Source organism: Oreochromis aureus, linkage group 5 (assembly GCF_013358895.1).
Source record: "Oreochromis aureus strain Israel breed Guangdong linkage group 5, ZZ_aureus, whole genome shotgun sequence".
In the NCBI taxonomy this organism is placed as follows: domain Eukaryota; kingdom Metazoa; phylum Chordata; class Actinopteri; order Cichliformes; family Cichlidae; genus Oreochromis; species Oreochromis aureus.
Genome location: NC_052946.1, coordinates 38935039 through 39079217, shown reverse-complemented (window position 1 = coordinate 39079217; position 144179 = coordinate 38935039). Strand labels below are relative to the sequence as shown.

The window sequence follows — 144179 nt, the reverse complement described above, 5'->3', positions numbered from 1 at the left end:
TGCAAAATAAATAGTTGGCTATACTAGGGCTTGAAAAGCAGAATGTCTTTTATCTACTGTGCGAATAGAAGGTTCTATATATGACAGATGTATTCTGGATAATGAAAGAACATCCTCTCCAGCTGCAAGAATAACAGAAGTGGACAAAGACCAAATTTAATTTTACTAAAGAAGATATTGTGATCATCATGGATGACTCAGCACCTCGAAACTCCTGGCTAATTGGGAGAATCACAGAGACAATCGTGGAGAGAAAGGGACTTTTACGTCATGTTTGTATGAAGACTGAGACTGGCTGTCTGAACACACCTATCAATAAAATGGGTCTTCTATAACACTGTTGCTGCACAGCAAGAAGGTCCTGAGTTCAATTCCATCATCAGGCCGGCCTCTTTCTGTGTGGAGTTTGCATGTTCTCCCCGTGTTTGTGTGGGTTCTCTCTGGGAACTCCGGATTCCTCCCACTGTCCAAAGACATGCAGTTAGGGGATAGGTTAACTGGAAACTCTAAATTGCCCACAGGTATGAATGTGGGAGTGAATGTGAGCGCGAATGGTTGTCTATGGACTGATTCTTATATAGCGCTTTTTTTACTCTCTCGGAGTACTCAAAACGCTGTACAGTGGCCCCTGGCTATATCGCGGTTCACCTTGCTGTATCACAGCCTTGCTGTATTTTTTTTGTGCAATTTTCCTTTTTTTTTTTTTTTCAAAACAGCGCATTGTGTTCTGCATCCTGATTGATTGACAATGGTCTACAGCCAATCTCGTGCCATGTCTCCTACAGTGCAGAATGCGTTCAGCTTATCAAATTTACCTAAATCTTCGTTCGCTAGCAGTGTGATTCAGAAGTGCTGCACTGAATGTTTGTAAGTTTTCTCCCCAACAAGTTTTCATTTTCCCCCGTACAGACTTACTATATACAGAACTTTACTAACTTCAAGTGATTGTCATGAAATATCTTTATCATGTCAATGAACTTTACAACTGATGAAAAACTAATATTTGAATAACACTAGAATGTAATTGTGATAGGATAGGATAAAGGACCCACGCACACGGCGTTTCACGTTTAACATATCATCATATCTGCGGCCGTACGTTCCGGACACTTAGGTGAAGGTTGATCATCACCTGGTGGTGAGCTGGATCAGGTGATGTCAGGCAGAGCTTCACCAGCATTCCAAGGGAGACTGGAGTCTGCATGGACCATATTCGGCAGCTCCAATGCTGAATCTGCTGCACTGTGCTGCAAGGTGGTTGGAGCTCTCGATTTACCGGTCAGTCTATGTCCCTACCCTCACCTACGGTCACAAGCTTTGGGTAGTAACTGAAAGAACGAGATCACGGATACAAGCAGGGGAAATGAGCTTTCTCTAAAGGTTGGCTGAACTCTCCCTAGAGAGAGGGAGGGGCTCAGAGTACAGCTGCTGCTCCTCCATATGGAAAGGAGCCAGTTGAGGTGGTTCCAGTATCTCACGAAGATGCCTCCTGGGTGAGGTGTCCTGGGCAAGTCCCACCGGGAGGAGGCCCTGGGGCATCACTTGTCTTGTCTTGGCATCATGTCTTGTTGTGGTGTTACTGGTCTTTGTGAGAACAAGCTTTCGACAGTTTACAGCACATGCTGCTCTGCTTTTTTTGAAAATTGGACCTTGAACAGCCAGTATCATGCTCGGTAACACTGCCACGTGAGATTTTGTTAGCATTTTCTGTCATTTTGTGTTTTATCTTGTTCACAATCCTGCATCACATGTGCTGCATCAGATGGTTAAAGAGATTCGTATTAGATTGTTTGGATTCTCAGTTCACCGCTCTTTTCCCAAATCCATGTTAAGTTCTCCTGTCACCATTTCTATCACTATGTCCTTGTGACATTTTCAATCAAGGTCAAGGCAAGGTTTTTGGACTTTTTAAAAACATATAGTCTTCTTTGTCCCCTCATTAATTACCAGATGTTGTGACCTATTGAAGTTCAGGTTCTGACTGGGGTCAACATACAATCAGATTTATCATTACTCTGGAATCTCACTAACTTTATGTTGGCATGCTGCCTTTGCAGATGCTTGAAAAAAAGTTGCCATTTTATCAACAGTTATTTGTGGTTTGGGTGCAGTTTGCATTTTACAGTCACATTCTTGTCCTTTCAAACAATAAAAATAAAAGCGACACTTGTATCACTGCTCCTCAAAAGCTGTGGCTCACTCCACTACCTTTCTCTTCCCTGCTCAACTGCAGTCATTAGATTGTAGCACAGGAAAAAAGGTGTTCTTCATAATTGTTTTCTATTCACAATTTATCTGGAACAAATAAAAACATTTCTTTTCTTGTTAACTGTAATTTGATTACAGTAACATGTTACAGAAAAATGTAAAGTGGTTAAAAAAACCACTTTGCTGTGGAACATGTTACACCCAACACTGGTATACACTCTGTCCAGCCAAAAAATGGTCACCATCTAGATTTAAGTAAGAAAATAGAGAAGTGTCTTCCAGATTAAGCAACATTATGTGCCCAAAAAATAAAATCAGCTGAGTATAATCTTTCCATGGGGGATTTTTTTTCCTTCTTTTATGGCACAGGCATATTCCAAGATGACAACGCCATGATTTGTCAGACTCAAACTTAAAGAGTGGTTCAGGGCGCCTGAGACATTTTCACTCATGGAATGGCTTCCAGGGTCCAGACTTTAATCCCACTGAGAATCTTTGGGCTGAACCGAAGACGACTTTACTCAGTCATCCGACTCTCTTGGTGAAAATTTAAAGATGGATGGAAATAAACAATGTGACTGTGAATAAATCTATACTCAGCTGTTCCCTTGCCACAAGGAGTCACTACAGCAGGCAGCTCCACATATTTAATTTGGCAATGTTTTTGAACCAGATGCTTTTCCTGACACAACCCCAAAGAAGGTTTGTGTCTACAGCTGGAATTAAAACCAGCAACCTTATGCTTGCTAAGCAAATGTTTTGACCACTACTGCAGTCTAAAGAGCTTGGAAAGAAAGCAACTGGACTTCTCCAAGTTTCGTGAAGACCTCTATGTCTGAGAACTAGGACTGGGCAATATATCGAGTTTTTTAAATATATCGATATATTTTTATACGAGATATGAGATGTGACAATATTGTGTATATCGAAGTAGTCTATGTTACGTTACAACTATACTTGTGGAGCCGCAAGTTTGCCTCTCTTTCGTCCACTTTTGTCTCTATGCTAAGTTACTCTGCCTCGCCTCTCTCCTTCACTGAACACCACCGCCTTCAGAAACCTTTCAAAAAATATGTTTTAGTTCGACTTTGCTAAGCTACAGAGCCGCACTGCTTGATGGATTGTCGGAGCATTACGGCTACCGAGGAGCCTCGCGGAGTAATACGTACTCTGCTTCAACGTAATATTACCGTATTGTGTGCGTATAAGGACCATAAACGGCACCTGTCCAGAGACATGGTTACAAAGCGGATTTCAAACTCCAGGCTGTCAGTCACGCAGTAGAACTTGGGAACAGAGCAGCTGCAGAATCTGTCTTTGTTATTATGCTCAGCGTCTCTTAGTTTACATTTTGACTGCACAATTGTGAGCTTTTTGTTATGCACAAAAACAACATTGTTTTAGTTTATTTATGGAGCATTATTATTTAATAAATGCTGATAATTTATTTCTGAGTAATTTTTTCTTGTACATCTGCACTGTATGTTAATAAAAGTGCCTGTGTGACATGTGGGACACAGCTTTGACTAAGAACTTTCTTTTTGTTCTTACTTTATGGCTTAAAAAAATATCGAGCTATATATCGTATATCGTCATCCAGCTAAAGCAGGGCTCGCAAAATTTCAAAAATCCCTGGTAGCCCTTCGGGCAGGCACTCTTCAGTTTTTGGTAGCCCAAAATAAATTTAAGTAGCCCGAATAAAAAAAAAAAAAAAAAAAGAGGACAATTTCTTGATTGATGTTTTGTTTCCTTTACAATATTATACATTAAAGTATAATATTGTAAAGGAAACAAAACAACAATCTAAAAATATTTAAAACACAAATTACAATCATCAACTCAAATATTTGGTTCTAATTGAACAGAAATTTCTATGAACTTGCAAGAACTGTGTAGAACATGAATTTGAAATTTCCACTGAAATCACAGGTAAGAGGCAAGTGGAACCAAGATCTAGGACATTTGCTTTTTGAAGTTTGCAAAGACTGCTAAATTCTGCCAATGGTAGTTCACTCTTTGCAACATAGTACGCTGTTCTAAACAGATTTTTCAGGACTTCTTGTTATGCTTTGTTTATTTTTAGTACTGCAGACTGAGCAATAATGCATTTCTTGCATTTCTCATGGATTCTGATGGGGTCTTTCTTAAAATGACTGGTCCCAGTAACAAAGGCGCTTGTCGACTCAGAAATCGAGGGAAACTTACAACACACCCGGCAGAACATGATGTTATTTAGCTCGTCATATTCCAGCCACATAAATTCTTTTGTCCATGAAACCAAAAAAGCTGCGCTTTCCTTTTGCCTCATAGTCCGATTTGTCATAACTTTTCCGTTTTGTGGTCGGCTTTTCTTTGGCTGCCTCTTCTTCACCCTGACCTGTCTTGTTTGGCTCTGCAGAACTAAAATACCTGCGTAAATCCATCTGCTCTTACACACGTACTTACATAACAATCAGCAATTCTCTGCGCAATCAACCTCTATCACATGTTTAAGCTTGCTGCAGGAGATTTCACTTGTCATGTTTTATAGTAAGCTAACGATTGATAAGACTATGCCAGAGGAATTGGTGCGCAATTAATCGGTGACTTAGCAATCAGTGCTGCCGCTCAGTTTGCTTGATTGCAAAGTGAAAGTGAAAGCAAAAAACAAGCGCAAATTCAAACGCGATTTCAATGTGTCACATATTGACAGTGGCTCATCGATGCCGATGACATAATTACTCAGCTACATTTGCAAAAGAATGCAAAAGCATTGACATATCCTTCCTTCCCATGATAACCCGACAGGCAGGGCTGAGATGGATTTTGGTAGCCCGACTGGAAAAATCGCTAGCCCCGGGACGTCGGGCTAGCGATTTTGCGAGCCCTGAAAAGAATATCGAGATAAGAATTTTGGGTCATATCGCCCAGTCCTACTGAGAACCTACACAAACCACTACTGCACTGCATAATCTTGTCAAAATGAAACAATCACGCAGTAAATGTATGCAGTCATCAAAGCTAGGGGTGGTACAACAAAATATTAGAGTGGGACTTTTTTTGTTTTCCAGACATTTGACTGCATGTCCTTATGATTTTATTTATTTAACCTTTGTTTCTATAACAATGTCATTCTTTGCAATCAGGCTGAGCTCATATTCACATTTTTGAAAAGCAATAATTCTTTAAAACATTTAAATATTAAAATGCCACTCACCATTCAAATATACATAGATTTTCGTATGTGACCGATGGTGAATTTCCTTCTGTGTGGCAACACAGTGATAGTAGTCAGTCTTTCTTACAGTAGTTTTTAGTGTGACGTAGAAGTCCTCTCCTCTTTTAAGGGTCTGATCCTCAGAAGGAATGGTTTGATTCTTACTATCCTGCCACTCCACTGTAGGTCTAGGGTAAGCACCCTTAACGTCACACTTAAGCTGCGCCCCGTTGTTTGTGTGACCAAGAATTGTGACAGAAGGGTCTGCTGCACCTGTAAACACATAACAGATGACAGTCAATTTTTGTTTTCTTGTTCAAGCACTCTGAGTGGAGATGTGGTTACAATGTGTTTCAGAACAAAAAAAAAGTACTGCCTTAACTTTACGCAACAACACAGTTTGAATCCACACTTTTCTTAAACTTATAGGTGGATGTTATTGTAAATTTGAATTACACTGAGAGGGATGAGATACCTTTTGAGCATATGTAGCTATTGGACTGAACAGCCATGTCCAATGAACACTGCCAATGCCTCGATCAACAACAGATTCATGGTTCCTCAACTAATTATGAATAAGGCAATGTAGCATGAAAAAAAATCTGTAAATATTTACATAAAAATGTTTAACATTTGTTTGGGCTGTTTCAGACAATCTGTAAATGCTTTGCAGGGTTCTAATCAAAAGACATTAAGTTTTTGGTGGATCAATCGTTACCAGTTTAAGTTCATATATACACACTCTAGAATGTGAACATCAGTGACGTAATGACAAACAGGACTCACCTGGGTCGTTTCGGACCTTTAACCTTTTGACACGCAGAGGTTATATGCGACCCAAGTTTACATGTAAAAATTAATAAATAACCATACTGTATATTTTTACTATGACCGTAAATATAGGTACGCCTTTATAATACGTCATTTCAAAGCTTAGACGTTCTTTTTTCGGCATGTTTATGAATCTCAGTGAGGATTTACGACATAAAAACAGTAACGTCTTAATTTACGGCAGTAAATATCTCTTAATCTTATTGCTAGCCTGTCGCATGACCGATAAAAAACAGTTTATTGGACTAAAAACAAACTTTTAAAGACAAACATGAGCTCGATTTAAAGAATAAATATCCGCAAATTAACTTCAGCTCATTTGAGTTGAACCGGGAGTAAAAATAACCTGAAAAAAACTTAATTTATTCTCTCGTTAAATTTTATCGGAGCTACGCAAACTTCAAAACCTCCGACATTAAAATCTGTTTTTAAGTATTGATAAATAATTTTACCTGTCAAGTTTGGTATCTCTGAAATCTCTAAAGGCCAACGACCAGAGTTAACCAATCGGTATCTCTCTCCGACATAAGGCGACACACTCTGAAAACCGTTAATCAAAGCAACCAATCAGAGAAGGACAGGTTCACGTTCGCTAAGTGAATGTTTGGTTGACAGCTGTTGTCATCAAATAGAAAGCCTTCGTAGTCCAACTACTCTCAGTTTGAAACCTAGGAAAATCACCTTTCTGACCATATATAGAAATTACTATAGTTAGCCTCGCTGTTAAATGAAATAAACAGAAAAATCAAAGAAAACAATTTTATCTGTCGAAATCACTTGATTAAATTATGATACATATATAAATCTTTATTTTAATTATTTGGGACATGGTTTTTTAGTAGAGTATAGCATTTAAGAACATTTGGAATGTAAAAAAATAGAATAATTCCTCATTATTTGTTACCTTGGGGATATTTTTGTGGAGTTGTGAAATAATTTGTTTGAGATTTTTTGCTTTGCATATTGACATAATCTTTGAAATATCATAGAGCCACTGCTGTATATCAAAATGAAACTTGGCACATTTATTGTAAATAAAATGAAGAACATATCCTGTAAATTTCAGCCTTGTAGCCCTCATAATGAATGATTAACTGTATTTAAAATATGAAGTAAAAGCTTAAAAACAGCAGGGCTTCAGTCATTTCCTGTATAAGCCTCAAGCAAATGATCTGTGTTAGAGCTAAAGGTAAAACTGACAGACTACATTAAATATCACAGATTTTAGTTCACACTGATCAAACGGGCAGGTATCAGCTCTTTATGGTTCAGAAATAATTTAAAAGTTTATTCTGGTAGTTACAGACATGCAGACGTACACATGACTGTGAGAGGCTCTAACAGATTAATATGGGCTCTGAAAATGGAAGAAAAATATTAGAGGTGACTGTGGTCTCATCAACTTAGCAGTCAAATAATACTAGAGAAAAGAAACTCAGAAGTGTTAAACTGTTATGTTACACATATTTAAAAAATAAAAAGAAGGCACAGTCACAGATTCCATAAATGTGCATATACATTTACTCAAGAGGCTGGTTTATGGTGCTGGATGTGCTATAAGCACACATTTAGAAAACACTTTGAACAGCTTTGTGTCTGATATATCATGAGAAGTGAATATTTATTTTTTTGGCGTTTATAGCTGCATTCACAGAGATATAATTTTCATTTTCTGAATGCTCTATGAGCACCTCAGTAGAAAGGTGCAGGACCAGCATGCACATGGGAAGTTCTGGGGGTACGTTCCAAAAGTACCTCTTAACTATACCTAGCCTTGGTTTTAATGAAAGATGGGTAGAACCAATAAGGAGTTGGGAAAAGAGAAAAGAAGAGGAAAAGAGGTGAGAAGAGGCATGCGCCTCAGTGGGAACGACCTTACATTAGTCTCTCCTTAATGACATGACACTAGCTGTCTGCTGTGTAGAGACTACGATCTGAGAAGCATTAAAAACTGTGCATCTTACCACACTGTGTCCTATCTCTGCTGTTTTATACATGTCAAGAACAGCCTGTGAAAAATATCCCTTCATTCCAAAAATGGGTATGTTAAAAAAGAAGGAATATTTAGGGTTCTTATTTAGGGTCTAGTACTAACGTCTGCAGCAGCACAAAATCTCCTTTTGATGTTAAATAGCTGTTGCGGTACTGAAGCTGGAATCACGGCATATGTATTTGTAAGATTTAAATGAGTCACCCTAATGTGAGTTAGAAAATGTGTGGCACAGAATTTATTGCAAATATCAGAAAATTATGTCTTCTGCCTGTCGTGGTTGTAATATTTAGAGGAGGAGAGGTTATCAGATTAGATGACTTTGAGCACGGTGCCAAAACTCTCTGCCCTAAAACTCTTCACTCGGTCACGCTGAGTGTTTAGAGGCGACCCACACCCGCTCATCAATAATCCGGGGATTTTACTAAAACAAACAAATGAACTGAACCAAGTTGTTGTTTTCTCAACAGTGAGTGATTTCTCTCTGCTGTATCTTTGTAAATAATTTATAATCCAGTGTTCAAAGATCACCCTGCAATTGCAGCATAGCAATCATTTGTCCTGTTTAGCGATTCCACCCTATAGCCAATAATAAAATAATTCCTGCATCCAATACTTTTACTAGATGGCCTTAAGTAAAGGTGTTTATGATAATCCTAAAGTAATATAGCAAAGAACATTAATGCAAACTAAAAATAATAAATGATTTATAAAAGCACTCACCAACAACAAGCTCAACAAGGAATGTTTTTTTGCTGTTTGGAAAAAAACACGTGTAGTTTCCTTTGTCCTTCAATCGGGTGTTATTTATTCTTATGGAGGCATTGCCATCCGTCAGCTTTTCCGGAAAATGTGAGACTCGACCTTTGAACTGATCATCTTGATCTGAGAGGCCATTATTGTGATGGGCACCCCTATCATACATGAACACCTGCTTTCGAGGATCTGTTCCTTCCTTCTTCCAGTCAAACTTCATTAACTCAATGTTCTCAACGTTGGTGTCAAAGAAACAGGGTAAAATAGCATCATCATCTTCTTTCACAACCACAGGCGTCCCTGAAAGGCAAAATATGAACAAAACAATGTATACACATACAGAGTTAGAAGAATAGAAGGAAAGTCAGGTATAAGTCACGGGCAGCCAATCAGAAGAAAGCTGGCTTATAGCTACGTTTTTCAAATGTGTTTGTCATGCCTCCTTTCAGAAGCTAAAGAAGTTCAAGGTATTTTTACTTTTCGCATGTTTTAGAGCATGCTGTACCTTTTACAGAATATTCTGTATAGTATTTGTTATTATTTTGGTTTGTTGAAAAAAAACATACATTTGTTTGAAGGAGACTGGACTGGTTCTTATATAGCAGTTTTTTATTCTACCTCAGCATTTAGGGTGCTTTATACACCTTGACTCATTTACCCATTTATACAGATACTTTTTTCTATACTTTAGTTAGTGCATTCTGTTGTTAGATTAATTGTTTATCCATCTTTAGGAATCACCAGTCAAAACACTTTGTCTTTTGGTGCATTTATTAAAGATGGTCTGAATGTATGAGATGTATGAATATATGAGAATTTGGATCTTTCTGATTGGTTAAAACTGGTGGGGGGAAGTTGACAGTTTTGCAAGAACTGAGCTAAGAGCTACATCATCAGGCCAAGACACTGCAGTCTATTTACACCTACAGGCCAGTGGACACTCTTTCAATGATGAGGATGTACACATCCTGGACAGGGAGGAACGCTGGTTTGAGCGCGGAGTCAAGGAGGCCATTTATGTGAAAAGGAAAGACCATCTCTGAATCGAGGAGGGGCCTAAGGGTACATCTGTCACCATCTTACAATGCTGTGATTGCTGTCATTCCCCAACTCTCTGTGAATAGTGCTCATGGCCATTGATCAGTGGTCTTTGATCAGTGAGCTTTGATTAACACTTTTTGATCAATGGTCATGAGAATTTGCATATTAATAATCGAGGAACTCACCTCCCAGCCCATTGTTCCTTTAGTGATGCTAGGGATTCTCACTGTATCGAAGAGAACCTTAGGATTTCTTTTTCCTACTGCAAGTACTTTAGAGAAATAAGTGGCTCTCGAGTATTTTACTGTGTCATTAAAGGTAGATAGTAGTTCTTTTAAGTGGAGCTTATGAACCTCAAGTTCTGTGGCTTTCCACAGGTGCTCAGTTTTGCAGCAAATTTGCCTAAAGCTGCAGATAGCTTCTGCGAACCAGGGCGTGGATTAAACAGTGCTACCTTTCCTGATTTTAAGAGGAGCCATTTTGTCTAGAATTTTTTGACATTGCGAATCGAAGGAGGCAACATGCTGCTCTATATCATCAGATTCAGGTAGATTATTTTCAAACAATTGCACAAATTCTTCCACCACAGAGTCAGTAATTAATCGTGAATGCTTCGGTGCTTCAATGCTTCAATGGGTTGGCTGTAGCTCAGTCAGTAGAGCAGGTCATTTACTGATCGGAAGGTTGGTGGTTTGCTTCCTGCTAATCTACATGCTAAATATCTTTGGGCAAGATACTGTCCCCACTTTGCTGCATGCATCCATTGGAGTGTATGAATGTTAGATAGACACTAACAGCTTAGAAAAAGTGCTTGTGTGATAGAATTAGTTGTATAAAGTGCTTTCAGTGCTCAGATAGAGTAGAAAAGCATTGTATAAGAACCAGTCCATTTACTATTTACATGAACAGAGGGCAGAATATCATAGGTAAAGGAGAGATCAAATAAAAGATATTTATGATCGCTAATAAAAATGTCCTCACAACAAACTCGACCAATATCCAGACACAGTGATAGAATCAGATCCAGGGTGTGGCAACTGCTGTGTGTTGGCCCAGTCACATGTTGGGCAAAATTAAGAAACTCATAGCCAATCCTGGTGGTAGAAGGGATTAGACCTCTTCATCTTCATCATCTGAATCTCAAAAGATTTAAATCTTTTGAGATTCAGATGATGAAGATGAAGAGGTCTTCACCAGATGACAGAAAAAGGAGTTTCTAGCAACAACAGTCAGCCCACCTCCATGTCCTGAAAGAAGCGGTGTGGTTAGACAAAAACAGTCTGCTGTGTACAGTTCATAAAATGAACAAATTCCATATTCCGCTGACCGCTGCCAAGTTTCAGAAAGGTGTCATATAATTGTTGGGGTTTTCTCTGTTTTCTTTGTATTATTGTAGGGTCTTTACCGTACTATATGAAGCACCTTGAATAAACCCTTGTTGTGATTTGGCGCTATAAAAAATAAAATTTAATTGACCCCCCAAACTAGGATTAGTGGCTCCACCAGATCCCTGGAACAACAGCATCAAGATCTCTGTCCAGAAGAGTGCAGTCATAAAAACAGCAAAGACACTGCACAGGCCTCTGGTACCTACAGGACCCGAGCTTTAAGGATGAAGCTAAAATAAAATGAGGTATTTAAAAAAACAAACAAAAAACCTTCGCATAGCGGGCACAAACAAATTTCATATTCGGGCAGAAATCAATGTCATACTGTCGGTGTCTCAACAGGAAGGAAAGCAGATGTCTGTTTGTAGGAAGCAGCACACTAACAGTATCTAATGGCGCATTTATGTATTGTATAAGATGCTGCTCTCTCATTATTTCAACACTTTAACTGCGTTAAAAGCTGATGTCACAGGTGTAAATGCCGCAGTCATCCACCCACTAACGCAGCAGCCTGAGCAGCGTTAAAGCTCCATCCGCTGCTGTGAAACATGACAGCGCCTGCACACATGATCAGTCTAAATCAATGAGTTTCTTACCGGATTCAGCAGCAAACGTCAGTCCGGACAAAGTCAGGAAACAGAAGCTCAGAAACAGAAGTGGTAGAAGCTCCATGTCTGCAGAAATCATCTGAGGATCAAACGTTACAGTGTGTCTTTAATAAAACGGAGCTCGTAGCCACTCCTCCCACCGCACTGACGCACTCCAAAACACTTTCAGTTTCTATTCTGTGAAAGCCATAAAGTGTATGTTGTGTGTATGTCATCAGTGCCTTTGTGATTTAACTTGTATAATAACAGTGACAGTTAAACAGAAATGCAGTGTGTGTAACAAGGGCCACTTGGTAGTTTGCTGCCCTCTGTTGTGTAAAAGGTAGTGTGTGTGAGGTGAGGTCAGCTCTCTTCTGTGGGAATTTCCAGAGACGATTAACTTGTGCGTGTTTTTGGACTTTGTAGAGTGACTACAAGTTTTTAATTTTTGAATAAATTAAGCTCTAGTTCGACTGTGCGTGGGGAAATTGAGCAACATTGTAGGTATATTGGGTGTTTGTTTTTTGGTTTTTTTTGCTTGTTTGTTTGGTTTTTTTTAGATTTGTAATTATTTGTTTTAATGTTTTAATAAAATTGATCGCTTTATTGTGCAATATTTTAATTGATAATTTATTAGTTTTGCAGCTGCAGCATTTGTGCTGTTTCTGTTGTCCTTTTTTGTTTTGTTTTTGGTTTGGTTTGTTTTTTTGATTATTTGCAATTTTGTTTTGGTTTGTTATTCCTAAATATCGGCATTTTTTTATTCTGGTGTAGGAAAATACTTTTGAGAACGCACTCCAGAACTAATAATATGAAGGTGATAAGGAGATATATCATACTTAATTCAAAATACTGGACCAGCCATATTTTGTAAGGTCTGTTTAAAGCAGACTGAAAAAAAAAATTCAAGATCAAGGAGACTGGAAGGGGGATACTGAAATACGAGATTTCCCCTCATGTCTTGTCTTTCACTATGTAACAGTTGTGTCATCAGACGTCACACCTGTGAAACATACCAATGAGGGACAATTCATAATCCATCTTTGATCTGGATCATGGATTTACACCTTGAAAGGTGTATAAGGAACTGTTGGGATTTATGTTTATCTGTATAGTTAATATCTCATAATTAGCATCACATATTTGTGTTTTATAATACACTGCACGTTGTATATTGTGGAGACATTTTGGAGATGGACTGTTAACCGGATATTATTAAAGAAGACAGAGAGGGGCCCATTCTTTAAGGAATTTGAGAGGGGTGAGGGGGGGGTTGCCTCATTAGTGGAGGCATCAGAGGGCCTGACTGGAGGACCTGAGATGGTTGTCTTGGTAACGGAGGTGTTGCGACCATCTCCAAATAGGGAGATACCCAGAAAGTTGCAGAAGAAGAAATGTGTGCCGAAGTGCTGGATTTCAGTCAAATAAGGAAAACTGTGGCTTTCCTCCATCTTTTGACCAATCACCTTAGAGTCCTCTTTATCACATATAATAAAAAGGATTTACTGTCTGGGTGTGATGCTCTTTGTTTGTTTGGGTCTTTTGGGTGTTTGGGAGCGAGCAGAGAGAGGTCTTTGTACCACAGACCTTCAAATATCTCTAAAATTAGAAATATCCTGTCTCAGAGTGATGCTGAAAAACTAGTTTATGCAGTCATTACTTCTAGGCTGGACTACTGTAATTCATTATTATCAGGAAGTCTTAAATACTCCATGAAAAGCCTTCAGTTAATCCAAAATGCTGCAGCAAGAGTACTGACAGGGACTAGAAAGAGAGAGCAGATTTCTCCTGTTTTGGCTTCCCTTCATTGGCTTCCTGTTAAATCCAGAATTAAATTCAAAATCCTGTTCCTCACATACAAGGTCTTAAATAATCTGGCCCCATCTTATCTTAATGACCTTGTAGTACCATATCACCCTATTAGAGCACTTCGCTCTCGCTCTGCAGGCCTACTTGTTGTCCCTAGAGTATTAAAAAGTAGAATGGGAGGCAGAGCCTTCAGTTTTCAGGCCCCTCTTCTGTGGAACCAGCTTCCAGTTTGGATTCGGGAGACAGACACTATCTCTACTTTCAAGATTAGGCTTAAAACTTTTAATAAAGTATTTAGTTAGGGCTGGACCAGGTGACCCGGAATCCTCCCTCAGTTAGGTCTAGGCTGCTGGGAGATTCCCATGATGCACTTACTGTTTCTGCTTCAGTCACCTTTTCTCATTCTGTGTTTATACATCACTACTGTGTTCATTCATTACTTACTATTAGTCTGGCTGTCTCCCACAGTGTGTCTTTGTCCTGTCTTCCTCCGCTATCCCCGGATCAGTCATGGCAGATAGCCATCCTCTCTGCCTGTCATACAGCACAGTGTGCACAGCTTAAGGAGTCAAAGAAAATGTTTTTGCTAAAGCATCAACTTTCTTCAAGTGTTTCTAACATGCAGAACATTTAGAAGAAGAAATATTCTCCTTGTCAGGTGCCAACAGGAGAAATTAAGTAGTATCAAGTGCTATTGGTGATCACTGCAAATCTGCACACTCACTGAAAACCACATTACACTTCCACAAGAACTGAAATGATGATCCCAACATTCAATTAAAAACTGAACATTAACACTCTGAGGAGTCTTTGCATTGTCGTTGCTCAACTAATCTTATACTAGGAAAAAATCAGTAATAACAGTGTTTGGGTGACAGTGCAGTCTCACACTGCAGCAGTGCCCAGTCCTGTTCCATTATGTATGTTTGCAGATCAAGTAACAAAAAATTAAACACATGAAAAACTTAAAACCAGGAAGAAAAGAAAAAGAAAAATGATTTAAAAGATAAGTTTCAATTATGTTCTATATTCTATGTGTTTCTAAAGAAAAATCTCAAACCCACACAGTAAGCCAGAGTGCACCCTCAGGCTAATCTTCAGACACATTAAACACATAAACAGGAAGTGTTGCAACACTTTTTTGTGCTGCTGCAAGTTGTTACAAAGTGTGAACACAGCACTGAGGAAATCAAACATTAACACTGCTAACAGCTTCAGAGGTACAGTCCGAGGAGTCGTTGCACTTTCTGAAGAAAAGTCAGTAATTACAGTGTTTGGGTCACAGTGCAGTCACACACTGCAGCAGTGCCCAGTCCTGCTTCATCAGGAAAGAGACAGAGACAGAGCTGTCGCCACATCAACAGTTTAGTGATTAAAATGAAGATCTGACCTAAACTCTTAAGAAACAGAAACTCACCCTTATAGAGAGAAACATCTGGTTACAGCAGGATTTACAATCAGTGCTATTAGGAAATCCAAAATTACAAAACCACAATATCCAGATCAATAAGGAGAGATCATTTTGAAGAACTGAACCCCAACAGAGAACAGATTAGGACAAGTTATAGTTTCTGAAATCAATGAGCAGACAGACAAGGAAAGTGAAATAAAAGTACATCAAATATTATTTATTTAGGACCTTTAAAGATAAACAAAGTACTTAACAACAAAATGATTGAACATAAAAACAAAAGTTAACCAAAAGCAAGTTTAAAAAGATGGATTTTAAGGTAATTTTGGAAAGAGTGCACTGAGTCGACAGACTTCAAGCTCAAAGGGAGAGATTCCCAGGGTCTGGGGGAAACTGTGGCACAAGATCTGCTTCCATTCGTTTGTATGATACACAGATCACATGATCTCAGGGACCTGGGGACATCCAGATGTAAAGGTTCAGTTATCCACAGGTTTCTGTAAAAGCGTACGTAGGCTGCCATGACAGACCACTGCTTCCGTTGTCCGGTTTTATACTTCCGGTTACTCAAAGCCGGAGCCAGCGTTCAGTCGTTGCTAGCAACAAAATCAGTTACTTTGTGCGGTAATAAGTGGCTTTACCTGTTCGAGGATGAGCTCGGGTTCAACGTGTGCTGTTGTCGGCTGCCACAATAATTCAAGAAAACTGAAAACGCATTAGAAACATTTTGCCTTGAGCATCAACAACTTAGAAAGGCCTGTCCGTGCCCACCGCCCTCACGCACTGCACTCTATGCCGCGGAAGGAGGATCGGAAACTAGCGTGGCTGGCAGCTTTAAGACTCAAACACCCTCCAAAGAGAGTTTATGTTTGCTCCTTTCATTTTATCGACAAAAAGCCCACAGAGCTACACCCCGACCCGGAGCTTTATCTGGGCTATGACCGACCCCCACCAAAGAAAAGAAGAAAGCTCACTCGGACCACTTTGAGTGTGAGAGCTTCCAGTGATACGAACAACACAGAATCTGTACCCGGTAAGTGAAAGTGTAAATGTGTCTGTGAAGGTTCTCAGTCATCCAGGTCATCGTAGTAAAAGGAGTTTGCAAAGAAAAGCGTCTGGACTTCTTTGAGTTGCTTGAAGACGTTTCACCTCTCATCCGAGAAGCTTCTTCAGTTCTAAGGTCAAATGGCCGAGAGTCCCAGATTTAAACCCAGTGGGAGTATCCCCCCAAGGAGGGACAAAGGACCCCCTGGAGATCCTCCAATCACATGCGCCTCACACCCACTTTCACACCTTGGCGCATGTGTTCACATCGTACTGGTCCTCTGCCCTGTGATGTCTGAAGTTTATCTGGCTTAGACATTTAGGTTCAAGGTTCTTTGCTGTCCCTGCATTCCACCTGCGCTGCTCATCTGTACACGCAAGCCCTGTCTTTCCACTGATCACAGCATTCTGCACCTGTAACAAACAATAGTTTTTTCTCACTGTCAATACTCAAGATTTAACATAATGAGGAAGTTTACACTAACAAAAGCAGTACATGGTCGGTGTCCTGCATGTTATAGATATGACCCTAGGTCAATACACCTGAATCATATCCAAAACAGATATAAACACTGGCAAAGTCACCCATATTATCATATTAATAGTCAGTTACTTTTTGATGCAGAAATATACATCCACAGTCTAATTTTTTTCAAAGTAGTGTGTGTGTACAAATATACATATATATATAAACAAACATGTATTATACTACCCTGTGTCACTTCTTATAACTATAGTTTTTCTTGTCTTGTAAATTTGCCCTTAATGTGCAGTCTTTTATTTTTTTTATATATATTTTATCTTCATGTGATTGTACAGCATACAGCCCACACAAAGTTAACGAGTGGCTTTCACATGTAAACAGTGCTCCACTTAATACTTGGCTAGAAGGCAGTAGCGTGACTCCTTAATCACAGCCTTTGACCAGTTTCTGTTTCAGTGATTTAAACATTGTGATATCCAGATAAGTGATATACCTTCCACAGAATAGCAGCCGCATGACTACATGATCTCCCTAATCCGGCGATACAGGAACAGCCGACTGTCTCCACTACTCCACTTTCTCTTAGCATTACCCATGCTAAGTGTTTCGCTTGATTAATACTCTGGCTCGGCTCTACAGCTGCTTTAAGAAAAATAAAGTCGCCTTGTTTGTTGAGCAGTACTTTATCAATTTTGTTGCTGTGCAGGTAATTATACGCCTCGGTGCTCTTGTAATTACGTAATTCCTCGCCATCAACGCCTTCGGAAAATACAAGGTAATTAATAATGTCGATGTAGCTAACATCGGGCCATAGTTTCATGTCATCTACCCACTCCGTGAGAAGTAACGGGTGAGGCACTGCAAGTGAACTGTCCTCGCTGCTTTTTAAAGCATCTCTACTGTGTATCCACCTTCGATGTGTTGCCATTTACTCCAGGTAAAAGAAACTGCAGTGAGAGAAATCTTTATCAACAGTGAAGGTGTAACCCCGCAACTGTCTACAACAGCGCAAGCGGAAGTAAAAAACCGGCTTCCGCTATGAATCGGGGTAATGGCGCGAACTCAGAAATACTGTGGATAGATGCTGGTGTTCGTCCATGCAGAGCTCAAAAGATCGAAATCTGAATTTAACGTGAGCTAGTGCAGCTGAGTCAGCAACTTTTTTGGCATAAGTATAGTTAGAAGCAGCAATATTAATGTGGTTTTATTTTATAAGTGATAAACACGAGAGAATCAGTGATTTGAAATAAACTTTAAAAGGTAAAAATTTACTCTGAGGGTCCCCTCACCACACTCCCTGCCCTCAGGGGTCGGTGCGTTGGTGGTTCTTGGTGTCCGGCTCACTCCCGATGGCTGCTTGGTGGGGCCTGGCGCCTGTGGCTCGGTCAGGGGCGTGGGAGGCCATCAGGCCTCTGGCCTGGGGCTCAGGCCACTCTGGCGGATCGGCAGACACCCTTTTCTCAACGAGGAGTTTGGGCTCGGGTGAGCCTGAGTGCTGAAGATTCTACTTATTTGGAACCATGATAACAGGGTTCTTGCTGATCAGAGCTGGCTTGGCCCTGGCTTATCAAAGCATTAAGGAAGCGGAACCGGCTGTTCAAATCCCCACAAGGCTGCCCGCTGGGATTGAAACAATGGGACGAGGCATGAGTTTCTCAAAATGGGCTCATTGAGTGCAGCACGGATAAGATCTTGGAGAAGCTTACAGCTGCCGTGAATACTCAGAACAAGACCTCTGAGTGCAAACTGGATTACATCTGGAGGGGCTCGCTCAGAATAACACCTCTGAGCGTGAATTGGATTGGGAAGCGCACTGCGGTCGTGAGTTCTCAGAATCTGCTCTTTGAGCACAAGAATGACAACATCATGGAGCGTAAGTTTGATAACATCATAGAAAGCTCACGGCTCTCCAACGGGAGATTGAGAGACCAGTGTTGGACTGTTAGAACAGCTTTGAAATTCATATGAGTTGTTCGCACTAAAGTAAAAACCACCATCACTTCATGCTGAGACCCCTTCGGCACCAGCTGCGGTCTCAAGGCTGGAGCTGAACAAAACACCCTGATAACGACTGTGTTTAGACCAGGGGTGGGCAATCTCAGTCCTCGAGGGCCGGTGTCCCTGCAGGTTTTAGATGTGTCCTCGAACAAACACAGCTGATTTAAATGGCTAAATTAGCTCCTCAACATGTCCTGAAGTTCTCCAGAGGCCTGGTAACGAACTAATCATGTGATTCAGGTGTGTTGACCCAAGGTGAGATCTAAAACCTGCAGGGACACCGCCCTCGAGGACTGAGATTGCCCACCCCTGGTTTAGACTGTTCTTCCCATTCTATGCAAGGCCACCTGGGTTGGCTGGAAGACTGTTTACTTAGCCTGGCAGGTTGAAGGACACTGTCTCAGCTGAACTCTGGACACATACACACACGCACACAGACATATATACACATGCAGATATACACTCATCTCCCCTTCCCCCTCCAAACGCCTTAGACACTTATTCCCTTCCAATGCTGACGGTGGATCATGGAGACCAGCGCATAGGCTGCAGGCCTGGATGTACTGTCTACACTGGCTGTCTCTCACCTTTTACCCACCCCTGTTGCTTGTCATGTGTTTCTTTGGTGTATTAAGAGTTTTTTTTTTTCATGTGATCTCCCTGTTGGAGCTCAGTCTGGGGGGAGTTATTTTTTCTCCTTATCTTTCCTCATGTTGTGCTTTTCCATGTTATACCTCTCTGACCTGTTTTCCCCATGTGATGTTTGTGTAATGTATGTATGGTTGGGAGGGTAAGACGGCGCTGGCACGGCTGGCAGCCTTAACCCAATTTCCCTCTGGATGAATAAAGTACGATCAATCAATTCCCCGGAGGGTGGCACGGTTGGCCCTCCAATGGTCCTTCTTGGGCTCTCGCACGATGGGGCCTCTGGAAGTCTGGGGCCTGGATCTCCTCCATACCTGCTTCATGCTCTGGGGGACGGGGCTATGACTCCCCACACCCCCTAGCAGATCGCTACATGGAGAACCTTTTTCAATACAAGCGCGCTGATCCACACAGGTGTGCACAGACACAAACTACACCTTTCTTGGCTGCTACCTCAAAGCACATTGTGCGCTGTCGATCTTGCGTGCTGCACAATAACATTTAATATTTACTATTATTTACACTTAGCTAGATTATTGCGATGGTGTTGTGTTTTTTATGCTGCTCTTTTATGCTTGTTTTCTTTTCTTCCTTTTCTTCTCTCAACAGGTGATCCAGGTGATTTTTTTAAGTGTCCTTTCTCAAGGGTCATCTCAGGCAAGGCCGTGATGATCCACTTAGTAAAGTAAATTGGTTGGGCATCTTTCTTGGCCTTCAGGCAACAATTCTGATGGCTAAAGAACCAAAGGGGACAGGCAAAAAATACAAATAAAAGAACAATTACTCTGTGTAATTTTAATAGTGATGTGAACATGGAATGTTGTGAGTTCGATGGTTCCTAACCTGTCATGGATCTGAGTTGGGACTTTCTATTTTTAATTGTTATCAAGTATTCTGTGGATTCTTAGTTTGCCTTTCATGTTCTGTTTTAGAGCTTTAATTTATTACAGGGGTGTCCAACTCCAGGCCTCCAGCTGTTTTGGATCAAGGACATCTAAAACCAGCAGGACACCGGCCCTTGAGGCCTGGAGTTGGACACTCCTGATTTATTTATTTATTAATGTATTTTTTTTTTTGTAGGATTAGTTCTGTCATTAATAGTAATTTAGCATTTTTAAGGTCAAATAGTTTTGCAGTGTAGTTTGTGTTCTAGCTTATAGTTTGTAGGTATTGATTTCCTTCTCTCAGTTCTCCTGCCCTCCTGTGTTCCTCGTGTTATTAACTCTCAGTTTCTTTGTTGGGTGGTCTTTCAATGCTAGCTGCCTTGGTTTCCCATAATGTTCATCAAGGGCTTTGATGGCTGTGTATGGGTTAGGAGCATAGAAAAAGGCAAGAGCTAATCGTTTACGTTGGTCTACTTTCAGATGATCGAGGAGGACATGATATTTAAAGTACTCCGTCTCTTGAGGGTTAAGAAGGTTAGTAAGGGCCATTCATAACAGCCTATACTGGATTTTATCTTCTCTGATAAGGTCTGGTAAAGAAGGACCCTCAAGCTTGTATACATGTGTTCTAGTGCTAACAGTGTGACTAGAACTAGCAGGAATGAGTCCCGGAGGTTTCCGTGCATGCAAACCATCAGATGTATCTGGTTGCTGCTTTACAGGAGGGTGCTGCCTTTGTTCTGGAATGCAAATGAGAGATTGAGCGGGGTCTTCATCTAGAGGAACAGCAGGTTGAACACAGGAAATCTGGTGGGGACCCTGCAGTGGTGTGGCCAGGAAATTAAAAGGAGTCTCATCTGGTGTAGGAAAAACTGGTCTAGGCAAACCACTTGAAGGAACTGCAGCATCTAATATTGATGAATTTGGTGAAGGAGGGCTGTCAGCAGGAATGCAGGAGGGATGGCTAACCTGTGGGGGCTGAGAGGGTGATTGACATGTTGCTGGATCAATCACTGGGAACTGTTCATGTTGTTGATGTGTTTGAGGAATGGCTTGTAAACTGCATACAGAGGATTTGACTCCATTAGATGAGACAGTGTGTGGGAGGAGAGCACTGAATCATGAATTGCCTAATCTCTCTCATCGTCATCAGGAGTTCCCTCATGACCTCATCTTGATTGGTGGGTAAAGGAGCAGGGCATGTCTCTGGTCGGCTTTCTGACTCTCCATCAGGATCCTGCAGCCCATGTGTCTGTGTCACTGTGCTGGCATTCAGTTTGACTCTCTGTATCACATCTAGCACTTCTACTTCTATCTCCAGGGTACTGAACGTCATACTGCTGCAGGTAAGCAGAAGGTCGCCTTTCATGACCGGAATGGCTGAAATCTACTGTTGAGGGCCGTGAATCCATGACGATAACACTGTTCCGGCTCGAAGGACCATGTTTTGGAGGAAGGCTCAGAGGAGGTTGGAGATTGTTACCATCATAGGCTCATCCGGTCAGGATGAGAATGAACAGTCAGCAATCACTTGTAGGTTTCTCGTTTTATTGAATAATGAGTAAAGGAAAGACACACATAGTCCATGTGTGTCTTTGAAAGGAAATAAAGTATGATTTAAGTAACTCAGTAACTCAAAATAAAACATGAACTCAGGGGACTCAAACAGAAACTCACCTCAGCTGCTGCCCCATGTGGGAGTGAAGAAAGAGTGAGCTGTAGGTGAGTGCAACGGATGACAGGTGAGTGCAATTAATGGCAAGCACCACAACCAATCAAAGGTGAGGAAAAGAAACAAGGTGCATCTGGTGAAGTGAATGTGCTGAAAGGTGAGCCTTTACAACAATACATAATCAGTAATGCACATGCACTATTATATTTGTGCATATATTTATTGTTATAATCCTCAGATTTACCCATTCTTATATTTTGTTTGTTCTTATGTTACTGGATTGGATGCAAGCTGCTGTTAAACCTGACTGAAGAAGAAGAAGAAGAAGATGTTATTGTATTGTATTTTGCATAATTGTATTTTGCTTGTGACGCTTGTACACAATTTCACTCGCATGTGCTGTACCAGTTTACCTGCACATGTGACGTGACAATAAAAGTGATTTGATTTAAATAGAACCTCAAGCATCAGGCAACAGTATTTAAAAAACTTGACACAAACTTCACACTGACACTGATCCTGAGCTCCAACAATGTAAAACAAGCTGGTCCTGTTTCAGCTCCTGACTGACCTCATTTCTAACTGTCACTTCTCTCTTTTCAATCTCCACAGAACTCCCCCATCTTTGTTTTTATGAGCTCAACCTGGTTCATCCTGTCTCTCTCACCAAAAGAGAGAGAGAAAAAGTAGTAGGAGTAGTTACTGGTTGCTGATCTTTGTGCTGAATATCTGTAAATTTAAAGCAGCAAGTGTGTTTATTAGTTGTGTACAAACTATGGATATTAAAAGTCTGATTGTTCTGATTATATATATCAAATTTAAAGTTAGTGATGTTCCTTTGGTGTCCTCTAGTGACTGTTGCTGCTATGTGCTGCCTGGTGTCAGATTACTGCTCCTGAATGCTCTAACAGTTTTGTTTTAGGTCCTTACAAATACATCAGGCACGTAGCTCAGGTGGTAAAGCAGCTCAGCTACTGATTGGATGGTTAGTGGTTCAATCGCTGGCTCCCCTCGAATACGACAGATACAAGATAATAACCCCAGTTTGCTCTCCGATGCATCCGTGTGAATGTTAACTAAACAGCACTACAGTAGAAGAAAGTGCTTGTATGATTGGGTGAATGAGGCTTGTTGTAGACAGTGCTTTGAGTACTCCTGGAGAATAGAAAAGTGCTGTATAAGAATCAGTCCATTTACCATAAGGCCAGCCACATAAATACAACTGTTAGCCACAAAACACTGAGCCATTAGTCAATCCAGCAAATCTTTAACATCCAAAGAAGGATTTCTGCTGTTGGAGACGTTAATCTGGCCCTAAATGTTCCTTTTATAAAAATATTTCACAGACTGTTCTCGTTTATTTGACCTCCATAAAAAATGAGGTTAGGACATGTGGTAGCAGTGTAAGATGCACATTTTGTAGTCCATTTTCTGCATACTGTATTTTCAACACTGCAGACATCCATCATCATATTTAAGAGAGACGAGTGTAAGGTTGTTCCAGTTCTCAGCACACAGCTCTTCTGTTTCCTAAGTCCTTATCTACTCTCCTACTCACTTTTACTCGACCTCCACGAAAACGTCGAGGTCAAATAAAATATACATATAATTTAAAGTATTTTATATATAAATGTAACTGTTCACTGGTTAAGGTTAGAGTTAGGGTGTGGAGGCAGGACGTCACAGTACAAGCATACTCCCAACCTACTAAGAGTATAAGATTGTGTTTACATAATTATACATAATATATCTTTTATTTGTTATGTTTACAAACATCAAGTAGTCACAAACAAACAGAGACCACGGCCCGGTGCATGTAAGTTTAAACAAGGAAGGTTTATTCATCAAATAAACATTTTTTTCACATGTTCAAAGCACCACAGCGGAAGCCTGATATCACACAGACTCGTCTCAGTGGGCATCATAACCAAGCACTTCATTTACTTGTCTATTCAAGCTGCTCTTCATATTTTTGTCCACCAGATGTCACCAAAGAGTAATGAACCCTTTTTACAAGATTACAAAGTTTCATCTGGCCATCACTACCAGGAGGTAGAAGTTAGACATGAACCATGATGTTGATGCTGTGAATACAATATTCAACTTCATCAAGGGGAAAAACAGCTGTTTGCACTTGTGATTCATGCTGGATGAGAGGAGAACTTTCCCCACATGTGGAGACAAGTTCGGAAAGATGTTTCCTCTCTTTGGATCTGCCATCATGTGTGAACATTCTCTGTGACAGCATTTAACAAATCCACTGATCCTCTGATCACCTGTTTATTTTCCTTTATATTTGAACCAGCAAATGCACACAGTGAATAAATTATGTGAAAAAAGGTTTCATGCATGCTTCTTCAGCAGAATGTTGTTTCCTGACTGACGGCTCCTTCTACCTCACATTCATACTGATGTTAAACTAGTTACAGCCAAAACGTTTAAAAAATGACAAAAGTGACTGAGATTGAACAAAAAGTCATGTTTGAACTTTTTATTCAATCTCATGTTTGATATTAATTTGACACATTAGAGACTAACACCCATCGATCTCCTCGGCCAGTTCAGGATAAAAACAGCTTCCTGCTAATACTGAGCAACACTTTAGCTTTGCACCGACATTCAATCTGTAGCTAAATACGTTTTATCAAAGCACAACTGCTGCAAAATAAGAACCCTTCTGGAATTTGACTAGAACAGTAAAACATCTTCTCACTTTATTAACATTTAGCGACGCACACACACACACACACACACACACACACACACACACACACACACACACACACACACACACACACACAGTCGCAAAAGTTTTTTATTCAGGCTTGTGCACTCTTAAGCTTTCTGTCAAATGACATGAGCATAAAAAAGTACATCAACAGTTAACAGCAAAAATATAATAACAAAAAATCAACTGAACCAAAAACAACATATGATATTAGAGTTTTAACGTAAGTAAAAATATTCTAAAAATGAAAATCATAATTTTTCTATCTGCTAAATATTAATTTACAGTAACACATAAGTGCACATGTTTAACTAAACTGAGTTAAATATGAGCTGAAAAGTTTCTTCATCATTTGCATGACAGCTTTCGACTGAATATGAAACATAATAGAAACTTGATACTTTAAGTCCTAAATTTAGAGTTAAGGTTTTACTTTGGGCCATTTTTAAATTTGCTTGTCTCATTATTTTTCTTTTTACTGATCCAGATAATAAATTATAAAGTCTTCAAAGGGGACAGTTTTTTGGAGTTACAATTATTTTAATCTGTTATGATCAAAAACAAAACATCACTGTCCTCATGAAAAACATGAACCTCAGAGAAACTTTGTTTAGTGAATTATTGATAAAGCTGAACACTGAAAATGGGAAAGGATTCAGGAGGAGCCATGAAACTGCAGCAGGAGAGGAAACACTGAGATGATCAATAAATGATCAAATTAAAGTTGAAATGATGGAAACGTGACTATGCACTGTATTATTGACATGGGGACAGTTACAGTGTCACTACACAGTGATTTTAAAATGGGAATTTTTCCATTTTATTTTCAACAACACAGAAACTTTTTAACTTTGGAGGAAAAAAAACATTAAAAGTGAAAATAGAAAAGATGGAAGCACGTTATTAATTATATATAGTATTTCCTTATATGAGGACAACAAAACTCCAGCATCTCGAAAATGATGAATAATGATAATGAAATATAAACACAGAACAGTGTGAAGCTAAAACTTGGTGAGGAGTTTGAAAGATGCAGGTAGAAGAAACAGTCGTGTAATTTTAAACCATGAACGTGACGGAGAGTGAAGGTTGGACTGTGACAGTTTGGGTGATGTTCAGGTTTGACTCTGAAGTACTCTGTGATGTTGGAGAGTAAAAATTTACATTATTTTAACCTTTGATGAAAAACTCTTGACATGTCCTCTCTCTGAGGGAGCGTCCTGAGCCAAGATGAACAGAGTTACTCAAAATGTTTTTTCATTAGAAACCAGAGAAAAGTCGCACAACAAAAAAAGAGCCAACATGTCCTGTTGTGATTAAACTCTCAGCTGAATCAAAGACAAAAAAACCAAAAACAGGTTTGAAATATGACCAATTCACACTTTTTAAGGTCGTTCAGAGGTGAGATTTATCTGCGTCGCTGGGGAGAAGCCATTTTCTCTTCTTTGTTAACCTGCAGGAACAAAATGAAAATATTCAAGAAACACACAACTACACTGGTCACACACTGAGTGAATAGAAACAAAGTGTTTATCTTCTTTGACATAAATCAAAGGTTAAGATCTAACATGAGGGAGTTATAAAGAATGTTTGATGTTCCTGCCAACAAATGATGAATGTTGATATAGTACATCAGTAAAACTCACGTTTACTGCGACGGTATGCTGCACAGAGAATCACAACAACAACAAAAATAGCAACAAGAACACCGATGAGTATGGCAGTCCATACAGAAAACCCTGAAACAGAAGAGAAAACATTGGTGTAACTCAGACTGTGACTGCATGTCAGGAACAAACAGCAGGTTTAAACAGCGAGCTCAGTGACGTCAGCATGGATCTAACTTCCTGTTTCCTGCTGCTCGTCTCCACAGCTAACAGGCTGGTTCTGATTCTGCTCTGAGCTGTGAGGATGATGATGTTGGAGCTTCCTCCTCTATAAAGGATGTTTGAATCTCTGGGCTGCTGCTCAGAGACTCCTGCTTTCCTCCTGCTGAGCCTCCTTTCCTTAACATTACTTCTAAAAACACATTTTTATAGACGTGCTTCAATCTGATCTCTTTTTATCATCCTGTAGAAAAATCCAGAATAAATAAAGGCTGAAAACACGCTGTGTGTAAAATGAAGCACTGAATTAAAGATTTAGTTTAAGCTGTTAGGATTAAACCTGTTTTTAGACACTTCACACAAATCTGAATCCGATTAGCTTTATTTTGAAAAACTGTTGGCTCTTCTGATGAACTCGCTGACACTGAGCACTAACTCTCAAACTAAACTATATGAGAGTGCAGTGAAGCGACCCTTCCTGAATATATGTTTGACATATTTACCAAAAGCTGAGAGTTATTCTTTAACAAAGACACAGCTGTGATCATCTTCATCAGCAGGATAACAAAACTAAAGGACAATTTAAGGAGTTTGTTTTCTGTGTTCTGGTTTCAGATGAAGATGATGATGAAGATGATTTATTTCCTAAATTAGAAATCTGAACTTATAGAGTTTATTTGCTGCTTTCATTTCCATTTTCTCTTTAAAACCTTAAACCTCTGACTTTATCTTGATTCTGTTTGTGTGGAAGCTTCATCTGCACAAACATATTCGTGACCTCACTGAAAGCCACAGAGGAAATAATTAAAGTTTTATTACAGGTTTATATTATCCTGCAGTCAAAAATCTTCAGAGTGTGTTCAAGATAATAAATTATTAAACACTAGGACACCTTCTGACCTTTTACGTAATAAGCGATCATGAAATAACATAATTTCCTTGGAGATTATTAAAGTGTTCTGATTCTGAAAACAAAGTTGTATCTCCCTCATATTAGAGTGTGTAACTGCTCATATCCCCTGAGACTGAAAAGTGTTTCTTTTGTCTGATCAGCTGTTTTACAGCTAAAACCTTCAGTGAGATTTTGGTACATTTGGCTCAATAGTTATTTTTTCACTTTCAGGTTTAATGTCCCTGCACACTGCCTCCACCCTCGTCCTCTAACTGCATCAGTAACACTGAGTAACACTGAGTAACACATTATGCCATCACAGTGCTTGATCTCTGAATTCTTTGAAATCAGGGAAGATAAAATAAACATTACAATAGAAATTAAAAATTTTTTTTATAGATTTTCTTCAGAACGGAGTTAAGCAATGCTTACAGAGAGCTCACAGGTTAGCTGCATTAAATAAATAAATGTTCAACTGAAATTAGATTATTTTTGCAGCCCAGTTATTTAACAATGTTTTAAAGTACATGTTTGCAGGACGCTGGTACTGCAGCACCATAAAGTTTGATCTTTTATTCATTTGAATTTGATTAAATTTGTTGTGTTCAGCTTTTTCTGACACTTGGATTTTTCAGGATAATCTAAACCTGTTTGAAGTCAGTAAATGCTGCTGTGTCATACAGCACTGAACTATAATAACTGGTGTTCCTAATATTCTGACCCACAAACAGAAGTGTCTGAAATCTATTAAAAATCTTTCGAGCTGGATGAATGATGGAATTTGGAACAAACTGAATTATTAATAATATAAATGACCCCCAGTTACACTGTGCTGTAAAGGTTACTAACAACACAATAAAATCTGAATGCACTAAATCACAGCAGGAAAATATGAGTAAATCAAAGGCTTTGGGACAGATTTACTGAACTAGACAAATTATTGTGATGATGCACTTGCAGAATGAACTTCTAACAGTGTGCTACTCAGTGTGTTACTCATATATAAATAAGTCAAATTTTATTTGTGACACACAGTACAACATGCAGCGACATGCTTGTGTCCAAACTGCAAACAGGCTGCAGACGTGGCCGCGCCATTCCAATCAGTTTACTTCAGTAATAACCGTCATTCTGTCATCAGCAGCAGAGCTCAGAATAGAGCTCAGGATTTATCCAGTGAAGAGCTGCAATATTACAAATTATTCCACCTGAAATCTTCACACCTGACCTGTATGATGTTGGATGAACACCAAACACGACTTAGTTACTGTGTCACATCGGTAAATGTGCGATTGCTCCGGTAAATAGAGAATACAGAAACAGAAGTACTGTTTTACTGTCGGCTTCCATTACCATGACTGGCCTGTGTTACTTTTGTATGAGATTACTTTGGAAGCAGTCATTTGTCTAAGCCAACACTGCCACCTACTGGCAAAACTCAATATCGCCTTAGCGCCACATCAGGTGAGAGTAAATGAGCTTTTTCGCTTTGTACTGTGATGTCAAACCATTGTCAAAACAAAAACAAAAAAAGGATGTGGTGTGGGGGTCGACCACCTTAAAACTACTTTGACAAGAACTCTGAAACTTGTTTTTAATGCTTAAAATCCTCAGTCTCTCCACACATTCAGTCCTATTAACAACTGAATTTGACAGATATTTAAATTTTGGTTTGTTACAGAGTCAACAGAAAGAAGGTCGCTGTGTGCGCCCTGCTGAGAAAAAGATAAATCAGTTCTGCTCTGCTCAGTTTCATGAAAGGTCCTAAAGCAAAGTTTCAACACTGCTCTAACAGCACTGAGTCGGTTACACACTCATTCTTATAAAATCTCCCTCTCTCCTTCAAAATAAACACTCCTAGAATAAACCTTGACAAACTTTAAAGTTCCATTTTACTCCTGAGATCTGAAAATATAAGGTTAACTTAGGTTTACGTATTTTTTGTTTTTTTCAGAAGCTGAACATGATAAATCTTCTGCAACACTTTACAAGTGTTTTTTAAATAAATAACAGATACATATAATAAACTAAAATCTTAATTCTGACTTGGCAAAAGCTTCCAGTCTCACAGAAGAACATAAACAAACTGGAAAACTAAATTATTCTGTCACTTCCAAATAAAGTTGAAATCAGAGAAATGTTTCTGGCCATGGAGTTGGTCATGTCTTGGTATCTTGTTGTGGTGTTACTGGTATTTCAACAGTTTACAGCACATGCTGCTCTGCTTTTTTATCAGACTTTGTTTAGACAACAGCCATGTTTGATGACACCGTCTCTTAATTTTTTGTTAACATTTTCTGTCATTTTGTCTTTTATCTCACTCACACTAGTGTGTAATACTCCAAACATTAGGGCGCTAATGTCTGATCCTCATGTGCTTTTGGCATCAACCTAAACTGATGTCACTCTAACTCTATTCCAACCATATGATTGGATCAGCACCACATTACTATCGCTGTCATTGGCCTTTCATGTTGTGTCTAAAAACATGGATGGAATGAGATCTATTAACTTTATACTGACCATGTTTTATATTGCTGTGAATGAAAGTTTTTGCATGATAAATATTTTTAGTATTTTATTGTCCAGTTCTAGTTCTCATTTACAAGACCTGCATAACATAACCAGGTAGGAACACAATGTGATGCATGTTTTGTTGTCTACCTTTTACACATTGTTAAGGAAACTAATGTTGGGTTGATTGGATTCTCAGCTCTTCTTTTTCCTTTTTTTTTTTTTTTGCCTTCCCTGTTCATTACTTTAGCCATCAGAATTATTGTCTGAAGGCTAAGGCTCTTCTTTTTCCATGTCAAGTTCTCATACAGTCGTCTTTGTCCCCTCACCAATTACCAGATTGTCTATAAACTCTGATTTTTTCCAGGACTTCACGCTCTTCCTAACTGATCTCCTCACTGTGCTAGTTCCTAATTGTCATGGTCCTGAGTCTGTCGACTCAGTGTTTTGTGTTTCTTTATGCTTTTATTTATTCTGATTGTGTATTCCATTATGATTTGCCATTTGTTCGGTTTCTGTTCTATGCCTGCCCTGGTCCCACCTTCCGTGTTCCCCCTGTCTCATCAGTGTAATCAGCGTCAGCCGTGTCTCCCAGCTGTTTCCTCTTCGCTCCGTTCACCTCTTGTACTTAGTGTCTACGTCTTCCCCTACTCGTTGTCACGTCGTACCCTCACTTCAGCTGTGTGTTCTGTTTGCCAGCCTGCCAACCTGTTTAGTTATTCTGTACTCCCAGTTTAGTTAGTTTTCTGTTCTGTTTCTTCCAGCAATAAAGCTGTGTATTTTGAGTTACTTCTGCCTCCGTGAGTCCTGCAATTTGGGTCCTCTCTTCCTGCCTGCCTGCACACAGCCAGGACACTAATGTTAATACTTTGTGTTTGTTTACTTTGCTGACTGCCCACCTGTGAATGACATCAAGCAAACGATGTAATGTATGAATCAACATCAACATTCTGGACTTTACCTTGTGGTGCAGAGTCACTCTCCTCTGTGGAAACAAAAAGGTACAAAAGGTTCTTTTTATAAAAGTGTAGCAGACAAAGATGCATAAATATCAGAGAACATAATCAATTTGAGAAAATTGAGGATAAAATTGTGTAAAAGGTTGAAATAGTGACCAAAATACACATTCATCAATAAATACACAAGGAAATGATGTTGAAGGCTCATAAAAAATACTATGACAACCATGACAAGTAAATTTTGTGGAATTAACAACAAACTGCATGCTGAAAATATTAATAAATCACATTTGCATTATTTATTTAAATATTTTTCTTTTTAATGTTAAACTCCTGCAAATACATATGTGAGAAGGCCAGCCACAAAAATCACACCAGCTTTTTCTAAATCCATCACAGGATATTTGTATGAAGTTCATGAGATTATTGTGTGTGTGTGTGTGTCATTCCAGTCTTTAAGAGACGTCTCTCTGTCATGTCCCTTCATACTGCCTCACTCCTGCTCTTATAGCTGCATCAGTTGTCAAGCAAGGTGGGACTGAAAGGGATTGAAGTCCCCCTCTGGTAGGATCTCCCCTCTCAGATTGGTCCTGGGTAAGGGACCAGACAGTGAACATTTCAAAAGACCCCTATGAGTGAAAAATCTAGGGAACACCCTGCCCAGGATAGCGTTTCTGGGCCCCGGCCCAGAGAAGGGTGCCCAAAGGCGAGCACATGGTGGCCTTAGCCTATATCCCTTCTTCAGCCAATGACTGTAGAAAACATGGACGACGTGAGAGCACTTCCTCCCATCGTGCAAAAATGAAGCCAAAATATCCGGCTTGTTAAGGCTGCCATCTTGCATTTTTGGAGCCAGAGTCTGCGCAGTAGTGACTTGAGGTGGAGCGACTGTGTCACACTCCCGCCCACACACCCGCTGGACGTGACCGCAAACACGCCCCCCCCCTACACTTTTTAAGTAGCCTGGCTGCTGCAGTTTATCTCAGGGCTCATGTGTGCCCAGCCCAATTTTACTTTTTAAGTGTGTGTGTATGTGTATGTGTGTGTGTGGGGGGTATGTATCCATGATTGTTTATGTTAATGAGAGTGTGGGAGTGAGTTGGAGGGCGGGTGGGGTGGGCTGCTTTTAACCATGTAAAGCACTTTGTGCTGCATTGCTGTATGAAAAGTGCTTTATAAATAAAGACTGATTGATTGATTGATCTGCTGATGGGTTTACCGCGACTGACGACTCATTTAATTAAGGTAAATACAACGGTGTCACTGTTATAAAAAAGACACACAGCTTAGCATCTTATAGTTCTACAACATCTAACATCACTCTGTTATTAATTTGTTTGCTAGATTAGCCGCTAGCATACCCACTGTGTTGGAGACTTGTTGCTAGCGATGCTACACACCTGTTACTCTAATAGTCTGTATTATTGAATAATTCAGCACTCCTGAGTTTTTCTTATCCATCTTTAGACAGATATGAGATCAGCTACACACTCCACAGAGGCCCAGAGTTACTGTTAATTAGTGATGGGATTTCCGGATCTTTTTAGAGAACCGGCTCTTTCGGCTCGGCTCACTAAAAAGAGCCGGCTCTTTCGGCTGCCAACCGGCTCTTCAGGTTGTTTTGTTGGTTTAATTAATTTATTATTAACAACAATAAAAAATTATGCACAAAAGGAATTACTAATGTAAAAAAAAAAAGTGGTTTTATTTATGTGTTTATATATAAATATATGTGGTGGCCCCTAGAGACAAAGCACGTACAAACTCCAAAATTTCTACCGTTAACTGAACTTCCAAAACAGAGCTACCTAGATCACTTAAATTACACAATTGAAAGCATGTGTGTATTGTTTGTGTATTTATACACAAGCACTCATACATATTCAAATAATTAAAAAAAAAAATTCATTTACCTGTTACTACCACACACCAAATCCGGTCGTTGGTACTTCCTGTCACGTGTAGCCACTAGGTAACAAAACACTGCGCCTAGCATTCTGGAGCACTTCTGTTGTGTTTTGTACGTGTTTTGGAGTTTGTACATGTTTTGAAGTCTGTATGTGCTTTGTCTCTAGGGCCCACCATAAATATACTTTTATTTATTCACTCCACATAAAATGTAATAAATAAATCATATAATACAAAAACCAACTACAGTGGAACCCCGGCTTACGAAGACTCCATTTAACGAAAAATTCAAGTTACAAAGGCACGGCAATATTTTTGCCAGTGGTACGACAAATGCCAGTGCAACGAAATCCATTTGCGAAATGCGTTTCGCTGTTCCATGTGAAAGACGTATTGTTTTTGCAGTGCACTATTTCGTGTCCTTTTCGTTTGCAATTAGCCTATCGTTCATTCATAATTGGGTCGGCATAAGGCATAAATATGAGCGAGTTTAAAAAAATGTAAAAAAAAATATCATTGCACAGTGTACGTACGTACATTAATTAATGTAAATGTAAGTTTTAATGTTTAGAATTAAATTCCATGTTATGTACATGTACACGTATGTATGTATGCATGCATACGTACAGTATGCTTTCCTCAGCCTCTCTCATCTCTCATGGACCTATCCCTCTCCCATCCCAACAATGGACTCTTCTCACTGTTGAGGTCTGGGAAGCGCTCCGCTCCCTTAAGGCCAAAACAGAGAGAATGAGGAGGAGCTTCTTCCCCCTGGCTATTTGGGCCCTGAACCAAGTGTAGGGCTGGACTCTCATACACACATCACATCACCACACGCACTCTGTTTTTTGGGGGGTTTTTGCACACTTCTTATAATTTATAATTTCTTTTTATTGATAATTTCTTTCATAAACTGTTATTTACACATTTTTACTGTAAATTCCTAAGTTAAAATCTATAAATTTTTGTAGTAATCTGCAAATATGTAAATCTTTAAATCTTACTGTCATTTAATGACACTAAGATTATGTGACCTGCAAGTGAGAACAGTCTCTCACATCGGACAGAAGTGGTCAATAATCAAATACTTGCAGGCCAGGACAGACAGCTGTGGGTGGGTCCCTGCTCGAACACCAAATATGATTTAGTTACTGTTTCACGTCGGTAAACCTGTGCTTTGCATGGTAAATAGAGAATACAGAAATAGCTATGTTACTGTTGACTTCCATTGCCATGACTAGCCTGCATTACATTTGTAAGCAATTACTTTTGTCAGTCACTCGTTTGTCTAAGCCAACACTCCCACCAACTGACAAAATTAACTATTGCCTTAGCGCCACATCAGGTGAGAGTAAATGAGCTTTTTCGCCCTGTACTGTGATGTCAAACTACTGTCACAACAAAAACAAAAAAAGGTGATGTGGTGTGGGGGACGACCACCTTAGAACAACATTGACAAAAACTTTGAAACTTGTCTGTGAGGGTTCTCAGTCATCCAAGTCATCTTAGTGTAAGGGGCTTGGAAACTGTACTGAACTGTACAGCATACACTACGTTGTTAATTATGTGTTAAGGAGTTTTGTCTTCGAGATAAACCAGTTTTTGTCTGAGTGTGTCTCGGTCTGACGTACACAGAGTCAACAGAAAGAAGTTTGCTGTGTGTGCCCTGCTGAGGAAAAAAAGACAGCTTAGTTCTGCTCTGCTCAGTTTTATGAAAGGCCCAGCAGTGCTACAGCAAAGTTTCAGCACTGCGCCGACAGTTCTCTCCTTCAAAATAAACACACTTAGAATAAACTGTGACAAACTTAAATGTTCTATTTTATACCTGAGACCTAAAAATATAAGGTTAATTTAGGTTTACATATTATTTCTTCTTTTCAGAAGCTGAACATGATAAATCTTTTGCAACACTGTTAAAGTGTTTTTTAAATAAATAATGGGTATATACAATAAACTACAATCTTAATTCTGACTTGGCAAAAGCTTCAAGTCTCACAGAAGAACACAAACAAACTGCTCATGGACCTTGGGTCCAGGGTCCATTGTGGACTAATATTAAATTATATGTGGGGTTTTTTGCACTGTGCTGCTGTTCCTGTTTCCATGTTTGTGTGTATCGGCAGGTGTGTGTGTCACCCTGCCAGGTGGCTGGCCACACGTAAAGATCATCACACACACCTGGAGCTGATCAAGCCTCATTGGGGAGCTACTTAACAGTGTGGCTGAGCACACTGTCTTTTGACGGCTGTTAAACTGTTAAACTTGGGATCGCAACCATGGGTTTATTTTGATAGCTTTGATGTTGAAACCTTTATTTTGAAAATCCGCAGCAGAAGTCTGCTACTTGTAAACTGGTTTTCCCTAAGCTTAGGCCTCTATTTTTTCCCCTCAGGAGGTACATGGAACACAAGAGGGCAGGTGTGCGGACACACGGGAGCAGAGAGCACAGAGCACGAACTTATTGGGAAGAAGACACAGCACAGGAGTCGAAGGAACGCATGGGAATTTATTGTTGTGTAATATTTACTGCACTGTAAATGCTGCTTTCATTGCACAAGAATCCAGCGTTTGGGTCCTTTTTCCCCACTTTCCCATGCTTTGCCATCACAAACCGTGACACAAACTGGAAAATTCAATTATTCTGTCAGGTCCAAAGAAATAAAGTATCTACTAACACAAAAAAAATATCAATAAAAAAATCCCTATTTTTTTTTTGTCTTGAAACAACCACAATGAAACAGACAGTGAGGTTCATTTATGATCAGATGTTTGACTCGTTCGACCACCAATCCAGTGTGATAGCAAACACAGCTGTTCAGGCTTCTCTCTACACTATAAAGACAACAGAGAGGGGCGTGCCAAGATGGTGGAGTGAGTAGATGCTCGCTACCAAGTTCTGCACAGAAAGTTCGTGAGGAACGGTAAAACCTCAACTTTATGCTGCTAACACTAAGAATTTACTAAACAAGAGAAGATACAACAATCATAAGGCAAGAAGCAGTAAAATGCCAAGTCAGAAAGGAGCGAAAAGGGGACTGGAAAGTTCCAAGTCTAAGATAACGCCTGAGGATGCTAACGAGGAGAATGCTACGCATAGCAACGTGCTAATGGATAGCTGCCATGACTACGCAGTAGTTATGTGCGGATCGATCCTGAAATATCGATTCCTCCGATATCAATCATTTATGTTCTAGAATCAATTCTCACATTAAAATATCGATATTTTAGTAGTTTAGGGTAAATTTGTAGTTTATCATTAACAGGAACACAGTGGAAAGAAACTATGGCCGCTTATCAATGCCCAAATGCACGCGAGTACGCATCGCTGCGTGCTCGGTGAGTACGCACCCGCCGAGAACGCACGGGAGTACGTACCTGCCGAGAACGCGAGCACGGACTCGTCGGCCGTTTCTCAATTCTCAAGCACGCGAGCACGGACTCGTGATTTGTACCAGCGTGCGTGATGATGTCACAGGTCCGGAGTTTTTACTGCCGTCCCCTCTTAATTTAACTGTGAGTAACATGTTATGAAGCTTAACTTTAATCACAGCCAAACCGGTTTACTCAGGAACAAATAAAACACTGAAATAAACCAAACATTAACATTTAGAAGTGATCTAAGTGACTTATATATCATTTTTAACCTCAGTAGTGAAACCTCTATTAATAAAAATAGTGTACATGTACATACGTGTACATACCTTAATAAAACAAGCAGGTGAGATGTTAGAACGCTTTTATTTTTATTTTAGTGGACACTCAATACTATAGACAGCTGCTGGGGTTTCTTTAACCTGAGTAGTGAGAAGACCGCAAGCGGGCGGGGAGGGAGGGGGGGACGATGTGCCGGGAGTCCGCTGTTGAGTTTTGGACGAAATGCATTCTGGGATATATAGCTGTCCCAAGTCTACACCGATGCATGCTCGATAAAATGGGCGGATCGAGAACACATCCGGGACTTTTTTTCGCGTTCTCGGCGTGATGCGTGCCAATTGGAACAGTACTTGGTCTCCGACTGATGACGTATCACGAGTACACGAGAACGCAAGTACGCACAAGCACGCATATTGATAAACGCCCTATATCATTCGGATTGTCTACATTCAAAGGAACTACTTCCTCTTCCGCCTTTCATAGTCATGTGCGAAATACGGCTGTATAAATGTCTCGCAGGCGCTGGCGTGTGCACTCACAACAATGGCTGAACGTGGTTGAGTCATGTGCGGACATATTTTACATCCACAAACAGCCAAGACGTGGTTTGCGGTACATGTGGCAAAAAGTGAGTTTTTGTGGCCATACTTGCCAACCTTGAGACCTCAGAATTAGGGAGACATTCAAAAAGGCTGTTGGGGGGTTGATAGATAAATTTTACAGTGTTTATTTATGGGATAAAATACGTTAAATGTCACCATTATTATTGGCCGGCCCGGATTCAGCGGGGGTGTCCAAATTCAGAGGCTGCTTCCACCTGAGGACCCGGCCTTCGTGGTCTAAAGAAAGCCGGTAGTACGTCACAGGCTCCCTCGGTGGAGTGAAACTCTGCCGTCTGCTCCTTGCTATCTAAAATATAACCGGGCGCTGGCGTAAACTCTCGACCGTCTCACACTTCTGTTTAATCAGATTTCTGTTTGACGTTTATTCAGCTGTGTGAAAACCCCGGAGGAACCCTCCTGAGGGATTAATAAAGTTAAATTTTATTTAATCTAATCTAATAACTTTAATCTCAGCCAAACTGATTTACTCACGAACAAATAAAACACTGAAAAAGCCAAACAATAACATTTTTAAGTTATCAAAGTGACTTATATATCATGTTTAACCCGAGTAGTGAAAGACCGCGGAGGTTGGAAAACGATGTGTCGATCGGCTCAGATATTTGAAGTTTACACAGCTACTCACCTGAAAATATGTTAAAAGTTTTTTTGCGACCCAGAAAGAGAAATAAGAGTAATATTAAAACTAAGCAGCTGTCGTCATTGTTGGAAACTGGAATTGGCTGGGCCGCGCTACGAATTCTGCGATATGGTTTTTCAATTTTGTTGTCCGGGTGGAAAATCGGGAGAAATTCGGGAGAATGGTGTACGGTGGCTCCGGGAGATTTTCGTTAGGGGCACTGAAATTCGGTATTCTCCCGGAAAAATCGGGAGGGTTGGCATGTATGGTTGTGGCAACATCACTAACCTTGTCAAACACCTCAGAGTAAATCATATCACAGAATATGACGAGCGTATGTTGAGGCGAACTGAAGAGGAGGAGAATATTACTTGGTATCGGATCGGAAAGGAAATCAGTGGTATCGAACATCACTAATGTTTAGTAACTTGGGGGTAAATTTCTTCCGTGATTGTCCTTTTTGGTGGAGCAACTGCCTTGATCAACAGCAGCTCCCCCTGGTGTTAAAACTAAGAAGTGCAATACACTCAAGCAAAAGTTGAAGTGCGGGCCATATTCTATTCTATTTATAAAATTACTTGCGGGCCAATTAAAAATGGACCGCGGGCCGGAGTTTGGACACCCCTGCCGTACACCGACTTGGAGCCAAAATAGCACCAGACCTAGAGGCATCATCGTGCAGTTCACCTCCTGAGTCTACAGAGATGCTGTATGGAAAGCGGCCAAAACATTCCCCTACCTGCAGGACAATCATTTGAGGTCAGCTGAAGATCTGTCTAGGGAGGACAGAGAACGTCGTGACAAACTGTGGCCGATGATAGACAAAGCCCGTAAGGAGGGTAAGCCGGCTTATTTCGTGGGAGGTCGAGGATTCATCAGTGGATCAGAAGTTTTCCCTCCTTCATAGAGAAGCCCATTAAATCTTAGGAATGACATTTCTGTGAGCTTGTTTACATGGTGAACTTGGTATATTCACCCTCAAGTTAAAGTATTATTTTGTGTTGAGTGTGTTTATCTATCTATCTATCTATCTATCTATCTATCTATCTATCTATCTATCTATCTATCTATCTATAAATAGCTATGTTCAAACCAAAGCAGATAGTTAAATACTATATTTTTTTATAAGCTTATTTACTGTGAGATTATTATATCATCTTATGCCACGTTATACCACTAATTAAAGATTGTGAAATTATTATGTAGTTTTAGTTTGCATTATTCTCCTGACTTAGAAGAAGGGGATAACTATTACATTTATTAAACTGATTTGTATTACATTAGACTGCTGATGTATTGTGAATGAATGATATTGTTTTATGATGCATGATACTGCTGATTTATAAGAAATACTGTTTTCAGAGAATCATGGCCTTATTTGTCTGATTAGAAAGAACAGAACATACTGCACAGGAAGCCAAGGTCATAACTAGAATGTGAGAAACGGTCAGACACTTCGAGATCTGGCGGACACCCTCTTGTCCACATCTCCCCTCCGGATGGTTAATGCTCAAAGTGTTGTATGGAATAAAGAGATTGTTGATTGAGCATTTATACACAGAGTGTTGTTCTTCCTTCAGCCCAAAGATCAAAGAATTGGGAGAATTTAACATTACTCAGGGTTTTTACTGTTCTATTACCTTAATTGTGCAGCACCCGGTTCCCTTATCCTATAGCTGTAGAAGTTTAGAACTTACTTTTTCTCTTTATCTTTTTCTAATTACTTTGTCTTTTTCAATTGTTTCTCTTAATACCATAGGGTTAAGACAAACCTGTAAACGCAAAGCTTTGTTTTTGTTTGCCAAACAATTTAGAACTGATTTTTGTTTTTTCCAAGAGAGTCATTCCACACCTGCTGATACAAATTTTTGATTAAATCACAATGGGGTAATGAAGTCTGGTTGTCCCATGGCTCTGAGCATTCTGCTGGAGTTGCCATGCTTAAAAATTTCTTTTCTGGGGATGTGTTACATTCTGACTGTGACACCTTAGGACACTACATTTGTTCAATAATTAGACACAATAACAGTACTTTCATTACAGTAAATATATATGGTTACAATAATAAAACTGAAAATGATAAATTACTTGACTCCTTAGAAGAAAGAATTAATTTCTGACTCTCCAAATACCCAAACTCAATCCTCTTAATTGGTGGAGAGTTTAACATCGCTTTAGATAATACGGTTGATAGGTGGCCTCCAGGGCAGCAGTCTTCATACAGTGCAAACTTAAAAAATTTAATGGGAAAATTTAATGTTGTGGATATTTGGAGAGAAAAATTTCCAGATGATAGACTCTTTACTTGGAGCAATAAGACAGGATCCAGGCAATCGTGTATTGACTTCTGGCTTGTTTCTGACTGCATTGATAAAGATAATATTACTGTTAATATACCTGACACCCCCCTCACTGATCTTAGAGCAATTTACATTAACATTGTGGAATTACAGGGATTATTTTACATAACCATCATCTTTATCATTGCAGTAATTATCATTTCATCCAAGCATTTATTGAAGTTGTTGGCATTATGTTATAATTTGTATTACAGGGGTTATCATAATCAAATATTAACATGTTTAGGCTGAGCAAAGGCCTGAGATCATCACCATATTTGGAAAGAGGATGCCAGAAAGGGGAACTTCTGTGTCTGCACTTATCTCTTAGAATAGATCATTATCTGTAGAGGAGACAAACAATGTTCTTAAGATGCAAATTATGTGCTTGTAAACGCATGAGGGGGCGCCATAATACCCTGATGTTATAAAAGCAATCTGAAGTGTATTTTTGGGTGGGGATGTACAACTGATGTTTTGCAGTTTACACCTCTCCACGCTATGCATTCATTAAAATCAATTGTTTGACCGACCTCTTCTGGACCATGATTGTTTTACTCTCGTCCCTCAATTTCGGACCCTTAACAACATCCAAATGTTTACACTGGATAATATACCTCATAAATTCTCTTATTGGAAGTTAAATAACTCCTTACTAAAAGATAAAATGGTTAACATGCAGATTAATTAATAAATTAATTGTTCATTACTGGAATAAAGTTAACAGAGAGAAGTCCTTTTGTACCAATTGGGAACTTTTAAATTTGAAGAATGCAAATTCTTGAGAAGATGTGGGAGTCAAATTACTAAATTAAGGAAAGCTGAAGAGGAAGAAGTGATAAGCAAAATTGCCTCTTATTACCAGAAATCCCCAGAAGAAATCTCAGAGGAAGATAAATTAAGTTTACTAGACCTTCAAAATAAATTGGACGGTTTATATTGACGCAATGCTGAGGGTGCTTTTGTAAAATCCAGGAAGAGGTGGCTGGAGGAGGAAGAACAAAATTCTGCTTACTTTTTCAGGCTTGAAAAATACAGATCAAAAACAAACTCTATTCATCAATATTAATGGCATTGTCTCCGACAATCCTAGAGAAATTTCAAATTTTTGTGCCAAATTCTATACTAAACTGTACAACTCAAAATATAATGAGGATGTCTCAACACTATTTCTCAATAACATTAAAAACCTAAAAACTATTGTTGTGGAAGATAGAAGTTACTGTGACAGCCCTCTGACTGTGGAGGAAGTTTGTAATTCTATTTCTGCACTTAAGGCCAACAAATCTCCTGGCACAGATGGTTTGACTGCAGAGTTTTATAAATCATTTTCTAATCTCCTGGCTCCGTTTTTACAGCAGGTTTTCATAGATAGTATAGAGAATAACACCCTCCCTCCTACTCTTACTAGGGCTGCTCGATTATGGCAAAAATGATAATCACGATTATTTTCAATGAAACTGAGATCTCGATTATTTGACGATATTTATTTAACAATAACAATGTATTGAATAATGGCTTTAAAGATTGTCAAAAAATAATATAAAATAGTAGGCAGCCTTGGGGGGGTTTGAACAGCCGGTTCCGCTTTCTTAATTCTCCGATAAGCCAGGGCCAAGCCAGCTCCGATCAGCAAGAACCCTGTTATCATGGTTCCGAATAGGTAGATATCTTTAGCACTCAGGCTCACCCGAGCCCAGACTTCTCGTTGAGAAAAGGGTGTCAATAGCATTCAGAGACCAGTTGATCAAATCCATAATTCTCTTTTAGGTTTTAGAAACAGACTGTGAGAGAGTGTTCAAGGGAAAGTAATACAAGAAACACGAGACTAGACAAGGACATAAGAGCTAAGCAGGGAAGATAAGGGAAGGGAGAGGAGAAAAAGTGCGTCTGCCTCCTCCGAGAGCCAAAGAAAGAATGTGTGTATGGTTATATAATATTGTATGATCCTTAATGATTTTAGTGAACACTAAACACAGTATCTCTATTACAATGTTACTGTTTTTTAACAAACATGTTTTGGTTGTGCTGCATAAAAGACATTGAGTGTGTATTGGGGGGGGTTAGTTACTGGAGCTCACGAGACTGATTTATTCAAGAGAACTCGCGAACAGCGTTAACTGCTATGTTACTGTACAACCTTAATAAACCATGGTAAAGCAAAATGTCTTGTGCTTAAGACTCTATGTGAAAGTTAAAATATAAATGTTCAGTGCAGATAGATATATTCCAATTTCATTGTACTATTGTACTATGTATGACTGTGCAATGACAATAAAGAGTTATCTATATAGTGTATAGTTACATATGTCATCCAAAACTCCACCACATTTCTGTCATTTTGTCTTTTATCTCACTCACACTAGTGTGTAATAGTCCAAACACAACCCAGCGCTAATGTCTGATGCCCATATGGTTTGGGCATTAACCTAAACTGACGTCACTCTAACTCTATTCCAACCATATGCTTGGTTCACATCCGCATTGCTATTGTTGTCATTGGCCTTTCATGTTGTGTCTAAAAACATGGATGGAATGAGCTCTATTAACTTTATATTGTGCATGTTTTATATTGCTGTCAAGTACAGTTTTTGCATGATAAATATTTTTATCATTTTATTGTCCAGTTTTTATTTATTTAATTTTGTGAAAATTTTGCGAAATTTTGCTCGTTAGCACGAGCAGTTATTTTACTTTTAGTGAACTAAATTCAACTAACAGCCCAAAATCCACAAAGATCTGTGATCGGCAGCTCCTGATGACAATTTCTACAATTATAAAATCACCTTTTACAACCCATGATGGAGGTGCTAGGGACAAAATACCGTTCATGTAAATTTAACATTATTCTTTTCATAACATATAATTCTGTGTCATTATTCATTACTATAAAGTGGAAAACTTTAGATCTCATACAGACTTTAAACCTTTTAATTTCAAGATAAAGTTGCAGCAAAACGAAAATAATTTATAAAGAGTTAGTTAATAAATTTACCATTTATTTAAATGTAGTTTCATAAGGAAGCTGCTGGACAGAAATAGACTCAAACCAAAAACTGAATGTTAAAGATGGATGTAGCCACCATGACGTCATGAGTTAGTGTGGTCTTCTTTTCAAATTTCAAACTGAGCCACTCTGACTAAAAAACACACACTGTGGACACTCATCTTGTGACTGTTAAACTCTGCTCAGATTTACTCTGCTCAGTTTCATGAGAAGTCCAGTATTATTGAAGCACAAATAAGTGGGGCTCAGCTCTAACAGATTACCAATGTCGTTGTTATAGCCAAAATGTTGATTGAGCTAAACACATCTGGGGTCCAGATGGCAGGAACTGTGAATATAAGACTACAGACTTCTGGAAGAGAGCTGCAGTGAGCTCTACTGCAAACGCCTTTAAAAAGAAAAGCTGAGACACTATCAGGACCTGAACATTTCTTTTTGCAAATATGACAGAAAAGTAACTGAATTTTAGATGAGTCAACTATAAGCCCAAGATAAAGATAAGACAGCCTTAATTAGTCCCAGAGCTGGGCAACTCACTAGAAACCTGAGAAAAATGTAACTCAGTTTATGTTCTTCATGTGTTACAATGCACCTCATGGTGATGTTGGTTAAAGAAAAAAGTTATACTGAACAAAATCTTGGTTTTAGATTGTGGAACTTGGAATGATGGTGAAATTGATTTGGTTGTAGTTTTTAACTGAAGCTAATGTGTTTTTGAGCCTTGTTAATTTTATTTGTATATCTCCTGAGGTTATGAAGTTAACAAGGCTCAAAGATTTATGTAAATTAACTTACTTAAATTAAAAGGTTTAAAAAAAGACCCATCCCTTTGTATTCCAAGAACCTGTAACTCAGAAAATAATATTCACAGTATGTCTGTGAAGGTTCTCAGTCATCCAGGTCATGGTAATCTAGAGAAGCTCTTACAAGAAGCTCTCGGCTGAGCTTCTCGACTGAGAGGTGAAACGTCTTTAAGAAACTTAAAGACGTCCAGTTGCTTCTTTCCAAGTTCCTTAGAATATTCACAGTATAATTAGCCTCCCTGTGTATACTAATCTGATTATATAAAAAAAGAATTAATGGCTCACATGCATTTAAGAGAACCTGGTAAACAACTGGTAAAGACTGTTGTCACCCCCTGCTGGCTATTAGAAAGAATACAAGTTTAAGGAACTTTGTCCCTGTTGTTTTCCAAAAATATTTAAAGCAGAGTTTGCTTTAGGGTAGGTCTGTCTTGTGATTGATAAGTCACTAGCATATAATTGATTCCAGTTTTTAAGATAACTTAAATTTATTTTTTAGGGCAGACAGACAAAAGTAATACTGTGACTATGACTACGAGTAGATAAAATGAAGGGAAGTAGGCAGATGTCCTTACAATGAACAGTAAGAGACAAAAGACTTAAATAGACACATGAGGTGATCAGGGGAAGTGGAGACACATGAGGAAACAGCTGACTAGAATGAACATAATGACCCACAGAAAAATGTAAACCAATGGACATGGAATGGACATGGAAACCAGACTTTCAAAATAAACAGGAAACATGACAAGATGCAGACATGACACGAACTTGACAACATTAACCATGCAGACATGAAACATGACAGATAAGATACACTCAACAACAAAGGGAACTTTAACACAGGGGTGATGACGCAAAGGAATCTAAATGAACAAAAAACTACAACTGAGGAACCTAGGAGCTAATACCAAAAGAACTTAAGATAAGCAATGAATATCAAAGTACAAGAAAACTCAAAGCATTGGGTCACACGACACAGGACCGTGACACCCCGAATATTTCATTTGGCTATCTCCTGTGACTTTAATGCTTTGCTGACTCAAAAAGCTGGGAAAAATAATAATTAAAAAGTAACAGGTATGGAACAGTGGCAGGAGCAGAGACAGGGCCAAGGGACACTCTGGACAGATGTTCTGAAATCTCCTGCATTAAACAGGAAACTCTTGCGACACAAGACATATGCACACACAGCAAAGCAACCCCACAAAAAGGACTGGGACCATAAAACCTACATGAGGTCTCTCTGCCTTCAGGGATTCATTTTAATCTTTTGATGATGTTATGAACACCTCACTTTTTCTCATCAATGATGACATTAAAAAAAAACTCAAAAATAGGTCCAATAAAATCAGAAAAGTATATAACTTAATATAACATAACCCATGGTTTTCTGTCGGTTCTGATTATTTTTAAATGCACATTTTTATGGTATTTTCATGATTCACAGGCTCTGTTGAGTTTAAGTTAAGTCTCTGTCTGGAATAGAAAATCTGAACTTTCCTTCATCTTAGGGTAACAATCTCTGAGTTGTTAGGCAAACCTGCTTCCTGCAATCGGGGTCAGAGTTCTGGTTTCAAAACTGGCCACAACAGAAGGAACAGTTACATTTAGAGACAGAGCTTCCATGCATGCTGGGCTGCATCTTACTTTTTAGTGACCAGTTTCTGCTATCAATTTTTTTAAATCCCATTTTTAAAGCAATTGAAAAAAAAAAAAGAAAGAAAGAAAGAAAGAAAAAAAAAATCACCCATGGAGCAATATAAGATTTCAGATTGAACATATTAAACATTATATGACATAACAGATTCTTTACTGTGAGACCGATTTCACATTTACGTGTTTTAAAAGAAGTAACATATGAATAAAGAAAATTATTTAAATATTAAAATCTCACTCACCTTTCAGTTGCACAAAGGTCGTAGTTAAAATCTGATGATTGAGTCTCTTCTGTGTAGCCACACAGCTATAGTTGCCACTCTTGGTCACAGTAGTTTTGACAATGATGTAGGGTTGGTTTTTTATTTGTTCTTTTGATATCTGAGAGGGAAGTGTTTTGTTATCCTTGTCCCACCACTCTACTGTGATCTCAGGAGAAATATCTCTGACTTCACACTGCAGCAATCCTTCATCATCGAGTATTTTGACAATGGGCTCTGGAACTGCATCTGTGAACACATCACAACTTATATCAGGAATAGAAATATCTGACATGAACAACTTTTTCTCTGCTTCTTTAGAAGCTCAGACTGTGTTAAAGTGTTTCTCAGAGAAAAGACAAGTATATATATCTTAATTGTAGCTCTTAGTTTTTTGGAACTGAGATGTTTATTAACTCTTATAACAAAATGCATAAAAAAAATGTCTACATCATGCTGTGGATGATATATTTTTATTATATATTTATTATGTATTTTTTGTATCACATTTAATACATCAGGCGTTTTTGGCAACTTTTTGTTAACAACAATGTTTAGACAAAAGAAAGAGTTTTGTCCATAACATTTTGAAATTATGGCAAGCATTGATGATATTCATGAGATAGAACTCATGTATCAAATATGATACAAAGGGCATTATAGGGTTAATTTAAGGCAATCCAGAGGAAACCATGGTGTCCTTCGATGTAGTCTCTCTCTTCACTTGAATACCCACCACGGAAGCAGTGGAGACTGTCAGAAAACGACTACAAGAAGACAGCTCCTTGGAAGACAGGACCAACTTCACACCCGATCAGATTTGCACACTGTTAGACCTCTGCCTTACCACAACATACTTCAAATACAACGAAGGCTTCTACAGACAAAAACATGGCTGTGCCATGGGCTCCCCCGTGTCACCTATTGTTGCCAACCTTTACATGGAGGAAGTGGAAAGAAAGGCTCTTGGCTCTTTTAAAGGGAGAGTACCCAGCCACTGGTACAGATATGTAGAGCGACACCTGGGTCAAAATCAAGACACAAGAAGTGGAATCCTTCACTGCGCACATTAACGCCGTGGATAAAACATCAAGTTCACCAGGGAAGACACAAAGGATAACTGTTTGCCTTTTCCTGGACTGTGCTGTGCACATTGAAGAGAATGGCAACCTCAACATCGAAGTTTACGGAAGCCCACACACACGGACCAGTACCTCCTCTTTGACTCCCATCACCCTCTGGAACACAAACTTGGAGTAATTAGGACCCTACACCACCGGCAGAACTTGTTCCCTCTAAGCCTGAAGGAAAAAAAATAAGGAACACACACATGTAAAGGAAGCACTTAAAACATGCGGTTATCCTAACTGGGCGTTCATAAAGTCAGCAAAGAGGCACAGAAAAGAAGATCAGACACCAGCGAGGGAGGATAAGAAAGACAGACGCAACAACGTTGTCATCCCCTATGTAGCCGGTGTATCAGAGAAACTCAGGAGAGTTTTCTCCAAGCACGACATCCCAGTGTACTTCAGACCCAGCAACACACTCAGACACAAACTGGTTCACCCGAAAGACAAAACTCCAAAACACAGACTTAACAACGTGGTGTATGCGGTACAGTGCAGCGAGGAATGCCCAGACCTCTACATCGGAGAGACCAAACAGCCACTTCACAAGCGCATGGCACAACACAGAAGAGCCACCTCCACAGGACAAGACTCAGCAGTCCATCTGCATCTTAAGGATAAAGGTCACTCTTTCGAGGATGCCAATGTTCACATATTGGACAGAGAGGACAGATGGTTTGAAAGAGGAGTGAAAGAGGCCATCTATGTCCACTGTGAGCGACCATCTTTGAACAGAGGCGGTGGTTTACGACACCAACTGTCTGCCATCTATAATCCAGTTTTGAGTTCCCTCCCCAGACGACTTAACACCCACTCACATCCTGGGCCATCTGACCTCAGGAATTCACATGACAAGGTGGGGCCAGGTTACACAATGAGCTCACCCGAAACCCGGGCTGATTAGGTCCCACACCCGCTTTCACACCTTGGCTCATGTGATTAGAGGATCATCAGGGGGTCCTTTGTCCCTCTTTGGGGGGATACTCCCACTGAGTTTAAATCTGGGACTCTCGGCCATTTGACCTTAGAACTGAAGAAGCTTCTCGGATGAGAGGTGAAACATCTTCAAGCAACTTAAAGAAGTCCAGACGCTTTTCTTTGCAAACTCCTTTGACTACGATGACCTGGATGACTGAGAACCTTCACAGACATCGGTCTGTAAGAAAGTTTTTGATCCATGCACATGAAGCGGGGGGAAGTCTAAGTTTATCAGCTTGGCTATGAGGATGTCTGGGATGATGGTATTAAAGGCCGAGCTGAAATCAATGAAGAGCATCCTTACTGAAGTCTCAGGATTCTCCAGGTGATGCAGAGCGGAGTAGAGGGCAGTGGAAATTGCATCCTCGGTGGACCTGTTTGCCTTATAGGAAAACTGGTGGGGGTCGAAGCTAGGGGGGAGGCAGTCCTTTATGTACTTTAAGACCAGCTTCTCAAAGCACTTAGAAACTACTGGAGTCAGAGCAATGGCTCTGTAATCATTGAGGCCACTGATGGTGGTGGACTTGGGGACTGGGACTATTGTTGCTGATTTCAGGCAGTGAGGGACAGTGGCGTGTAACAGGGAGAGGTTGAATAGTCTGGTGAACACAGGAAGCAGCTGGTCAGCGCAGGTTTTGAGGACACTCCCAGGTAATCCATTGGGACCAGCGGCCCTTACCATACATGGAGGGTTTTACCCCAAGTCCAGCACCCTGAGGCTCTATGTTAAGTGGAAAGAAGGAGGCCGGGGACTGGTGAGTGTCAGCACCACAGTCCAGGATGAGGCAATAGACATCCACAAATGCATCAACAAGTTGGCCCCAACTTGGCTTAGCCCTTATTTTTTTTTCAAACAGTGACCCTTCCCGAGTCTAACATATTCAGCAAGGGGTCCAAATTGACATATATACCAAAAGCTATGCACAAATATGGGTAGATGAACTACAACTTCTGGCAACTCTTTGGCGGTTTCTCTTCCAGGATGGGAGGAGCCAATGCGGAGGACTGGAGACCAAGAAGAAGGGAGCCTGAGAATTGCAAAGAACAACCCATGCAGCTCGGTTGAGCTCGCCTCTCACCCTCTGCTAGGACAAGACGGATGGTGAGTGTTTTTACTGTGGTAATAAAGGCCATTTTGTTGACTCCCATATCTTATGGCCAAAAAGCAACTGCCAGTAACTGTAGGGATACTGGTGAGCAAAATAAGTGATGATGTTCCCCAGCACAACTTATGTGTTCAGCCAAACTAATCATGAACCCCTTGTAAAGCCCTTATTAATTCCAGATCAGAACAAAACTTTCTCAGTCATTATCTAAGGAGCTTGGCCCTGAATGGCACTCAGATTCTTGATATAACTCACCAAACTCAACCCATTTCTTTATCTTTCTGGTAACCAATTTGAAAGAGACAGTCTGTTTTTTTTCTATAGATCAGTGGTTCTCAAACTTTTCACAATGAGTACCACCTCATAAAATATATGGCTCTTAAAGTACCACCCTTATGTCATTAAAGTACAGTACTATAGGCCTATTTAATACCACATACAGTTTACGCGAGACAATTTTATTTGTTATATGAATGTTATTTATTGTAACTGTCATAAACAGGGTGTGACAAGTGATAATAATAACAACTGTAGTGCATGAAAACATTCACAGCAGGTGGGATATCCAATCTTTAAGTGATGACCTGATGAAACCTGCTTCCGGGTCCAAACTACTGTGAGATTATTAAGGCTGTTTTAACATGTTTTAATGCTTTGTATCTTGTTCTATTTAATCTGAACAAGCCCCTAAACAAAGTCAGTGATCACTGGTGGCCTCTCTTGGTTTTTATCATAACTATTCATTTTAAAGCTCAGTTTTTAAACCCTTACGATGTAACTACAGCCCAGCCCATGCAGCAGTATATTAATGACTAACCTTATATTGCAGTGGTTCTCAACACTGAAGTATGGTCCGTTTACAGCATCCTGCTATGCAATTCCATTTGTTCCTAACCTTCGGGAACCCTCATGTTAACTTTTATCAAGTGGAAAAAGGGTAGCGTTCATCCTCCAGTTTCACTGTGTTTATATTATGCTAACCATAGCTGTGTAGCTAGCCACCATGCAGCACATCGTTATATACCAGCTAGCCCAACTTCAATAACCCTACAAACGCCACTGCTCTTTAGTTTTCTGTCTTCATTTATTTTTGCTGTGGCGGTTAAGCTGCCGGATTTTTGGCTTCATGACCCTCCTTTGTGGTTTGTGCATGTTGAAGCTTAGTTTCCTCTTCGTGGCGAGTCAGCCGACAACACGAAATACCATCATGTGGTGGCCCCGCTGGATCCGCTGTCCACCCGCCATGGGATGACCCTCCTCTGGAATCTCCCCATCCAAGGGAAATACACCGCTCTCAAGGCGCTACTGCTGCGGTGCTACTCCCTCTCTGACGCAGAGTGGGCCGAGAAACTCCTCTCTCTCTCTGGCCTGGGTGATGGTACCGCTCTCGAGCTCATGGAGAGCACGCTGTCCTTGCTAGGAACGGATGATGGCAGATTCCTCTTCACTCACATATTCAGGTGGTGCACCGGTGCCAGCTAGCACAGGTGCCAGTGCGAGCTGGCCTCGCCAACTCCCCGCTGCTGGTGGCGAAGGATTACCGCCGACTCGCAGAAGAAGCGGATCGCATTCTCCTGGCTACCAGGAGCTTCGGAACCCAGGTGATAGTTCCCGATTAACCGATGGCATCTCCCGCGCCCCCACCAATTCTCCCGGGGGCCTCCCACTCATTGATGGTGGCTGGGATCGTGGCATGGCGGCAGAAAAGGGCTGTGTTTTTAGTATCAGTGTGACAGCAGCATAGAGCCTTTAAGTTTTAAGGACCAGGGAAATGAGCCCGCCAGTGCTCTGTAGTGGCCGCGACCGCTGGCGATAAGGAAAGGCTGCTCTTCATAGAGGACTGACGCTCGGGGAGATGTTTTCTGGTCGACTCCGGCTCCGAGAAGAGCCTCTCGTGTTGTCTTTGCATAAATTATCATAAAAGAAATTGGAGATTTCCCGCGTACCACCAGAGAGAGCCCAAGTACCACTAGTGGTATGCGTACCACAGTTTGAGAAAGACTGCTATAGACTAAGCATAGCATTCTGACCACACAGCATATCATAGCCTAGGTGAAATATTCAACAAGGATCTAGCCCTCTCCCTTCCACCACACTGTCCTTATGACTGTGACATCAACTTGCTCCCTGGGGCTCCATTACCCACAAGCAGTCTGTATAGCTTGTCGAAGCGTGAAAGGGAAGTAACTAGCCCACTCCCTGGATGCCAGGACAATCCATCCCTCCACATCCCCTCTCAGGGCAAGATTTTTCTTTGTTGAGAAAAAATACCTAGCTCCACTGAGCCCTTTGAAATACAGTCCATGACTAATCCAGTATTTGTTCATCTGTACTTTCCACATAATATGAAAATTCACAGGTCTTTCCATGTCTCCCAGCTCAAACTGGCCCAGACCAGTCCATTGTGCCCTCCTTCTGGGCCCCACCACCCGCCTGGGTAATTGATGGTAAACCGGCTTACTCCATAAGATAAGATAAGATAAGATAAGATAAGATAAGATAAGATAACCTTTATTAGTCCCACACGTGGGAAATTTGTTTTGTCACAGCAGGAAGTGGACAGTGCAAAAGTTATGAAGCAAAAATTAGAATAAAATAAAATAAGAATAAATACAGTACACAACTGTACAGAATAGAATAAAATAAAATACTATATACAGTAGAATAAAATAGAATAAAATATACAGTAAGATAAAAATAGAATACAAATGCTATATACAACTGAGTAAAAATACAACGATGCCAGAAAAGATTATTGCACATTAGTGTTATTGCACATGTGTGGATGTGTGTGTTTCATCAGTTAACTCTTATTAACTCTTATTATAGTGCCCAGGCACCATTGAGGGCGCTTCCAGTATTTGGTGTACTGGAATAGGTTTGGTCTGGAAGAGTGTACTTGGGTACATCAGTCTGCCATTCTCGATATGGAGATGTTGCGAGAATATCACCGTAGGCACCCTGACAAGTTCGGTAGGTCACTGGGAGGCTCCCGTTAAAGAGGGTTACAGTCATGGTCCCTCTGTCCTCGCTGGCCTGACCTGCCATTTCTGTTTCTCACTACCTCAATCTCTCTTTCTATCAATGTGTGTGTTGTGTATGTTTTGGTGTTCTTGTCTTTGTGCAGCATCAGGACTTTAATGAGAGTTCCCGCTCTTGGACTGCACACACACACCTGCTGACAATCACACACCTGCCGCTGATGATCTCGTCAAGAGTCACTATTTAGAAGAGTGGCTGACATTCAGTCGACACTGGATTGTTGAATGACAACAGTCAGTGGAATCCTGGCACTTGCAAGAGGATATTCTGTCTTCTAACTTTGTGGAGGAAACTCATTTATTGTTTTGCTTGTGTCCAGGAAACCCAGAGAAAGTTTTGGAGAGAGTGCTAAGAACTAGGGAAGGGGAAAATATGGCCAAAAATACTTACCACGACAACCTGACAATATAAGTGATGCGAGACAAAATATTTTACAACTTTATTAGTGCAAAAAAACCCCATCAATTTATTTTCATTTAGACAAGCAGCTGTTTTTTATGTGCATTAAAGCTATATAAAAATTTAACAGTGCAAATACAAATTCCTTGCTGGTGTAACGATGTAAAAGAATGAATGGTTTTGTTGTTGTTAAATTCCTGTTAAACTTGGGATCGCAACCATGGGTTTATTTTGATAGCTTTGATGTTGAAACCTTTATTTTGAAAATCCGCAGCGGAAGTCTGCTACTTGTAAACTGGTTTTCCCTAAGCTTATCGATTAGTAGCAATGAAGCTTTTGCTGTGGTAAGTTCTTCCTCAGTCCGCCCTGACTGAACAGTTTAAACATATTTGAAGATCCTCATTGAGGTTAACATGACAATGCATTAACAGCATGAACTGCCCATACAGTAGCATCTGAGTAGATTTCAGTTTTATGATCTTGTTTTGCAATTAATGGGTTAGGTGGTAGGAAAAATGGACACGCTGAGCTAGCGGCTAACAGCTAGAGGAGACTGTCGTGTCTAATAATTTGAAACTTCTCTTGATAGTTTGGGCAGAATCCTGTTGCTGGAAACCCATGGTTATTCATGTCCCATGTTATTGCAGGTATGTGTATTTTGAAACATGTATTTGGTTGAGCTGCAGGCTAATTCTGTTTAAGAAATACTGCTTATTAAGTTTTGCCCAGTAGATGGCAGCATTGTTCCATTTACTATTGTACATGAAAGGAAATTTTGGCTTTGGTCTGGAAGTTTATTTATTTTCACATGAATGTGCACTTAAGTGAATTAATTTCTCTTTTTTTACCTAAACCACAATGCAGTAATATTTTTATTTTATTTTCCATAACAAGTTTTGTTGCCATTTTATTTTTCAATCAATATTTGTTTTTTATTTATTTTAAGAAAACTAAGAGTTCCACTATACGATCATTAGCTTATCCGTTAGTAGCAATGAAGCTTTTGCTGTGTTTGGGCGGAATCCTGTTGCTGGAAACCCATGGTTATTCATGTCCCATGTTATTGCAGAGACCCACAAAAGGGGAATAAACCACGCCTGAGCTCTACCCATCTCGAGTCCAGAGAGTTTTACTCATACAGCACCGGACATAGAGACTGAGGGGGGTTACATTGGTGCCGTGAGCCCTCAATCAACTGGTTGGACGGTGGACTCCTCTCAGCGACGTGGGGCCAGTTTCAGCGCTGCACATTTGTGATTTATTGTTGTTCTTTCTGACACATTTTTTTTAAGGTACGAATATAGCATTTTTGTTGTATTCTAGTCGCTGTGATGACATCACAGAGGAGGGATCGAGTACTCCTAATGCTGTTGGTAGGGGTAGGGGGTTCTTATGTTGCCACGGAGATTGTGAGTCAGATGGGGGATGTGATCCAGCTGGTTGGTCAGAGGGTGGCACAGAGTATCTTAACCCAGCTCAGCCCATCTGCTAGTACCCCTTTACCTGCACCTAATGCCACATCTTTCCATGCTGTGTCGTCTACACCTGCTGTTGATGCTGCGCCTGTGCAGTTTGTGTCCCACAGGAAGCTTAAGGACCCACCATGCTTCAGAGGGGATGGTTCTGATCTCATTTCTGTGAGAGAGTGGGAAGATCTGATGAAAGCCTTTATAAAGCTGGGGAGCCTGAGATCTGAAGAACAAGCTGAAGAGATCCTTGTTCATTTGAGAGGCAAGGCTAAGGATGTGGTCCAGGTTGGCATTAGAAACAGTGTCGTAGATGTCACACGTGATCCTGAGGCTATTTATGGAATCCTGAGGAGACACTTTGACTCTGCTCAGTGCTCACCTCTTCCACTGGCAGACTTCTACACCACTCTCCCAGAGAAAGGTGAAAGTGCATTTGATTACTGGCTTAGGCTGCACCGTGCTGTTGATCTTGCTGTTGAGCGTCTGAAGGAACGAGGGCAGGCATTGGGTAGCCCCAGCACTGAGGTCACCCGAATGTTCATCAAAAACTGTCCCTCTCCTGAGCTTGCCGTGATCTTTAGATCAAAGACAATTGATAAATGGACGGCCCACGAGGTCCAGGAAATCCTATGTGAGTCCCACTCTGGAGGAACGTTGAATTCAAGCAGCATGACAACTGGGAGAGTTGCAGTGAATGCACAGCAGATATCAGCAGCATTGCCTGCCCAGCCAACAGAGAAACACATTCAGCCACAGTCGACAGATTCAGCTACTTTGGAGCGGCTCATAGGCATGCTTGAGAAGGTTCTTCTGCAAGGATCCTTTCACCCTGGTTTGACCACACGGCCTTATTCCAGACGTTCCAGGATTGAGGGCCTACATGATAAACCCTGCTCCGTCTGTCATATGTCTCATACAGCTTTCATGCACTGCCGAGATCACAAACTCTGTTTTCTGTGCCACTCACCTGACCACGCCAGGTGTGCTTGTCCTAGATCCTCGTCGTCTTCTGTCCCTCAACAGTCGGAAAACTAGTTGATCCACATTTGAGGGAGGACGGTGTGGATCATCTGAGTGACTCTCCCAGCTGCGACATCATCCGATGAATTAAGAAATCTGACAGTTTGTTTTACACAACTGTGGGATCTGTGGGTGGAGTTTCACTGAGAGCCATGATCGACAGTGGCTCTATGTCGTGCTCTATTAGTGAGGCTGCTGCTACGCGGCTTTTACAGTCCTGCCCTGATCTTAAGATCGAACCAGCGAATGACATTGTTGTTGTTGGTGCTGGGGGTCACCAGATCCAACCAAAAGCAGTTTGTGATTTGGAAGTGACTATTTATGGTTTCAAGCTGCTCATCCCCACGCTGGTTATTCCAGGCCAAAGTGATGACATGATTATTGGCAGTAACGCTATTAAGTCGTTGATTCATTTGATGAAGAATACAGATGAGTATTGGAGGCTTCTGTCTATTTCAGGTGATGTCACCAATGATGACTGTAGCCAGTTTTTATCCATGCTTTCCAATGTTGAGCATTGAGGGGGGGCGGTGCCTGATAAGATTGGCACAGTGAAGTTGAGACAGCGTGTTATGCTGGAACCTCTTCAGGAACACCTTGTGTGGGGTAAATTACCTCCCTCTTCACCTCTATCAGCAGGCTGCACTGTTATTGTTGAGCCTACACAGTCAGGATGTAGACCCAGAGACATCCTGGTTGGCCGCTCCATCTCTTCACTGTGGGGTGACAAATGGGTTCCCCTCAAGCTGATTAACCCCAGCAACAAGCGTGACTCTGAGGAAGAACTGTAAAATCGCTGATGTCTACCCTTGTATCATGGGTTGAAGAGCTGTCGCCTCCTGAAAACATCATGGCTAACAGCCACTCCTTGGAACAGGGTTCTGTGCCCATAAGGTCTGTTGAACAAAGGAAGGAACTTTTGCAAAGACTAGGACTGCAAGACTTGGACTTAGACAGTTGTGAGGTGTCTGACAGATGGAAAGATCAGCTTCTGCAGCTTGTGGAAAAGTATGAGTCTATCTTTTCTAAGGATAAAATGGACTGTGGAGAAGCTACTGATTTTGTCCACAAAATACACCTTGTGGATGAGAGGCCTTTTCGCTTTGCCTTATCGCAGAGTGCCACGAGTCAGTATGAGAAGTTGAGAACTGCTCTAAATGAGATGGAAGAAAGGGACATAATCCGAAGTCAAACAGTGAGTATGCATCGCCGCTGGTCTTGGTGTGGAAGAAGGATGGCAGCCTCGCGATTTGCACTGATTTCAGATGGCTCAATGCAAAGACTGCTAAAGACGCACACCCGCTACCACACCAAGCCGACGCCCTGGCTGCTCTCAGTGGAAATGTTTTCTTTTCAACAATGGATTTGACCTCTGGATTTTACAATGTGCCTCTCTACGAGCCTCACAAGAAATACACAGCATTCTCCTCACCCTTTGGTCTCCATGAGTACAACCGGATGCCTCAGGGCCTGTCGAACAGTCCGGCGACCTTCATGCGAATGATGATGTCGATCTTTGGTGACGAGAATTTCAGCAACTTGCTTTGTTACTTGGAAGACTTGATGGTGTTTGCGCCTGACGAGGTGACCGCCCTTCAACGTCTTGAGATGGTCTTCTCTCGGTTGAGGAGTCACAACCTTAAGCTGGCCCCTAAGAAATGCCATCTTCTTAAGAGGTCAGTTAAATTCCTTGGACATGTCATTTGTGCGGATGGTGTGAGAACTGATCCAGACATGGTTAACACTATTACCAACATTAGGGAGGAACAGCTTATGGAGAGCGATGGTGTGACTCCTCCCAGAAGAAGATCCGGTCCTTCTTAGGAATGATCCTTTATTACCAACATTTCATTCCTGATTGTTCTCCTGCGGGCCAAGCCCTGTTCAGGTTACTTTCGGGACGACAGGCAACCTCGTGGAGGAAAGGAAGGATGCCCAAGAAGCAACTCTCTGCCAAGCCATCTCTGAAACAAAGTGACTGGACATCAGCGTGTCGTACATCATTCCAAACGCTCAAGATGGAACTGGCTAATGTTGTCACCCTGGCTCATCCCAACTTTAATGAGCCTTTCATCCTGGCAGTTGATGCCTCCTTTGATGGCATCGGAGCAGTACTCTCACAAGTTTCTCCCGGCGAGACAGTGGCTCGACCTGTTGCCTTTGCCAGCAAGACATTATCACGGTCTCAGATGAACTACCCAGCACACAGACTAGAGTTCTTGGCGCTTAAATGGGCCGTGTGTGACAAGTTCAGCCACTGGCTAAAAGGAAGGCACTTCACGGCTTGGACGGACAATAATCCCCTGTCCTACATCTTGACAAAGCCACGCTTTAGATGCTTGCGAGCAGAGATGGGTGGCGGCTTGCGGCGTATGATTTTGATCTGAAGTATGTGCCAGGGGTTAAAAATACAGTGGCTGACGCTTTGAGCCGTGAACCATTTGTCGAGTCATGTATTGGTCACCGCTTGCTGAAAGAGCCTTATGTTGCTCTACTAGATGAGGTCAATGGGGTTGTGAGAGGTACTGTGCAGGATGCTTTTCGGCTGACTAACAATTGCCACATTGTTCAGGACACAGAGCCAGACTCACCAGACTCTGTTTCTGAGTGTGACCATCAGAGCCAGAGGGGTTCGATCGATGCTGATGAGGTGTCAGCTGTGCTGAGTGCGCAGTATGACCATGGTTTGACCAATGTCAACCCACCTTTATCACAGCTTCCTGAGGAGGACCCTGTCGTTCCTCTCCCACAAAGCCAGCTCTCAGGTCTTCAACAACAAGATCAGGCGATAAACAGGGTCCTTTTCTATGTGCGAAGAAAGAGGAAGGCTACTAGGTGAGAAGCAGCTTCAGAAAATGGTGGCGTTGTTGGCCTTCTCAGGCAGTGGAAGAAGCTTAAAGTACAGAACGGCATCCTGTACAGGGTGATAAAGCATCACCGCTTGAGCAAGAAGATTTTCCAGTTTGTTGTTCCTGATAGCCTGAAGGTTCAAGTCCTCCTCAGCCTTCATGATAATGCAGGCCATCAGGGCCAGGCACGAACACTTTCCCTTGTCCGTGAGAGGTTTTTCTGGGTCGGGATGGAGAAAGACGTAACCAACCATGTTCGACAGTGTGAGAGATGTGTGGTTGGAAAGACACCTGAACCTCATGCTTGTGCACCACTGGAAAGCATCCAGACGTCAGAGCCAATGGAACTAGTGTGCATAGACTTTTGGACCGCTGAGCTCAGCGATAATAAGAAGGTGGATGTTCTGGTCATAACTGACCATTTCTCCAAATTGGCACATGCTTTCCCCTGTCGAAATCAGTTTGCAAAACATGTAGCGCGCAGGTTGTGGGATGATTTCTTTTGTGTTTATGGCTTTCCTAAGAGGATTCATTCGGATCAGGGGTCAAATTTTGAAAGCAGACTGTTGAAGGACCTCTTAGAGATGGCAGGTGTGCAAAAATCGCATACTACGCCATACCATCCTATGGGCAATGGGGTCACTGAATGGTTCAACAGGACACTTGGGAATATGCTGAGGACTCTCCCTCCAACAGCCAAGGCTAGGTGGCTTCAGATGTTACGCACTCTCACGTTCTGCTACAATTGCACAGTGCATGAGACGACTGGTTTGGCCCCCTTTTATGTCATGTTTGGGCGAGTTCCGCGCCTTCCTATTGACATAATGTTCCAACATGTGCTGCAGAATGATGATGTGATCAGCCACCATGAGTTGGTCTCACGGTTGCAGAAAGACCTGTTTGATGCCTCACAGATTGCCCAGAACCATGCTTTTCATGAGCAAGCACGCCATGCCAGACTCTACAACCGTAAAGTCAAAGGCTCACCTCTGGCTGTAGGTGATAGAGTGCTGTTGGCCAATCGTGGTGAAAGGGGGAAAAGAAAGTTAGCCGACAAGTGGGATCCCATGCCTTATGATGTTGTGTCAGTTAGGTCTGGGATCAATGTGTACAGGATAAGAGAGAGCCATACAGGCAAGGAAAAAGTTGTACACAGAAACCTTCTCCCTGTTAACTTCCTGGGCTTAGGTGTGGAGGGGAGCCCGGCCCCCCTTGTTAACTTGGGAAGAGGGAATCCGAATAATGGAGATGACCAAGGGTCTGTGAAGTCAACACAGATGGATCATTATGACAGGACACTGGACTGGCTACTGAAAACGCCGGAGATACAGGGTTTTGCTGGTGATGAGCCGGTGGCAGCAGAAGGTTCCCTCAACGTGAGACGCCATTCTCTCTGCGATGTGGACCCCAGCAGTGGTTCTGTCACAGCGGAGGACCCACCCCCTGAAGTTAACGCTGAAGTGTTTGAAAACTCCATTAGTGAGTCCCCCTTGCCTGCTCCCGTGATCAGTGATGCTGCTCTCCATCGAAGCTCTGAACCTGTTGCCGCGGCTCCTGTGGCTCCCATAGCTGATGTTAACCTAGATGTTGCTATTTGCACGCAGCCTCAGGGTATTCAGGCGGGCTTGGATGGGCTAGCTGCCACTAGGTATGGGAGGTGTGTTAGGCCTCCCAAGAGACTGATTTGTGAGATGGCGGTGCAGAAAGTTGAGGAAACTTCTTCTGTATCAGGGTCAGTTTTTGCGTTTCTGACTAGTATGTTTTAGATTTAAGGGAATTAACTTGGTTTCATGTATCTCTTGACCTTTTTTTTTTGTGGTCCAGGATGTGATTTTGGGGTATTATTTTGTGTGCTCTTATATGTGATGTTAAGGAGGTGTAGATGGCATCTTCTCTAGTCTGTTGACGGTATTGGGCTTGGTACCACCCAATGTCTTGACACTTTTATATAAAAGGATTCTGTATCGACAACAATTACTATTAGTGTATTGATTTCAATCCGCAGCGGAAGTCTGATACTGGTAAACTGGTTTTCCCTAAGCTTATCCGTTAGTAGTGTCAGGAAGAGAAAGATATTATTTGCTGCTATTTTGATAATCATCATTACCGTTTCATGTTAACAGTGGTGTTGCTTTCCCAGATGCATTCAGATGTTCAAACATATTGGTATTATATCAGTCTTTATTACAAGTCCAGCAAGAACTACTTTAAACTGTTGAGTGGAATCTATAATTTAAAGGTTTTTGAATGTTTTATATTCTTATACTGAAGTCTTCAGTGGGTGAGAAGCTGACTGCAGGCTGACAGGAAATGCGTCTGCAAGGCATGCTTTTGCAGAAGTGAAACTGAAACCAGAGTTTAACTGCAAGTTAAGAGCAGGGTGTTATTCGTTGATTAACACACACACTTAGTTAGAGGGATCACTGATAGGGGAAAGTTCTTGGGGTCGCTTAAGTTGAGGTCAACTAAGGTTCAGAGAGCAGATGCACATTCTGTGCACGCACAGACAGACGAGACATATACACACATACAGACACAAATAGAGAGGTCACGACATGTACGCAGTACACAGCATGCACGCGCCCCCGCACGTGTACACACACACACAGATAGACTCATTTAGGTAAGAGTTTATGACTGCAAAGTTGTGCATGAGTGACATTTTGTGCAGAAGGTGGACCAGATGTCCCAGAAGATAAGCGACAGCGAAGGCGGGCTGACAGGAAGCACCTGGCGTTGACCCGAAGAAGATGTTCTGTTTTAGACTATGTTAAGAGTCATTGTGGTTTTAGAGTGACGTATGCTTTGTTTAAATCTGCCTAGCAACAGAAAAGGGGGCTGTACTATCTTAACCCTATAAAACCGTTGTCTGAATATGGTAAAGCAGTTCAATACTGATTGGGTTGTTGAACTCACACGTGTAATCCATTAAAATGCCGTCTAATTTCACCAGGCTGGATCTGTGTTATTTTTAGATCCCTCTCTCAACATTGAACCCTAACAGTAGCAATGAAGCTTTTGCTGTGGTAAGTTCTTCCTCAGTCCGCCCTGACTGAACAGTTTAAACATATTTGAAGATCCTCATTGAGGTTAACATGACAGTGCATTAACAGCATGAACTGCCCATACAGTAGCATCTGAGTAGATTTCAGTTTTATGATCTTGTTTTGCAATTAATGGGTTAGGTGGTAGGAAAAATGGACACGCTGAGCTAGCGGCTAACAGCTAGAAGAGACTGTCGTGTCTAATAATTTGAAACTTCTCTTGATAGTTTGGGCAGAATCCTGTTGCTGGAAACCCATGGTTATTCATGTCCCATGTTATTGCAGGTATGTGTATTTTGAAACATGTATTTGGTTGAGCTGCAGGGTAATTCTGTTTAAGAAATACTGCTTATTAAGTTTTGCCCAGTAGATGGTAGCATTGTTCCATTTACTATAGGGCTTTGGAGCGTGATGTCACGGGGGTGGGTGTGGAAAGGATTTTGGCCTGATCCGCCATGTTCGGGGTCTAAGCGCAAGCGACGAAGGAGCGAAAGCACAGCCATGGTTCGTACTTGCTGTGTGGTCGGCTGCAATGTTCGATCTTACGATCGGCACGGGAATAAGCTTGGGTTGTCTTTTTATGCTTTCCCAAGCTGGAAGCAACATCAAGGAGCTCAGGTATCGGATGTTACCAAACGAAGGCGGCGAGCCTGGATAGCAGCCGTGAGACGAGCTGATATCAAGTTCTGTTCCATCTCCCCATATCACTTGGTGTGCTCCAGACATTTTCATTCCGGTAAGTGCTAAATATGTTCATATCACACTTTATAGCTGAATAATATTATCGTTGGTGGTCTCGGAAGTTATAGAAAATGCGATCAAACATCGAATGGAGTGACTTTGCAGACATATGTGCTATGTAAAGATTCGCTAATTCTTTCGCACAACTGTAGGGAAGCCTGCCTATGAAATGGATCAAACAAATCCAGACTGGGTACCAACGCTACACATGGGGCACTCCGAAATCCGAACATCACATTCAGACCGTCACAGGAGGCGAACACAACGGCAACAAAAGAAAGCACTAGTAGGAGGTAAACAACAACCGCACCCCCCACCACAATCTCTTATTTTAAAAGTTGATCATAGTGTCCGTCAATCAACACATACATTTTTGAGTATTCATACGGCCTTAATGTATAAACCACTTAAAAATTCCCTTGTGTATTTGCACTCTTTGTATTGGACAGGCTTTCACAATGGAGCAGCAAAGTGTGAAGGTGAAGTCTCAGCAGAAGTTACCACAGAAGAGCAGCCAGAGATGGACACCACAGAAGAGCAACACCATAACAACCTTGTTATTTTGGCTGAGGGCCAGATTTGTGATGGACAAGTAGAAGCAGAGGTAACGGGTGCAGATGCAGAAAACACTGGTCTTACTTGTTTTGCTATTTTTATGTCTGTGCTAGACAATGTAAAAGCTTTCCTACCAACATCAAAGAAACTGTCGCATTTCCAAATGCTTTTACTCACACTTATGCGACTTAGACTTGATCTTCCTGTCCAGCATCTTAGTTATCTATTCAATGTCTCCCACAAAACTCTTTCTTCTGTCTTTGCTGATACAATTGACGCTTTGTATGCCCGCTTAGGAATACTTGTACACTGGCCAGAGAGGCACTGTTTGCAAGCAACAATGCCTCCACAATTTATGGAAACTTTTGGAAATCGGGTAGCCATCATTGTTGACTGTTTTGAAATTCGTACAGAAACGACCATCTAATTTAAAGGCTCGTGCTCAAACGCATCAAGACTACAAGGGTACACACACCATGAAATACCTGATCGGGATTACTCCACAAGGTGCAATTACATTCATTTCTAAGGGGTGGGGGCGTGCATCAGATGAACACATCACAGAGCAATGTGGCATACTTAACAAGCTGTTACCAGGGATGTAGTTTTGGCTGACAGAGGCTTTGACATCAGAGATGCGGTGGGAATGATGTGTGCGGAGGTTAAGATCCCAGCATTTACAAGGGGCTTCTGTCAACTAGATGCCAAGGACATTGAAAATACACGAGCCATTGCACATCTGAATCCATGTCGAGTAATTGGCAGTTTGCGCAACAAGTTCAAAATGCTACACACCACCATGCCAATCCGTTCTCTTCTTCCATGTGAGGGTGAAGACGTTACCTTTCCTGATAAAATTGTGCGGGTGTGTTGTGTTTTGGTTAACATGTGCCCCAGTGTGGTAGTGAAACCAGACACACATGAGACTTGTTCTTGTTAATTAATGATTGTGAAAACTTTGAGTATGTCTCTGAAGAAATAGTACTAGGAAAACCTTTTTTTTATGTGTAATTGTATGAACACACTGACATTACATTATGTAACCATTTCTGTATCTGTATACTATTATTGACAGTTTATCATCGCTTTGAACTCTGTGTTTCACTAAAATGACATTATAATAAAAGCCAGGTAATGAGCTGAACAAAGGCTGGAGCTGAACAAAAACACCCTGATAACGACTGTGTTTAGACTGTTCTTCCCATTCTATGCAAGGCCACCTGGGTTGGCTGGAAGACTGTTTACTTAGCCTGGCAGGGCGAAGGACACTGTCTCAGCTGAACTTTGGTGTATTAGAGTTTTTTTCATGTGCTATGTGCAGAGGTGTTTTTTTCTGTTCTCAAACTGATCTCCCTGTTGGAGCTCAGTCTGGGGGGAGTTATTTTTTCTCCTTATCTTTCCTCATGTGGTCCATTTTCCATTGTTATACCTCTCTGTCCTGTCTTCACCATGTGATGTTTTTGTGTAATGTATGTATGGTCGGAGGGTAAGATGGCGCTGGCAAAGGTCGGCAGCCTTAACCCAATTTCCTTTGGGGTCAACCTTCAGGATCAATAAAGTTTTATTGAATTGAATTGAATTGAACTGCCAGGGTTTCAAATTTCCTTGAACTGCAAGGAGAAACCATTAACCGGATCAAACCAAATGTTGTGGTCACAGAGATTCTACAGAAACATGTACAGGTAGCAATGGAGACAAGTCTGACTCCTTATCACTCTTTCAGTTTCTACAAATTGATACAGCAATTCTGTGATTGGGTTCTGTTTGATGGGTGAGTAATTGGAGATATTTTCAGGAAAGGTTAAATCACAAAAGCAGCAAAAACAAGAAAGAATTAAAAAATGTTCAGCAAAATAATAACATAAATTCACCTATAGCTAAAACAAATTCTTTAACATAGGAGTTCAAATGAGTTCAATTCAGACTAAAACATTTTTATTTGATAAAATGTATTAACCAAACATAAATTTGTGTAAGATTAGTTTACTAATATATATGATAATCTAGCACCCACCTATATAATTACAGTACAACAGGACATTATTAAAAGACTGCTGAATTAGAACAGGGGTCAGCACCCTTTAACACCCAAAGAGCCATTTGGACCCGGTTTCCGTGCAAAAGAAAACAGTGGGAGCCGCAAATACTTTTTGACATCAAAAATGAAGATAACACTGTATATATTGTTTTATACCTTTATGCTTTGTGTGAACAACTAAGGTGTGTTGCTTATGAAATCCATGACGTGCTTATATAATTTACACATTTTGAACTCTTAAAGAAATATAACAAAAGGAAAGACACCCAGCTGAACTAAAATGATCCATGTAGCAAACAAACTGTTGTGAGCCGCCACCCTTATATCGCCTTTGGGCTTTTGGAGCTTTGACCCGACTTTTAAAAAAATAATTGAAAAAAACCCACTATGCTGCTAAAAGATGAAAAATAGATATTTGCAAAATTCTGCCTAAATATGTATTTTACCAGGTTTTAGTGTGTCTGGCGGGGCGTGGTCTGCAGCACCGCTGCAGGGGAGGCGGACGCACCTGAGCGGCACCCGCAATCACGCCTCGCCGCCTTAACGTCTGTGCTATCTATGCTGTTGTGTTGGTGTGTGTCGGGCTGTGAGCTGCAGAGCTACAGCTGGCTGTATGCGTACAGCAACCGTGTGTGAAAAGTGGTCAATAAAGAGATGCTGAAAAGCATGTTCATGCAAACATCGTCGGGTCTGCAGTGATATGTTTACAATGGGACTTCTGCTCCTGAACCTCTGCGCACAGCGTCTGCAGATCGGGGCTGTACGAAGTCACTTTCATCTTTACGCAGGACTGTAAGCTGTCATCTGTGAGGCGTGAGCGGTGTTTGTTTTTAACATAGTTCACGGTGGAGAACAGCTGCTGACATAATGTGAGTCCGAAGATCCATAATTGGCTTCCGCGAGTGTGACGCTTATTTTGAGCGATGAAAAAATAATAGAATATAATTTTATTTTTATATTTCAATATCACAGTAATCTTCCAGTTTAGAACTACAAGTTAAAAAGAGCTAACATAAATAAAATACACTCCGCATACGGCTCCGGAGCCGCAGGTTGCAAACCCCTGAATTAGAATAACATGCTTTTTGAGTGTCTGCAGCCTTTAATGCAATTTGGGGTTGCTATTAATCTGTACATCTATGGGTATTAAGACAATGCTTTAATCGATAACAGAGCCACTGTTATTTTATACTGGATACATTGCAACTCATTTGCGTCATCAAAATAAAGACTCACCTTTGATGTTTTCAGCTGTTCTGTCTTTTAATACAGGCTCTGAAAGGGAAAGAAAAATACATACATGTTAACCATGACTGTGGTCTCATCAATTTAGCAGTCACATAAAACTGATGAAAATAAACTCAGAAGTGTTAATCTGCTATGTTAGACATATTTTTATAATCCCAAACTAAAAAAGAAGACAAAGTCACAGATTTCTTTTTCTTTTTAAAAACACTTATACATTAAACTGGAGGCTAGTTTATGCTGGTGGATGGGTTATAATCACACTGTGAGTAACACTGTGAACAGCTGTGTGTCTGAACTATAAGGAGAAATTAATATTTATTCAGTGTTGATGGTTGCATTCACAGAGATTTTATTTTCATTTTGTGACGACTCCTCAGATTTTTGATAAGTCGAGGGGTGCAGGACCAGCATGCACATAGGAAGGTCTCAGGGTACGCTCCAAAAGTACCTCATCACTGCTATTCTTAACCTCTTTTTCAAGGAAAGGTGGCTATAAGAACTGATGTGAAAAAGAGAAGAGAAAAAGAGAACAAAAGGGAAGAGGCGTGTGCTGACAGTGGGAACGACCTTATATTAATCTCTAAACAATTGTGAACAGATGTGGTTTTGTGGCTGGCCTTACAGCATATGTATTTGTAAGATTTTCCTTTTCGGGAACAGAATATTTAAACAAATCACACAAATGTGTCAAATGGTAAATGGCCTGTATTTGTATAGCACTTTACTTAGTCCCTAAGGACCCCAAAGCGCTTTACACTACATGCAGTCATCCACCCATTCACACACACATTCACACACTAGTGATGGCAGCTACATTGTAGCCATAGCCACCCTGGGGCGCACTGACAGAGGCGAGGCTGCCGAACACTGGCGCCACCGGGCCCTCTGACCACCACCAGTAGGCAGCAGGTGAAGTGTCTTGCCCAAGGACACAACGACCGAGACTGTCCGAGCCGGGGCTCGAATCGGCAACCTTCTGATTACAAGACGAACTGCCAACTTTTGAGCCACGATCACCAAGAGTCAATGTGAATTAGAAAATCTGTGGCACACAATTTACTGCAAACTGCACAAAATCATGTCTTCTGCCTGTTGTGTTTTCTTTTAAGGAGGGGGAGATGTTATAAGATCGGATGGTGCAGTACCAAAACTCTTCACTCAGTCATGCTGAGAGTTTAGAGGTGACACTCACTTATTTCTGCTCATCAGTAATACTGGGATTTTACCCAAACAGAGCAGAAATGAACTGAACTGAGTTGCTGTTTTCCCAGAAGCAAACAAGAAGTCATTTCTCTCTGCTGAATCTTCGTAAATAAATTATAATCTGTTGTTTGTAGATCACCCTGTGATTGGAACATAGTAATAATTTGCCCTGTTTAGCCAATCCACCATATAACCAATAATAAAATAAGATATTTAGGATTTTTCAGACTGGACTAAAATTTCCTCCATCCATCACTTTTCCTAAATGGCCTGAAGTAAAAATGTGTTTATGATAATCCAAAAGTCTGCAATAAAACAAAGAACATTAATGCAAAGTATTATAAAAAATAATAATCAGTTGATTTCTAAAAGCACTCACCAACAGTAAGCTCAACGTGGAATGTTTTTTCTCTTTTTGGAAAAAAACAGGAGTAGGTTCCGTTGTCCTCCAGCTGAGTTGTAATTATCTTTATGGAGGCATTGCCATGCTCCAGCTCTCCTGGAAAATGTAAAACTCGATCTTTGAACTTATCACCTGGATTTGAGGGGGGATTAATGCGAGGGTTATACACAAACACATGGTCTGTCCCTTCTTTCTTCCAGTCAAACAGCATTGACTCGATGTTTTCATTGGTGCCAAGGGAACAGGGTAAAATGGCATCATCACCTTCTTTCACAATCACAGACGTCCCTGAAAGACAAAACATGAAGTAAACAATGAGTTTACACACAGAGTGATGAGGATAGATGGAAAGTCTCATATGAGAAAACAACTGGTTTAAAGCAAAGCTTTTCAAACTTTAGCTGTCATGTTTCAGCTAAAAAAAAATTCAAGCTTGATTTTTATCAGTCATGAACGTTAAAAAGGTTCAATTTTAAAGAAAAGCAGTCAGAACGTTTGCAATCCCTCCATTATTTTGTCCGAACAAAAATCATGTTTATTTACTGTAGCTCCCCTTAACATTGTTCCTCTGTAGTCCACACCTCACTGCACAGTGTGAGACTGACTGGTTTAAATGGAGGCTAAAGGAGCTGAAGAGCTTGTTTCAGAGAGGATGAGCTCAGAGGCTGCACCAAGGCCCAGACTGAGATAAACAAGGATAATTGTGAACTGTGAATCATGCTAAACTGTTCCAGTCATGTCCAAGAATAAAACATGGAACTGGAAATGAGCATAATAGCTCATCTTTACTTTATGTATTACATTTCCGTTTTCAGGTCAGTGGGTGAGGTCCATTAAAGAGGACTCTCTCTGAATATTGATTTCTGCTTATATGACTGCATCCAGATGAGCTGTTACAGAAATGCTCCTCCATCCAACCAACACACAGCTTCACCTGAGTAACATATATGTGATCATACTGTAGAATTATTATGTTTTATATAAACAGAAATATCAGGGGGGTTTTTTTGATAAATGTTATCTTACAAATTTACAATCCTCAGCTGACCTGCTGGCATTTACTCTGTTAATGATCTTGTTGGCAGCTGTGTCTGCTGCCTATGCGTGCATTTACAACAGGGGCCACCAGAATCTGGAAATCTGCCTGAGCTTGAGATCGGGGGACTTGATGGCGTTTCAAAACACAACTAAAAACTCATCTTTTTAGATTTACATTTGATTAGCTCATTTTTAATGATCTGTTATTTTGCTGTGAAGCACTTTGTGGTGTTTGTCTTAAAAACTGCTATAGAAATAAAATTTTACTCCCTTGACTTTTTATGTTGGGCCCACTTGATTTATTGTGAAACAGTAAATCAGAGTCAGAAACAGGCTGATCTTAATGGTTCACACTTTTTTTCGAGCAACTGTACAGCAGTGCACTATAATGCTGCTGCTTCTGCGGGCACCCTGATTCAATAGATCCACACTTTTTTGTGTCAATGACAATAGCTCATCGGAAAAGAAGAATGGAAAATGCCCTTCATTACTTACATTTGTAAATCGTGCTGCGTGCAAGCTGCTGGCATTGATAAAATGTTCATTATTTTTTCCATCGTCATTAATATCATCATTAAATTTTCACACTATTGTGCTTGAGTCCTATTAACTAGAGCAGATTTGATTGATATGTCAGTGTTGTATATAACACAGCTGAGTGAAGAAAACATGAAAGTCATCTGATGTTGCAGAGCTGTACGACCGCTCTCGTGTTCATTGTCTCTAATTTTACTAAAAATCTGAAACGCTGCAAATTCATCAGCCCACTTAAAAAATACACTACAGTAAACTTTTCAGGGTTATGTAATGAAGGTAATTAAGAATTGCAAAAATTTGGAAGAAGAACATTTAAATAAATCATTAAAATGCACAAAGTCTTAATGTAATGCTAATAAAAGCATGTGTTATACACATATAGATAGATAGATAGATAGATAGATAGATAGATAGATAGATAGATAGATAGATAGATAGATAGATAGATAGATAGATAGATAGATAGATAGATAGATAGATAGATAGATAACTGTGACTTTATTGAAACCAACCACAACTCCACTCAGCTGAACAGTGTTTCACATTTGTAATCAGTTTTTGCACAGAGATCGGTGCAAAGCTGAAGCGTCTCTGCACAACCTTTCTTAGCAGTGCACACACACAGCGATTTTCATTTTTCTTTTTTAACTTCTCTCTACCAGAGCCATACACACCAAATAGAGACCATCCATCCATCCATCCATCCATCCATTTTCTACCACTTTTCAGGTTCGGGTCACACGGGGCATCAGTCTTAGCAGAGAAGCCCAGACTTCCTCATCTCAGCCACCTCCACCAGCTCATCTGAGACTGAGACACTCCCAAGCCTGCTGAGAAATATCATCTCTTCAGCAAGTCCTGGGTCTTCCCTGGGTGGAACATGCTTGTAGCACCCCACCCAAAAGGCGTCCCATGAGGCATCCTAGTCAGCTGCTCCCAACCGCCTCAACTGGCTCCTTTAAGTGTTGAGCTCTACCCCGAGTTCATCTCAAATGAGCTCCTCATCCTATCTCTGAGGGAGAGACCAGCCACTCTTTGAAGGAATCCTCTTCCCTGCGAATGGCTGTCTGTCAAACTCACGTTCCACTCTCCCCTCCCCTTCCACTGGTGAACAAGACCCGAGATACTTGAACTCAACCATTTGGAGCGGCAACTCATCCCTGACCTAGAGTGGGAACTCCACCCTTTTCTGGCTGAGAACCATGGCCTCAGATTTGGAGGTCCTGATTCTCATTCTGCTTCACACTCAGCTGTGAACAGTTCCAATGCGAGCTGGAGGCCACCACCTGATGAAGACAACAGAACCACATCATCCGCAGCAGAGATGACATCCTGAGGCCTCCAAAGTGGAAACCCTCTACCACTTGGCTAACTCTGTGGTGTGGTCGCGCTGTCTTATCTGCATAGCAATTTAATTAACTCTCTCGAGGCAGGCGTTGCAGATTTGCAACAGTTAAAAACTAACAACCTGATTACCCCACATACATATTTTATGAGTTTTTTTTTACTCAGAAGTACCACTGCAGGATTTGGTTGTGCATTAACAACAAAAAGCTTAATTTGAGCCTGAGAGGGTTAAAAACTTTTAGATAACTTCTGTTTTCATAGTATAATATTCACGTGCTTAATTAGAAGCACACTCACTGTGTACTAACGCCCTAATTTATAGCCAAAGTATTCACTCACTGTGCCTTTACTGTTACGCTAGCTTAGCTTAGCTCATAGCAGCATGGCCTCTTCACCTGTCCCTCCTGCACTTTCCTGCTCATTGTGTCAGATGTTTAGCTACTCCTCGGCCTCCTTTAGCAGTGATGATACTTGTAACAAATGTAGCATATTTGCAGCTCTGGAGGCCAGGATTACTGAATTGGAGACTCGGCCGCACCCTTCATTCACCCGTAGCTAGCCAGGCCCCTGTAGCTGGTGCAGCCAAAGATAGCATAGGCCCCGCTTAGCTGTTCCCCGCAGACCCCAAGCAGCTGGGGAAAGAGGGCGGCTGGGTGACGGTGAGGAGGAAGCATAGTCTTAAAAAGAAGCCCCAGGTACACCACCAACCTGTTCATGTGTCTCAACTGCTTTTACCCACTCGGCGACACACCCGCCGGGGGTCAAACTCTGGTAATTGGTGATTCTGTTCTCAGGCATGTGAAGCTAGAGACACCAGCAACCATAGTCAATTGTCTTCCAGGGGCCAGAGCAGGCGACATTGAAGGAAATTTAAAACTGCTGGCTAAGGGTAAACGTAAATTCAGTAAAATCATAATTCACGTCGGCAGTAATGACACGCAGTTACGCCAATCAGAGGTCACTAAAATCAGTATTGAATCGGTGTGTAACTTTGCCAAAACAATGTCGGACTCTGTAGTTTTCTCTGGTCCCCTCCCCAATCAGACCAGGAGTGACATGTTTAGCTGTATGTTCTCCTTAAATTGCTGGCTGTCTGAGTGGTGTCCCAGAAACGATGTGGGCTTCATAGATAATTGGCAAACCTTCTGGAGGAAACCTGGTCTTGTTAGGAGAGACGGCATCCATCCCACTTTGGATGGAGCAGCTCTTATCTCTAGAAATATGGACAAATTTATCAAACTCCCCAAAATATAACTATCCAGAGGGTTTGTTGATTTTGCTTGTTTTTGGGTTTGGTTCTGCACAGGCCGAGGGGGCGGTGTGGCAGCAATTTTTCACACCAGCCTAATAATCAACCAAAGACCAAAACAGACTTTTAATTCATTTGAAAGCCTGATGCTTAGCCTTGCCCACCCCAGCTGTAAAACTCAGAAACCAGTCTTATTTTTTATCATCTATCATCCACCTGGGCCTTACACAGAGCTTCTGTCTGATTTCTTAGACTTTTTATTTGATTTAGTGCTCAGCTCAGATAAAATAATTATTGTGGGTGATTATAACATTCATGTAGATGCTAAAAATGACAGCCTCAACATGGCATTTGATCTGTTATTAGACTCTATCCACTCCAGTTCACCTACCGACCCAACAGACCCACAGAGGATGCCATTGCCCACGTCCTGCACACCACCCTCAGCCACATGGACAAGAAACAGGGTAACTATGTGAGACTGCTGTTTGTTGATTACAGTTCAGCGTTTAACACAATAGTGCCCAGCAGACTGTTCACAAAGCTGAGGGATCTGGGACTCAACAGCCGTCTGTGTGCATGGGTGTTTGACTTCTTCACTGGCAGAACTCAGGTGGTGAGGGTGGGTAGATGCGTCTCTAACAGCATCACCATCAACACAAGAGCACCACAGGGATGTGTCCTCTCGCCACTGCTCTACTCCCTCTACACTTCAGACTATGTGACCACCCACAGCTCCAACACCATTGTGAAGTTTGCTGACGACACAGTGGTGTTGGGCACCATCTCCAACAACGATGAGGCGGCCTACATGGATGAAGTGAAGAATCTGGCATCATGGTGCCAGGACAACCATCTCCAGCTGAACGTTGGCAAGACCAAGTAGCTGGTGGTGGACTTCAGAAGGAGTCAGCATAGAGACTACAAGCCTATTATCATCAATGGAGCTCCAGTGGAGAGGGTGCAGTCCTTCAAGTATCTCGGTGTCCACATCTCCTCAGACCTGACCAGTGTTGGGCAAGTTACTTTGAAAAAGTAATTAATTATAGTTACTAGCAGTGTTGGGTAAGTTACTTTAAAAAAGTAATTACTAATTACTTAGTCAATATTGTATTTAAAATACTTATCTAATTACTGTGTCAGAAAAGTAACTTAATTACTACATAAGTATTTAACTAAATACTTCTTAAAATCCATATAAACCTTGAGTGGACAAACAATAGAAATTGAACTCTTTAAATAATAAATACATTTTTTTAAAGACGGAGACTCTACAGTACGCAGTGGTAGCATCTCTTCCACAATGTAGCCTGCAGTCATTTTTTAAGCTCACCTTCAGACGCTTTCTGTGCTGCTGAAGTAAAATCAAGTTTTGCCTGCTTAGCAGGAGTTGCCGCGGTGTTATCCATGGATGATGAACAAGGATCACTCAGAAGTGTTCGCCTATGCTCTGTGTCAGGCGCTTCAGTAGATTACTCGTGCTATTAACAGCAGCCGATAGTTTTTTCTCCCCAGGACATAGCTTACATATTACTGTAATGTTCTTGTCTGCTTGTTTCAGAAAAGTGAAGAGACGGGATTCGGGAATATGTCCATGTCATAAAACAGCCACACGCTTCAGCCGAGTCCAACATCTTCCGCTTTAGAATACAACTATGCAGCAAACTGGTGCGAAAATGACGTGCAGCTGCACTACAGCGATATGTCTGTGAAGGTTCTCAGTCATGCAGGTCATCGTAGTCAAAGGAGTTTGCAAAGAAAAGCGTCTGGACTTCTTTAAGTTGCTTGAAGACGTTTCACCTCTCATCCGAGAAGCTTCTTCAGTTCTAAGGTCAAATGGCCGAGAGTCCCAGATTTAAACCCAGTGGGAGTATCCCCACAGTGGAAGCAGTGGAGGCAGTCAGAAAACGACTACAAGAAGACAGCTCCTTGGAAGACAGGACCAACTTCACAACTTCCCTCTTGGCATAGGCACACTTAATTACTCGTTACTGATAAAAGTAACGCCATTAGCAACGCTGTTACTTGTAAATCCGTTATTCCCATCACTGGACCTGACATGATCTGCCCACATTCAGGTCCAGACCAAAAAGGCTAGGCAGCGCCTGTACCACCTATGACAACTGAGGAAGTTCAGGGTCTCTCCAGAGGTCCTCAGGACTTTCTATACAGGCGCTGTGGAGAGCATCCTCACACAGAACATCACATCCTGATTTGGGAACAGCTGTGTTAAGGACCAAAAAGCTCTTCAGAGAGTGATCCATACAGCAGAACGCTGCTGCAGGATTGCTCTCCCCGCTTCAGGACACCTACACCAGGAGATGCTGGACTAGAGCAGCGCAGATACTGAAGGACCCGTCCCATCCTGGCAACAAACTGTTCCAACTTCTGCAATCCGGTAGAAGGTTCTGCATCATCCGGGCAAGGACAGAGAGACTCAAGAGGAGCTTCTATCCCCAAGCCATCTGGGCCCTAAACCAACCGCCCCGCCTACACACACCCGCCCTCTCACATCATTCATAAGTGACTGAGACAGGACTCTCTTCTAGACACTCTAAACTAGTGGTGCAATGGATCACGGTTGATCCGTAATCCGAACCGATCCACACTCCACGGTTCAGCAGGCACGTGATCCGAAGATTCGAAAAAGAAGAAAGAAAAGTGTGTATGGTGGCGTGGTGGGTGTGTCAAGTGATAGTTATGGCCAGCGCTAGCGGTCCAACTGGAGGAGCAGAGGAGTTTGCGGTATTTAAGCAGCCCTTTGCTGCCCAGTCCGACCGGGCTAAAGCTATTACAAAAGCTATTGGGGTGTTTAGCTGCAGACGGGAGGCCGTATTCTGTTGCAAAACAAGGGGTTTAAACTATGATGAACGTGCTTGAGCCACGCTATGATATCCCGTTGCGCGTCCACTTTAGTGGCAAGATCGTTCCAAGCATGTATGAGCAGGAAAAGATTTAAGTTATAGCTGAAATGTCCCACAGATCTTTTGTTGCCCTAACTACTGCAAATGTGTGGACCTTTCCAACGGAAAGCTACGTGACCGTGACAGCTCATTATATCACAGCGGAGTGCGATATAATGAGCGGTATGTATTATTATAGGGTCTACCTTACAATATAAAGCGCCTTGAGGCGACTGTTGTTTTGATTTGGTGCTTTATAAATAAAATTGAACTGAATTGAGTGGTAGATACAAAGCCCTATACTGCCCTATATTGTACCATAATTTTTTTTTTAATAATTGCGTGGAATGAGTCTTGAGTTGAATGTTTTTAACAGGCAAAAAATACTTCAATAAGTAAGTAAGTAAATGTTCAATTTTTGTCTTTTTTCTTTTTTTGCTGATCCGAAAATTGATCCGATCCATGACTTAAAACCGTGATCGGATCCAAACCTTGAGATTTTTGATCCGTTGCACCACTACTCTAAACCCACTGGCACAATGTACATTTCAAATTCCTTTAATTGTAAATATGTTCATATTGTCTATTCTGTAAAATAGTCAGATTGCCTATTCTTATTTAATTCACTTACTGTACAGAATTCACCTGCTTGCTGCATACATGCTACTACTGCACATTGACCTAATGTATATTTATATATAACGTCTTTTAGACCCCATTCCTACAAAACTGCTCAAAGAAGTCCTGCCATTAATTAATGCTTCAATCTTAAGTATGATCAACCTATCTCTAATAATCGGCTATGTACCACAGGCCTTCAAGCTGGCTGTAGTTAAACCTTTACTCAAAAAGCCATCTCTAGACCCAGCTGTCTTAGCTAATTATAGGCCAATCTCCAACCTTCCTTTCATATCAAACATCCTTGAAAGAGTAGTTGTCAAACAGCTAACAGATCATCTGCAGAGGAATGGCTTATTTGAAGAGTTTCAGTCAGGTTTCAGAGCTCATCACAGCACAGAAACAGCTTTAATGAAGGTTACAAATGATCTTCTTATGGCCTCTGACAGTGGACTCATCTCTGTGCTTGTCCTGCTAGACCTCAGTGCTGCGTTCGATACTGTCGACCATAATATCCTATTAGAGCGATTAGAACATGCTGTAGGTATTACAGGTACTGTGCTGCAGTGGTTTGTATCATATCTATCTAATAGACTCCAATTTGTACATGTAAATGGAGAGTCCTCTTCACACACTGAGGTCAATTATGGTGTTCCACAGGGTTCAGTGCTAGGACAAATTTTGTTTACATTATACATGCTTCCCTTAGGCAGCATCATTAGAAGACATAGCATAAATTTTCACTGCTATGCAGATGACACGCAGCTCTATCTATCCATGAAGCCAGGTAACACACCCAATTAGTTAAACTGCAGGAATGTCTTAAAGACATAAAGACCTGGATGGCCGCTAACTTTCTGCTTCTTAATTCAGATAAAACTGAGGTTATTGTACTCGGCCCTGAAAGTCTTAGAAATATGGTATCTAAGCAGATTCTTACTCTGGATGGCATTACCTTGGCCTCCAGTAACACTGTGAGGAACCTTGGAGTGATTTTTGACCAAGACATGTCTTTCAACGCACATATTAAACAAATATGTAAGACTGCTTTCTTCCATTTGTGCAACATCTCTAAAATTAGAAATATCCTGTATCAGAGTGATGCTGAAAAACTAATTTATTACTTCCAGGCTGGACTACTGTAATTCATATTATCAGGATGTCCTAAAACCTCCCTGAAAAGCCTTCAATTAATCCAAAATGCTGCAGCAAGATTACTGACAGGGACTAGAAAGAGAGAGCATATTTCTCCTGTTTTGGCTTCCCTTCATTGGCTTCCTGTTAAATCCAGAATTGACTTCAAAATCCTGCTCCTCACATACAAGGTCTTAAATAATCAGGCCCCATCTTATCTTAATAACAATAATAATACATTTTATTTGAGGGCGCCTTTCAGAAACCCAAGGTCACCTTACAAAGAACAAAAGGAATAAAAGGAGCAATAGTCATAAAATACATAAAATAAGTTAAAATTGCAAAACAGAACTTGACAACAGATAAAATCAGCACTAAAGCAAATAAGCCAGTTTGAACAGATGTATTTTTAGCTGTGACTTAAATACGGTAAGGGAGTCTATATTTGTTATGGCTGGAGGAAGAGAGTTCCAGAGCCTTATAGTACCATATCACCCCATTAGAGCACTTCACTCTCACACTGCAGGCTTACTTGTTGTTCCTAGAGTATTTAAAAGTAGAATGGGAGGCAGAGCCTTCAGTTTTCAGGCCCCTCTTCTGTGGAACCAGCTTCCAGTTTGGATTCGGGAGACAGACACTATCTCTACTTTCAAGATTAGGCTTAATTCAACATGTGTTAATAGACCTCTCTGCATTGAATCATATCTGTTATTAATCTCTGTCTCTCTTCCACAGCATGTCTTTATCCTGTTTTCCTTCTCTCACCCCAACCAATCACAGCAGATGGCCCCGCCCTCCTGAGCCTGGTTCTGCCGGAGGTTTCTTCCTGTTAAAGGGAGTTTTTCCTTCCCACTGTCGCCAAAGTGCTTGCTCATAGGGGTCATATGATTGTTGGGTTTTCTCTGTATCTATTATTGTACGATCTACTGTAGAATATAAAGCGCCTTGAGACGACTGTTGTTGTAATTTGGTGCTATATAAATACAATTGAATTAAACCTAGAAATTCTGTACATAAAAATTATGAAAAGTGACGGTAAATCACTTTTGGTGTTTTTCTCATCAATGTTTTGCATTCATCGTACAGTTGTCTGCTGTTCCAGAGAGGTTACAGCTTCATGTGGTTGGAGTGTTTGTAATAATGCAGCTCTTCCCTGGATAAATCCTGTGTTCCACCTCAGTCTCCATATTCAACAAACTCACACGGTCCCACAAAATTATACAGCTGAGTTCACCCTTATTAAGAAAAAATAAGTGTGTCTCTGTGTGTGTGTGTGCGTGCGTGCGTGCGTGCGTGTGTGTGGCATGTTAAAGACTGGCTTCTTATGTGACTTGATGGCTGTTTTCAGTCAAGACGTAAAAGTTAAGTGTGGCTTTAGTGTGTTTTTTCCATAGTTGTGTTTTCTTTGGCAGCCTGTCTCCCCTTTTGGGTTTCAGTATGTTGGGGTTGTATTGTGGAGGACCGGTGGTGTTAGAGAGCACCCTTTTCTCCTGGCTCTCACTTTGTCCTGGAGCCTTTCTGTGGTCTTAGGGGAGGCTTGAAGTGCTTCAATATTCGCCACCAGGCCTTATGAAGACCAGGGTTGGTTATTAAGTATCAGTTATGTAGCCAGTTATGCCAGGTATGTGATGCATGTGGGGCAGCTGTGGCTCAGGTGGTAGAGCTCTCCATCCCACCCAATGATCATTGGGTTTTTTTTTTCCCTTTAAGGTTCAGTCTTATGGGGGGAAACACAATATTAATTGATCACAGGTGATATTATTTAGAATGAAGTTGGATAATCACAAAGAAGGACAGAAAGTGATACTAAAATGACTGCAAAAGAAGCAGAAATTACAAAATAAAACAGGATATTGCTTAAAATAGAAACACAAAACTGTTTTAGATTTGACTCTGTGTCACATGTTCTTCCATAATTTCAGGTCTTTGCAGTAGAAGAATGGATTAATGTAAAAATGTTAAAGCTAAAGTTAAAGCTTCTCCTGAGCTACAAAGACATTTTAAAACATTTTTATTTTTAATTTGCTCCAAAGTCCATCTTTATGTTGCTCAAAGAAATTTTAGTAGATTTCACACACTTCTGTTTGTACCTTGTGGGTCAGAATATTAAGAACACTACCCATTATAATTCAGCGCTGTACAACACATCAGCATTTTCTGACCTCAAACATCATCATGACAGGGTCAGAAAAAATTGAACAAAACAGATTATTATTTTTTAACCTTTATTAAATTTACGGTATAATTTTTTTTTTACATAATTGTGTTGAAAAACCATAATTTCATTATTAACTATATCAACTACTATAATTGAGCACCCCTGTTATCACTCAAAATAATTCAAATATTGTTGAGGTGTCAAACAGAAAATTGGGTGTATTTGTTGGTTCTTCTCTGAAACTTGAATTATTGTGTCAGGACAGGGCTGTAAATGTGCTTCTTACTAAAGAGCTGCAGGTCACAGGAAGAGGAAGCAGCAACATCTTCATCATCCAAACTGGTGTGAGAGTCAGACTCATAGCGAGGCTCTCAGACTTTATTTTACTGATGCAGTTATAAGAGGAGAAATGGGCAGTGTGAGGAAAATGTTTCTGAAAGACTGAAATCACAGACACTCAGAAGAATGTTGCAGTCGTGGTTGTGTGACAGCGGTTAAGTTCATCATGTTTACAGTGAATACTGTTGAACCCTCCAGAGTAGGTTTCACTTTATGGCTTTGTGGCTGTGCCAACAAATCCAAAAGCTGCTTCTAAGAACTGAAAGATCCAGGGATCGTATCTGGGTATGTGTTGTTGTTCTGTCTCCTCACTAGTCATGATTTGCTGTTGAGCTTAACTTTAACACACATAAAGCAAGAAGGACCAGAGTGGCTGACACACTTTTCAGTTGCTGATTTTAAGGCATATTTAACACAACAGTGTGATTATTTTGTAATTAGAGTCCAGCAGAGTGATAAAGCAGAGTTTGGTTCAGGGAAGATCTGCTTTCCTACATGAGTGTTCAGTGTCCCGTAACTAATCAGATTTTGGGTTAAATGGTAAGTTTTAAGACTTTTGAACACATCATGAGGATTGTTTTGTAAATTATGTTCCCATTAGAGTCAAAAATTAGGATGTTTAAACATGTTTAAATTGAACATAGGTGCTGAGAACCAATGTCGTTTTGTATTGTTTTATTTGATCAATATTTTTCAGTTACAGTTTGATCAGATTTAGGAAACAGAGTTAGTCACTTATATTTATATAAAATATTATATTATATTTAGTTTTAGGAAATCTTTCACTTTCACAAATGTGAAAAACCTGTTTAAATAAGTTATCAGTACTTTTAGGATAATTAGGAAAATTAGGATAAAGCAAAGATAATTTAAAACACCAAAATGGGGACGGTGAAACAGTCAGCTTGGGATACCATAACAGGACGTCATTAACCAGTTAGTGATGTCATGGTGGCTATGTCCAGCTTTTATATACAGTGTATGTTTGGGGTTTAGCCGGACTCTGTTCCAGGAAACATGTTCAACAAAATCTGAGCTGATTAACTCAGTTTGCTGTACTAGAAACTCATGTGAGCATCAGACTGGATCATAGCTTCTACATCCACAGGTCCACTGAGGTCTGTGTGATGTAAAGTTCCTCACAGAGTTGAGACGTCACAGAGATTTTATTCTGTTTAGTGACGACTCTGTGAGCGCGTCAGATTTCGGATAAGTAGACAGGAGCAGGACCAGCATGCAGATGGGACGGTCTCAGTTTTGTCCACCAAATATTGCAAATATCACTACAGGTGTGCTGTAGGGGTGAGACCCTGATGTGCATGCTGACTGTTTCATCTGTAAATAATCAGCTGATTTATAACAGCACTCACCAAAAACAAGCTCAATCCTGAATGTTTTTCCTCTGGTTGGAAAGTCACAGGTGTAGATTCCTCCGTCCTCCAGTTGAACATTATTTATTTTTATGGAGGCGCTGCCGTGCTGCAGATCATCTGGAAAATGTGAGACTCGACCTGGGAGGGCAGGACTATCAACCATCCCAGTATCATAGGTAAACACCTTCTTTTCAGTTCCTTCCTTCTTCCACTCAAACTGCACAAACTCAATGTTCTCATTGGTGCCGAGGGAACAGGGTAAAATGGCATCATCACCGTCTTTCACAATCACAGGTATCCCTGAAAGACAAAACATGAATTAAACAGTGAGTTCACTCTTTAGTTTAGTTCCTCTTCACATCTTTCTGTGGTCCACGCCCCACAGCACAGTTTGAATGACAGGTTTAAATGGAGGGTGAAGAAGCTGAAGAGTTTGATTATATTTCTAATATAATTTTGATATAATTTTGTGTTTTATAGTTATTTTGGCCTCTGGTATTGGTTTCTGATTTTATTATTCGTACCTTTAATCCTAATTAGTTATTGATGACTTTCAGTTTATTACTTCCTCTTTGTATTTCTTTTCTCTGTACTCAGTCTTGGTTTGTGTTTGTGTCTTTTTTCCATGTTTGTCTTTCTGTGAACATTTCATATGTTTGAGTTCTTGTCTCTGTGTTAGTGATTTCCTGTTTTATTTTAGTGATCCTTGTTCAGCGTGTTTAGTGATCAGTTTTACTTTCCTCAGTTTTATTTTCCCAAATGAGTTTCAGTTGTATTGCAGGGCCTGTCTAATAACCTTAATTACCTGCTGTGGGTTTACAGCCCTTCTCTATCCTTAGCCTTGTTCACATCAAAAACGCTTGGCATGATTCAATCTGTGAACTGTAAATCATGCCAAACTGTTCCAGTACTGTTTAAGAATAAAATATGGAGCTGGGAATGAGTATAACAGCTCATCTTTACTGTATTTATTACATTTATGTTTTCAGAAGTCAGTCAGTCTCTGAATGATTTCTGCTAATATGACTGCAGCCATATGAACTGTTGGAACTTTTTTTTTTTTTTATCTCTTCTTCACCTTGAGGTAACTGTTGTTAATATTAAGTTGCTTAATTTAAGATATTTAAGCTTTACGGAGGACTTTTTTTTCCAGCAAACTATTTTTCCAGACTAAATGATGAATTTCTTCCAAATTAGTGAGACCATTTCCTCTTCATCTTACGAGCACAGCTGGACTGGCCATTCCATTTTTTTTTTTTTTTTTTGGAAAGGTATAAACTATGAAAGGTGGTGGATTGGCCAATTGGTCATGATCAACTCTGGGCTGGACCAATTACAGCCGAGGAGGTCAGATGCACCCTCCCCCTTTGCTTGCGCAACGGCTCTGAAAGCAATCTTATCTCCGTTATCTGCTTTAATCAGCACATTTGAGAGTTATACCAGAAAGCCAGGTACTTTTGTTTTGAGGCTCTTTTTCTACAGGAGCAACAGTATCCAGAGTCATACGCAGTAAGGAGGTAAAATTATTAAATTGATAATCGACCTCGGTTGGAGTAGCTGCTCTGAAGATGATAACAGAGGGAGAATTATATTCTTAAACTCAGTTACAGCACTTTCAGAAAGACATCTACTGTGATGAAGTCTACTCCCCACTGCTGTGTAATCAATTATTGTAAATTTAATGTTATTATGAAATGATCAGACAAGAGAGGGTTTTCAGGAAACACAGTTAAATGTTCAGTTTCTATGTCATGTGTTAAAACAAGAACATATGTGTGGAATTACACAACGTCAATAAAATAAAGTCACATGCAGGCAGTAAACGCAACAACAACCAGCAGCTAAGTGCACAAAGAAGCCAGAACACAGTCGAAGGTCTCTGCTTAGCAAACCCTGCAGCAGCTCTGCTCCAGAAGCTGACAGTTTGGAGGCAGAACACAACGGAAGAAGGCACTCATATGATTGGTCACTTTCAAAGCAGCCATGCCACAGCCTCTGTGTGTCTGTGAAGGTTCTCTGTCAATCTGTGATTGACAGACCCAGCTGTCAATCACAATAAACCGGGGTACATGATGGCAGTAACATCAGCGCTATAAGCCAGGAGGCGGGAAAAAACATCAGGGACACAAACTCTGTGTTCACACTTTGGAAAATGAACGTTTGCCGAATTAACTGTCAACACTTATACTGGTGACTATTACTGGATTACTTTAATGATGAAGAAATCTTAAAAACTGCCGGATCGAAGGGCTTTTTGTGGGTTTTCAGGAAGCAGCACACAAACCGCTGACACCGACGTCACATCTACAGACGTCTCCAAATGAACCAACGAGTATCAGAAATAATCAAGAGGATACTTTCATTTTATTGATCTGCTACAGTGATCAAACCAGCTCCTCATTATGTCCTGTGTTACACGTGGGTATTATTGTAAGCGAAACTGAGATCGGATTTCAAACTAAAAGCAGTTTTTAAGGTGAACGTGATTTCAGCATTAAACAACATGTATCCAGTCATTACTGATATTATAAATCATGAAATACATACAAATATAGAAATTGTTGTTAAAAGTGTTCAAATTGTAGATACTGTATATAAAAACAAATTTACTATGCTTTGTTGACACATTCATTTGAATTGTTACACATTATTATCACAATAAAGATATTATTTTAGTTTAACAATTATTATTATTATTTTTGCTACTGTTATTGATACAATTATTTTTTACAAAGACTGGTACTATTGCTATTATTATGGCTGGCTAACTGTTATTAGAATTAAACTGCATATTGTGTTAACAAAAGAAACACAGTCTGAGTACACACAGCCCTGCCCATCGTCTATCATGTCGGCCAGCCTTGTGAGATTTTGAACAGCTGTAGCCGCTTCTTGTTCTTCGATAAGCCAGGTCCGAGCCAGCTCCAATCAGCCAGAACTCTGTTACTGTAGTCCTGAATTTTTAGAGAACAAGTGTGGGAGACTCTCTTAGGGTTAGAGAATAAGCGAGACTGTACAAAGACATGAGACGCCAAGCAGGAAAGATAAGAGAGAAGGAGAAAGTGCGACCGCCTCCGTCAAGAGCCAAGAGTACTGAATATGTGTGTGTGCATAATTATTAGGCAACTGACAGAAAACCTCCTCCTGGACACTCTTCAGAAAGGTCAGTATAACATAAAGCTATAGTGTCTTTAAAGCTTCATGTAGCGGACACACACTTAAATTTCATATTCAGAAGCAAATGTTAGACACTTGGTGTCTCAACAGGAAAGAAAAGGGATCTGCGTTTCAGGAAGCAGCGCACAGATGAGGCCACACCTAAAGTTAAAGACATCTCCAAATGAAACTATGAGTTTCTCTAATAAATGACCATAAATAATCCTGATCATGTTTTTGTTTAAGATTGTAAATGACCCAGATTGTTCTATTTGATATTTTTCAGATACTTAAATCCCTGAAAGAATTATACCTTATAATGTTTATTAGACCCTTATTTTGAAATTCGGAACGAGCAACTTACGGGAAGGAAGATCGAACTGCTACTGTTTGCTCACCAGAAAAAGTTAATGAGAAAGTTATTGTTTTCCATCCATCTTTAAATTAGCATCAAGCTGGAAGGCGAACAGGTATGTTTGTGTATTGTTCTTGTTGTTTACATTTCAGACAGTCTGTAAATTTATTACTTGATTGTTAACATTTTTCTGAGTGCTCAAGCAGGCTGATGCTGGCACCTCCTGTGCATTTTCTATGAATTATTTAGCATAAGGGAAACGTAGTTATATCAAGTGAATGTTTATTTTGTTTTATGTTATGATTACAGCTCTTACGATGTGTCTATGGCAGTGGTTCTTAACCTTGTTGGAGGTACCGAACCCCACGAGTTTCATATGCGCTTTCACTGAACCCCTCTTTAGTGAAAAATAAAATATGATTTTTTTCAAATTCAAGACATAGATATGTTTTTTACTGGAGCACAAAATGAGCCGTGCATGTCACGGCAGAGGCTCTGCCAAACCCCTGAGACCGATTCACCGACCCCTAGGGTTCGATCGAACCCAGGTTAAGAACCACTGGTCTATGGTAACTTGTGAATAAATGGGTTGGAATACCCCACCATGGTCCATCCGTTATGATCACTGAGTGCATCGTCTCAATAAAGTCCGGCTGAAATACTACAAAGGCCATGCACATTAATCTATGCTGACTCTGTGTTTTACAGGCCTCATTTCCAGAAACGCAGTCAAGCGTCAAGCGAACCCCACTATCTTTTCTGTTTTGTGTGTATGCAAGGTATTACATTAAGAGAAACTAAGCTCCTGTTTCAAAATTCAAATGATCTTTAGGTGAAGGTGAATGAGATGAACACATGGTCTGTCATGAATGCTACAACAAATCATGAAATACAAAAACTCCTGAAAGAACAAACCTTATTGCAGCCAAAGAAAAAAGCCAAAAAAGTGTGTTCATGTTTCCCAGTGAACCACAGGTGTAATTTTAAAGAGCTCACTGAATATATACAGTTAAGCCCATAATTATTCATACCCCTGCCAAATATTGACTTAAAGTTACTTTTGTTCAACAAGCTAGTTCTTTTTGAGCAGAAATGACACAGGTGTCTCCCCAAAGATAATAAGACGATGTACAAGAGGCATCATTGTGGAAAAAAAATATTTCTCAGGTTTTATTTATATTTTAGCAAAAGTATCATGTCCAGAATTATTCATACCCTTCTCAATAATCAATAGAAAAAAAGCCTTTATTGGCTATTACAGCAATCAAACGCTTCCTATAATTGCAGACCAGCTTTCTGCATGTCTCCACAGGCATTTTGCCCATTCATCTTTAGCAATGAGCTCCAAATCTTTCAGGTTGGAGGGTCTTCTTGCCATCACCCTGATCTTTAGCTCCCTCCACAGATTCTCAATTGGATTCAAGTCAGGACTCTGGCTAGGCCACTGCAAAACGTTACTGGTGTTGTCTGCTAACCATTTCTTCACCATGTTTGCTGTATGTTTTGGGTTATTGTCATGCTAAAATGTCCACTGGTTCCCAAGGCCAAGTTTTTCTGCAGACTGCCTGATGTTGTTGTTGAGAATCTTCATGTATTGCTCTTTTTTCATGGTGCTGTTTACTGTGATTAGGTTCCCTGGTCCATTGGCTAAAAAACACCCCCAAAGCATTAGGTTCCCACCACCATGTTTGACAGTGGGGATGGTGTTCTTTGGGTTGAAGGCTTCTCCATTTTATACCAAATGATCACAATGATGCCAACATCATTGTGACCAAATAATTCAATTTTTGTTTCATCTGACCATAACACTGAAGACCAGAAACCTTCTTCTTTGTCCAGATGAGCATTTGCAAAGGCCAAATGAGCTTTTGCATGCCTTAGAAGTGACTGGAGAAGTGGCGTTTTCCTTGGTCTGCATCCGTGGAACCCAACAGTGTCCATTGGACTGTCTGGCTTGAGACATTGCCACCAGCAGAGCCCAGATTCACCAGAATGGCCTTGGTGGTGATCCTTGGATTCTTTTTCACCTCTCTCACTATTCTCCTGGCCAGCACAGGTGTCACTTTTGGCTTCCGACAACGTCCTCTGAGATTTTCCACAGTGCGGAACATCTTGTATTTTTAATAATACTTTGCACTGTGGCCACTGGAACTTGAAAACATTTGGATATGGCCTTGTAGCCCATTCCTCACTTGTGAGCAGCCACAATGCACAGCTGCAGGTCCTCACTGAGTTCCTTTGTCTTAGCCATGAATGTCCACAGACCACCTGCAGAGAGCTGCTGTTTTTCACCTGTTGAGTTGATTAAAACAGCTATTTCCAATTAATCAGGGTAATTAGGATGCTTTAGAACAGCTTTGACTATTTGGAATGGTATGGAACTTTGGATTTTCCCAGAGACTGTGACAGTTTGTAAAGGGTATGAATAATTCTGGACATGATACTTTTTGCTCAAATGTAAATAAAAGCTGAGAAATATTTTTTCCACAATGATGCGTCTTGTACATCATCTTATTATCTTTTGTGAGACGCCTGTGTCATTTCCAGTCAAAAAATAACTTGCTAGTTGAATAAAAGTAACTTTAAGTCAAAATTTGCCAGGGGTATGAATAATTTTGGGCTTAACTGTATGTCTACATATTACATTTCCAAAGGCTTTTACTTTGAAATACAGTATCATACTGACTTGATATTGGCACTGTGAGGGTGAATGTTGCTAATCTAAAGTCAAATTAGTAACTTACAAATGTGGTTATTTGTAAGTTTGTTATATATTGATTCCATCTGTTAATAATTAGATTTTTTTAAACATCTTGTCTGTATTTTTATGTATTTTTATTTCATTACATCATTAATGGCAGATCACATATTAATTGTAGTGGCAAATCCTTTTGTTTGACCAACCAAACATCCCACAATTAAAAATCCACAGGCGACTGCTGCACTGAGATAATATTTTGTACGGTGGCAAAAGAAGTCCACTGTCCAAACTTGAAAGTTGCGTTTTTATGGTTTATTCATCCAGTTTGGCAAGCAATAAAAAGATCCATTTTTTGTTACTTCCTGCTGCTTCTCCTGCTCTGGTAAAAAACCATAGGCCCACCCCAGTGCATGCTGGTCCTATACCAGTCTATTTATAGAAAAAATAAAGAGACTGGTATAGGACTTAACAAGGTCAACACCAAACAAACAAAGCATTGAAACAAATATTAACCTACAAATAAAACTTGTAAATAAACCCAAAAATATATGAAACTAACAACAAACTTTAACAAATTTCAAAATAATAAAAATAAAGAACAAATAGCTCAAACATTAATTATGGTGAAAATCATGTTGACTTCGTGGTGTTTGTTTCGTTTACCGTAATACTCAGTATACTACCATAACACAAAACAGAATGCGGACAGCTGTGTTAAAAGCTAAAGTGACTGGTACGGATGGTGCAGGGATCCACCCGCGAAACCATCACCTGAACAGCCTTAAGGCCCCACGCTGCTGCGTGTTCACAAACACTCCATTGTTCCATAACTGCACCTATGATCAGTCTATTGAACAATTTTCTTATAGGATTGATCACCACATGTCAGTCCCGACAGAGTCATGAAACGGAAGCACATAAACAGAAGTGGTAGAAGCTCCATGTCTGCAGAAATCTGCTGGGGATCAAAAATAGTATCTCTCTAATATAACAGAGCTCGCAGCCACTCCTCTTAGGGCACTGATCGAGTTCTGAGTTTCTGTTCTCTAAAAGCAGTAAGCCTACACTTCCGGTGTAATCCGTCACCAATCTGTCTTTTCAGTGACAGTTACACAGAAGAGGTGACAGGAGAAAGATTAATGACTAGAAATGACTGGTTATGGTAAAACTCTTTGTGTAGAGGCTGAGGTAAAGAGAGAGGATCCACTCCTATCTCCAGAATCAGCAGGTTCTAAGGTTAAGGCCAGCCTCAGTTACACTCACACACACACACTCCTTATATTTTAGTGCACATTTCCTCAGCACAGCTTCCTGTTATAATAATTTATTTTACCTTTTAGCTACACACTGTCTGCACAATTATTAAGCATCTTGTATTTTATTGTTGGAAGATTAATGTTATTGTTGAATGTCTACAGAGCTCTTGGTCAATCCAATAATATCAACTTAAGTCAAAACTGAATATTTAAGAAAGAAAAAATATGAGAATGTGTGTGTGGATAATTATTAGGCAACTGACAGAAAACAGCTCCTGGACACTCTTCAGAGAGGTGTACGGTTTTACTTCAACATAATTCTGCTGTTTTAGAAGGACCCACAAGTTCTCCACAAGCTTTAGTTCAGGTGATGAAGGGGCCATGTCACTCTTTCATCTTTCAGGTCTTTTCTGGAAAGCTGTGCAGTGCAGTGCTGTAATACATGTGATGCATCGTCTTGAATGAAAATCATGTCTTCTTGAAAGATGCAGATCTTTTCCTGTATGTCAGCTAGAACAAAGTTTCTTCAAAAACTGCCAGTTTCGGCGTTGACTTTGTGTCCATCTTCAGCCTAAAAAGGTCCAACTGGCTCATCTTCAGTGACACCAGCCAATACCAGTACACCACCTCCACCTCCACCTTGCTGCTGTGTGATTTAACTGGAGCTCTGCACCTGTTACTGATCCAGCCACAGGTCCATCCATCTGGTGAATCAAGACTCACTCTTGTCACCAGTTATTAAAACCTTTGAAAAGAATCTGTTTTCACATATTTTGATGTTTCAATTTACTGCATGTGTATTGTTCAGTGGTGGTCGGGTTTCAACCTTCCATAGCTTGTCCGTGACTCTGAGCACCGAACACCTCGTACATCAGGTTACTCCAGGAAAGCTGTAGTTCTGGAGTATGACAGCGCTGGAGGACAGCGGCTTCCCAGCAGCTTCATGTTTGATTCTTATCAGATCTTTGGCATTTTGGTTTGAAATAAAACTCTTCATGACTCTGTGATCACATCCCAACATCTTAGCAATTCCATGAGTGCTGCACCCCTCTGAAAGACTTGAAGGTTTTGACCATTCAGAGTCAGTTAAATTTCTTTTTTGGCCCATTTTACCCGAGGAAACAAAGCTGCTTCATAATTATGCACACCTTAATATAGTGTGGTGATTCCCTTTGGCCACAGCCTCTCTCATTACACAAATACACATCACCCAATATGCTTAAATCCAATAAGCATTCAAGTTTATACAGCTTATGTAACCCTAGAGAGTTACCAACGGTCTCAGTATATTATGAGCAGTGTTGGGTAAGTTACTTTAAATTAGTAACTTAGTTACATTACTAGTTATTTCTATCAAAAGTAACTCAGTTACTTCAAGTTACTCGTTATTTTCAAAGTAACTAATTACTAGGGAAAGTAACTTTTGTTTTACTCAAATTTCTCTTGTTAATGTGTTGCTTCCGTAACTGGATACCCAGCCAGACTGCCAGTCTCCTAGCTTGCTTACTTGCCACAAGTGCACTGTGCCACCTACCAACAGAAAGGAAAAAATAACGTGCATATTTCCACGAGAGAAATCCCACGCCTGGACCGTCGTTGACCGCCGCCATGATTCTAGCCTACGTCACAGCGTCATGTGCGCTTTTTACATCCAACACGAAAACTGCAGTCGTGGTGCTTTTGATTGTACTCAGAACTCGGAAATTCTGCCTTCCGAATAGGAAGATGTTGGTAACACCAGACTGCAGAAGAGCTGCATCCAGGGCTGGACTGGGACAAAAAAATCGGCCCGGGCATTTTGACAAGAGACCGGCCCACCATTATAGGAAAAATCATAAAGCCTTTGAATGAAAACAAACGCTGTTGTGACAGTGATGTACACTGTTCTGATGGTATATATGTATCAATCTATCAATCGTTTTTTGTAAGATTCAGATAATTATTTTTTAAAAGCGAGACATTTTAAATGAGAATAATAAAGAAAAGTACTTCTTTGCGCCCCCCTCTCCCTGTTAATGCCCTACCTGGCCCCCTGGCAAAACTTTGCTAGACCCGCCCCTGCACAGTTACCAGCTGTCAGCTACTTAGAAAAGGATCCTGGTGTTATTTGTCTCTCAGAAACAGTTCATAACTTCCTTCAACTCATTCATGTCACCTAAAAGGTAAACCTGTTTCTCCATCACCTGTTCAGCTCTGATGATTCAGTAAGGACATCTCCTGGTTTCATCTTCATGTTTCCCTCTCACCAGATAACCAAATCGATATCATGACCAGCAGCTTTTACAGCTGTGGCTCCATCAAACATCAGCTGATACTAGAAATTAATATTAAATAAATTCTAACAACAGCTGTTTAAGCTTAAACGTGCTGCTGTTGTTTAGCGCGACATCCGCTGGTTTCCTCTTTCTGGCGCAAAGTGGGCGATAAACAAACAAGAGAGAAAAGCCGATCAGCTGATCATTGATCAGTTTCATGACTGAAGTAGCAACAGGAGAGGGAGGGGAGAGAATGAGAGAAGAAGAGGCAGCTGTGCAGCAAAGACACAGAATAAATCCAGCTTTGTGTCTTTTTCATTGTAGCTGAAGTCCGGGACAAACTGCGTTCCTTTTCAGCTCAATACGAAACGCGTAATATTTTCTCTGAATACGAGACAATTCCGTTTTTTAGGGGACGGTTGGCATCATAATAATTAACCTTATGGACAAAATAAAGTTCAACATCATTAACATCATAGCACCCACCCAGCTGTATAGAAACTCCGTCATACTAGCTACTACGCAGTACGAAAAAGTCAGCACAACAAAAATAAACTCCACCTAAACTTGGTTTATATCTGACTCCGATAGACTGCAGGTCATAACTTCTTACCTGAAGTTCAGTTCACCTGACACTCGGACTGGCGGCCGCCTCGAGTCTCTGCTCCTCCTGCCTCCCCTTTCCCTCATCCACCTGCTGGCCTCCACCACTTGCCACCACACAAAGTAACGAATAACGAGCCTATCTAAATCCCAGTAACGATTAACGCGGTCCTGATTTTGGCATAATAACTAGTTACCGTGCTCGTTACCACAATAATAATGTAGTTACTGTAACACGTTACTTAATAACGCGTTAGTCCCTACACTGATTATGAGTGAAGTTGGAATGTTACTTTCATTATCAAATTTTATATAGTAAAATTATTTTGTTGAGAGGTAATTGAATAGCAGGAGCTTGTGATGTCCAGATCGTCTTTGAAGTATACAGGGGGGAAGCACCACCTCCTTGCGATCACTGGGAAGCAGCTCCAGTGATCAGGAAAAAAGAGGGGAGAGGAAAAAAGGTCCAGTCTTCCAAGTGGCAAACGTGGTTGCTTTTCTTCATTCGGATTGTACGGAGGAAACAAACTGTCTGCCAACTGCTGTTAACTGGAGAAGAGTTTTGTTATTGCTTTGATTCTTCTGGGTCAGTTAACTTGTTGTGAACAAAAATATTGTGAAGTTAAGCCATCAACGATGATATGCTAGCCGCGATAGCCGATTGTGAAGATTAAACTTTATATTAGTGTAACAAGTGTCACCTGGCAGTTTGCTGCCCTCAGCCAGGTGATTGGCCGAGAAGCTTTGAAAAGTTAGTGGGTGTGTGAGGCGAGGCCAGCGTTCTTCTGTGGGGCAGTCCAGAGATGATTAACTCACCCTAGTGTATTGCCTGGTAAGATACTTTTGCTGTTCTTGGATGATTTATTATTATAGGTTCTTATTTTTTAATGTGTGGTGTTGGACTCTTTTTAGTGTGACAAATTTTAATATAGGAACTGATTGAGCTCTAGATTGCGCGGGGGGTGGAAACCAATCAATATTGGAGGTATATTGGATCGTGATTTTATTTTTATTTTTTTTATAGTTTATTATTATAAATTTATTATTTTTTGCAGCTATTGTCATGCTGTCTTTGCTGTCCCTTTTTTGTTTTTTGTAATTCTGTTTTGGTTAGTCCGTCAAGCCGTAAAGGTGGTTAATGATTGGGGGGGAGTCTTGTAAGGGCGGACTAACCTCTTCCTCTCTTGTATTTTTGTTTATTTGTTTGTGCCACTTCCCTCTATAACCCAGATTGCAGGTCAGGCATAGCGCTCATTCCCAGCTGTGCTGAGACCCTAATTGTTTGCAGTGCGTGCACAGGTAAATTGATTGCAGTGTCTCTAAACAGGGTGTGACAGTTTGCAGTGTTATTTCTTTCCACACCTTTTGATTGATTAGGTCTCATGTACAGCTGGGATATTCAGTAGGATGTATTGAAAATCTTGTCTGGGGATAAATGGGGAGGAGTTCAAGTATCTCGGGGTCTTGTTCACGAGTGATGGGAGAAGGGAGCGGGAGATCGACAGACGGTTTGGTGCGGCTGCAGTGATGCGGACGCTGCACCAGTCAGTCATGGTGAAGAGGGAGCTGAGTGTAAAAGCGAAGCTCTCAATTTACCGGTCGATCTACGTCTCTACCCTCACCTATGGCCACGAGCTGTGGGTAGTGACCGAAAGAACGAGATCGCGGATACAAGCGGCGGAAATGAGCTTCCTCTGAAGGGTGGCTGGCCTCTCCCTTAGAGATAGGGTGAGAAGTTTGGCCATCCGGGAGGGGCTCAGAGTAGAGCCGCTGCTCCTCCACATCGAAAGGAGCCAGCTGAGGTGGTTCGGGCATCTGACAAGGATGCCTCCTGGGCGCCTCCTGGGGTTGGTGTTCGGGCATGTCCCACCGGGGAGGCCCAGGGCAGACCCAGGACACGCTGGAGAGATTATATCTCTCGGCTGGCCTGGGAACGCATTTGGTGTTCCCCAGATAAGCTGGAGGAGGTGGCTGGGGAGAGGGAGGTCTGGGCTTCTCTGCTTAGGCTGCTGCCCCCGCGACCCGGCCCCGGATAAAGCGGATGAAGATGGATGGATGGGAATAAATGGGAGGACGTATGTTTAATTTATGTAATAAATAAATTATCCATTTATTTCTTTGCCCATTTATTCGACACCTGTGAGCTTGATTACATTACATTTTGTTAGCTTCCTATAACGCTGTATGCAAATACTGCAGGTTATGTGTATGCTGTAGAGACTGTATGTTCCTGTGTCAACTCCTCATTGTGTTCATTGTGAAGTAAATGCAGTTTACAGAAAAGGGGATATGTTTTGTTTGTTTGTTTGTTTTTGTATGAATGTCTAAATGTAGGTTCCTGAATGTTACTCTGACTGTGTTATACAGGTCAGGTATTTTGGGTGTACAGTTCACTGAAGAAAAGTCCAAAGATGGCGAGCCACCCTCCAGGATTCCTTGAGATGATTGTTTTGAGAAGAAAGTTAAATTCTTTGGACGAGCCTTGAACTGTACAAAGTCTACTTAAGTGGTTGGACAGAATTGCACCTCACTGCTCCTTTGCACATCCTGCAAGGAGGGGCCTCATTGCTGGACTCCCACTGCAAGGTGTGGCCTGACACGAGAGACTGAGCCAAATCCCCTGGGGTGTGGTTTGTTTATTATTTTTCATGATTTTGGTCCCAATTTTTCCTTTCATGTAATGATGTTGTTTCCATTGTATGTATATGACATTATTCTTTTGTGAAGTTAAAATCAAGTTCTCTGAGCGTTTCATTATTCACTCAATTTGCTCCAGCAGTCAAACCTTAGCTGTTGGCCCAGCACAACATTCAAATCTGTATCCCAAGTTTAGAAAGGGGTGTTACACTTACAGTTACAAAATATGCATAAAATTGAGTTGCCTTACACATGTAAATGCTGCTGTCTTTTGCTGTTTGCCACGTAATGCACATTATTATAAATTGTAGGAGTCAAAAATAAATTTCTGATCTTTGGTTCCCATTAATTGTCTCTCACTGGTCAGTGGTGTTGCAGAGCTGTGTTCTTCTGTCTGTAAGTTGACTAAATATCTGAAACAATGCAAATTCCAAAAACTTTATAACTCTTCACTCAGTCCTCATGCTGAGTCCCGTTCTGCTCCTTAGGAATAAAACTGGGATTTTATTTTTAAAGCAAACACAACTGTAGTGTTTCAGGTTTTTAATCAGCTTCTGCACAGACATTTGAACATAGTTAAAATATCTGTGTACCTGCCAAAAGTGCACACAGAGAGATTTTCATGTATTTTCTTGTTTCTATTTTTAACTTCTCTTTATCAGAGCCATGTGCACCACATCTGTGAGAATGCAGCTGCTAATGTGAGCGAGCTAATATTCCAGATTGTAATTATTACCTACAGCCTGAGAGGGAAAAAAACAAGAGCTGTGTGTGTGTGTGTGTGCTAGCTCTTTCAGTTTTCGTGAGTCTTGAGTTTTCATTTTGTTGGTCAGTATAACGTAAAGCTATAGTGTCTTTAAAGCTTCATGTAGCGGACACACACTTAAATTTCATTTTCAGAAGCAAACGTTAGACAGTTGGTGTCTCAACAGGAAAGAAAAAGGATCTGTGTTTCAGGAAGCAGCGCACAGACCGCTGTCGATGAGGCCACACCTAAAGTTAAAGACATCTCCAAATGAAACTGAATTTCTCTAATAAATGACCATAAATAATCATGATCATGTTTTTGTTTAAGATAATGCACAATAATCTATGCTGACTCTGTATTTTACAGTCCTCATTTCCAGAAACGCAGACAAGCGAACCCCACTTTGTTTCCTTTTTGTGTGTATGCAAGGTATTACGGTAAGAGAAACTGAGCTCCTGTTTCAAAATAAAAGCCATCTTTAGGTAAAGCTGAACGTGATGAACACGTGGTGTGAATGAAATCATTAAATACAAAGACTCCTGAAATAAGACAACTTACTGCAGCCATGCCAAGACAAAATGTGTTCATGTCTCCCAGTGAACCACAGGTGTGATTTTAAAGAGCTCACTGAATATATGTCTATATATTACATTTCCGAAGGCTTTTACTTTGAAATACAGTATCATACTGACTTCATATTGGCACTGTGAGGGTGTATACCACTGATCTAAAGTCAAATTAGTAACTTACAAATGTGGTTATTAGTAAGTTTGCTCAGTCTGTTAATATTTTGATTTTGTACATCTTTTCTGTATTTCATGTTTTATTACGTTGACAGAATTGCGTTAAAAGCTAAAGTGACTGGTACGGATGGTGCAGGCATCCACCCACGAAACCATCAGCCTGAACAGCCTTAAGGCCCCACACTACTGCGTGTTCACAAACACTCCATTGTTCCATAACTGCGCGTGCGCCTATGATCAGTAAATAAATAATAAATGAACGATTTTCTTACCCGATTGATCACCAAACGTCAGTCCGGACAAAGTCAGGAAACAGGAGCTCATAAACAGGAGTGATAGAAGCGCCATGTCTGCAGAATTCTTCCGAGGATGAAATACAGTATCTCTCGAAAATAACGGAACTCTGAGCCACTCCTCTCAGCGCACTGACGCAGTTTTGAACACTTTCGGTTTCTAGTGTGCGAATGCAGCGGGTCATAACTGCACTTCCGGAGTAAACTGTCACAGCATCAGCATTTTAGCCTAAATATGTAATAACAGTGACAGTTACACTGGCATATTAAAATGTCTAACTGCAGCAGAAATAAACACGTTTTTTAAAAAAAGAAAAAAAGGTTCGTTATCTTTATGAGCAGTTCCCAATTTCCCAAAATCGTTTGTGTGAGTGTGTGTGGGTGTCTAAGAGAGAGATCATAAACTCAGAAACTAATAAAAAATACAGATGATTCTGTGATATTAACATTATGATGCAGCTTTGTTCGGCAGCAGCAGTCACAGCGTACACAGTGTGTGTCTGTTCGCGTCACTGAACAGAGATACTGGGTTTACCATAAAACAGCGACTGTGTGTTTCAGACTGACAGCGTGAGGTGATCTGCAGTAAACTTAAGGACCGCTAAAAGTGATAAAGTTGAAATAAAAAGAAGCAGTATGGCAGAAAAAAGTCATGTTTTGATTGCAGTGTATTTATTGCAAATCTGTTTCTGTAAAGATTCATAAATATCATGCAGACAAACAAAAAAGAAAGGCCCGATACAAACTCTACTTCCTCCCTCTCGGCTCCTGCTGAGATCACAACATCCTGTTTTTAACTATCGTCCTGTCCATGTTGACCCCACCGACTTCCTATTAATAACATTATTGCAGTTCTCTCATTCAGAATGATTAAAGAATTATTACTGTCACTAATTTTATTACACCTGTTAATTCTAAATACTGCATTTTAAGAAAAATACCATTAGTGCTTTTACAAATATTTCTGAACTCTTTACTTTATCAAGGTTAGAATTTTAAATGTAACATTGCAACACTAAAAACTCCGTTTGTATGACCGAAACAGAGTAGAGCTGAGACCTGATTTAACACAGAGTCTAACATAAAGTTTCTTCTTTCTCCCAAATGAGATCACAGGATGGCAAAGGTGTATTTTAAAATTTATCCTTCTGCTTTCATTGAAACAGCAAACTAACACAGTTCCGCATTAGCACTGCTTGCTATTTAGCCTCCTTTATTTATTAATATAATTCATTATTTATTCATTTTGTTTTTACACATTTGGTTCCTCAGAACCTGAAAATCCAGCGTCACAAAAGAAAAACGTTTTTCATCAAACACTTCTCAGCCGTCTGTGCTCATCAGTGCTTAAGATTTTTGATAAATCTTTTTATTCAAATACTCAAAAAAGTTTAAATATTTTATGTATCAAAATGAATTATTACAGTTTCCGAAGGCCAAAGAATAAAACACATGACATGTACAATGGACAAAGCTTTATTAAAAAAGCATACAAAAAATGACTCTTCAGATATTTGAAGTGTAACATACGAACAAAAACGTTTTTATGACATATTTTACACACTTTTACAGCAGGTGCACACACTTTTCCTAGAGCACCTGTACGCCACCGGAGACTGGCGGCTCTCGGTCGGAGGTGGAGGCGGAGTGGACTCGAGTTTATCTGCAAAGCTGCTTCACATAAAAACCTTAAAACACTGTTAGAATATTTCTAGTTGTTTATCTTTGTGCTGAGTGTAAATTCAGTTCAGTTAGTTTGTTACTCTGCTGTGTAGAAACTACATGTATGGCTATTAAGAGTTGTGTTGATTATGAGTATGATGCTACTTTATTGGTTGTTCTCTGGCGCCCTCTAGTGGGATTTGCCGCATTGTGCTGCCTGCTGCAGGGTTGCTCTTCCTGAGTTCTCTTTTGTTGTTGTTGGTTCTCAGACCTCAGGTGTGTTTGCCTTTATTCGATACCTGTGCTGACTGCAAATGTCCTCGTGTTTTTCTTCTGTTTCGCTCCCTGACAGACAGTTTCAAACGTTAACAAACGAACGAAAAAGCATTTTCATGTACTTGTTTTTGTGGGTTTCTACATAGTTTTCACATGAATGGAAATTTGACAATTTCTAAAACTGTAAAAGTTATAAGTTATAAAACTGTATTTCTCAATAAGTAGTGAATATGTTGGGATTGTATTCTGTTGTATTTACCTGTGAAAATGTGGCCTCTGTTAAAATCAGTTATTTGTTTTATGTAAAAGAAAACACACATTTGTGTCACCTTTGCTCACATGTCCTGAACTAAACCGATCATACTGTCTGTGAAGTTGTTCTTTAATTGCATGAGTGTTTGGCGTGCTCGCTGCTGTATGCACAGGAGTGTGTAGTGTTGATCACACTGGGAGGTAGTGGTGAAGATGGTTAGAACATTACAGGAACAAACAAAATTGAACCTTATATTATTGTTTAATGAGATAATGTGATATAGAAATAACATCAGAGGACGTAGCAGGGCTCCAGAACTCCAGCTGCTGAAAGTTAAAGGTCCCGTTCACTCATATGCACATGGCCCTCAGTGATGTAGGCGTGCTGACAGTTTTTAATACAAGTGTGAAAATGTGTTCGATACGTAGTGTTCATGCGCCCATGTTATACAGGCTGCTTTTGTCCATGAAGCCAACAACCAACTAGATCTTTTTAAAATAAATTTGAGTTGAAAATGACAATAAAGGAACACTTTACACAGCCCACCTTTAAAGAACAAGTTAAAAATAGCAAATAGGAAATCACATATGTGTCTTGTTTTATATCTTTGTTTAATCTCATGTGACCTGTTCAGGCACTAAAGGAGCAGTTTTTGTAAAATCCACAGTTACATCTTACATTTTTCTGTTGATGTCCAATAACACGCACTGTTATTTCAGTATGTCAGAAGTCAGAGTGAATTAAAAGGCGGTTACTCTGCAGCAGCTCGCTTCCATTAATAATTTGAGAAGAAGAGCATAGAAACATCACACGCTCACTCACGTGCACACACATGATTGACCGATGACACGGCCGATCTGTTGGCCCTTTAGCTCGGTCACAGACATTTATTTGACCCTTTAGTTCGGTCAGGTGGAGCAGCACCCCGGTGGTCATGTGAACTAACTCTCCCACAGAGAGCCATCAAGAGAGTGTGTTTATCACAGCAAAATGTGTGTGTGTGTCGTGGGAAAGGTCAAAGTCAGCAGTGGGTTGGGTGTCAGGGTTCACCTCACAGCATCGCTTCTAATCTCAGAACCTGAAATCATTCCTGGTTCTTCCTGAACTCATGTGAGCAGCTCGCCCACAGCTGCCCTGCTGCACCTTTGATTTCACTGCAGCGTGGAAAAAGGAAGAAAGTGGTACAGCCTGAGATCTGGTGTCTACTGAATCACATGACGAGCTGTAGTTTAAAGACTCTGCATGGATAAAATAATGCTTTCAACAACAAGTACTATTTATTAAAACTACCAATGAGACAAAATGTCTTCTAGGAGTAAAATGCAAACTTGTGTTATTACATGTTTACATCACATAATTTCATTTCTGTGTGGACTCCACTGATGATTAAATGTCAGTGGCTGTTAAAGTTCTGGGTAAATGAAGCTGAGTGAAGTCATTAAGTTCAAATATATGAGGATTTTTTTTTACATTTAGTCGTGGTGCTGACAGAGTCTGAGGTGGTCTGTGCGGTGCTAGATGCCAGGCTATATTTGTACATGGTTTGAAATATTTAAACTAGCTGAGGTCTGATTTCTTGGACATTTCTGAAAAGTAAAATCAAACATTTTTCATTTCTGAATCACTGAAAAGCAGCTTTGTCTTTATGGTAACACTCAGCGAACAGATACAGAGACTGAACATGTTACAAGAGGTTTAAGGTGAAAATCTGAAGTGTATATGAATAGATTTACTGTAGATGCTTTATTTTAAAAGAGCTCTTATAAATATTAAACATCCACCTGTAATGAATAAAAGAACATAAACTGCTCATGCTAAAGGAAGAACTGTGGTTGGAGATGAAATCACAACCAGAATTATTGTGCAATAAACTTCCAGTTTTGTTGCCTTTGACATGTTTGCTTCAAACACAGGAGCAGGTGTGACTTTGGTCGGCAACATAGCAATAATACTACTAATAATATTACTACTGCAACTACTACAACTAATAATAATAATAACAACAATAAAAATAAGTACATCAGCTATGAATCTGCTACCAATTTGTAGCTGAATGGGTCAAGATGAAAGTTACATGTTTGCACTGCTTTGCAGAAATCACAAATCTACATAAACAGAAATTTAACATTAAATACACATTCACACATAAACTACTTACACTAGTCAATTCAGAACCTCATAGATCTGAAACAGGAAATCAGACATTCCTCCACATTTAGTGATGTAGTTTTTGCAGGACAAATTTGCTCGGCAACTTTATTCTTATAAAAAAATAAAACCATCAGTTCTATTTCTGTATAAAAACCAGTGGAGTCGAGGCCTGTTGCAAAGAGACGCGTCGCAGATGAGCTGCACTCATCGACACAGACTCACTCAGACTGATTGCGTCATGTTGGCATCTGTTTGCATTTATTTTATTAGATGGGAATTATTTAAACCTTTGTGGACTGTGATTGTTTGTAGACAGGTTGTTTTTCCATGTCAGCAAAGGCAACATATCAAAGGTGGATGTAGACTTCTGAAAAGTGAAGCCAACACAGAAGTGCCCGAAACATGAATTCTCTAGCAGACCAGCAGGGGGCGACTCCTCTAGAAGTCTGACTGTCTAGAACACAGGTGGGGAACTCCAGGCCTGGAGGGCCGGTGTCCTGCAGGTTTTTGATGTGTTCTTGATCCAACACAGCTGTTTTAAATGGCTAAATGACCTCCTCAACATGTCTTGAAGTTCTCCAGAAGCCTGGTAATGAACTAATCATTTGTTTCAGGTGTGCTGATCCAGGGTGATATTTAAAACTTGCAGGACACTGGCCCTCAAGGCCTGGAGTTTGACACCCCTGGTCTAGAAGTTGAGAAAATGACCTTACTTGGACTGTGACATCATTAAACAGTTTCCTGTTGTTTACGATCTCATTCTCAAGTTTGAGTTCTTATTAAAAACAAACATGTTGTTCATTTTGTAAATTATGGCCCCATCAGAGTGAAATACAGGACATGCTTCACTGTGGCTTAGCTAATTGGCCATATGAGCCTCGGTTTCTCCTTCAGCTCCACCCTGTGCTCGTTACATCTGGCTGCAGTGTCATGAAACCACAAAATCACAATCTTTCAGAAGTATCATAAACAAAAAATTAATAATGCAGTTAGCTTTTTTCTTATGCAATTTCTCGTTCTGTCTGACAGACAAATATGACCACAGCAGAAAAGATCCATAAATGTTTGTGTATAAATTTCTTCTCTCACCCTAACCGATGGTGGCAGATGGCCCCGCCCCTCCCTGAGCCTGGGTCTGCTGGAGGTTTCTTCCTGTTCAAAGTGAGTTTTTCCTTCCCACTGTCGCCAAAGTGCTTGCTCATAGGGGGTCATATGATTGTTGGGTTTTTCTCTGTATGTATTATTGTAGGGTCTACCTTACAATACACCTTGAGGTGACTGTTGTTGTGATTTGGCGATGTATAAATAAAATTGAATGGAACTGAATTAAATAAGCAGCTGATTTCTTACAGTTTATTATTATTTGTTATGTTGAGCACTTTTCTCCCTGCTGAAAATAATTGGACAAAATCAGACACTGCAGGTTAAAAACTGTTCACAAAGCTGCAGCAGCATCAGCCTGACGTGGGGCCAAACAAGTTCACTTTAATTTCATTCACAAAATACAGCAAAACCACACAGCACAATAAAAACAGCAGCAGTTTTGAATTGAAACCCAGTGAGAGAATCAACAGTCTCAGGTCAGCTCTGCAGTTACAGCCTGGTATGAGCTCGTACCCTCCACACAGGCGCCTCCTGGCAGCCCTTTCTCAGTCTGAGCCCTCTGCTGGCCTCTGTGCTCCCGCTTTGCTCTGCACCGCCTACTCCTCAACTCCTCTCCGGTCCAACACCCGTCAGTTCCCTCAGTCCTTCATGTCTTCTCATTTGAGCCATATGTATGCATGGTTACCAAAACAGTTATCTTCAGCATGCAGCAGGACGATTAATGTAAATACCTGCTGCATATTTTTAAAATTTAAAGCATGCTTCACTTTATTAGATTAAATGAAAACAATTCATATGCAGTAACAAAGAAAGAAAGTCTCACAGTAGTGACTGCTGTCAGTGTCAGTGATGGTCTGTCAGAGCTGAGGAGGAGAGTAAAGGAGACACAGCAACTATGACATCTCCAATGCACTGAATGAAAAAAATAAACTGTTGGTTTGTTTAGACTGAGACCACAGTTTGTGTTAAAATAAATAATTTAATAACGTTAAAGGGCTTAGTCATTAGAATTACAATAAAAAGCAAATAGTGAATATGAAAATAGTATATATCGTAATAGTTCAAAGAAATTACTTTGACACTGATTTAATTAAAATAGGGAAACAAAGAACGTTTAAGTTTCTTCTTCTCCAATCTCTCATTTTTGTAGCTAACAAAGGCGCCATCACAAATATGTCTTTAAATGACAGATTCAGTTTCCTGTGACCACCAGAGGTCACCTGACGGTATCAGTGCATCAATGTGCTGTAACAAGCTGCTACATAAACATTTAGTTTCATGAGGCAACAGTTTCTTTTAGCCTTTCTCTGGCTGCAGATCACAGCAGCGACGTGTTTTTCAGCTAAAATCAAAAAAATCCTCTGCTAGTTAAAGACACTGTTGGCTGTGTGCTCGTGTGAGCTGATGTGCTTTTTGTCTCAACCACATAAAGTTAACACAGTCTGAACAAAAGAGCTTAAGACACACGAACAGCAGCAGCATGTGTGTGAAATGACTTTGGCCCTGTGTGTGTGTGTGTGTGTGTGTGTGTGTGTGTGTGTGTGTGTGTGTGTGTGTGTGTGTGTGTGTGTGTGTGTGTGTGTGTGACTAACCTTCCTGGGCAGTATCCCTGTGGGTCGATGCTTCCTGACAGGAAACGGCTTCACTTTCAGGATCAACAGTCCTGCTTGAACACATCTTTACCTCCACACTGCTGACCTGAAGCCCTGACATACATCCCAGTGTCGACCGCACCTTTATTATAAAAGCAGACCCTCACCCGCCCAGAGCTGTTGTGCTTTTATTAATTATACAGTATTACAGTTTTTCTCGATTGCTTAAACACTATAACCAGGCCTCTAAACTAAAATTTCAAAACCATAAACGCCATTGGTCAAAAAGCTCACCCATTTCCCTGAACTATAAACACTATTCCTGCTTTGACACATGACTCAAATTTGGTGAACTGGTACTGCAAAACTCTACACACAAATCCCTACATTTTACAGTGCTTACACCATGTAGTCATGTAGAAAGCACTAGCATGCAATAATGTTAACTTAGGTCAGCATAGCTTGAGCCCAATTAGCACACAATTAACCAGGTGGAAACACTAGGAGTCAAAATTTAGCACACACCAATCAGAACCTGCGATGGATAGATAAAAGGGCCAAAGTCAGCTCATGCAGGTTTGAAACAATGGATCCAAAGAGATGCAAAGGAAGAGGACGTGGTGGAGAAAGAGGACGTGGTGAAGGAGGAGGAGGAGGTGGAGAAAGAGGACGTGGTGAAAGAGGAGGACGTGGTGGAAGAGGAGGAGGAGGTGGAGGAAGAGGACGTGGTGAAAGAGGAGGAGGAGGTGGAGAACGACGGCGACAAGGAAGGGGAAGAGCAAGGGCACGAAGACAGTCAGTCTCGGATGAAATTGAGCCACTTTAGTTGACCATGTCCTTGTCCATGGGATGACTATGAGGGAGGCTGGGCAACGAGTACAACCAAATTTGAGTCGCTTCACTGTTGCCTCCATCATCAGAACCTTCAGGAGGAAAACAGGTAGGTGTACTTGCAGTAAGACTGCTTTGTACAGTAACGTTTAAGTTACTGAATTTATGTGTCTTGAGTTTCAGTATGTTTCCATTATTTTCCTGTAAAATGAATGTGTGACAGTTACAGTAATGAGTGCTTCTATTTATGTAGGACACAGAGACGACCACCTGGTGGAGGCAGCTTAAGGCTTTTGTCGGAGGAGCAAGAGAGGAACTTGTAAACATGGTAATTGCAAATAATGTAATCCGCCTGCAAGAGATTCAAAGGAGAGTGATTGAGGATGATCATCTTTTTCGAGGCATAAATGCCATCAGCCTCTCCACAATTGACCGCATCCTCCGAAAGAATCAATTCGGATGAAACAGGCATACCGAGTCCTTTCGAGCGAAACTCTGACAGAGTGAAAAACCAACGTGTGGAATATGTTCAGGTATGAGTTTTGATACTGTATAGGGTGTTGTGTACCATCACAGCATGGCAGTTTATGCTGTCATTTCAGCACTCTTGAACTTTGGTTCAGGGTACCGATTGACTCTACTGTGTTATGTGTTTTGCAGAGAATCTTTGAGATTGAAGGACGGCCTGTTCCCCATGAAATGATCTTTGTGGATGAGGCAGGTTTTAACCTGACCAAAAGAAGGAAAAGGGGAGGAACATAATTGGCCATCGGGCTATTGTAAATGTCCCTGGTCAGCGTGGGGGAATGTCACTATGTGCGCAGCCATCAGCCAACGAGGGGTACTCCACCGCCATGCCGTACTAGGACCCTATAACACTATGCTTCTCCTTGCTTTTCTTGATGGTTTAAGACAACATATGTTCCAGCTGGACTACAGGGAACCAGCACAGCCAGAGCAGCCTCACTACGTTGTTGTGTGGGATAACGTCAGCTTCCATCGCGCTGCTCTGGTTCGTGACTGGTTTACCAATAACCCAAGGTTTTCTAATATCTTTCTGCCTGCATACTCCCCTTTCTAAACCCAATAGAGGAGTTATTTTCGGCATGGCGGTGGAAAGTGTATGACCGAGAACCTTATGTCCGTGTTCACCTCCTTCAGGCCATGGAAGAGGCCTGCCTGAACATATCAGTAGATGCATGCCAGGGGTGGATCAGGCATGCAAGAGGATTTTACCCCGCTGCCTGGCTGGGGCCAATATAGCCTGTGATGTGGATGAGATTCTCTGGCCTGACCCAGACCAAAGACAAGATGCTGTGGTGGGATAATGTTTCTGGTGTGTGTTGTACTGTATAGTACATGAATGACAATGTGCCACTGTACATACATTGGTTGCGTCTTTTGTGTTTATCATGTGACAAGGGTTTTGAAGGGAGAACCATAAGCAACCTAATTGTTTTGGAACTATTGTTTTGAATTAATTGTACCAGTGTGCAAAACTCTGTTGTAGTGTGTGTGTTTTTGAGGGCTTGTGTTTGATGTCTGAGGGCAAAGTTCGGTTTTTCAGCAGGAGTGAATAGTTTTGGGTGTAGAGCTTCATTTTGACCTGGAAATAGGATGTTTGGGGAATTGAGTGAGATGTTATGGATTTGTGTTTACTGTTGTGCGGATATGAGGCGTAGTTTCAAGAAATGTGTTTTAGCAATCGAGAAAAACTGTAAGTCACTAAACACTGCTGTAAGAAAATCACTGACTAAATAAAAATGAAATTAAACGGATTCAGAGCATCAGGAGCTTGTGCGTGTGTGTGTGTGTGTTTGTGTGTGTGTTTGTGTGTGTGTTTGTGTGTGTGTTTGTGTGTGCGTGTGTGCGTGCGTGTGTGCGTGTGTGTGTGTGTGTGTGTGTGTGTTCTCTGAGGGGTTTCTGTGCTGTTCATTTCAGAAGTCTGCAGGAGGATGTGAAGGTCAGGAGGTTTCGGTCAAAGGTCATCACAACACACACACACACATATTGTCTGGCAGTAGTTAGTATTTCACAGAAGGGCTGATGTTGAGTTTTGTGCTTCCTGAGTTTAAATTGAAGGTTTTTCTGATTACACAGAGGAGAAAATGAAAAAAGAGAGAAATGTCGTGATCATTCTTCCCCCAGGAGCAGAGCTTTTGTCCTACAGTGTGTGTGTGTGTGTGTGTGTGTGTGTGTGTGTGTGTGTGTGTGTGTGTGTGTCTAGGATTTACTCTGCTTTACATTACCTGTACCTAGGAGGGGGCGTGCCCACCTGCCCACCAGCCATCTCTCTACCTAGGTGGAGATGGCTGAGTGGAAAGACTGACTTCATTTCACTTTGAGTTTGCACTGTGAGTTTTTCCCCCAGTTATATTTTTATTCTTTCAGCTTTTTGTTTGTTTGTTTTTTTGCTTCTTTTAAAGTATTTTTTCCAGTATTAGTTTAGATTTTCTCTGGTTTTGATTTTGGTTGACCTCAGTAAAATTTGGGGTCATTAAGCAAAACAAGACAAACAAAATATGATGAAAATGTTCTTCCTTACACAGTACGACTGAGCTTTGTCTTGATCATTCTGTTTATTCATCCAAACTTCTCAGTTTGCCAACTTAGATATAAATGTTCCTGTGACATCTGTTTGCCAGATGACAGTTTGCACCTTCTGCACCCGAGAGGAAAACTGACCTGGCACTAACAGGAGTCTCCTCTTGATAGATGTTAATGTTTTTTCTTTCAGTCCTGTTGGCTGTTTGTAAAAGAGCAACTCTGAGAGTTAAAGGTATCAATAAAAAAGATGCACATGATCTCAGAAACACAATATCTCAGTGATCAACAGTAACTGTTCATCCAAAACTTTACATCTGATGCTCCCGCAAAACCAGCTGTTATGTAACAATGGCAGAAGTCACTCTCACCATCAGCGAGCTGTTGTATGCTTGGATAACACTCTCAGTGGGTATTTCCACATCTTGGGGATTTTAAGAATCGCAGCAGTTTGAGACTTGTTTGACTGTTTGATGATGATGATGGATTATATTCGCCGTGAGCTCGTAAAGCATTTTTCACAACACAGCACGAGGCGTTTAATGTCTCCAGAGGCTCGTAAATACTTTCAGCTCAGAGTCTCGCTCTGCACACGACCCCAGACAGTCTGGGTACCTGAGGTAACTTCCTCTGATATGCACACAGTTACTCAAACACATAAACACATGCAGTTATACTCTATGTACACATGACAAGGAGCAACTTCCAGAGCTGGAAGATTAAGCCAAACTGGAAGTGCACAAAATGACAGGAGCCTAATGGGGATGGCTTCAAAAGCAGGTCAGGCCCCAGACTCCTATTTTAAAAGTTAAAGTTAGGAGGTGAATGCTGTATCCGTAACCTTTGGGGGGCATTTTTATGGAGTTAGCTGACAAATAATGTGGCTTTCTATGAGATGTAGGCCATCCAATAAAGTTTGTCCTCCAGTTTTAGTGAGTGAAACTTTATTTGTACATGTACAGACTGCACTATTGTTTCACCTGTTCATGCTGTTGGGAAACTGATCTGCTGAAAAATCAGGGTGGTAGAGGTAGTTTATTTGCTAAAATATAAAAAATTATTATTGTGGTGAAATTTAAATCATAGGATGCTTTTATAAGGTGTTGAAGGAGCGTACATATATACATACATACTGGTCATTTTAGCCTGTGGCTAGGTGGTTGCTAGATGACATGACGACATCATAAAGCAGGTCACCAACCAGACCTTGCCTTGGGTGATATTTAGCATTCCTCTTTGCTTAGCTTTTAAAAGACGGACTAAAGCTGTGTGAAATCTCATTTTGAGGCAAAGTCAGACTGTGGCGGACCACCAGGTGGCTCCACTCACACCCAAGTTAAAAGGAAGTGCTGGGGTGGAGACTTTGGCGCTGTCTGTATGTGAAGTGTTAGAGTCCAGTAATAAAGTTGGAGTGAGACACTGAGACCTCTCCCGTCGTTATTACATACCTCCACATTGGTGACCCCTGTGGCGAACATGCTAAGGCTCAAAGACGAAGCCAGCTCCGGCCTGGGAGCATCGGCTGCCGCCGGACTTCCACCTGGCTGCGTTTGCTGTGGCGCTTAAATTGCCGGATTTTTGGCTTCACGACCCTCCTTCATGGTTCGTGCACGTAGAAGCTCAGTTTGCTCTTCGTGGAGTTTCAGCCGACGATACTAAATACCACCATGTGGTGGCCTCACTTGACCCGCTGTCAACCCGCCGCGTGATGACTCTCCTCCGGGACCCCCCAGCCCGAGGCAAGTACACCGCCCTCAAGGCGCTGCTGCTGCGGCGTTACTCCCTCTCTGATGCTGAGCGAGCCGAGAAACTCCTTTCCCTCGCGGGCTTGGGCGACGGCACAGCTCTCGAGCTCATGGAGAGCATGCTGTCCTTACTGGGCGCGGATGACGGAGGATTCCTCTTCACCCACCTCTTTCTCCGACAGCTGCCGGCTCCAGTGCGCGCTGGCCTTGCCAACTCCCCGCTATTGGCCACGAAAGATTACCGCTCCCTTGCGGAAGAGGCGGACCGCAGCCCTCCGACTCGTCCACGGTGGCTGGAATCGCTGCACGGCGGCACCGCGGAAGAGGGCTTTGTTTTTATCATCAGCGTTTTGGAGCGAAGGCACGGCGCTGTCTCCCGCCTTGCAGTTTCCAGACCCAGGGAAACGGGCACGCCAGCGCTCTGTAGCAGCCACGACTGCTGGCAACAAGGAAAGGCTGCTTTTCATAGAGGACTCACGCTCGGGGAGGCGTTTCCTGGTGGACTCCGGCTCACAGAAGAGCCTTCTTCCCCGGCTGGCTCGGACAGGCTAGCTGAGGGCTGCGGGCCATTGCTAACTGCGGCTAATGGCTCCCCATCAAAACCTTCGGTGAAAGGTTGGTGACTGTTTGCTTTCATGACCGTGACTTTCAGTGGAACTTTGTTGTTGCTGCTAGCTCTGTGCCTATAATAGGCGCTGATTTTCTTTGTGCTCACGGACTGCTGGTTGATGTTGCTAACAGGCGTTTAATTGATGCCGTGTCATTTTCCTCATTACCCTGTTTGACTCGGGTGCCCAGCCCGTGGTGCATGCTAACTCAGTAGATTCGGTGGCGCTTTTCAGTGTTTGCTTTCTGAGTTTCCCTCACTCACTGTCCCCACTTTCTCGAGCACTGTGACGAAGCACGGGGTGGAGCATTACATAACTACAGTAGGGCCCCCGGTGTTTGCGCGCGCACCGCCTCGACCCTGCCAAACTGGCCGTCGCTCGGGAAGAGTTTGCCACCATGGAGCGCCTGGGCATCGTGCAGCGTTCGAATAGTGCCTGGGCTTCCCGTTACACATGGTGCCCAAATCTGACGGTCGGTGGCGACCTTGTGGGGATTTCCGCCGTCTCAATAACGTCACAGAGAACGATCGTTATCCCATTCCCCACATCCAAGATTTTTCCGCCCATCTTGCGGGGACCTCGGTTTTTCGAAGATTGATTTGGTACGGGGATATCACCAGGTTCCCGTCTTGGCGGAGGATGTCCCCAAAACCGCCGTCATTACACCTTTCGGACTTTTCGAGTTTCTGCGCATGCCTTTTGGCCTGAAAGGTGCCGCCCAAACCTTCCAGCGGTTGATGGACTCGGTCTTCGCTGGCTGCCCTTTGTTTTGTATATCTTGATGATATACTGGTGGCCAGCGGCTCGGAGGAGCAGCACATGTTCCATCTGCGTTAGGTTTTTCGGCGTTTGGCGGAGCATGGACTGATCATTAATCCGTCTAAATGCCAGTTTGGGTTGCGGTTCTCGACTTCCTCGGGCACCGTATTTCCGCCCAGCGCGTTCCGTTGCCTGACAAAGTCCGAGCTGTTTCAGATTTTCCACGTCCCACGAATGTTAAGGCGCTGCAGGAATTTTTGGGGATGGTGAATTTTTACAACCGTTTTCTCCCAGAGTGGCACATCTGCTGAAGCCCCTTTATGGGGCGTTAAAATGTTAGAAGGCTACTGACTCCGTTGACTGGATTCCGAAAGCATCCAAGCGTTTTCTGATGCTAAGTCGGCGTTGGCTAATGCTGCCCTTCTGGCCCACCCATCCCGTCGGCACCGATCGCGTTGACCACCGATCGTCCGGACATAGCGGTGGGTGCGGTGCTGGAACAGCGAATCTCGGTGTCTGGCAACCGCTGCGCCTTTTTCAGCCGTGACGCTACATGACAGCGGCGCAAGTACAGCGTTTTTGACAGGGAGCTGCTGGCTCTCCACCTGGCGACTCGTCATTTCCGTTTTTTCTTGAGGGTCGTCACTTTACCGCGACACGTGGACCACAAACCCTTGACGTTTGCCATGTCCAAGGTTTCTGATCCATGGAGTGCACGCCAGCAGCGCCAGTTGGCAGCCATTTCTGAGTTTACCACCGACATTCGGCACGCGTGGCTGGTAAATCCAATCATGTGGCTGACTGTTTGTCCCGTGCGCTGGTTTCGAACGTCTTTCTCGGCATAGACTACTCCGCCATGGCTGCCGATCAGAGCGGTGACCCAGACATCCTCGCGCTTAAGTCCACGCAGACGGGCCTCATACTGGAGGACAGACCCGTGCAGGACGGTGGTCCCCTCCTGGTCTGTGGCGTTTCCACCGGCCGCCCTCGCCCGGTGGCTCCCGTTCCTGGCGTCGTCAGGTTTTGACTCGGTACATGCTCTCTCATCCGGGGTCCGGGCCTCTGTTAAACTGGTAAGCTCTAAATTTGTTTGGCCGGGCCTTCGCAAATCGGTTAAGGAATGGCGGCGGCGTGCATTCCTTGCCAGCGTCTGAAGGTTCATAAACACACCAAGGCGCCCCTGGAGCAGTTCTTCATACCGGCAAACGTTTCGATCATGTGCATGTCGATCTGGTGGGTCCTCTGCCGCAGTCACAAGGTTTTACGCACCTTTGACTATTGTTGACCGCACCACCCGCTGGCGGAGCGGTCCCCTGGCGTCCACTACCGCGGTAGTGGTGGCCAGGGCGTTTTGTCAACCTGGGTCTCGCGTTTCGGCCCCCCCACAGACATTACCTCGGACAGAGGCCCCCAGTTCATTTCCGAGCTTTGGTCGGCCATGGCTGATGGACTGGGGCCAAGGTCCACCGCACAACCGCATACAACCCGCAAGCTAATGGGATGTGTGAACGGTTCCACCGGTCGCTTAAGGCTGCTTTTTCGCGCCTCCTTAAGGGCGGAAATGGGTTGACCGCCTCCCATGGGTTTTGCTTGGGCTGCGCTCTGCGGTTAAGGAGGATCTCGGCGCTTCCCAGCTGAGCTAGTGTTTGGTCAGCCCCTCCGCGTGCCTGGAGAATTCTTGCCCGAGAACCCTCCCCTGCTTCGATCCATCGGTGCTATCTCTCAACCCACTTTTGCACTCGCTTGGGTTCCTGGTCCGGTGCACCATTGCCTGCCTGACACTTTTGTTCCAAAGACTTTAGAGACTGCTAAGTTTGTTTTTGTCAGGCACGATGCCCACCGGACACCACTGCGGCCGCTGTATGACGGCCCATTCAGGGTTATCGAACTGGGCCAGAAACATTTTGTTTTGGATTTTGGGGGTCATAGGGAGACTGTGTGTGTTGACAGACTTAAACCTGCACATGTTCTTCCGGACAGTCATGTGGTGCCGGCCCAGGCCCCTCGCCGTGGCCGCCCTCCTTCGATGGGGTTAACAGACTCTGGTTTTCCCCCCAGGACTACCCCCCACCCACCGGCGTTTGAACCTCCTCCTGCCTTTCCTGCTCGCCTTCGCCAGCCTCGTTCACGGGATGGACCTTCCTCTGCCTGTTCTCTCCCTCCCAGGTTCAGTCGTTCGGGCCGTTTGCTTAGGCCCAGGGTCCTGGACGGAATAGGGACCTGACTGTGTGTTCAGGGGGGGGTATGTGTGGCGGACCACCAGGTGGCTCCACTCACACCCAAGTTAAAAGGAAGTGCTGGGGTGGAGACTTTGGCGCTGTCTGTATGTGAAGTGTTAGAGTCCAGTAATAAAGTTGGAGTGAGACACTGAGACCTCTCCCGTCGTTATTACATACCTCCACAAGACAACCTTTTAACCATTTTTAAATCTAATGTGACTGCTTATTCTACACATGCAGTTTGTGTGTCCTGGTGATCATTTAAATTACACATAATTTAGATTATCTTGACACGCTTCAGAAAAGAAACAGCCCGAAATAAAAGAAACAGTCCGAAATTCTCATGAGCTGTTGGAAGAAAATCGCAATCATAATGTGGCTACCCCTCCGGCGCCAGCTGCGGGCTGAAGGCTGGAGCCATTCAAAACAATCCCTGATAACGACTATGTTAAGACTGTTCCTTCCCATCCCATGCAAGGCCACCTGGGTTGGCTGGTAGACTGTTTACTTAGCCTGGCAGGGCGAAGGACACTGTCTCCGCTGAACTATGGACACGCACACACATACACTTACACTGATAAGCATACACTGATCCCCCCTCCCTTTCCAAACGCCTTCGATGCTTGTTTCCTGCGGGGGAACACGGCGGGTCTATGTGCCGCGCTGGAATGATAGCGCTGTGCAGGGCGGCTGCTGTGTTCGCTTCGGATGACTCCTCACCCCCACCCATCCCGTGGCTTGTCATGTCCTTCATAATGTTGTGCTGTGGACATTCATGTGCTTTTTGTGCAGAGGAGTTTTTTTTTCCTGTTCTCATGCTGTCCTACCATGGAAGCACAGCATGAGTAGGGGTCTCTTTTTTCCTCTTGTACTTTCCCATTGTAATGTACATTTCAGTGTTTTTCTCTAATGCTACCAATCTCCGACCTGTATCCCCATGTAATGTCTGTGTTGTATGTGTAAGGTCGGGGGGGTCCCATTTCACTGCAGGGCAACCTGCATGTGACGAATAAAGCTTTGATTGATTGAATAACTGAATAAATAAGTGACTGACCTCATCCTCCAACTAAATGATGGACATGTTTGTCCTCAAAAAGATGTTGAATCTCCACAGAATGACAGATTAATGTTCCGACAACATCAGCTGTACATGTAGACACATGGGAGCGATGTCACCCTCTGATGCTGTTAGACAAACACACACATACCACAGCTAAATGGTTTGACTGTCTCTGAAACACCAAATAAAGCTTTTCATTATATAACTGAGACGACACAGAGACATTCCCCCTTGTGGCAGTGAACAGGAGGAATGCACATCTGTATTTGTTCTTGTCAGATCTGCACTGAAGCTTGCTGACCTTTAGGATCATCCTCCTGTCGAATATTTTGGTATACAGAGGAGTAAATGCAGTGGCTGCAAAACAAACACCCTGTACTGTCCCATCTCAGACCTGTCACTGAGCCCTCCTGGACTCTGGAGTTTTCCTACAAAGTGCAAACATGTCGGTAGATGTTGTGTTAATATTGCATTGCATTTCAATATCATGACTCTGCAGGAACTTATGTCAGGTTACTTGTTGTGGATTTTAGTTGTTCTTTGAACATCTTCATCCTGGCTCTGCTGCAGAACGAACTCTGCAGCTGGATGAGGCTGCTCCCATCTGCAGCTGGATGACTGACTTTCTGTCTGACAGGAGGCAACGTGCAAGTCTGGGCAGGCATATCTCAGACTCTCCATCAACACTTGTTCTCCTCAAGGCTGCTTTTCTTTCTCTATACCAAAAGCTGCACCTCAGTCTGTCAATCTCCTGAAGTTTGAAGACGACACTGAGTCATAGCACAATTAGGAAGAAGAAACACAAGAAGCCAAGAAGTACCGAGGGCTGATATACACTATATATAATAATTAGTCCTCAAACACTGAAGGAATTACATATAAATAAATTACATTTAATAATAATTTTTTAAAAGTGTTTTGTGCACGTGAGCGTTACCCACACTTTACTGTAAACTAGACTACAGTCAGATGAAGTGCATTAAAAGATTGTTTAGTGTGAGATTGTGACAAACTGAAACAGTATTAAATACCAAACGAGGCATCAGGGCTTCACCTGGCTTTACTCTCCAGTCAATCACAGGAAAAACAGGTGCTCTGAAAACACACAGCTATCCTATCATCTGTGCTAAATCCAGCAAACGATGGGCACGCCCCTCGCGGGCATAATCTCTGTTAACCATCGTTAGCATTCCTCTAATATTTCCCATGCTCTGTTAGTTTCAAGCAATCAGCATTCTGCTCATATTTCTCCAGTTGCTGTTCCAGGAGGATTTCTCACTGACAGCTGCTTTCACCACGGGCAGCTCAACAAATGTGAGCAGCAGGAGACGTCCACTGATGAGCTCTTTCTTCTGTGAGGACACACTGATAGGGTCTCTCTTATTCGCTGGACAATGAGCATCATCTGGTATCTTTGCTTGTCTTTTATGTGCGCTTGTATTTTGATATGAGCCTGTCTTTTCTTCTCCATATCCTCTCTCTGTGTTTTCTCGCGTTTTTTCACTGTGCTGCCTGTCAATCACAGTGATGTGTAGGTGATGAAATACAGGAAGAGGAGTGTGCTAAAGCAGAGTAAAAGTGGACAGTGGCTCCTTTATCCCACTGTAATACACAAACAGGGGGATACGGGTCTCTTGGCTACAGCATGAAGGATATGAATGCTGAAACTGGGAGAAGGTCCAGGAGCCTCTATAATACTGCTGCTGTAGCCACGTGTTTTCCTGTTGAGGATTCAAACCTTTCCACTAATCCTGTTTCTCTGACCGTTCACCTTTAAATGAATGTGTACATTAAACACTCTGAACTCAGCCATGACACTTAATCTAATCCTAACCCCTTTACTTACTGACATAATGTCTTAAAGCCACTTTAAATCATTTCTTTTTGAGGTTTCTGTTGTGAAGTTACAAGTTGATAAATTTGAATGTTCTTTAGAACCTCAGTTCTCAAACATTTCTCAAACATAAGGGTGGCTGTAGCTCAGGCGGTAGAGCAGGTCATCTACTGATCGGAAGGTTGGTGGTTCGATTCCTGGCTTCCCCTAGTCTGCATGCCAAATATCCTTGGGCAAGATACTAACCCCAAATTGCTCTCCGATGCATCCATCGGAGTATGAATGTGTGTGAATGTTACTTAGAAAGCACTTAAAACAATGTGCTTGGGTGAATGCACAAGTTGTATAAAGCGCTTTGAGTGCTCAGATGAGTAGAAAAGCGCTATATAAGAACCAGTCCATTTACCATTTACATAAGGAAATCAGTCTGGAAATGCACTGATAAAAACAGTTCAAGTTCTCTCCACTTGTTCCTCCTGGTCGTCCTCGCCCAGCACGTTGGTCCAGACCGAACCAGCTGAGCTGGGAGATTCGTCACATTGGCTGCTGTGAAACATCAATCTGAGTGTTTTCATCTTGGTGTTTTGATTCTACTTCATGCTCATAGGCTGTCAATCAAACGCTGTTTGTCCTCTATGACTGCAATGATTTACAAAACAAACTGCGTGTGTGAGCCCTGTGATTGGTTGGCATATTTAAAGTGTAGCCTACTGCTACCCTGCGATGGCAGGGATGGTCTCCAGCCACCCTTGAACCTGAATTAAATAAGCAGAATAAAATACATTACATGGTGAATTCAGCAAGATTTGAAATTAGTGATTGAGCTCCTAGTCTTATTTGCTGGGATCACAGATGAAAGCAGCTCAGGAACTTTTTTTTTGTACATCTTCGTGTCTTTCTGTAACCAGAGGAGTTACCTGAGCTGTTTGTGGGCTGTTAGCAATAATAGAAAGAAAGTAACAAAAGAAAATCACATTATTTTTAGCTTTTATGTAAAAATGTTATGATGTACACATACTAGCATGTTAGCATGCTAAACTTTATATATTTTTAAAAAATTGGCAAACTGTCAAATATTGAACTAATTTTTTCAAACATAAATCTCCAAAGTTGCACAGAAAGTGTAATATATCATTAGAGGTCATTTAGAAGTCAGTCCCTGTAACAAAGCTGAAGCCCAGCCCTGCGTGGCTGCGATCTGTGGCCACTGCATTACAAACAGATGTGTTTCTGTGAGATCACAGAATGAGCTGAGGAAGAAATGATGTTGTGTGCATTATGTGCCTCTGATAGTGAATCAGCCAACAGGGAGCAACATGTATGCTACCATCCAGATGACTTCTGTGTCTTATTTCAGCAATGCATTCTGCATGTGTGCAAACAGTATAACTCAAGTCCAGCTGCTAAAGTGACCGACAGGCTGATCATTCTGTCACTAATTGAAGGAGTTGACGCAAAAACAAAGGCTTTCTTTTCTTTTGTCCTACTGCTTAATTATAGTTTAAAAAAGAGCAACAATTTTATTTTATTTTATGACAGGCTGTCTTTTTGCTTCATTCAGTGTTAAAGTTTAAGGTCACTGAACTTTATGTAACAGAGCGGAGGAGGTTGAGGCATTGAATGAAGAATAAAGGTGTTGTTATAGATGGGAACTCATAAAATGGGCTCTTTCATATAGTCTCCAGTTCATCTGGATGGAGGGAAAGTGTGGTGGGCGTCACTGTTTCGGGCACGTGAATCTCTCAGTTTGAAGTTTCTCCCACATGACTGAGATTAGGAGCCAGTGATCGTATGGTCTTGTGTTTCTGCCCGTCTCCTTCCGTCGTTCTCTCACACATATTTGTGTTGTTAATGATGAGGAAGAGGAGGAGAGGAAGGGGAAAAGACTGCAGGATGAAAGACACGTTCTGTTCCCTGCAGAACATCAGACACGTGAGGCGTGAAGGTGAAGGCTTCCCTCGGCTGCCTGACGCTCGCCTGGCTGATTGAATTAAAAAATGGTTTCTGTACAATGATGCACATGAATGATCTTTGAAGGGAGCCTCACAGTGTGCACTGCACATGATGCCCGGCGTGACTAGCAGCAGAACTACAACTACAGCCAGATCAACAATGACTGAACAATGAAAAAAGTAGTTTGAATAAAATAGGTTCACATGACAAATGAATATGTCTCGAGCTTGGATTCTGAGGTATTACTGAACATAAAAATGATTTTAAGGCAAAAATATCCAGTTATTAGATAACATTAACTGTGAAAAGCTTCAAATAATGGTGTTACCTTAAAATGAGTCCCAGAATTTTATACAATAGTGTCAAACATAAGGCCCGGGGACCAGAATCAGCCTGGAAAATATTCTGATCCGGCTCACTGGACAGCTTTAAATGTGAAGGAGTGCATAGATTTTGGTCTTTTTAACTGATTTTTCACAAGTTTGACAGTTTTTCCACAGATAAAGACCCACACCCCACTGCCATCCATAGGCGTGGCTCAGGTGGTAGAGCAGATCAGCTACTGATCGGAAGGTCGGTGGTTCGATTCTTGGCTTCCCCGATCTGCATGTCAAGTATCCTTGGGCAAGATACTAACCCCAATTTGCCCTCCGATGCGTTCATCGGAGATGCGAATGTGTGAATGCAGGTTAGTTTGCACTGTGTTTAGAAGTGCTTGTATGCAGTGGGTGTGATTGGGTGAATGAGGCATGTTGTATAGAGCGCTTTGAGTACTCCGGAGAGTAGAAAAGCGCTATATAAGAATCAGTCCATTCCATTCAATCAGTCCATACTACACCAAATTCTCTGTGAATTAATTAAAAATTTTAATATTTTACGATAAATTGTATATTTTAAATTATATTTTATTATAAATATATTTATTTATAGTCTGAGCAATGGACTAACAGAATCTTTTGTGTAACTCTACACGTTTATCTTGTATTATCACTGGTCCAGCCCACTCCACATCAAAGTGGGCTGTGTGTGTCCCGCCATGTTAATGACTTTAACATCCCTGCAATAAGTTTTTATGATTAGTTAAAGTGTAACTGAGATTTTTTCCTATGTGACGTCTTTGATTCCAATTCCAATTGAAATTAAAGCTGCAAGCAGCGATATGAGGGCCCTCGCACCCCCGGCGCGTCGAGCCAAGCCCAACACCTAAAACCAGCGCTTCCGATCTGATGTCACATTGATGGAATTCATGCATTTAACCACCAGCTAAAATTTCATCTCATTCAACCATTATTATAGTCGTCCCACTAGGTGGCGCTCTAACCATTACTGACAAATGGTATAACAAACATTTCCGAGCTTGAGTCTCATCACGCCTGCGACCTTTGGGAGAGATTGGACATTGTGTTTTTGAGTGACAGCAGGTTACTGCTTTTGGCGGTGATTGAAACTCCACGTGCCGCCATGACCACCCCGTTTCCCTGAACGTAAAAGCTTCTGCAATTTAACATCACCAAGGTCTTTAGATTCCACACACAGGAGATCGCGTAAATCTAATGAAATCCCTTGGAGGAGTTTGTCAAAGTATGAGGCCTGAAAAGAGGAGAAAATGTCGCCAAATTTACACATTGATTTTAAAATGGCTGACTTCCTGTTGGATTTGGGATATTGCTCCAAGAGACTTTTTGTACATCTTGATATCTCCAATAAGCTTGCCAGGTTTCAAACTCATACATAAAACACAGAGCAGGGGCTGTTGTTTTGAAATTTTGTAGGGGGGCGCTGTGGAGCCATTTTGCGCTGTTCAAGGAAAAGGAACATATAAAAGAAATCCCTCATCACATTAGAGGTGTGCGCCAATTTTCAAGACTTTTAAACTTTCCAAGCCCCTCAAAAGCCACTTCATTGGTCATGGTGAACCGCGATGCCACCAGGGTGCGCCGTTCAGTTTAAAGTCACAATTTTCTCACTGAAGCATCACGAGGGACTGATGTTAATATTCACCGCTTTTGAGGTGGCCACGATGAACCTGTGAAAATCAGTACAACAAAATGAAAGACATGACATTTCCTGTTGCCACTAGGTGGCGCTCTACGTATTCCTGACAATGGGCATATCAATCTGTTCAGGGCGGGTCTGACATCATCCCTGTAAAATCTGGTACTGATCAGATTGGATTTCATTGAGTTACACTAATTTGTTTCTTCATGGCGAGACCTCAATGTTCGCCATGCTGCTGAGGGTCACACCTTCAGCGAAAACTCACAGTTTTCTCTGTAACCCAAGACCAACTCCTTAAGGCTTTCCTGGAGAAATTTGAGGCTGCAGATGTCACCCATTACAATACTGTACCCCAAAGTGTAAAACATGACATTTCCTGTTCCCACTAGGTGGCGCTGTCCCTGATGTCAAATATGGCAGTTGAAATATGTTCAGGGGTGGAGCCTTATCATATGTGTCCACTTTGGTCAAGGTCGGACAATGTATGACAGAACGAGAGGCAATAAGATTTTCATGGCGAGTCATCGAAATTCGCCGTGGCGCCACGACCTCACAGTAACCCGAAACTCAAAAGCTCCGCAATTTAACATGGCCCAGGTGTGTAGTTGACACTGACCAAATATGAAGCTTGTACGATGAAATTCCAATGAGGAGTTCGCAAAGTTCGAGGCATGGAAATGGCAAAATTAGAGCCAAAATGTCACCTTCACTTCCAAATGGCGGACTTCCTGTTGGGTTTAGGACATGGCCATAATAGACTTTTATGTGCGTCTCCGAACGTTAGATATGTGTTCGAGTTTTATACATGTAGGTCATACCCATCTCGGGGCTCGCGTTTCTCATTTTCTAGGTGGCGCTACTGAGCCAATTTTCCCTGGACATGTCTACGGACAATAAAATACGTAAATTTTCACCAGACCTGACGAGTCTGCAAAATTTCATGAGTTTTCGAGCATGTTTAGGCCCTCAAAAGGCCGATTCATTTGCCGAAATAATAATAATAATAATAATAATAATAATAATTAAAGCTGCAAGCAGCGATATGAGGGCCCTCGCACCCCCGGCGCGTCGAGCCAAGCCCAACACCTAAAACCAGCGCTTCCGATCTGATGTCACATTGATGGAATTCATGCATTTAACCACCAGCTAAAATTTCATCTCATTCAACCATTATTATAGTCGTCCCACTAGGTGGCGCTCTAACCATTACTGACAAATGGCATAACAAACATTTCCGAGCTCGAGTCTCATCACGCCTGCAACCTTTGGGAGAGATTGGACATTGTGTTTTTGAGCGACAGCAGGTTACTGCTTTTGGCGGTGATTGAAACTCCACGTGCCGCCATGACCACCCGTTTCCCTGAGCGTAAAAGCTTCGCAATTTAACATCACAAAGGTCTTTAGATTCCACACACAGGAGATCGCGTAAATCTAATGAAATCCCTTGGAGGAGTTCGTCAAAGTATGAGGCCTGAAAAGAGGGAAAATGTCGCCAAATTTACACATTAATTTTAAAATGGCTGACTTCCTGTTGGATTTGGGATATTGCTCCAAGAGACTTTTTGTACATCTTGATATCTCCAATAAGCTTGCCAGGTTTCAAACTCATACATAAAACACAGAGCAGGGGCTGTTGTTTTGAAATTTTGTGAGGGGCGCTGTGGAGCCATTTTGCGCTGTTCAAGGAAAATGAACATATAAAAAGAAATCCTCATCACATTAGAGGGTGCGCCAAATTTCAAGACTTTTAAACTTTTCAAGCCCTCAAAAGCCACTTCATCTTTCATGGTGAACTGCGTTGCCACCAGGGTGCGCCGTTCAGTTTATAGTCACAATTTTCTCACTGAAGCATCAAGAGGGACTGATGGTGATATTCACCGCTTTTGAGGTGGCCACGATGAACCTGTGAAAATCAGTACAACAAAATGAAAGACATGACATTTCCTGGTGCCACTAGGTGGCGCTCTACGTATTCCTGACAATGGGCATATCAATCTGTTCAGGGCGGGTCTGACATCATCCCTGTAAAATCTGGTACTGATCACATTGGATTTCATTGAGTTACACTAATTTGTTTCTTCATGGCGAGACCTCAATGTTCGCCATGCTGCTGAGGTCACACCCTTCAGCGAAAACTCACAGTTTTCTCTGTAACCCAAGACCAACTCCTTAAGGCTTTCCTGGAGAAATTTGAGGCTGCAGATGTCACCCATTACAATACTGTACCCCAAAGTGTAAAACATGACATTTCCTGTTCCCACTAGGTGGCGCTGTCCCTGATGTCAAATATGGCAGGTGAAATATGTTCAGGGGTGGAGCCTTATCATATGTGTCCACTTTGGTCAAGGTCGGACAATGTATGACAGAGCGAGAGGCAATAAGATTTTCATGGCGAGTCATCGAAATTCGCCGTGGCGCCACGGCCTCACCGTATCCCGAAAACTCAAAAGCTCCGCAATTTAACATGGCCCAGGTGTGTAGTTGAAACTGACCAAATATGAAGCTTGTACAATGAAATTCCAATGAGGAGTTCGAAAAAGTTCGAGGCATGGAAATGGCAAAATTAGAGCCAAAATGTCACCTTCACTTCCAAATGGCGGACTTCCTGTTGGGTTTAGGACATGGCCATAATAGACTTTTATGTGCGTCTCCGAACGTTAGATATGTGTTCGAGTTTTATACATGTAGGTCATACCCATCTCGGGGCTCGCGTTTCTCATTTTCTAGGTGGCGCTACTGAGCCAATTTTCCCTGGACATGTCTCACGGACATTAAAATACGTAAATTTTCACCAGACCTGACGAGTCTGCAAAATTTCATGAGTTTTCGAGCATGTTTAGGCCCTCAAAAGGCCGATTCATTTGCCAAAAATAATAATAATAATAATAATAATAATAATAATAATAATAATAATAATAATAATAATAATAATAATAATAATAAACAGAGCAGATACAATAGGGCCTTCGCACTTTTGTGCTCGGGCCCTAATAATAATAATAATAATAATAATAATAATTAAAGCTGCAAGCAGCGATATGAGGGCCCTCGCACCCCGACGCGTCGAGCCAAGCCCAACACCTAAAACCAGCGCTTCCGATCTGATGTCACATTGATGGAATTCATGCATTTAACCACCAGCTAAAATTTCATCTCATTCAACCATTATTATAGTCGTCCCACTAGGTGGCGCTCTAACCATTACTGACAAATGGCATAACAAACATTTCCGAGCTCGAGTCTCATCACGCCTGCGACCTTTGGGAGAGATTGGACATTGTGTTTTGAGCGACAGCAGGTTACTGCTTTTGGCGGTGATTGAAACTCCACGTGCCGCCATGACCACCCCGTTTCCTGAGCGTAAAAGCTTCGCAATTTAACATCACAAAGGTCTTTAGATTCCACACACAGGAGATCGCGTAAATCTAATGAAATCCCTTGGAGGAGTTCGTCAAAGTATGAGGCCTGAAAAGAGGGAAAATGTCGCCAAATTTACACATTAATTTTAAAATGGCTGACTTCCTGTTGGATTTGGGATATTGCTCCAGGAGACTTTTTGTACATCTTGATATCTCCAATAAGCTTGCCAGGTTTCAAACTCATACATAAAACACAGAGCAGGGGCTGTTGTTTTGAAATTTTGTAGGGGGCGCTGTGGAGCCATTTTGCGCTGTTCAAGGAAACTGAACATATAAAAGAAATCCTCATCACATTAGAGGTGTGCGCCAAATTTCAAGACTTTTAAACTTTTCAAGCCCCTCAAAAGCCACTTCATCTTTCATGGTGAACTGCGTTGCCACCAGGGTGCGCCGTTCAGTTTAAAGTCACAATTTTCTCACTGAAGCATCAAGAGGGACTGATGGTGATATTCACCGCTTTTGAGGTGGCCACGATGAACCTGTGAAAATCAGTACAACAAAATGAAAGACATGACATTTCCTGGTGCCACTAGGTGGCGCTCTACGTATTCCTGACAATGGGCATATCAATCTGTTCAGGGCGGGTCTGACATCATCCCTGTAAAATCTGGTACTGATCAGATTGGATTTCATTGAGTTACACTAATTTGTTTCTTCATGGCGAGACCTCAATGTTCGCCATGCTGCTGGGGTCACACCTTCAGCGAAAACTCACAGTTTTCTCTGTAACCCAAGACCAACTCCTTAAGGCTTTCCTGGAGAAATTTGAGGCTGCAGATGTCACCCATTACAATACTGTACCCCAAAGTGTAAAACATGACATTTCCTGTTCCCACTAGGTGGCGCTGTCCCTGATGTCAAATATGGCAGTTGAAATATGTTCAGGGGTGGAGCCTTATCATATGTGTCCACTTTGGTCAAGGTCGGGACAATGTATGACAGAACGAGAGGCAATAAGATTTTCATGGCGAGTCATCGAAATTCGCCGTGGCGCCACGGCCTCACAGTAACCCGAAAACTCAAAAGCTCCGCAATTTAACATGGCCCAGGTGTGTAGTTGACACTGACCAAATATGAAGCTTGTACGATGAAATTCCAATGAGGAGTTCGCAAAAGTTCGAGGCATGGAAATGGCAAAATTAGAGCCAAATGTCACCTTCACTTCCAAATGGCGGACTTCCTGTTGGGTTTAGGACATGGCCATAATAGACTTTTTGTGCGTCTCCGAACGTTAGATATGTGTTCCGAGTTTTATACATGTAGGTCATACCCATCTCGGGGCTCGCGTTTCTCATTTTTCTAGGTGGCGCTACTGAGCCAATTTTCCCTGGACATGTCTACGGACATTAAAATACGTAAATTTTCACCAGACCTGACGCGTCTGCAAAATTTCATGAGTTTTCGAGCATGTTTAGGCCCTCAAAAGGCCGATTCATTTGCCGAAATAATAATAATAATAATAATAATAATTAAAGCTGCAAGCAGCGTTATGAGGGCCCTTAAAGCTGCAAGCACCTTTTGTGCTCGCACGTCGGGCCACGCCCAACACCTACAACCAGCACGTCCGATCTGATGTCACATTGATGGAATTCATGCCTAGAACCACCAGCTAACGATTCATCTCATTCAATCATTATTATAGTCGTCCCACTAGGTGGCGCTCTAACCATTACTGACAAATGGGATAACAAACATTTCCGACCTTGAGTCTCATCACGCCTGCGAACTTTGGGAGAGATTGGACATTGTGTTTTTGAGTGACAGCAGATTACTGCTTTTGGCGAGGATTGAAACTCCACGTGCCGCCATGGCCACCCGTTTCCCTGAACGTAAAAGCTTCGCAATTTAACATCACAAAGGTCTTTAGATTCCACACACAGGAGATCGGGTTAATCTGATGAAATCCCTTGGAGGAGTTCGTCAAAGTATGAGGCCTGAAAAGAGGCGAAAAAGTGGCTAAAATTACACCTTAATTTTAAAATGGCTGACTTCCTGTTGGATTTGGGATATTGCTCCAAGAGACTTTTTGTACATCTTGATATCCTCCATAAGCTTACCAGGTTTCAGACTTATAAATAAAACACAGAGCAGGGGCTGATGTTTTGAAATTTTGTAGGGGGCGCTGTGGAGCCATTTTGCACTATTCAAGGAAAATGATCACATAACAACAAAGCCCTCATCACATTGGAGGATTGGGCCAAATTCCAAGACTTTTAAAATTTCCAAGCCCCTCAAAAGCCACTTCGTCTTTCATGGTGAACTGTTGCCACCAGGGTGCGCCGTTCAGTTTAAAGTCACAATTTTCGCACAGAAGCATCATGAAGGACTGATGGTGATACTCACCGCTTTTGAGATGGCCACGATGAACCTGGGAAAATCAGTACAGCAAAATGAAAGACATGACATTTCCTGGTGCCACTAGGTGGCGCTCTACCTATTCCTGACAATGGGCATATCAATCTCTTCAGGGCAGGTCTGACATCATCCCTGTAAAATCTGGTACTGATCAGATTGGATTTCATTGAGTTACACTAATTTGTTTCTTCATGGCGAGACCTCAATGTTCGCCATGCTGCTGAAGTCACACCCTTCAGCGAAAACTCACAGTTTTCTCTGTAACCCAAGACCAACTCCTTAAGGCTTTCCTGGAGAAATTTGAGGCTGCAGATGTCACCCATTACAATACTGTACCCCAAAGTGTAAAACATGACATTTCCTGTTCCCACTAGGTGGCGCTGTCCCTGGTGTCAAATATGGCAGTTGAAATATGTTCAGGGGTGGAGCCTTATCATATGTGTCCACTTTGGTCAAGGTCAGATAATGTATGACAGAACGAGAGGCAATAAGATTTTCATGGCGAGTCATCGAAATTCGCCGTGGCGCCACGGCCTCACCGTATCCCGAAAACTCAAAAGCTCCGCAAATTTAACATGGCCCAGGTGTGTAGTTGACACTGACCAAATATGAAGCTTGTACGATGAAATTCCAATGAGGAGTTCGCAAAAGTTCGAGGCATGGAAATGGCAAAATTAGAGCCAAAATGTCACCTTCACTTGGAAATGGCGGACTTCCTGTTGGGTTTGCGTCAATGGTCCCACTGACTTTTTTGTTCGTCTTGGCATGATACACATGTGTGCCAAATTTCATACATGTAGCTAAAACGATGTGTTCGTAGAGCTGCATTTAACAAGGCATAGGTGGCGCTACAGAGCCATTTCCCAGTGCTCATATGTAAAACCATTAAAATACAAAATTTTCACCAGACCTGGCATGTGTGCAAAATTTCATGAGTTTTTGAGCATGTTTAGGCCCTCAAAAAGGCCCTTGTTTTGCCTGAATAATAATAATAATAATAATAATAATAATAATAAGAAACGGAGCAGATACAATAGGGCCTTCGCACTCTCAGTGCTCGGGCCCTAATAATAATAATAATTAAAGCTGCAAGCAGCGTTATGAGGGCCCTCGCACCCCGGCACGTCGGGCCACGCCCAACACCTACAACCAGCACGTCCGATCTGATGTCACATTGATGGAATTCATGCCTAGAACCACCAGCTAACGATTCATCTCATTCACTCATTATTATAGTCGTCCCACTAGGTGGCGCTCTAACCATTACTGACAAATGGGATAACAAACATTTCCGACCTTGAGTCTCATCACGCCTGCGAACTTTGGGAGAGATTGGACATTGTGTTTTGGTGACAGCAGATTACTGCTTTTTGGCGAGGATTGAAACTCCACGTGCCGCCATGGCCACCCGTTTCCCTGAACGTAAAAGCTTCGCAATTTAACATCACAAAGGTCTTTAGATTCCACACACAGGAGATCGGGTTAATCTGATGAAATCCCTTGGAGGAGTTCGTCAAAGTATGAGGCCTGAAAAGAGGTGAAAAAGTGGCTAAAATTACACCTTAATTTTAAAATGGCTGACTTCCTGTTGGATTTGGGATATTGCTCCAAGAGACTTTTTTGTACATCTTGATATCCTCCATAAGCTTACCAGGTTTCAGACTTATAAATGAAACACAGAGCAGGGGCTGATGTTTTGAAATTTTGTAGGGGGCGCTGTGGAGCCATTTTGCACTATTCAAGGAAAATGATCACATAACAACAAAGCCCTCATCACATTGGAGGTTTGGGCCAAATTCCAAGACTTTTGAAAATTTCCAAGCCCCTCAAAAGTCACTTCGTCTTTCATGGTGAACCGCGTTGCCACCAGGGTGCGCCGTTCAGTTTAAAGTCACAATTTTCGCACAGAAGCATCATGAAGGACTGATGGTGATACTCACCGCTTTTGAGGTGGCCACGATGAACCTGTGAAAATCAGTACAACAAAATGAAAGACATGACATTTCCTGGTGCCACTAGGTGGCGCTCTACGTATTCCTGACAATGGGCATATCAATCTGTTCAGTGCGGGTCTGACATCATCCCTGTAAAATCTGGTTCTGATCAGCCTGGATTTCATTGAGTTACACTAATTTGTTTCTTCATGGCGAGGCGTCAATGTTCGCCATGCTGCTGGGGTCACACCCTTCAGCGAAAACTCACAGTTTTCTCTGTAACCCAAGACCAACTCCTTAAGGCTTTCCTGGAGAAATTTGAGGCTGCAGATGTCACCCATTACAATACTGTACCCCAAAGTGTAAAACATGACACTTCCTGTTCCCACTAGGTGGCGCTGTCCCTGATGTCAAATATGGCACTTGAAATATGTTCAGTGGTGGAGCCTTATCATATGTGTCCACTTTGGTCCAGATGGGACAATGTATGACAGAATGAGAGGCAATACGATTTTCATGGCGAGTCATCGAAATTAGCCGTGGCGCCACGGCCTCACCGTATCCCGAAAACTCAAAAGCTCCGCAATTTAACATGGCCCAGGTGTGTAGTTGGCACTGACCAAATATGAAGCTTAAACAATGAAATCCCAAGGAGGAGTTCGAAAAAGTTCGAGGCATGGAAATGGCAAAATTAGAGCCAAAATGTCACCTTCACTTCCAAATGGCGGACTTCCTGTTGGGTTTGCATCAATGGGCCCACAGACTTTTGTTCGTCTTGGCATGATACACATGTGTGCCAAATTTCATACATGTAGCTCAAATGATGTGTTCGTGGGGCTGCATTTAACAAGGCATAGGTGGCGCTACAGAGCCATTTCCCAATGCTCATATGTAAAACCATTAAAATACAAAATTTTTCACCAGACCTGGCATGTGTGCAAAATTTCATGAGTTTTGAGCATGTTAAAGCCCTCAAAAGGCCATTCATTTCAATGAAAAATAATAATAATAATAATAATAATAATAATAATAATAATAATAATAATAAACAGAGCAGATACAATAGGGACCTTCGCTTTCGGTGCTCGGGCCCTAATAATAATAATAATAATAATAATAATAATAAGAAACAGAGCAGATACAATAGGGCCTTCGCACTTTTGTGCTCGGGCCCTAATAATAAGAAACAGAGCAGATACAATAGGGCCTTCGCACTTTTGTGCTCGGGCCCTAATAAATGAGAATATTATGCGATAAAGTTTTGTGAGGTTTGGCATGAAAATCATTCAAAAACAGTAAATTAATTTGTTTATTTGTTTTTAATTCCTGCCTGTAGTGCAGGGAGACATTTACAGTGAACTATAAGGGGAACATATAAGGTGATTATTAGTATCAAAACAGATTTTTAAGCAGAATATGATGTAGGAGCAGTCTGCGCTGTGACTGGCCGGTTGGTCGTGTATGAAGGTCTGGTGGTCCCTGAGTTTCTCGATCAGACCCTCCCTCTCTTCACGTCTTGTTTTTGTGGAGCTCTCTCTCTCACACACATTGTTGCTGAGTTCCTCTCAGGTCATCAGATTAATATCTGCCTGCTGTTCTTCAGAACAGGTGCAGTGAAGTCACATTTTCACTCAGATAAAAAAGAAACTGCAGGCGGGGAGAAATCACTGCAGCGATGCAGCTTTAACAAATATGAATAAGCTCCAGCTTATCTCCCTTCCACGCATATTAAATCAGGTGACTTGTGTTTTTTGGATTGTTGCTTGATCTCAGTGAAGAATGAGCTTCCACAGATAACGCCCGAACTCAGGAGAAGTCGCCGTGTTAAGAATGAGAAGTATGCGAAGGCTGAAAAGAATGAACTTTGGGGTTTACAACAGAGCGATACGGCGATGCGGGAGGTCCTGCCAAGCCTCTGTGATGATCCCCTGCTTCACTTGGTGGGACCAAAAGAGCTTTTGGTTGTTTTTTTCAGCCCAAATTTAATTACTTGTAATTTTACTTCCAAGAATCAAACATGCAGCAGGAACAAAGTGAAGAAACAAGTCAAGTGAAATCAGATTTGCTGGTTTGGTGACTTCAGTCGTAACCAGACACTTTGATTAACTCGATTAGCAAAATAAGAATGAAGATTAAAGTGTGAGGGAGGCTGTCATCACCGTGCTGCTTACATCCTCTCTAATGTGTGGTGCAACAGAAGATCACACACAGTTCAAACTACAAAAGGGAACACATAAACCCGTTTACCCCTGAAAAACAGTCAAATTCCAGTCTGTTTTCTTCTGCTTATCCACGTCAGGGTGGTGGGGGGGCTGGAACCTATACCCGGCTGAGACACTGCAGACAGGCTGTCGCTGGGCCAACACAGACAGACAAACATTCACACTTACAGTCAGTCTGGAGTCACCGGTTAACCCCCCATCTGTGTGATTGGAGGTGGAGTACCTGGAGAGTTTACAGAGAAAAGCCCCAGACTGGATCAGAATCAGTAAAACTAAATGATGAATGTGTGATGAATGTCCACTTAGTGTCTATTATTAACGTTTCTTCTTCTTTTGCTGTGGGGATCACCGCGACAGATCATCTGCCTCCATCTGACCCGACCCTTAGCATGCTCCTCCTTTTCTACCTTCATGAATCTTCTCTCTGTTCTTCCTCTTTTCCTCCTGCCGGGCAGCTCCATCTCCAGCGTGTTTAGTCCAGTGTATCCACCCTCCCGCCTCAGCACATGTCCCAACGATCTCAGCCTCGCCTCTAACTTTGGCTCCAAACTGCTCGACCTGAGGTGAAGGACTTATTTCTAATCCTGCAACTCCCAGTGAACATCTGAACATCTCCAGCTGTTTCACATCAACATTAACTCTGGATGTTTCTGATCCAATATGGAAATGTCATATTTAATAATCCACATGTTTGATTTCTCAATGATTTTGCACCTATGCATTACAATATAAGACTACCATTTTTACATTAAGTGATACAATTCATTATTGAAATGCATATTATTCTGTATAACTTTTTCCTCGAGTTATTTGAAATACATTTTAATGCTAAACAACTTGAAATAATACTGGTAATGGTAAATGTACCAAATGATTTCTTGTCTAATATTCTGATTTCCTGTGGGTCTCCACTCTCCTCCACCTTGGTCTTAGTCCCGTTTGTGCTGCTCTATTGGAAATAAAATGCTGGAAATATCACTAGTGTGTAACATGTAACACAGAATAATATTCTCACAAGATTTTAGATTTATAAAACAAACGGGCCTTGTTCTATTTGATAATTTGACAACAGGTTTTATTGTTTTGACTTTTCTACATTCAGATATTTCTTGAGTCCATCACTCAGCGGAGCAGCGCCTCTGCTGACACTTTGATAACTTGAACTGTAATTCTTCCCATGGGTTTAATATATTTACATTAACGTTCACACACAACCAGTGAGAGACCGACACCCAGACTGTTTGTCACAGAATATTGGGTTCAAAAACTTTCCCTCAGTGGGCAAAATGGGAAGTACATCGTTTTACTTTGCTCTCAACACACATCCATGCAAAGCCAGGAACACTGAATTTAGAGATTAATTTTTTTAATGGACAAGGATAAAGTGATGTTTAATGTTCAGTGTCCTTCATAGACTCTGTGGTGAGTCTCTTTATCGGCCTGCCATCAGTGAGGTCAAAGGTTAGAGTCAAGCTTTATTAGCACCTGGTTTTAGAACGCAGCTGTTTTGTTCCACAGGAGCTTTAATCCAACAAACCACAAAGTCATCCTACAGTCTCTGTATGAACCTGCCAGATGTTTGGGCAGCTGCTGCTAATCTTCTTTAAATGATCACATGAAAATATTCAGATGTGATGAAAGCTCAGGTTTTATCTGTTCTTATTTTGGATAGCTGCCTTTATTACCTAAGAATTGTATATAAAAATATTAATTTTCCTTAAACTCACATATGCAAGGATGTAGTGATTTATTTTTATCAATGCCAAGACTTCTTCCTGCCAGCGTGTTTTCATCGTACTGCTGATCGACTGAGATCAACACAGCTGTACATCCAACAAGTCTGTGCTTCGGTTTTGGTGTTGAAAAGTCTCTTTTTTATTAGTCTCTCACTAATTAGCAGGTAAGCAGATTAACAGATGTGATCACATCTGGCTCCAAAAAAATAGTGAGACTGAGGTTGAACTGCTTACGTAGAAGCTTCAACAGAGAGACATCAGTGACATCAGGGGGCGTCAGCCATTCTTTTTTTTTTCCATTTCATCTCCTGTTTCCTGTTAACACTTGTCTAAAGCTATTAAAGGCTTTTAAAATACACAATTTCTGTCAAAGAGCTTTGTGCTGAAGCCTCGATTAGAAATCACAGATATGAAAAGTGTCATATTAGTTTCACTCACGTGACCGAGGAACCTGTTTTCATTCGTGTGCACTCGTATCCATGTAAAACTCTTACTGAGCTTGAAGAAAACGCTTTAATTTTAATGTGCAGAGCAGATGGAAGGAAGGTAATTATGATGTCACACCTGTCTCCAGTTCAGCTATTTGTACACTTTATGTTTTCTGTGATTCCTGTAAACAAACGAGTTAACTCTGCATGAAGAGGTGAAAATTGGCTCTGGTGAACTCCTGATGGATGGTCTCCAACAGGATGTCATCGTCTTGTCCTCCACCCATCCCTCCTTCTCTCTTCCCTCCTCCGGCTGTCATTCGGGCCGACGGGGGCGGCTGGAGCTCAGGCGTGTAGGTGAAACTGTAGGAGGTGCGATAAATCAGTCCATCCAGTCGGACGAGAGACAGAGGGACGGTGATGACGCGCCGCAGACAGCGCCAGCCGTCGCTGAAAACCGAAACATCAGGAACGACGCAGAGCAGAGATTTGGGAGACCTGAGAGGAAAAACAAGGAAATGAAAGTTGGAGCTGTGGTCTGGAAAATAAATGAGAAGACAAACTTGGAAAGTTGCCGACTGCTGTAAACATGTAAGGAGCAGGACGTCACTGGAAGCACCAAAAATGAACCAAAACAAATGAATGATGAATATAAAAAAGTTGAAGTGAAGACCTTTTTAAAGACATTAAACTTAAAATGTAACCCGTCTGTATAAACTGTGTTATAGAAAGAGGCAGGATGAAAAAAGAAAATACAGTAAAAGGTATAAAAATGTAACACATACAAAGAAAAAGAAAAAAATGCAAATGTGAAATTTTTCTATACCCAATACTTCTTCAGTTTCTCCTTTATGAGAATTTGAAAGAAGCTGTTTAAGTTAATGAGCATAAACTAAACATAAACATGTGGCTGATACGAGGTCTGAGCAGACAGCAGACACTGTGAACGCCCTTTTAGAAAATATTTTATTTGAACCTATATTGTGCCTCTGGCTGGCCTGGCAGGGAGGGATCATGTTTCTAATTGGCTGCAGCTTCTTGCACAAACAGCACATTGTGAACGGCTGTTATTCACACACGCCGCTGCAGAGCTGCGGAGATGTTTGCAGAGTCTCGCGGTGAGCCGCTCTCACTGAGACCCTGACTTACGATGCCTCAGCACTTCAGGTGTGGGATCTGAGGTGGATCCTGACGTCAGAGGCCCGTTTTACTTCGGTTTGCGTCACATGAGATTCTGTGAGAGCACGGCTGGATGTCAAGTTTCTGTGGTGTAAATTACAGATGCCCACATAAGAGTTAGAGGGAGGATTGTTCCCTGTGAGCCAAGCTGAGTTCCTCCTACTGATGTTCGGTTATAACATAAACCTCTTTATACATCGCTCTGGTCCAGGCTTGGCTCAGACTATCAGGGCGGATGAATACGGGTAAAGTGGAGAGTTTTTTATATCGAAGATGCTCATCATATTTTCCCAGAGTCCTGAATTTTATTCTTGAAAAAAATATGGAGCATTTTTCTATTTTCAACAAAAAATAATGAATAAAACAATTTTTTTTAGAAAATTCCTTATCAAACTGTGAAAAGTCCCTCCAGCTGTGAGCACAGAAGCTCCGCCCCCTGCAGGGTTTCAGGCTATATAAATTTAACAGGTTAAGTTTTTAGGTAAAAGGCGCCCTGTGACACTATTTTCCAGCTTTATATTTCTATCCTGCTGAAGCAGCTTTCCATGATTCAAAGTCAAAGCCGACTTGTGATTGCTCGCTCACTTGTACATGGTCTCTGCTTCGCCGTTGCCAAACCAGACTTTGAGATGAGGAGTGAAGTTTTCTCCGTGAATTTCCAGCATGGCGACGTGCCCTCCACCGTTCACCTGCAGGAAGAAAAAAGGATCTCTGGATCTCCTTGTTTTGACTGAGTGGTTTGCTCCATTTCTAGCTAACAGCACATTTTTCTCTTTTTTAAATAAAAAAGTAGAAAACACATGAGAACCACACAATGTAAAAGTTTGTCTTGGCACTTCACCTCTAACCCAGTGACAACAGGAAACGGGCTAACTGGTGTCGTGATACAAGCCAGTCCCTGATTGAAGGTGAACTCTACGACTTCCACCCCAATGATGGTCCAACAGGACCCGTCATTCAGCACCACTTTGCTGGGATCTCTGACGCTGAACGGGGCCTGAAGGGAAGAAAAAGATGGAGGAGATCGTTAAAAGGAAGAAACACGCCAACAGGACAAGAATGAAGGTGTCAGCTGGAAGAAATAAACAAAGGCAGGTGGAGGACGAATCGAAAACAAAGACTGGGAAAGAGAAGAAGAAGAGTACCTGGTACTGTATGATGGCGTCGTTGGTTAGACACAGATAGGCATGAGGGTTGTCTCTGAACTGAAAGGCGCACTTGTGGAGCTGAGAAACGGGCTCGTCCACATCTAAGATGGCGTGCTGCTTGTTGACCTTTCGAATCACCTGAAGATGAAGAACTTTAGCTCAGACAGTTTTGAATAATTAAAGTATTTTCCTCAATAATAACAACTTAACTGTTAGAAAAAAAGGAGCTATCAGGCATGAGATGGAGGGTCACTGTCAGTGTTGGGCAAGTCACTTTGAAAAAGTAATTAATTAGTTACTAGTTACTTCTTCAAAATGTAACTGAGTTACAAGATTCTAAAAGTAATTAGTTACTTGAAGAATAACTATTGCGGTACTTTTAAAAAAATGTTTAACCCTGTGGGGTCCAGGGTATAATTGGCCATTTTAACTACTTTTGATTTTCTCTCCACATTTTACCTTTAAAAACTGTTTATTTGCCTTGTTTGGTATCATTGTTTTCAGCACAACCTCACGTGTCTGAATTTACAGTTATGTTTTCATTTTGACAGACTGTATTAACACAATTGATCTAAAAATCAGACAAAAAACATAAAATCCGAGTAGACAAACTTATATTTTTACTGTAACAACCACAAACATGTTTATTGAATCATATTTCATAACTTTAAATGCAAATATTCTTGCTGCTGTTACACCCAAATTTCCCCTTGTGGGACAATTAAAGGATTATTTTATTCTTTTCTATTCTATTCTAAATATAAATGGTCAATTTTAAAATCATATGCACAAGTTTTGCAAACAACAAAGTTATTCGCATCCATTTACCTTTTACCCCTTTTATTTATAACCACTTCAAACTATTTACAGAACAATCAGCTGTTCTTCAATAAGATGCCACACAAATTATTTGGCCACTCCAAAAAAATCATTTCTGTCCACTATAAAGGAGAACATCACAGCCTGATACCTGCAGGTCTGACAGCAGCAGGTGTATCACTCCTGTTTCTACCTGGAGACAGCAGTCGCCTCATTGTTCTGACACACAACACAAAACTATCCACAACACTACACACTAACTACACAAGACAACACATTAACTACACACTCCAAACACGCTAAACGTCACAAATCTCACATCTCAAAACTCGCTCTCTCTCTTTTTCTGCTCTCCCCCTCTCTCTCGCTATCAGTCCTAAAACTTCCATATCATATTTTGATTGGTCGACATGCTGCATTCTTCCACCAACAGGAAATGGCTGCTTTTTGTTTTGTTTTTTTATTTTTTGCTCATAAGCAGAGAGCGCTTGCTAGCGCTGTCCTTAGACAGTAAACGTGGCGAAACTATTGAGGAAAAACACGCGTATATATTGTTTATCCTGACTCTGGTTTTAGGTGGCCTGTCAACACAATTTAAAAACTGGTATATAACTGGCTTACCACGACTACTTTATTCTTCCTCAGTCAAACAGCAGCACTCATGCGATTGTTTTGCCCCTGTCACTACCCGATCCGTACCGGAAACCCAATCGGTACCCCGCATGCGCGAAAAAGGTGGGTTTCGGTGCGGATCGGGTAGTGACAGCCCCTTAGCGCCAGGTGTTGTGCCAAAAGTGATCGTGATTACCGTCCGCGGGGCGCGCGCAGCTGCTTAAAGCTGTAGCGTCCCAGATTACTTACAACTACTTCCGTGCAACTGATATAAGATGCGGTAAGCTGAACACCGCTTCAACCGTCTGTTTGTTGAAAAATAGTAACGCGACCGCATTTTCTTGTTAGTAACTGTAACGGCGTTGTAACGATAGGAATAGTAATTAGTTAGATTACTCGTTACTGAAAAAAGTAATGCTGTTAGTAACAGCGTTACTTGTAACGCCATGACTGGTCACTTTGTATCTGTTCTAGCAGCTCTTTGAGGCTAATGTGCTAATGTGGCTGCAATGACAGTCGGAGGGCAGGACTGTAAAATAAACAGTGAGCAGCTGTCTGAGATAACACAACAAGCAGAAACTGAGCGATTCGGGTTTTAAAAGATGTACAAACATCAGCCAGGTGTATCTGTGGAGGTTGCACACTGAATTAACTGGTGTTTTCTGGCGCTGAGTCCAAACCTCAGTATTAAGACACTTAAATGTACCCTAAACTGCACCACGCACACAATCTGAAACACTTTGTTCTCATGTTTAAATCTGCTGAGCATTTTGTCTTTACATTCATCTTCACCTCTCGGGTGCTGAACGCCGACCACGACCACCACAGTCCAACGCCAGCTTTCTCTGTCTTTAAACAAACCGGCTGCAATAGGCCTCAACTACAAAAACATATAGAGGTGTAGTGTGTGGGTATACCCTCACTAATTACCAGCAGGCCAGCAGCTCAGGGTGTTATGACAGCAGTTTAGGAAGTACAGAGAAAGGGTGTGCTCAGCGAAATGTGACCGACTGCAGTGCAGACGTTTGTCTAAGAACAGCTCAAACTGGAAGGATATCTTTGGGATTAGCAGCTTATGTAACACCTGCACAGACACACATCTGGAAGTCATTCAGTATTGAGCAGCAATTATACCTTAACTGATTTTATGGTCAAATAATTACCTAAACTGCAGAGCGCACCCATTTTCCCCACTAATTTCCAACTATAGATGGTTATAAAGAGCTTCTTTTGTTGATAAGATGTTGAAAAGTCAACATTGATTAATCCAATTTACTTCCAGGTATCTGGTGTCTCGCTAACAAACACTTCAGCAGTGTGTGCGCTTTGGGATTTAAAGATTCTTAGTAAACTAGCAGGATTTTCCCAAATCTCGTGGTTATTGTTTTAATATCCTGAGATGAGCTCAGAATTTCAGCCAAGACTTCTGAATTTACAGGGTTATTTAATCTCAGTGGTCGATTGTTTCATGTGTATCAGCCAAACCAGAAACTAGATTTAGAAACATAAACTGTGGCTAATCTGGAAAACACTCCATGTGTTTCCCCCAGAAAAAACAATTTACTGCCCCAAATTTGCAACTAATGACACCAGTGGCTGTGGGAGGGGCTATTCCTAGAAATTTCCTAATGCCTTACAGACGCAGACCTGAGATCCAGTCTGACACAATTTTCTTTTCACAGAATTAAAAAAAAAATCATTTGATTCTCCAGTCTGTAGAAATGTGGCATGGTTGGATAAAAGGCACTGAAAGGTATCTGGTATTTCTATCATGTTTTCTACAAGGTTTTTGGTGTCATTATTTACAGTCTTTTGTTTCTATCATCTCACTGTGTCGTCCTCTGCAGCTGTTTGACGGCACTGACTACAGCAGAGGTTTTTAAAGCTTTGGCTCAGTGCAGATAAAATTCACCAGAATACCAGTGAAAGCACATATGGTGGACAATACAAGGTATGTACTATTTACATACGCTCTCTGTGTGTGTGTGTGTGTGTGTGTGTGTGTGTGTGTGTGTGTGTGTGTGTGTGTGTGTGTGTGTGTGTGTGTGTTACCATGGGTGGCAGAGCTGCTCCAGACTCGGTGCACACTAACTGGACCACACAGCCGTAACAGATGAAGCCTTCGCTCAGCACAAAGCCCCTTGGTCAGCACACTGGTCATCCACTACACACACACACACACACACACACACACACACACATACATGCAACTATGCATGAATATTCATATTCCTTCCAGTGCAGCACACACACACTGACTGTGAATGTCTGCACTTGAAGTCATTTTCAGCTTTATTACATTTTTTCCTTTACATGACTTTTCTGCTAACAGAGGACAAACAGACCGTCGGTGTGCGTGATCGAAGAGAGGACCAAGTGCTGATGGATGAATGACTGAGGTTTGGGTTTTGGTGGTGGGAGGTCCGTGCACACAGGGCACTGTGTTAAATAAATAACCTCACAGATCTTTAAACTGACTCTTCTAGACTTTACTGAGGACTTTACTGTGAATAACCGCTCGCACAGTGACTGTATTTATGCAGGATGGCTGCAGGGCGAGAAGACACGTCTGCTGACTGGAGGATACAAGTTTGACACCATCACAGACAAATCAGAGCCTGTTTTCATAGATGAACCTCAGCAGAGTGTGTAGTGTCCTTTGATTTCTCACACACATGACACTGCACGAATCCTTCCACATGCTGTGTTCCTACTTCTCTGTTTGGTTTAGGTGAGGATGCTGGATGAATAAAGCATCCAAAAGACACCATGAGGACCATGGGGGTAGGTTCTGTTTGGGGACCCAGAAACCAGCCGAAACACTTCCTGCCTATTTAATTTGTATACAACAACTTCTACCTTACCTGCATCGATTTATGGAGGAGAAATTGGTAAAATAACACAGTAAGAGCTCTTAAGTATTCAGTGTTGCTTAACCATAATTGTTCATTCAATGCAATAATTTTACTGAGTGTGACTAAGAACAAGAAGCTCAGGCAGTGTAACTGTGCTAACATCCTTTATATTACATTTACAGTTTGAGGGTAAATGGCAGTTTTATGGGATGTCTGTGTTCTACATTCTTGACTCTGTTTTTCAGTTAAAGTCAAACAGTTAAATCATAAACTGAAAACATTATGACCTTCCCCGTATCCAAAGCATGTGTTTGTGTGTGAATATAAAGCTTTGAATCTACTGTACTGTTTGCACACATGCTGACGCGCACACACACACTTACCCATGGTGATGGTGAAGGCCGTCCAGTGTCTGGCGCTCGCTATGAAAGCTCCTCTGTCCACCGAGAGGTAACGAGTGCTGACGGTCTGAGAGCGTAAACGGTTAAACAAAGCCACCCTGGAGCAGGATGAGATGCACACTGGAAACACACACACACACACACACACACACACACTGTTAGTGGGATTTAAAAGATGTTTGTGTGGGACATGTTACTATTGCTGAGAGGCAGTCTGAAATGTAATGATATTGAACATAAGAAATAAATACACACAAGCTCTGAGCGTGGCTTGGTGACAGTCATGTGATGGAAACTGATTTTAATCAAACACGTTTTAAAAACTAGCTTGGTTGATAAATATACCATAAATATAAAATAAACTTTGTTCTTATGAAGCAGTCTTGGAGCGCTCCCTTATTTCACATATTTAAAGTCTTAACTATAATCTTGTATCTCATCTTTTCTGTTTTCCAGTGTCTTCTAAATCATGTTTGGGTTTCAGTTGGGATGCGTTCATAGAGCCACACATCTCTCTCTGAGCATCATGTTTCCTGTGAGCCTTTTATTAAAATAGAGCATGTAAAATGATAGGAAATTGTCTCAGTGTGTGGGATGAAGGACAAGTGATGAAAATTTAGTGCGGTTCCACATAAAGTGAGCCACCTGAGAACCTGTGAGGCACAAATATGCACACATGTGTGTTTCCATCACACGTGTGCTCAGGCTTCACAGCAGCTCAGCACTGTGGCATCACAGCAAGAGGATTCCTGATTTGGTCCTTCAGTGAGGAGTTTGCATGTTCTCCCTGCGTCTCTGCATGTTCTGGTTTTCAGGTTAACTCCCCTCTATCAGCACAGGCTGAACTAGGTCACATGAAACCAGAGACCACTGAGACTATCCGTGTTAAACTTAGTCATTCTGTTTGTCCTCACATGAGCTGACAGAGACAGTTTAAACAACACATTTTCCCTCTTTTGTTTCTGAATGAAATCATTTTCCATGATTTTACTCAATGTCAGTTTATTTTGGCTATTTTTTTTTTTTTGCTCATTTGTGTTTTTCTTTTTACTGTATTTGTTACCAAGGAGACCAAAATAGTAAAAATCATACTAATGTCTAATTGCTAAAGAAATTATAACAGACCTCAAGAGAAAAACAAACACAAATATCCAACAAAGATGATGTGAGACCTTTTCAAATGTTCATTTCTGCCACTTATCCTCAGTTTAAAAATAAATGGAAATCCCTGATGTGTTGGATTGAAAAGTGGAATAAACTCACGATCAGCGTTCTTCATGGACTGTCTCTTCTGGGAGGGTTTGGAGATGACTTTGATCATCCGGCTCTGGAAAGAACCCACTTCCTGTCTGTTGCCCAAGAAGAGGCGCAGCAGCAAGCAGAAATGCTTCCTCTTGTCCTGATCAGAGATGAACAGCGACTTGGCGCAGGCGAACATCTGCTGACGAGACACAGACAGCATGAGTGTGAGACTTATTGCACTTCACATAATCAGACGCAGGAGAGGAAAACTCTTCAGGAATGTTGTTTTTCATAAATAACTTTAATTGAAAGAAACTTTTTCCGGTTATTTTTGTTCTGCTTTTCTCAGCATTTAAAACTTGGCTGAAGGATTGTACAGTAAAGACGAAGCACATCTGTTTCTCCATCAGTCAGTAAATAAGCGAAAGGCCGGCGCACGAGCAGCGTGTTTGCAGCCGTGCAGTTTTTCTGTCAGACGCGACTGTTTGTTGAGTCAACAATGGCCTGAAATAAAAGGTTGAATGCTCATGGCCGAGTAAACACACACAGGGCTACAGTTTGCTCAAACACAACAGTTCATACATCGTCTTTCACTTATCTGCTCACTGTCAGACAACCGGCCTGAATGAAACTCATTATCCACATATCTCACTTATCTTAACTGCACTACTGTATAGTTCTGTTTAAATAATCATTCTGTACATACAATAATTTTTAATCCTACAACTGTTTATAACTTGCATAGTTCACATTTCTGTATAACTGTATATCTCATATTTCTGTATAGTTTTTTTATTTCATATTTATATCCTGTTCATAGCCTGTACATACTTATAGTTATAGAATATTCATAACATACTTCATACCGTGTACATTATAACATACCATAATAGACCCATTTCTGTAATATACTTACACATCTATATTATTGCTAATATATATTGTAATATATCTATATCACGGCTAAAGCACTTCTGGATGGATGCAAACTGCATTTCGCTGTTCTGTACCTGTGCATGTGCAATGACAATAAAGTTGAATTCTATTCTATTCTATTCTATTCTATGCTATTCTATGCTAAGGACTCTTTTTACTCTTGTCACAGTGTAATATAAATGTCATGTGTCATATGTCGTAAAAAAATTGCAGACTTTACCTTTAATATGAGGTAGTTACAAAAAAACCCCACAAAGCAAAACAAAAGTATACGACGTGTACAGCTCGCTGTGAAAACATTGGTCGGTTGTTTAACGAGTGTAACAGACGATGTTTATGACAGCGACGTTAATAACTGTGTGTAAAACCTCAGAACTCTTAACAAAGGTGAGGTTTCATCACTACTGCTTCTTTTCAGCCAAACCAACGTGGTGACAAAGAAAGGGAGTAGAAACTTCAGATGTGTGGTTAGGGTTGTGAAAGGACTCATTTTAAACCAGTTCATGACTATTTTTGTTCCTATTTTTGTAGTTTTGGTGCCTAAAACTAACCAAACAGCCACTGAAAACACAAAAAAGATTAAATAAAAAGAAAGAATTTCTCAAACACATTAGACATTAACACCAGTTTCCTGCGTCCTGTGTTTGATCCTGACCTCCACTCTTTATCTTGTGGCAGATGAAAACTTAAACTGTTGTGTTTCTGATTGCTGCTTGTAGACTGAGTGCTGGTCACTAATCATGTCTGGCAGTTTTTTTATGCACTTCATCTGTTTGGTGATGCACTCTGGGTAATTTGGGCTAAATGTCACATATTCCTGTGTGTGGATTGTAGAAATGAGAACCAGAAGTGCAGAATGCAGGAAGCAGATTTCATTTAAAAAGTGAGTTTTTAGTGCAAACACAAGGAAAGACAATGGCACAAAGGACAGAGGAAAACCAGCATTACACACACACACACACATATATATACACACACACACACACACACACACACACACACACACAGTGGAGACAGGTGGGGAATGAGTTGAAAAGCAGCTATCAAGACGTTCACAAGAGAAGGAAGTAAAACTTCATTCAACAAACAAGAGATCACAAACTAACAAAGTAAAACAGGAAATAACAGAAGAACACAACTATACAAAGGCAAAAACAAAACAACACAAGTAAATTCATACTTAAAGAAACTCAGAATGTCGTTTGGCGTTCTGAGCGTTACAGATGATCACAGTGTTGCTCTGTGATGCTGTCACTCCAACACTCTTATTCCACTGAGGGGCAACAAAGACACTCAGTGTACTTTGTATCAAAAAAGGATTTAACATTAACTCGATGTGCAGGGAGCTGTCAGGTATATTCTGATTTTTTACACTCTAATATCACGTTTCAGAGCCGTCATGTTACCAAACTTCACTTCCCATTGATCAAAATTTTAGTTAGATATCAAAGAAATGATCATTTGTGATATGTAAGACTGGAAATGTAATAGCAATAATTTTGGTCAAATTACTCTGTAACTTTGCATAATTAATTAAACTTTTGCATATGGGTATTACTGACTTTGTATTAATATTTCAGTTTAAACATCAGGGTCATTATAGCGTCTCTAATCAATTATGTCTGAAAATAATAAACTAATAAATTTTGCAAATCTTCAGAAAACTGTTCAGGACAAAGACATGGATGGATGTAGATGGATGCTCTCTGGTGCCACCTCAGCCCCCATCAGTGAACACCTGGAGATGAATTTAGAGGATAACTAGAGGGACAAAGGGAGCGTAAATCTCAGAAAATTGGTGTCACAAAAGGAATTTTCTAACCGCGAACGACTGTCGACATAAACAGACAGCACAAAGGTTTGCTCACGGCCACCGGAGAGCTCTCACCCTGGAGTTTGGCTGTTCATCGAACACCAGTTTGAATGTGTCTGCCTGTGACTGACTGGAGCTGTCCAGGCACATGTAACCACACACTCGATACACAGAGTCGCCATAACCGGCCGCTGGATGGAAAAAACAGGGAGAAGAAAAACAGCAGTTAGTGGAAGAATGTAAGACATTATAAAATTCACCCAAATTTTAATGTAAAGTTGACTATAATCATCTTTATTTACCTTTTAAATGGTCCTGCATGACTTTCCATCCATGGCCAGTGATGTAAACACAAGGAGGAGGGCAGAAGAACCTGTAGGTGATGCAGAAACAGTCATTGAAACAGCAGATTTTATCCAACTAAACCAGTTCACGTGCTTGATTTTACTAATCTCTACATTAACTCAAGATTTTCTTCATCTGTTCATTAATCTGTTAAAATCAGGTGAGTCTCATGTGTATTACAGGTATTACAAACGCATGTCGTGCTCAACATAAAGCACCAATAAGTAATTAGAAGAAGCTTGTTTGGTCACAACTCTAATTGTCGTGCATAATAATGAACTCTGGTTAAAGAAGGTGAACATGCCAACAATTCACAACAGCCTTTTTCAGCTGCATGAATATGACAGCTCAAGGCAGTTACAGGACATACAGGAGAACAAATTACATCATGAATAATAATCTTCAAAAGCATATTGCAGGACAGAATATGACCTTAGAAAATTAAATAATAAAGGAGTTTTGATCACATGAATTATCCTTAACATACAGCCTGGCTTTCATGAAACTGGCTGCACATAAAAAACTGCAAATAAACTTTGCAGTTTCTCAAAAACTCAAAAAATATATTCACCTTCCTGCGTCTACTTCAATTCCTAAATCTCAGCTTTAATTTTAGTTTCGTGTGCCAGTAGCTGGCTGTTGCTAGAGGTGAAATTACTGGTTTGTTATTAAGTTTCCACCAAATTTCAAATATGTTGCAGATTTCTTATTAATGTCCTGCTTTCTGTGACTTCATGTGTAAGTAAACAGGATTTCTTTGGGGTTTGGGTCCAAAAGAAATTGTCTGTTGTAACTCGAGGAAATCATTTTATCACTGTTTTCTGTGTAGATGTTAAAGTAACTAAGAAAAAACTTGGAAACATGAGCCTGTCCCTCAGATCTTGTAAAGCTGAAACAGTCAGACGAATCCGTTCGTTAGGAAAAGATTTCTGTGTTGGGTTTAATAAACTGTGTTTATGCTGTAAGTTTATTTGTGTAATGTCTTGATGCATGCTCAATCATCATTGATCAGTGGTTGTTGACATTATAATTTGCATATTAATGATCATAAACTGACCTCACAGCTCATTGTTCATGCAGTGGTGCTTGTTTCAGTTATTGTGCAAATGTACTGTTTATAAAGTTGGGGAAACCTGCAGTCAGCTGAGACTGAAGAAGTCACCTGGATGAGTGACGAAACGTTTCTCCCACTGAAAACGCCACGTCCAGATGAACAGAATCAACTGTTTTTGGATTATTTGTGTAACCTATTTTATTTCTATAAAATCATCACCAAACCTTTTCTCATTGCCGTAGGACTTCTGAGCGACCTTGGCGTGCAGGATGGTGACACTCTGGTCTGCGTGGGCTTCTCGTCCTAGATCTGCTGATGCTCCCAGTAACTGACAGCCTTGAAACCCAGAGTTCAGTCTCCTGATTGGACGACAAGGATGTTTGTCACAAAGAAAAGCAAAAAAACAACACATAGTGTGTTTGCGGGGGAAAGCCAAGATTCTGATGGTGCTCAACAGAAAAATATGTATAAAAGATCCTAAAGTTTTGATGGAGGTGCGAATATTTGGGGCAAACTTTATGACATAAAATATCTCAGCAGCTGATGGTTTATCTACAAGTGTGAACATTGATGGAGCACTTCAGGAAAAATCAGGGGTCACAAATATTCATAATACAGGAATGACCAGTGCTCCAAAATGTCTTCAATCACCATCATGACCTGACTTAAAATCAGGTCCGTTTCTAAACTCTGTGTGATGTCTGCAGCATCTCAGCCCACTTTGGTGTTTTTCACAGAAACTAAATGTGTGCGAGAAGCTCACTGGCATCATAAACGAACACATGGACGTGGTTAAAGTGGTGAAAACCTGCTCGTTTCCTTAAAAAACAATGCTGAGTGACACATGAATGAAGCAGACTAGAGTTTTACCACCATGTTATCAAGAAACAAATCCAACTGTAGTTTGACTTACAGTTTTTTTCATGTTCCCACAAAGTAGCTCAGACTAAGCACACAATTATCATCAGCAGACACTCCATCCATCTTTAGAAGAGACTCAACAGCAGCAGATATAAATACAGGCAAGCCAAAGATGGGATAACAGTGTTGTTAGAGACTCATTAAAACATGGAACAATTCTTTTTATAGCTGGAAAACATTCGCCTGTTTCCACCAGCACAGGAAGAAAAGACAGGAGACGCAGTAATTTTCACAAATTTAAATGCATAAGTTAGTTTCAGATACAGACTCAGGACCATATGAAAGCAAAATAATCCTGTCTGATCAGAGCTAGTTAACTCACTGGTTACTTGTACAAAGATAACATGTTAATACACATATGCTGATGCAAATACATGCAGTTTATTATTCAATACATGCTACTTTATATGTAGTTTAGATTTACAGTTTAGATTTATGGTTGCTTTTCTTTGTTGATCACATGACTTCTGTATTTACGCTTAATGCATTTCTTTTTCTGGCCTCTGGTTTCTCTTGTTTCATTTTGTTCCAGAGAGCATCTTTGCTCATGTCTGGATTCATATTCATTATTTTAGTAGATTTACATGTTCACAGTTCAAAATAGTCAAAAAGATAAACTTTTAGAGCAGGTTGGACTCCTTGTACCTACACTGACCTCACTATTCGAAACGTGGGCCATGTTTAATATGAACATATTCCAAAGGAGATATATGAATGCATATGCATGTTTGTTTTTCTTGCAAATAAAGAGAAACATGATTCAAATGTAGGCAGAACTTAAAAGCTATTGTTTAATCACATTATTTATTTCATGTATTGTTCATTTTCTCCTCTGATTGACATTTAATTAAAAAAAAAAACCCTCAAAGTCTTATTTCCAGTCATTAAATTTTAGATATTTCATGTTTTGACAGCAGGTAAGTGAACAGCAGGTAAGTGAACAGCAGATAAGTGAACAGCAGGTGAGCCACTGCCAGAACAAAACTAGACTAAGTGGACAAAAGATTCCTGAAGCACAAATACAGACTTTGGTTTTCTGAATGGACATTTAGTATTTGATATTATGTTTCCACTTGCTGGATTTTTTTGTAATTACAAGACAACAAAGCATCACTTTAATCAAATAAAGGCTTTACACTTAGATTTTATTGCTTTTTCTATTCATTTAATCCTGAGTTTGAGCAGGTCATTTACAACTTTTTTACTTTTTAAACTGTTCATTACTTCTGTTAACGCGGCCTTAGATTTTAAATGCTGAGCTGAACAGCAGGCAAAAGGCTTAAAGAACAAGCTGACTGACCCCGTGTAGCTCTGTAACAATAGCGCCTGTCACATTAGCTGTGTTTTCTCCCTGCTGTAGCGATGTAATGAGGAGCCAGACACAGAGTTACGACCCCGGGGCCTGGAGTCTGGAATGCTACTCCTAATGAAGACTGTCGACACGAGAGGAGGAGAGGAGAGGAGGAAGGTGAGGGAATAAGGAAGGACTCAAAAGACAGCTGAATTATGTAAGTGGTGAAAAATCAACCTGCAACCATTTCCTGTGGCAGCAACCAAGTTCTCACACAAATTTAAGGTAAGAGCGCATACTTTCTATTCACAACTATTATCTGAATATTAGGATATTAAGATGTGGAGAAACTGAGAAGGACTAAAGTCCCAAACATAGATGGTACAGTGGATGCTTTGAGCTTCACATGCAGACTTTTCAGTCAAGAAACATGACTTCACTTTTCAAGCTTTGCATAGAAAGAAATTCACGTTTGAACAA

General features: G+C 41.3%; 3 protein-coding genes and 1 long non-coding RNA gene across 5 annotated transcripts in view; 1 reads left to right on the top strand and 3 right to left on the bottom strand.

Moving 5' to 3' along the window:
• Positions 1-12143, bottom strand: part of LOC116314351 (butyrophilin subfamily 3 member A3-like) — a 17779-nt gene extending 5636 nt beyond the window's left edge. For both annotated transcript variants that reach the window (XR_005613143.1, XM_039612622.1), the window contains exons 1-3: positions 12007-12143; positions 8949-9281; positions 5405-5677 (exon numbers count right to left, since the gene is read on the bottom strand). Coding sequence is in view for 1 of the 2 variants with exons in the window: in XM_039612622.1 (XP_039468556.1) it covers positions 5405-5677; positions 8949-9281; positions 12007-12097 (697 nt within the window). In the remaining variant the exon portion in view is untranslated. The remainder of the gene's footprint in view (positions 1-5404; positions 5678-8948; positions 9282-12006) is intronic.
• Positions 12144-24632: 12489 nt separating this feature from the next.
• Positions 24633-94550, bottom strand: LOC116314354 (V-set domain-containing T-cell activation inhibitor 1-like). Its single transcript, XM_039612584.1, has 8 exons — positions 94380-94550; positions 79651-79953; positions 66934-67245; positions 65340-65378; positions 45718-45984; positions 30866-30889; positions 26319-26411; positions 24633-26125 (listed from the first exon to the last, which is right to left on the bottom strand). Exons 1-8 carry the CDS (start codon positions 94453-94455, stop codon positions 26121-26123), a joined length of 1119 nt encoding a protein of 372 aa, XP_039468518.1. The 5' UTR covers positions 94456-94550; the 3' UTR covers positions 24633-26120.
• Positions 94551-127833: 33283 nt separating this feature from the next.
• The window catches only part of LOC116329736 (recombining binding protein suppressor of hairless-like protein), a 25536-nt gene continuing 9190 nt past the window's right edge, over positions 127834-144179 (bottom strand). Inside the window, exons 4-13 of the mRNA XM_039612635.1 lie at positions 141712-141846; positions 140391-140461; positions 140164-140279; positions 137361-137535; positions 136058-136217; positions 134894-134981; positions 131408-131548; positions 131104-131259; positions 130848-130951; positions 127834-129581 (exon numbers count right to left, since the gene is read on the bottom strand). Of these exons, the coding sequence (XP_039468569.1) occupies positions 129281-129581; positions 130848-130951; positions 131104-131259; positions 131408-131548; positions 134894-134981; positions 136058-136217; positions 137361-137535; positions 140164-140279; positions 140391-140461; positions 141712-141846 (1447 nt within the window). The 3' untranslated portion in view covers positions 127834-129280. The remainder of the gene's footprint in view (positions 129582-130847; positions 130952-131103; positions 131260-131407; positions 131549-134893; positions 134982-136057; positions 136218-137360; positions 137536-140163; positions 140280-140390; positions 140462-141711; positions 141847-144179) is intronic.
• Positions 134296-135945, top strand: LOC120440312. The gene is made up of 4 exons (XR_005613159.1): positions 134296-134594; positions 134689-134792; positions 135174-135486; positions 135573-135945. It is a non-coding gene; the product is annotated as an uncharacterized LOC120440312 (long non-coding RNA).

What these genes read in the sequence shown, in the direction of transcription:
- LOC116314354 (XM_039612584.1), bottom strand. Translation starts at nt 94,455, where the DNA reads ATGGCGCTTCTATCACTCCTGTTTATGAGCTCCTGTTTCCTGACTTTG. An exon ending in CAGGATTGAGCTTGTTTTTG is followed by an intron (nt 67,246 to 79,650) that starts GTGAGTGCTGTT and finishes TTTGTCTTTCAG; the next exon opens with GGACGTCTGTGATTGTGAAA. An exon ending in AACAGCTGAAAACATCAAAG is followed by an intron (nt 45,985 to 65,339) that starts GTGAGTCTTTAT and finishes ATGTGTTCACAG; the next exon opens with ATGCAGTTCCAGAGCCCATT.